Genomic DNA, 121896 nt, shown 5'->3' with positions numbered 1-121896 from the left:
GGTGCAGGCCGGGGGCGCGGGGCTTGGCTCGGCCGCCGGGCCCGGGGCTGTCCTCGGCGCGCGGGGCCGGAGCGGGGTTGGGAGCGGGGTTGGGGGCGGGGAGGAGGCCGGACACGTAGCGGCCTCGCGGCCGGCTCGGCTCGGCGGGCGCGCGGGCGGGGGAGCCGGGGACCGCCACTGCAGCCCGCTGGCCTTCGAAAGATCCTCCTGGGCCAATGGCAGGCGGGGCGACGCGCCCGGATTGGTGCAGGCGCTCTGCTGATCACTGTGGAAACCCGGCGGCGGGGACGCGGGAGGCCGCGGGGCGGGGGCGGGGGCCGGGGCCCGGGCCGGGGCCGGGGCCGGGGCGGGGGGCGGGGGGCGGGCGGAGGAGGCTGCGCGGTCCTCAACCACCCGGAGTTTCTGCTGGAGGCAAAAGTCCACCGCGGGCTGGCGGGCGGGGTACAGGGGCCGCCTGGGGGCCCCGGGAAGCCGGGGAGAGCGGGAGGGAAGGCCGGGGGACTCCTGCGCGCGGGCGACGAGGCTGGGGGAGGGGGCGCGGCGGGAGGAGGAGGAGGAGGAGGAGGAGGAGGAGGAGGAGGAGGAGGAGGAGACAAAAGCCGAAAGCCAGGAGCGCCCGGGCTCACACTCGGGCGGCGGGCGCGGGGCTGCGGGGCACGGGCATCGCGGGCGGCGGGCAGCATGGGGAAGGGGGGCAACCAGGGCGAGGGGGCCACGGAGCGCGAGGCGCCCATGCAGACCTTCTGCTGGGAGGAGATTCAGAAGCACAACCTGCGCACCGACAAGTGGCTGGTCATCGACCGCAAGGTCTACAACATCACCAAGTGGTCCAGCCGGCATCCGGGGGGCCACCGGGTCATCGGGCACTACGCGGGGGAAGACGCTACGGTAAGGCCGTGGGGCTCGCCCGCCCCGATCCCCGCCCCGGAGCCTCCTGCGTCTGGACCGCGGGGCCGCGGGGCCGGGCGGGGAGGGTGTCGGGGCTCGGAGCCCGGAGGCAGCTCGGCGGCGGCGATCCCCTCCCCGGCGCGGGGGCGCGCCGCATCCTTCCGCGGGCCCCGCACCGAGCCAGGGAGGCCCCGAGGGGCTCGCAGGCCCCGCGGCCCGGACCCGCAGGCCGGAAGATGGCCCCGCCCGGGCGCCGCGGATCCGAGCGGGAGACGAGCCTGGAGGGGACTCGCCGAGGAGGGGCGGGGACGGGGGAGAGCTCGTCCGGCCCGCCGGGCTGGCTCCCGCGCCGCGCCTGGTCCGAGGAGGCCCGCCCGGGAGCCCCTGTGCCCGCGCTCAAGGACGGCACGGCCCGCCGAGGGCAGGCTCCGCGCACCGGGGCGGCAACGGGACGGAGGGTCCGCAAAGGCCAGGCCGAGAGGAGCCCGCAGCAGCGTGCATTCAGCAGCCCTAGGCTGGCTCGGCAACAGGTCCAGCTGGGCCCGTTACTCTCGGACTCCCCGGTACTCAGTGGTCCTCTGCTTCGAAATCTTGCCGGGAATGCCCTTCCCTCATCTTGCACCCCTGAACGTATCGGGACGGTGGGGCCTCCGGCCGAGTCAGAGTCGGAGCTGCCCTATCTTACCCACACTAAAGGTTGGCTGTGTCCCTTTGGCACCTCCCGACTCCCCAGTCTGAAATCCTTGCAGTTTTTTAAGGTGCTGCTGGAGCCCAAAGGACTCGAATGGGAGAGAGGGAGCCTAAGAGGGTCTAAAAGGGAAGAAAGGGGCCCCTCGGGGGTAGTGACCTGGAAGCCACTTGGGCAGGGTGAACAGGGGAGAGGCCATGGGTGGACACCTAGATCGAGGCCCCTGGATCGTTTGCATGCTTGGGGGCTCTTGCTGTTCTAGCTGTACGAGCCCCTGTGAGTCAGTAGAACTTTTCATCTCCCTGCTCCTTCTAAGTCTCTTTGGACCAGGCTTACCCAGGCAGGCCAGACCCAGGCAGCTATAATCTAGACCATAAATGGCTTACAGCTTTGGGGAGCAGGATCCAGGCAACATGCAAGATCCCGAAGGTGGTCAACCATAGATGGTGCCTACCACTCTGGGGCCCATCCGGTTTTACCTGCTTGCGAACACTGCTCCGCCCTGGGGGCTGGACTGCTAACGGTAACTTAGTGGGCATAAGGTTTCCAGCCCATCTGTTATGTGACAGGGCCCTTCCCACAGTTGTCCATAGGAAGCTGGGTAAGGGCAGTTCTCAAAATACCTGACTCCTGGTTGAGGTCTTCTCACTATGTTTTTCTTATGTGGATAAAGATGTATTGTGCGGCAAAGCACTTCATAAGCTGTAAGTGAGCACTGGAAAGATTGCTTCTTGTCCAGCAAGTAAGAAGGTGAGGATTATATAAACAAAGAAAAAAGTTTAAATCTATGCCAGCTTTATGTGTTGGAGCAACGCATTACATAACCTTTATTTCCAAAGCTTACTACCTCCTAAGATGAGGTTTTCAGGGCATTGTATGTGCTAACTGGGGATATAGTACAGTAACATGGAGTGGGCAACTGGATTCTCCTCTCTTCGCTGTCTGGACCAGGTCCCCACCAGGGTGGGACCATGGGCAGCACAGGGTGTGTGGGATGCAGACTTGCAGAGGCTGGAGTAGTCTAGCAAGAGACCCTTGGCCTTAGGTTGTTGAGCAGCAGGTGGCATTGGCCCTCAGAGCACTGACTTCTTCCCTGGAGCTTGGGGAGAGACAGAGTATTTGGGTCGTGCAAGTTGGGGAGGGACTAGTCCATAGAGTTCAGATGCCCTGGAGCACTCAGTGCATGCACCGATCACAGGTTTTGAGCCGATCACAATGCAGTAATATCCTCCTTATGAGGCTGAAAGTCAAGGAAGCTTTTCTTGGGACAATTCAGGGCCTCCATAAGGGATTTTCCTGTTTCTGAAGAAAAGGCCGCAGAACTTAGGACCACCTCTTCCACAGAAGAGTGACCTAGCCAAGGGCAGTTATCCTTTGGTACTTCTGCAGAAGTTAGAGCTTGGCCTTGTCTATAAGAATACAGGCACCTAAATTTTGCAACTCACAGAGCACATTCAGGCATGCTAGTGCAGTTGGCCCTCAGAAAAGCCATGGAGGTATCTCTCATTGCTCTTAGGTTTCAAAACTTTGCTCAAGTGGCAGTGCTCAGCCCTAAACCCAGGATCTACCATTACGGAGTCCTCCATGCCCCATTACAGAGCCCACCCACCCTTTCCCCCTGCCTCCCTCCCCTGACTTCCTATTCTACCTCTGGCCCTCCAGTACTTTCTGCCTTTTGCCTTGCTGAGGGCAAAAGGAACCCTGGGAGTCCCAAGGATGCCTGCTCTTCAAGACCAAGGCCCACCACTGCAGAACTTTCCCTACTTGTGGTTTTTATCTTCAGCTGTGATTTATCACACATTTATTCAGTGTCTCCACGGTTCTGAACTGGGCCCCCCGGGCAGTAAGCTGTAAGATGAACAGTTCAGACAGTAACCGCATCTGGTAGGTTTGCTTCCTTCCCTCTTAAGCTGAGGCATGGTGCTGGGTCCTCTCCTGGGCACCACACCTGCCTTTGTCTCCAGCTTTTCCTGCCCTATCCGCGTTAAGTCACATCTTTAAAAATTTTATTTATTTCTTTGACAAAGAGAGACAGAGAAAGAGAGAGAGTGAGAGAGCACAAGCAGAGGGAGGGACTGAGGGAGAGGGAGGAGCAGACTCCCCACAGAGCAGGGAATCTGATGCAGACTGGATCATTGATCATCGGTTGACTGTGGGACCCCAGGATCATGACTTGAGCTGAAGGCAGACACTGAACCAACTGAGCCACCCAGGAACCCCTCTGACCTCCTTTAGACAGGGCCAGAGGGTCATGGTGTTCAGAGGCAGAGGACCTAGGTTTGCATCAGCTTTATGAATTCCTAGGTGAGGCATTACCATGAACTTTGCTTTCACAGATCTGTTGTTGCCAGTCTCAAATGGGCTGTGGCTCAAATGGACTATGCATGAGTTCACTATTTTAAAAAAAGTTTTATTCTATTCTATTCTGTTTATTCATTCATTCATTCATTCATTCATTCATTCATTCGTGAGAGGCAGAGACAAAGGCAGTGCGAGAAGCAAGCTCCCTCTGGGGAGCCTGATGTGGGATTGATCCCAGGAGCACGACCTGAGCAGAAGGCAGATGCTCAACCCCTGAGCCACCAAGGTGTCCTGAGTTCACTCTTTAAACTTCAGGACACACTACAGGTGTGATGGATCATTACTGGGCGTCCCTTAGCATGTGTGTGCATGTGTGTGCATGTTCCCAGCACACAGAGCAGGGAGTTCAGTAAATAGGAAATAGCAGGTGAAGAAGAGAAAGTTCAGTGACCCCATATTTACCAAAGGAAAAGGCATCGACTGCAGGACACCTGTCCTCTGTGCCTGGAGGGGAGCTGTACCTCTTGAGCTAGATGTGGACAAGACAGTCTCAGCCCCACTGGCTGCAGCCTCAGGGAAGGACCCAGCCCAGCATCTTCCCATCCCTCATCTCTCGTCATTTGTGAGAATGACAAGTTTGTCAGCTTGCCTCTGTTGGCATCTACTCCCTGTGCTGTGGAGCCCTTCCCTCCCCTGGGACGCTATGTGTGCCAGCCATCAGCCTACGTGCCCTCTCTCACCCAAGGGCACTCTGGTCCCTGAACCCCGCCCACAGCCTCCATTGCTTCTTTGGGGGGGGGGGGATGGGGCGTGGTCCAGGGGCTCTGCAATAGAAAGGAAGTCGGTGACCCTGTCTCTAGCTGAGAACTCAGGACACCTTGTCTGCTTCTTCCTCCTTAACACCTTGTTCTGCAGAGTCCTGGTTCCCAGGACCACTACCTGCAATGTGGAATGCCCTTTGTTTGCTCCTCCTGTACTTCCCAGGTCCCAGGCTAAGTGCCCAGATGTATAAAAGCTGGACTGGAGACTAACTTTGTTCTGCAGAGAAGGTGGGCACAGCCAGAAACAAATCGTGGCATCTACCCCTCGGTGTGGTAGGAGGAGTTGCCAGCTCTACCCTGAGTAGGCACGGACCGGGGAAGGTGTCTTCATGCAGAAGTTGTCTGGCATTGGTGCTGGATGGTGGCAGAAACAGGAAATGCAGCATACGTGTCTTCCATTTTGGAATCTTTGGCCCTTTCTCCCACAGCCCATACACCTGGCCTCCTGAGGACAGTTCCAGTCTGCTCCCAACCTGTTGCTACTTCTTTTTCTTTACCCTTGTCTCAGACCTTCCTGATAAACCTTTGGCCTCTCTCCCTGTCAAACGAGGATAGACCCTGGTTCCAACTCTTGTTCCAAAGTCAATGTTTGGATTGGCCCTGTCTTTCCCTGCCTGGTGACCTACCTAGCATCAGCCAGACACTTCTATAACCGAAGTTACGGGGAACCTTCTGTGGATATGTGAGGTCCATCCATGACATTTTGAAGGGGAAGGCACAAAAGGTGCTTGACTCCTGGTGGGGAGGAAGCTTGTTTTGATTGAGGCCTGTGTCTTAGCATTGGAAAACTCTAGATGTAGGCACCTGGAAGGTGACTGTGGGCTAGCAGCTTCACCTCCCTCAGTCTCCTTCCTTGTCTCTAAAATAAGACCTGCCTAAAAGTTTGGTAAAGATGAGTGGCTTATGTACACAAAGCCCAAGGCTCAGTGGCTAGCCTCCCTGTCTCAGCTTGTGGCAACTTGACAAACACCAGCATGGGTGCTGAAGAAGATGAAGAGTTCTGGGGCCTTAGAAGCATAAGCTGGGTTGCACTAAATGGTGCAAGAAGGGTCTGAACACGATTGCAGGATGGGTAAGTTTCCTGGGATGAGAGGGGGCATGGCTATGGCATCCTGGGCCCTCACATGCACTTGTGAGCGCCTCTCCAGCATTGTTGTCAGCCCTGGGATTGCAGCGAATGAGAAAGCTGTGGCCCTTCCCTGTGGGAGCTCACATTCTTGTGGAGAATGACAATAAGGAAGTGAGTATGTAATATAACCTGTGAATTCGGTAACTGTCAGGAAGAAGGCAAAACAGGTCAATGTCCAAGAGAGAACATGGGACTGGAGAATGGGAAAAGCCAGGCATGGGACCCTACTGGGAGCAGGGCTCCCAGGCAGAAGGAAGAAAGGCCCTGGCGTGGGCACGAGCTTGGTGGTTCACTGGTGGTCCTCACCTGGCCTGCACAGAAAGTTGTCTGACGTACCACGGACAATGAGATGATCTAACAGCACTCGGCTTTCTAAACTGGTAGGAGGCGTGAGGCCTGTGGAATGTGGCAGGTAGGGAAGCAGCCCCCGAGTCAGGCGAACTTACATCTAATCCTGGCTCTGTCACTTGGAGCAGAGGATGTGTGCTTCTTGCACTCTGGTGTCTTATCTGTCCTGTAGGGCACTCAGGCTTCTGGGAGGTGACAGAAACAAGGCTCCTGTCTCCCTCCCTGTCATGTGGCCCTTCCCTCCCCCTGGACTCATGGAGGTTAGAAGCCACCTGAGAGCCATCTGGAAATGGCCAAGGAATGGCCTGGGTCAGGATGGGACTCTACTCCACCAAGTTCCCCGGCCTAGGCAAAGGCTTGAGGGCCTGACCAGGACCTGGTGGATGGAGGGGGAGGGGAATGCAGGGCGGGGGCGGTAGGTGCTGGGTGAGAAAAAAGTCACTTGCAGACTTGAATTTTATCTTCTCACTGGGAGAGTGGTGGCTTAGTTATCAGACACAGCATTTGGCCCTCAGGAAACTGCCTTACCAAAGACTTCCCACCATTTCTGATGTGAGCTGTGGTCTGATGTGAGGACGACCAATGAAAGAGCTTCTGTAGGCTCTGCCTTTGGAAGGCGCTGCACCACTGACACCCAGGCCCTGCCGTGGAAGCTCCTGGCAGGCCTTTCCCCAGGGCCTTCAAACTTGGTGTGGGAGGGACTTGGCTTTGCAGAGGACGCTGAGGCCAGGGTCAGAGCCTGTGGCCCAGAGTGGCAGAGCTGGTCAGCACTGGCCCCCGGGTGTCCCTACCACCCGCCCAGGGCCCTAGAAGAGCCTCGCATCTCTTCTCTGAAAAGAGACTTGATTTGATCCTCTGCTACCGTCTTTCTGTTCAAGTAGGGGGCACAGACATTTTTTTTAAACTGCACAAAATGTTGCTTTGTAAGTCTGTTCTAGACTCAAATAAAGCCCAAACAAAAAGACTTGATGCCAGGGATACAGTAAGGAATCAGGAGAGGCCTGGCAGTCGCTGTCCTGAGATACTTTGGTGGGCAGTTGAAAACATGCTTATGAGTTGTGGGTACTTTCCTGGTTTTTCTTTCCTTTAAAAACATTTTGCAAATTTCTAAGCATGCAGAACTGTTGAAAGAGGAAGTGAACACCTGCATTTCCTCAACCAAGATTCACTAATCTTCACATTTTGCCATGTTTGCATTCTGCCTCTGTGCATATATCTAACGTTTTTTTGTATGAGATTTTCTTTACCCAAATCATATGAAAATAAGTGTCAACAATTCCACCTCATCCCTAAATTCTTCATCGCTTGCTCCTAACAATAGGGACATTCTTTAACATAATCACAGTACCTTTGTTGCGATTAAGAAAATAAATAGTAACTCTTTAATGTGGCCAGATATCCAGTCCATATTCCAATTTTCTCATTCAACTCCAGAAGTGTCTTATGTAACAGCTGGATCTTCCCCACCCCCCTCCAAATAGGAACCTTTCAAATCAAGCATTGCCTTTTTTTAAAAAAAAAGATTTTATTTATTTATTTGACAGAGAGAGAGCACAAGTAGGGGGTGATGGGCAGAGGGAGAGGGAGAAGCAGGCTCCCCGCTGAGCAGGGAGTCCAATCCCAGGACCCTGAGATCGTGACCCGAGCCGAAGGCAGGCAGCTACTTAACTGACTGGGTCACTCAGGTGCCCCAAGCATTACTGTTTATATAATCTTTTTGTTTTATCTTTTTCATTTTTTAAAAATCTGAATACCCCCTCCCAACACACACTCACATACATGCACGCACACACTTTCCCCCCCACTATATTTATGTTTCTCCTGGTTTCTCACAGTGTCATTGACTTTGTCCTCTTATCCTGCAATGTCTCAAAATTTGGCTCACCGCAGAGTAAATGTTGTTTGCTACTGGGACATTATACTGTAGTCCATGAAGGGGACCTGATGCCAGCTCATCTCTAATGGAAATGCCATATTTGTTATGAGATGATTTATGTAATAATATACATAATGCATATAGGAAAAAAACCCTGAGGGCAATAAGCTAAAATATTAGCAACGGTGGTCACTCTGGGTGGCATTTATTTTCCTCTTTATTCTTCTGTACAGTCTCTGAATTTGCTCAAATCATGCATGTTATAATTTTATAATTGGAATTACAATAATATTATTATATAACATTTAAAAAATTTAAAAGCAATGGTATGTCAGTGTTAGAGAAAGTTTGAAAAGTAATGAAATAAAGCAAGACATAATGCTACCATCTTAACATATAATAATTTAGGGTTTCTCCAAAGTTCCTTATGATTGTTTTTGTAATTATTTTCATACTTTGTCAAATTATGAAAAAGCTTTTTTTTAGGCATTTTTTTTTTTTACCTAGTTCTGTATTTGTTTTTGGTTTGACATGATTTCCTAAGTACATTTTCCATGCTGTAGCAGGATCCAGCCTCATGCTTTTCACTGTAAGCCATGTGCATGGGGTGGCAGGTGGTGTGATTCCCTGGGTGCCAGCGGAGGCACTCATCCTCCTTGGGCCTGGCCCAGCCTGTGCAGCTACCTGGAGGGGTGCATTTTTCCAGCTCACCCAGAGGCATCCCGAATCTACACACACCCTTGGTGAGCCCAGGGTGGAGACCCAGGGGCAGTGCTGGTGTGGCTGCCCACTGAGAGATGTGCCAAGGTGAGGCTGGAGAGAGCATTTGGGGCCAGGTCCTGGGAGACCCCATTCAGTGTCCAAGTGGGGACACTGAAGAGCTGCTGCTGGTGAGCCCTGTTCTTCCTGGATGGAGGTCTCCTCACTCGCCGCCTGCCTTCCTGCTCCCCAGGATGCCTTCCACGCCTTCCACCGTGACCTTGATTTCGTGCAAAAGTTCATGAAGCCTCTGCTGATCGGAGAGCTGGCCCCGGAGGAGCCCAGCCAGGACCATGGCAAGAACGTGAGTGTGCCCAGACCAAGGAAGGAGAGGAGGGTTTGAGGGGAGAGGGGATGCCCGCCCAAAGACAGAGAGTGCCAGATGTCAGCCAAGGGAGCTTTGTGTCAGTACTGGGGAGCCACTGCACGATACCTGGGGTTGAGGAGGATTCCCAGACTCTGCAGCAAGCACCCTCCTCTTGCTGCCAGCCTGGGCTGGCTTCCCGCCTTGGAGTGATTCGTCCCCAGCCTATTCACCTCCAAGGTCTCAGTAGAGTTCGGCTGGGCACAGGGTCTTCACTTCTGGTCCAGTCCTCCCACTGTTTTCTTTCTCCACCCCTGGGAAATACAGCCCATTCCATGTGTCCTCCAGAGGCCAACCTCCCCCCATCCCTGGATCTCTCATCTCTGCCCCTCCCTTTTCTCCCCAGGGCTGAGGGAGGAGATTGTCTTCACCCCATCCCAGAGCTGACCTGGGGTTCCATCCTGCTTCCTTCACTCCATCCTCTGCTCTCACCAGCCCCCCTGCAGGCAGGCACCTTCTCTCCTCTCTTGGGTGTCCTGTGGGCTCCCTCCTTCCTGACTGTGCTTCTCTGGCTCCTACCTGGTTTCCCCTCTTGCCCTGCTGCTTACATGGGCATTAGCCACTCTTCACATCCTTTGCCACTTATCACCCATGCTCCCAAACCTGGCTTCCTCCACCCCCACGGCACCCCATCTACCCTTTCAGAGCACCCTGTTCCCCACACCTGCCCTACCCCCACCTCCCTGCTCTGTCTCCCAGCCATGCTCATTTCTCCAGAGCCACCGCCGCTCACTCCACCTTGGCATCCTGGACCCCACATCCCCAGGACCCATCCAGTTGTCCTGCCTCCCTGAGCTCTCTAGGGGCAGGGGCGTCTGCCTGCAGTTTTGTCTCCCCCACCACAACCCCTCAAGACTCGACAGAGTGCCCAGAGCAAGTGGGGGCAGGGTCAGGTAGTGGAAAAGTGCAAGCTTGTGTGTGTGTGCGTGTGTGTGCAGTAATATACACATATCCATACCATAAATTTTACCATTTTAACCAGTTTTAAATGTACAATTCAATGGCTTTGGAGCACATACACATTGTTAGGTGATCTTGACCACCATCCACTTCCAGAATTTTTTCGTCACCCCAAGTCATAATTGTCCCCATTGAACACCTAACTCCCCATTAAAGGTTCTCCCCTCCCCGAAGCCCCAGGAAAGCACTATTCTGCTTTCTGTCTGTTATTTGCCTGCTCTCAGTAGCTCAGTTATGTGGGATGACACACTATTAGTCCTGCTGTGTCTGGCTTCATTTCACGGAGTGTGACATCTTCAGGGTTCATCCCCTGGTACCTCAGGTCGTGATCCTAGGATCCTGGAGTCGAGTCCTGCATTGGGCTCCCCGCAAGGAGCCTACTTGTCCCTCTGTCTGTGTCTCTGCCTCTATCTCTATGTCACCATCTCCTTCCCTTTTGAGACTGAATAGTCTTCCATGGTGTGGAGAGACCCCACTCTGTTTAGCCAGTTATCCATTGGTGGATACTTAGGTTGTTTCTGCCTTTTGCCTTGCAAATAATGCTGTGTGAACATGGTATGCAAGACGAGCTTTTGAGTCGAATCCTTTCCTTGCCACCTAACTGGGACCAAACATGCGGTCCCCATGGCCATGAAGTCCCTGGCCAGTACCACAGATGTGGTGCTTCTCCTGGCTAGAAGACGACAGCCCCTCCAAAATGACCAGGGGTCCAACGCCTTCCCTGCACTCTTCTCAACAGTCCCAGATCACCAAGGACTTCCGGGCCCTGAGGAAGACTGCCGAGGACATGAACCTGTTCAAGAGTGACCACCTGTTCTTTCTCCTCCTCCTGGCCCACATCATCGTCATGGAGAGCATCGCCTGGTTCATCATCTTTTACTTTGGCAATGGCTGGATTTCAACCGTCATCACGGCCTTTGTCCTTGCTACCTCTCAGGTGAGGTGTCGTGTTCTCACTGGACACCTGAAGCCCCCAGCCCCCCCCCCCGCCTCCCCAGTACCTTGGGCCCACAGGGGCCAGGGACATGGGAAAGCCAGCTCTGTGAAAGCATCTCTATTCCCCAGGCCCAAGCTGGATGGCTGCAACACGATTATGGCCATCTCTCTGTCTACAAGAAGTCCATGTGGAACCACGTTGTCCACAAGTTCATCATTGGCCACTTAAAGGTAAATACCAATAGTCCTGGGCATCTGCCCATCAGTTAGCGGTTGGCACAGCACAGTCTCACTTTCCCAGGGCCAGGTCTCCTCTCGGGTCAGTGTCTGTGGCCGCGGGCAAAACGGCAGGCAGGTCCACTCTTGAGCCACGCCTTCCTCCTGGGCTGCGCTGGGCTCTGGGAGTTGGTGAATCCTTCCCTCTTCTGACCTTCCAAGCCTTGTCTCCATATATATATTAGGCCTGCAAAAGCAGCGTACTAGTTATGAGGACAGGCATACGCTGCTTTTGTGTATTGACTCAGTGGATTACATTGTTTACTCTTTATCTAAATACTTATCTAATAAGTTACTTTTCGTCTGAAAGGGAGATATTGTCATGGAACTCTGTAGATAAGGGACATCAATCCTGGGATGCCTGGGGGGCTCAGTGGTTGAGCATCTGCCTTCGGCTGAGGTCGTGATCCCAGGGTCCTTGGATCTAGTCCCACATCGGGGTCACCGCATGGAGCCTGCTTCTCCCTCTGCCTATGTCTCTGCCTCTCCCTGTGTGTCTCTCCTGAATAAATAAAACCTTTTTAAAAAAGAAAGGACATTAATCAAGTAGCACAATGAATAGCTGAACCAAAGGACCAGAGTTGTTTAAAGCTCATGGATAAATCAGCAATTCCCCTCTCACTCCCCTGCAGATCAGGAGGCAGTACCACAAAGGCAAGTTTGTGAGAAGACAGGCTGGACTTGCCAGCGACCTCGTGCTCATCCGATAGGCTTATCTCCTTGGTTTTGGAAATGAGTCCTTGCCGGCAAGGACTCATTCTGAAACAGATCAGCCCCCACTCAGCCCTTCTCAGCAGCACCCAGCTGCTTCCTGAGAAAGGCTGTGTCCTAAGGAATCCCATCCCTCCTCACCCTGGCTCGGGAAGAGCTACCTGTCTGGGTTCAGTGTATCCCCCCACGACCCAGACCAAGGGGAGCGCTTGGCCTTCCGGCTGCAAAACTGCTTGGGCATGGGCTAGCACCGAACTAGTAACCATTTCCATAGTGGTCTGCCTGGCCCTGAGCCTGAAGTGGCCTGAGAACCTGGTTTCTTTCCAGAAATTCAGGGGTAAAGGGAGAGGGTGTACATAGTAGAGCACTTTGTTTCATTATATACTCTTTTCTGGGGGATAAAACCCTCCTCAGTAATGGAAAGTAACATTTCACTCCCGACCCATGTTATCACCACACACTTAACAAAGGTGGGCTGTGTCCTGTTCCCAGATCCTGGGTGGGAGCCGGGAGGGCCTTTCCTGCCTGATGTCCCTTAGGTTTTAAAGGCCTTGGAGTGCATGGAAGACATGCCAGGACAGAGGACTGGTCTCCATGCAGGATGTGGGTATATGAAGTCAGGATTCTGGGACAATGGGAAGACAGGATACTTGGGCTTGGGGATTAGAAGTCAGAGATGTGGGACGCCTGGATGGCTCAGTGGTTGAGCGTCTGCCTTTGGCTCAGGATATGATCCTGAAGACCCAGGATCGAGTCCCACGTTGGGCTCCCTGCATGGAGCCTGCTTCTCCCTCTGCCTATGTCTCTGCCTCTCTCTCTGTCTTTCATGAATAAATAAATAAAATCTTAAAAAAAGAAGTCAGGGACGTGGGTTGCACTCATGGCTCGCCAGCCCCTCAGTGTAGTGCTATCCTTCTTGCTGTGTCCAGCCCAGAGGCACGGCCATGCAGCTCACCGCAGGGTGCCCTAGAGCCAGGAGGATCCCAGCTTGTCTGAAATTGCCCTGGCACTCCATAGTCACACAGGTGCAGACAAGTCTTGTAGGTCCATCTGTTCTTCTGGTCCCTTTGCTAGAAAAAAAGAGGGGGCTGGCTGCAGGGAGGTCCCCAAGTGCCCTGGCCAACTCGAGTGTGTTAGCACAAGCTGGTAGGGGCAGAGAACAGGGTGCTGGAAGCCTGAGATGCCGGGACCTGCTTCTTACAGGCAGCCTGAGCTGCTGCAGGATTCCAGCATGGGCTCTCCGCCTTCCGACTTCCCTTCTCCTTCATTTCCGTCACTTCTAGTAGGCATTTCTTCCAGAAGACAGTCTTGTACAAAGAGCTCTGAGCCATCATACCTCTGTTTCAAATCCTTTAATTGTTCGGCATTGCACTTAGGATAAAATGTACACTGCAGGGCCGGTGCCATCTAGACTCCGCATCTGGACATGGAAAGCAGGACACAGACAGCCTTTTCGTTATGTCATCTCAGGGCACCAGGGCCAGGACTAGGGTGAGGCAAGTGAGACACTCACCGAGGGCACAAAATTTAAGGGGACACCAAAGAGTCAGATGAATAATATTTATATATATATTTTAAAGATGTTATTTATTTATTTGAGAGAGAGTAAGCACAAGTGGGGGTTGGTGGGCAGAGGGAGAGAGAGAAGCAGGCTCAGCAGGGAGCCTGATGCAGGGCTTGATCCCAGGACACTGAAATCATGACCTGAGCCAAAGGCAAATGCTTAGCCAACTAAGATACCCAGGTACCCTTACTATTCTTTTTCTTAAGCAAAATTCATGCAAAAAAACCCCAAAACTACAGTGAACAAAATAGCAACTTTGAGCGAAGATCAGAACTGTGTTGGGCCATATTAGAACCTAAGGCAAAAAATAAAAATAAAAATAAAAATTAAAAATAAAAAGAACCTAAGGCAAAAGGAAGAATTTGTAACCTAATATACATGTTTGTATGTATTCATTTTTTAATGGTTGGTCTTTTTCCTCAGAACATTAAAGCAGTTGAGAAATATTTAAAAGTTGGGGGATCCCTGGGTGGTGCAGCTGTTTGGCGCCTGCCTTTGGCCCAGGGCACCTTCCTGGAGACCTGGGATCAAATCCCACGTCGGGCTCCCAGTGCATGGAGCCTGCTTCTCCCTCTGCCTGTGTCTCTGCCTCTCTCTCTCTCTCTCTCTCTCTCTCTCTCTGTGTGACTATCATAAATAAATAAATAAAATAAAAGTTGGAAAGTTGGGTATATTAAAGGGCCCAACATTAAGGGAAAGTATATTTTTTGCACCAAACCAGAATTTTATTATTATTTTACTTCGGATTAAGTTAATCAAAAGTTATTTAAGGGCCACCTGAGTGGCTTAGTCGGTTAAGCGTCCGATTCTTGGTTTCAGCTCAGGTCATGACCTCAGGGTCGGGAGATGGAGCCCCACTTCGGGTTCCATGTTGGGTGGGGAGTCTGCTTGAGATTTTCTCTCTCCCTTTGCCCCTCCCCGGCAAAGAAATTTAAAAAAATTTTTCAATTATTTAAGATTGTCACTTAGTGGAGAGAAATCATCCACCTTGGCAATCCTCTCATTTGAAAATGAGACAAACCAAAAAGTAGATTCGGAAACTTGTTGGTGCCTTTGTGACCATTCAAGCGATGGGTACACGTTTTTCCCATTCCCTCAGGTGGTGATAGGGGTCAGCCCAGGACTATTGACCCCCATCCTGGGTCTCCAGCCTAACCAAGAGGGCTTTGGCTTCTGAAGCAATCCACACTGCCCCTTCCTTGGCCCCCAAGGCCCTCACCTGGCCCCTTCCCTCTGTCACGAAGGCAACCCTCATGCTCATTCTGCCTGCCCCCCACCGGGTTTGCTTGTCTTTCCCGGCCCCATCTCAGTGTGTTGGGGTGCCCTACTCTCCCTCACCAGGCAAGGGCTTGCCTCTGGATCACTGCTTCATCATCCCCAGGGCTGGTCATCATCTTGGGGCAGGCAGAGCTTCTGGGTGTGAAGAGTAAGTAGGGGGCAGCCTGGGTGGCTCAGCGGTTTAGCGCCGCCTCAGCCCAGGGCTGATCCTGGAGACCCAGGATCAAGTCCCACATTGGGCTCCCTGCATGGAGCCTGCTTCTCCCTCTGCCTGTATCTCTGCCTCTCTCTCTCTCTCTCTCGAATAAATAAATAAAATCTTAAAAAAAAAAAAAAAAAAAAAGAGTAAGTAGGGCTCTGCCTAGCAAAGAATGGAAGAGAATCCCAGCAGAGGACTAGCAAGATCAAACAACATATTGTTGCTAATCTGTCCAGAGAGAGACAGAGACAGCGACTCATCTCCAAGGTATTTACAGCTCATCTTTCTTTCCTTCATTTATTCATCCCACAAGCAACTCTGGGTCGGGGTATTTGAAACATCTGCTTACCCCTGACATGCCTTTCTCCTCAATTTCTTTCTCTGTGCCCAGGACTTCCCATGTGACCTTTCCTAGGAGTGGGGTCCCTTCTGGCTGGAAAGATGAATGTGTCGTGTAATTCCTCAATCCTCTGAGCCCTCGCTTACTGAATTTTTTTTCTTTTATCTTTCTTTTTTTTTTTTTTTTTTTGCTCTGTTGGGTTTTGAGACCCACCTGCTTCTAGGTCTCTTGCAGCTGTGCCCGCCCATGCCTCTTCGTGTCCAGAGACCGTGTTTTTGCCAAAAGTATCTTCCAAGTAAAATGTTTGTTTTAGCAATTAGACCTTTTTGTAGATGGCCAGACCCTTGGCCAAAATGTTGATTGATCCAGTTCACTAGTAGAGAGTGAAGAGCAGAAAGGTCCCATTTCCTTCTACGGACCACAGGGCATCTTTGGAAACAGGCATGCCTCCAGCATGTGTCAAGAGCTTAAGTTGGTGAGGCAGAACTTTGTGACCTTGAAAAAAATACTCAGTTAATGTCTCTTATCTTCTAGGATCATGTTTTTAGATTTTCATGTTAGAAAACTTTCACTGGAAACTCATGCCTGTTCCCGTTAGCCATTGCTTATTAAGCCCTCCCTGTGGCCTTCCGGGTATGACCTCACTGAGTCCTCACCTTTCCATGCAGCAAACCTGTCTGGCTGTTGGGTTGTCTCTTGATAATTGCTTATAGGATGTTCACAGATTTATGCAACCATCATCACAGTCAACGTGGGAACATCTTCATCATCCCCAAAATAAACCTCACACCTCCTAGCTACCACCTCCCAACCCCCTCATCCCTCTCACCCATCCCCAGCCCTAGCCTTAGGCAACCACTAATCTTTCTGGCTCTAGATTCTCTATTCCAGACATTTCATGTAAATGGAATCACATATGCGGTCCTTTATGTCTGGCTTTGTTCATTCAGCATGATTTTTCAAGATTTGTCCACATTGTAGCAGATGCTTCATACATTTCTATGGCATGGCCAGACAGCATCCCATCCTCTGGATCTAGTGCATTTTATTTATCCATTTATTGGCTGAAGGACGTTGGGTCATTTCCACTTATTGGCTATTTTGGATAATGGGAACATCGGTGTATAGTTTCGTGTGGCATGGTTTCATTTCTCTTGGGTACACACCTAGGAGTGGAATCCTGAGCCATGTAGTAGAGACCTCTTCTTACTGTATGAGGAGAAGAACACAGCACATGGGGGATGGGTGGAGAATGAGGGGTGTGGAGACTCACACCTGGTGCTGCAGAGCATTGGGGGCCACCAAGGCACCCGCCATGCACTCAAGCACCTGCCATTGCTGTGGGGGGTGGGGAAGCAGGACTGGAGGGATGGCATGGTTTGGCTCCATTCCTGAGTCCTGGCCTCAGGGGCTGGCAGCGCTCCAGACTCAGTATTGGCAGGTCCTCATTCTGATGCTGGGGGGCCCAAGGCCTCGTATATGATGGTGACGTTCGTTCTGAGTATTGGTGGTGCTAGGAACCAATCCCCCAGAGAATCATGCTGCTCACCCTGTTTCCCCCCACAGGGTGCCTCTGCCAACTGGTGGAATCACCGCCACTTCCAGCATCATGCCAAGCCCAACATCTTCCACAAGGATCCAGATGTGAACATGCTGCATGTGTTCGTTCTGGGTGAATGGCAGCCCATTGAGGTACGATGAGGGGTCAGTGTTGACGCGGGAAGTGTTTGGCTTGAGCAGGAACCAGGGAAGGAACTCTATAGGTTGGATAGTCATCTGAACACATCTGCATCTGATGTTTGCATGAAAACCCTTCCTGGATGCTCTGAATTATTCAAGCTGGAATTTCTGTGGAATGGCCTCCCATATAAATAATGGACCAGCTGCTTATCAGCGTTCGATGCCTCTCTCTCTCCCATGGGCTGAGGAAGAACATTTCCTGGCTTGTTTCTTCCTGGGGGCCAGGGCACTCTGGTCCCAGTTTAGCAGGCAGGCATAGTTCCCAAAGACCAGCTCAAGGAAGCCTTATTGGGAGAGTCACAGTCCTTGATCCTGAGAGGGACCTTGGTGTGGTCTGGTCCAACCTGCTTCACCAGAGGTGACAAAGGGAGGCTCAGTAGAAGAAGGGGATATATTCAGGATCCTAGAGTTTTAGTGGCTAGTCTAGGATGAGGCGCCAGATCTGAAAGCTAGGTCATTTCCTTCTACTGTAGCATACTGCCTTATTTTTGTTAGCTCAGTTTTCATTATTGATATAAAGTTTACCTATTGCAAGCATGTAAATATTACAGAAATATACAACATTACAAAATGAATCTCCTGTTACCTCCATCATCCCCCTTTGGCCCAATATCACACCCCTGAAGGTGGCCACTGATGACAGCATAGTACATAAATCCTTCCAGATTTCTTTTATGTGCCTATTCCCGCACACATATGCATTTTAAAAGCCAGAATGAAAACCTAGAGACATTCTATTCTGCAACTTGCTACTTTGCCAAACATGGACCTCTTTCTGGGAGTCCAAGTGCATTATTGGCCTTTGCCTGGGTCTGTCCAGTACTCTGTTGTATTTCTATACTGTAATGTAAGCCATGCTGTTTTATAAGATAGGAAAACTTGTTGCTAATTCTCAATTTCTTTTTAATGAAAGCACCCCCAATGCATTTAAAGGATATGCTCATTTAACACTTTTTTTTTTTTTAAGAAAGTAGAGCCCCTATGGGACAGTCTCTATGCTTAATTTACCAAGAAATCTACAGGTGCTTTGCTTTCTGAAAATATGGTGATGAGGGAAACCAAAGTTTAGAAGATCCTTGCTGCTTTTATGAGCTCTTAAGCATCACAGTGCTGGGCACAGAGTAGGGGCTCAGTAAGCATTTGTCAAGCAAGCACACTGAGGAAGGAGCAGAGTCTTGGATGACCAGCAGTGTTCTTACACTCCCGACAATGTTGGCATCCATGGCTTGGAACAAGGAGACGAGAGAGTCTCTTCCTTCAGTCTTAGCCTGTATCCTTAGTCTTAGTCTTTGCCATCTCAGTCTGTAGATGAGACTACAGATGAGATGATGCCATCTTAGTCTTAGTCTTTTCCATCTCAGCTCCACCCAAGGGAACATCTGAGCAGAAACATGGGTTTTCTGAGACCTTGTCAATGCAGAGAAAAGTAGCCCAAATTCAGCACTTTGGAAGTGAGGAGCCTCCCTAGCCAGGCAGGGATTATATCCTTTTCCAAAGTACATGCTGCTGGCCTGCTTCTTCTTGGAAGCAGTTTGCTAGCTTTGATTAGTGGTGTCCAGATAACGGAGCTGATTAACTCTGGGTTTTCTGATAAGTGAAGACAAAGGCTTCCTTTTCTCCGTGAGGCTTCATGTCATAGAGCTGTTGGCTGTCCTGCCAGATGTTCTCTGCGTCCCTAACAACAGAAATCTAGTCTCGCCAGCTCTGCTGGCAGGAAGGCTTTCTTTCCTCTCTGCTTGGTGGTCAGTGAAGTCTCTTCTAACACCTCCTCTCCCTAAATACTTCTTGAATGTTGGCTGCTGGGCAGGTGCTAGGGTGGGAGGTTTTGGAAATCTGGTTGTGTGGTTGCTAATAGCTTTTGAAAGACCACAGCCAGGGCCACAGTGCTCTGTAGAAATCCTCTTCTCCTACACACATGGCAGGTTGAAGGCCAGATGCTTACTGGGTGAAGCTGTGTCCTGGTGTCCACAAGACCATGCTGCCCTGGAAGGGACTGTGGTGACATTGGGTCTGATAGGATTGGCTCATGCCAGGCCCACATACCACACCCCACACTGCCCTGGCCCCAAATGGCCACACCTTGGGGTGTTGGCCATCCTCTGGCTTCCAGAGCAAGGAGGCCAGAGGCTCTTATCTCCAGGCCAGGATAAACAAACTGGCTCCAAACAGCTATGCAGAAATTAAGTAGATAGAAGCCCCTTTCCTAGTTAGTTCTCTGCCTTTTGGTCTTATTTATGACTTCTGGGAGGATTTTGTTTGTTTTATGTAGCAAAAGGTATTCATTTTTTTTCCTCCTGCAAATTCCTTTAATTTCTTTCATGCTTAAAAAGTTCTTTTTTTTTTTTTTTAAGATTTTATTTTTAAGTAATCTTTACACCCAGTGTGGGGCTCAGTGTTTTGTGGCTTCACTTTTGAATTATTTAACTTTGGCCAGATGGGGTGTGGGTAGGCTGGTGGCTGCCCTTCACCTTTGTCTGGAGGCAGCCAGGTTCCCCAGCACCCCCATTGGGGTGGTGGAGTGTGCCCCTGAGCCATATACTGGGTCGGGTGGTCAGCCTCCTGCAGGACGCCATCTGCTCTCCATCCACCCCTGGCCCTCCATCGCTGGCTGGCAGCAACAGTTCCCATCTTCATACTCTGTGTTTCCAGCTTGAAGTAAGGCCTCTTTCTCCAGTTCCTCAAACTTCTTTTTCTTTCTCTTAGGAAAGCTTTATAATCTTCTTTACACGTTTTGTGGGTGTTTCCTTTCCAATTCAAGCATGGATCTTTCCTACTTGTGTTGTTGGGATCGGCGCTTCTCCAGTGTTCCAGAAGCTGTTGATACTTGATGGTTAGCTTATGTCCAGCTGGTGTCCACTCAGGCCTGTGATTCTAGTTGTCCTTCAGTTGATTCTTTTGAGTTTCCTGGGTAGACTGTTGTACCCTGAAAGTGATGAAAATGTACTTTTTTTTCTCATAACTCCACCCTCTTATTTCTGATTTGGGTTAGAAGAGGTTCCCGGAGCCTCTGGTATAGAATTAAATAGAGGTCAGGGGCAGTCTTTACCCCTCCCTTTTAGTCACCTGCCACATCCCAGAGGGGAACAGTGAGGCCGTTATCCCTGTGGCCCTAGAAGCAGGTTTTTCAGAAGCCAGGAGTGTTTATGCCTCCCCACGTGAGGTCCTGCCTTCCCCCTCATCTAGGATGCTCTCCCTTTCCCACTGCCTATCTGCCACCAAGCCTCCAGGCTTCCTGCTTCAGGTTGTCCTTTCAGGGCCCACGGACTGGGGCCTTGCCATTCTGCGTATGCCCAGCCTGGCCATGGAGTTCATTTCTCTCTGAGTTTGCAGGTTCCCAGAGGCGGGGACTGGGCTTGGCGACAGCTCCCCTCCCCCAACCCTGAACAGACAAGGAAGGCCCTTGTCATTCCTCAGACATTTTGTTCCAAAGCTGCAAAGTCCCCTGCACATGGCCCTGGCATGTGCTACAATCCAAGCTTGGCCTGAGGTCTGGGAAGAGGCTGAGCACAGGAGGGTCAGCCCAGTCTGGCCAAAGGGGTAGGGACCTCCAAGAAACCAGGCCACCAGGGCCAGCAGGGCTCCCACTCTCTCTACCCTGGTTTGTGTCCCCCCCCCCCCCCCGAGCCTCTGCTTGGGCATGAATCAAAGGGAGCCCTCTGTGTGCTTCCATGTTCATCTCTAGATCACAAGAAGCCCCCTGGCCTGAGTAAAAGCACCCTCTCTTTCTATGGCTGCCCTGCCACCCAAGCCTCTTCCCTGGGTATGATGAGGACTCTCCTGGAGGAGAAGAGATGCAGGGGGTCCTCCAGGCCCAGTGGCCCCCAGTGGCGAACAGGGCAGACCCTGACTGAATCTGCACATCGAGCGCTGTGCCAGGCACAGCGTGCAGCACATTACTTAATCTTGGCCTAACCATGAGGCAGGAGCTATCTTCATGCCCATTTCATAGATGGAAAGGCTCACGGCAAGGGACAGGAGATAACTTGCTTGAGGAAAAGGTAGCTCCACTCCCAGGCCATCCAGCTCCAAGCTAGGGCTTCTGGGTTCTGCAAGAAACTGCCCAGGGCCACCACCTGCTGGACCCTAGGGAGTTGGGCTTATTGGATCACTCCAGGTTCCTGATGAATTGAGATGCCAGGAGTAGCTCCTCCCAGCTTGGTATGTTCTAGAACCCTGATCCTCTCCGCACCTATGACTTCTGTGGTTGGATGCTGGCAAAGAGCCAAGCCAACAAGTCAGCCACGCATTGTTACACTGTGCGTGTACTTTCTGGTTTCTGAGGAAAACTGGTACTGTGGGCCAACCATACCCTGACAGATGGCCTTGCAGTTGCTTCATCTAAGGTTATCAAGATGGGAACAGATGTGCAGTGATGATTATGTGTGCCAGCACACACAGTCACACGTGGAATTGTGACTACAGTTCCTGGTTCTGTCCACAGTCCCAAAGTAACATTTTACCCACCTCGGCTGCCGGTCCCTCAGCAGCCCTGGCAAGTGCCCATCAGACCCCCACTTGACAAGGAGGGAATCCTCAGCTCATAGCAAGGCAGAGGAGGGTGTGTGGGAAGAAATTCGCTCAAATACTGAATTATTTCTGAATCCTGAGGCCCTGCCTCCTTTGAACCTTGGAACACCCAGGGTCTGATAGAGAAAGGCCAGGGACCCAGCAGCTTCTGCATGATAGTCTACAGCAACAAAGGAGCACACATGGGAGCCTGGACTGCCTGTTGGCTTAGGGGCAGCTGGGGGAGTGTCAGCCTATGTAATCTGTCACTCCCCAGAGGTCACCATAAATCAAGGAAAACAGCATGCTTACTATGGAAATATGACTTCAAATGAATTACCTGGTGTGCCCCCCTTCCCCAACCCCGTAGTACCCTAGGTCCTTCTATGGAGACTGTCTGGTCTGCCCACCTGCCTGGGCCACCCCAAGTGTTCACCTCCCAAGAGTCTAACCCTTAGGGCCCACGGCCACCTCCTAGGATGATCAGTGGACAGAGCTGCAGCAGGGAGGGCTCCTGTTTGGGGCCCAGAAGCCTGCAGACAGAGGCTGGGCCTGTGGGCCTGTTTCCTGGCTTCTGGGAGGAGGTTAGAGCAGGATCCAGGAACCCGTTCTACAGGCCACATGTTCCCTGGAATCCTGGACCACAGCATTGCCCAGCCCAACTGGCCACTGAGGGGTGCACCTGTAGTCCTGCCCCCCCACTCCCTCCTCTGAGAAATCTTCCATAGCTGCCTCTGAAGCTGCCTTGGCCGGGACCTCTCCAAGGCCAGCCTCAGCCCTGGCCTTGGTGACTGTCCTTGTGCAAATGGCCACACTTTCTGGGGATGAGTGAGACCCCTGCCAAGGCACAGGAGGCCACACAGAACAAAGGGCTCAGTTCTAGTGGTGTTTCAGCCAGATGTGCTGTGACCGTGGCTGCTGGCGCCAAGATGCCAGGCCTGGAGACAGGCTGGCCTTCCTTCCCACCCAGGGCTCCTCCTTTCAGGAATCGTGGGCCCTCCCTGCATTTCTGGCAGTCCTTTCCCTCTGTGTTACCCTGGAGATGGGTACTGGCTTAGCCAACATCCAGGGTCTCTCTATCCATAATGTGCTTTCATCTCCTGAGTGTGATAAGTGGGAACAGACAGGGCTGGATCCGGGGAAGGGCGAGTGAGGGGCTGCGTCCCAGCAGCCAGCCCCTGGCATTTCTGCCTGTGTTCTCATTGGCTCCTCTTAACAACTGGTGATTTGGGTACCGAATGGGGTTGGGGGTATGAGGGCTGAGCGATCTGTGCAGGTGATCTTGGCAGATTCCAAGCCCCCCCCACCAATGGCCTTTCAGTACTGAATATAAGAGCAGGAGCCACTCTCTGAGCAACATCTTCTGGTCTCAGGCCCCGAGGAGCAAGATGGACTGGTCTGCAGAGGGCTGAGACCTAGCATCAAAGGGATCCAGGGACCCCGTGGGGCAGGGGCTTCCCGCACCAGCTCGTGCTCAGCGTGGCCTGAGCAGCTTTGTGCAGTAGGATGTCTAGGCCCCAGCACTACCCTCCATACTCTGTGACTGTCTTGGGTATCAGGGTACCCTGTGGGGGGGGGGGGGAGGGGAAGCAGCCTGCCAGCATCCTCGACTGAAAAATAACTGCCTGGGAGAAGTATTAGCTTTTGAAAGTTGCAAGAAGCTCTCAGGAGGTAGATATTCCTAGCCTGGTGACTGTTAACTATTCCCCAGATGCTTATCTGGGTTCCTCAGGCTGCTGCAAGCTCTGGGCAGCTCCCCAGCTTGCCCCAGGAGCTTTTCTCACTCTCAAATGGGTGGAGACTGGCCAAGGAGCTCCTCGGTGGACACCCATCTGAGTCGTTTGGTTGGCATGCACTCCACAAACATTCATTTAGTGTCCCTCATGTTGGCTCTGAGTCACAAGATCCCAGGCTTCAGGGCACCAGGGTGTGGGCTGACAAGACAGGAGCAGTGATTGCAGAATGGACAGGCGGTGCGGACGGCTGGAGCCTCAGGGGTGCCAGGTGCTCACCCTCTCTTCTCTCTCCTCAGTACGGCAAGAAGAAGCTCAAATACCTGCCTTACAACCACCAGCATGAATACTTCTTCCTGAGTGAGTGCTGGGGGCCACTCTCCAACCACAGCCTGGAACACCTGCCACCCCTTCGGACCCCACAATCACCCCTAAGCTTGGTAGAGCAGGAAGGGTTGCAGCAGCCATCCAAGCAAACTGCCCCTGGCTCATGGGACAGAGGGGACACAGAGGCCTGGGGCCCCACACTCAGGGGTCCCTGGGTGGGGAGATGGGAGGCATCTGCTTCCAGCCCCTCCTCAGGCACAGGTCGCTGCCTCTGCCTGTGAGCTACAGAGCTGGGCCCCCCACATCTCTAAGCGCCTCTGCTCTCTCCACAGTCGGGCCACCACTGCTCATCCCTGTGTACTTCCAGTACCAGATCATCATGACCATGATCGTACACAGAGACTGGGTGGTGAGTCAAGGGGTCCAGCTAGCCTGGGCCATTGGGAACCCTTGGGGGCAGGGGTGGGTGGGCCCGGCTGCCTCCCAGAGGGGCTGCCTCATCACACTCAGGAAAGGACTTCCTCTGGGGCTGCCAGGAGCCAGGGAGGCCACAGCCCTACACATCCCCCACCACCACACATACAGTGGGGTCAGTAGGCAGCCACCCCCTTCGCAGAGCCCCCTCAGAAAGCCCCTGAAGGTGATGTGATGAGAGCCACCTTGGGCCCACCTGTCTTCCACCCTGGCCATTGCCTCCTGTGGAGCCCTGAGACCCCATGAACCAGCGCACACCTCGCTCCACATGGTAAATGGAGAGCAGCCAAGCACTGGGTGAGAGGACATGTGTATTTGTTTGCTCGGGCCATACAACAAAGCACAGAGTAGCTGCTCTGTTCCACAACAAGGATGTCAGTGCTCACAGTTCTGGAAGCTACAAGTCCTAGATGAGATGCTGTCGGCATGGGTCCTTCTTTTTTTTTTTAAGACTTTATTTATTTATTCATGAGAGACACAGAGAGAGGCAGAGGGAGAAGCAGGCTGCCTGTGGGAAGCCCGATCCCAGGACACCAGGATCACGCTCTGAGCTGAAGGCAGACACTCAACCACAGAGCCACCCAGGTGCCCTCAGCATAAGTCCTTCTGAGGACTGTTAGGGGAGGACCTGGTCTGGGCCAGTGGCCTTGGCTAGTGGACGGCTGGGTCTCCTGCCTGTGTCTCTGTATCTGTGTCCAAATTCCCCTTTTCTTTAAGAATGCCAGTGGCAGGGAACTAGAGCCCACCCTCTTGACCCCAGTTTATCGAATTACACCTATCTCTAAATAAGGTCACATGTGGCCCTGGGATTAGGGCTTCAACATATGCATCTTAGGGGACACAGTCCAGCCAGTCACACCAATTCTCCAGATTCTGTATCCAGAGAGAGAGAAGCAAACTGTGCACAGGGGCCATACGGCTTTGGTGCACTCTCTGGTCCCCGGCTTTATATAGATCTGCGCGGGTCATTCTGCATAAAAGGTTGATAGAATGACCTGGAGGGACCCATCACCGCAGGCAGAGTATGCTTGTGGCAGAGCAGGGTTCACTGGGACAGGGACAGGGCCCCTGCCCTGGAGACCAAGTGGAAGGTCACTTAGGTATCGCTGGTCTTTTTTTTTTTTTTTCTTTTCTTTTCACAACCCAGTTTCATAAATGAAAATATCGAGCCTCTGAGAGTTTGAGACTTGCCCAGGGTGACGTCAGGGGGTGGATCCAGCATGAGAACCCAAGCCATATCCTGTTCTGTCCCCCGACTTCAACCACAAATACCTCATATTTCTATCGTCTCGGAAGGGCTTCAAAGTGCCTTGCCTTGTCCTTGCACACTGAAATTGTGGGCATAACGGCCGTATCTGTTAGTGCTGCTAATGTCCAGAACTGAGACTCGGGAGCCGGTGGCATGGTTAGTGGGCAGTGGGACTCTGGAAGTCTCTGCCAGTCATGTCTTGTTAGAACCTGTACCACCCGCACAGTATTTTTCCAGAAGTGAGCATTTCATAAGTACTCACTGTGTTCTAGTGCGGCCACCTACATTGTGTCATTTTACTCCAGTTTATGAGTTAAATGACATGGGCTGGAGGGACGGAGTTTCTGGGTCAGTTAAGCGGTGGGGATTTGAACCCGGATCTCCTGCCTATGGTAATTACTGTTTCCATTGGGTTCCCTGGGCCTTGGGAGGAGTCCCACAGTTGAAAAGGAACTTGAACCCTGCTGCGTGGGGTTTCCTGGTACTGCCCAGGGTTGTTTTTTTTTTTTTTTTTTTTTTTTTTCCCCAGGGTATTTTAATCAGATTTTATGGCAGATGACTCCTGCCTGAATATTTACCTTTTTTTTTTTTTTTTTCCCTGTGCTTCCCCAAGGGACCAAGCACTCAAGGATGGTAGGGAAGGGAATAAGACTATGTACCTGGATGGGATCAGATGGCAGGCCCAGGGAAATTTGATAGGACCCCTCAGGTCTTCCAGGGCCCGCTCGGTGGCAGGGATCCTGGGCAGCCCTGCCGTTGCCCTGCTGGGCAGTAGGTTTCAAGTTGGGCAGGAGGGACAGTCTTCCAGCCCTGGGCTCCTCTTATGAAACAGCTGACTGCAATCAGTACTTGGTGCTGGGGACTCAGGGCAGGCAAGATTCAGTGCCCCTACCCCCAGGGGTCCCCAGCTGCGTGGCACAGAGGTGCATTCTGTACTGTGCTTTTCTGATTTATGGTAATAAGGAGCTTCAGTGCCAAGTGCACCTGCGGCTTGGGGCAGTCGTCGCCAACAGGAGCTTCTATTGAGCCAGTTGGCAATATCTGGAGACATTTTCAATTATCACAACGCAGGGGAGATTGAGTGCTCCTGGCATCTGGCACCTGGTGGGCACCCAGGGAAGCTGCCGAACATCCTGTCATGCATGGCACGGCCCCCCATGGCGAGGACTTGTCCAGCTCCAGATGCCAGTCATGTGGAGGAAAGGGGGTGATACACTGTAAGAGCTTTGAGGAGGGAGGTTTTTACCGCGGTGGTGGTACTGGCAGTGACCATATATCCTGGAGATACTTCTCAGCTTCCCTCCCTGGAGGTTCTCTACATCCAACACCAATAACCACTCTCTCCTGGAATTCTCCCCATCATCTTTCAAGTCCCACATCTGCTGGTTCTCCTCCGCTTCTCAATTCCCCTGCTTCTGCTTCATACCCGACCCCTGAAACCAGTGGTCCTGTGGTCGTGTGTCACTCTGCACAAAAAAAAAAAAAAAAAAGCACCCACCCCATTCATCGACATGCATTTTCTACTGCACTCCATACACACACAAAAAAAAATGAATGTGGACGTGATGAAGAGTAGGAGCAGAACTTATAAGGCTTGCTTCTCTCACCCCCTAAAAGACCCCTCGTTGGATCCCAGGTCATGCCTTGGGCCTGCTGCCAACCCTCCAGCCTCTGCCTTCCCCTAGACCTCCTAGACACTCCCCTCTGCCTCAGCTCATGGCACCCATGTGGGGAGCAGCCTGGATTTCTCACCACTAAGCAATCCCCAGATGCAAGTACTCCAGCCTCCTAAATCATTCTGGAATCTGTATCTCCTCCTTGGGGCCGTGGGCTCTGCTTTGGGTCTCCATCATTTCCTGTCTAGGCTACCTCATGCCTTCATCTCCAGTTGGCAGAGATCTATTTTAATATTCCAATGTGACTGTGTTCTTCCAAAACGTAAAGCCCTCGGTTTTCCATTGCCCACCCAAGAGGCTCGGGTCAGCATCCTGAGGCAGATGGGACCTGGCCACATCTCCCACCCCCACAGCAAGCACTTGAGCTGGAGTGCGTGGGACACAGGGTCTGCACTTGCCTCCCATAATGCACGCCACTGTCTTCCCTTGCCCCACCTTTTTTTTCCATTATTGTTGTCATTCTGCAAATGTCTCCTACTGTTCTTTGCTCGGCTGACCTCTGTGGTGTCCCAGCCTGGCTCAGACACCCCCTCCTGACGGATGCCCTTCCTAAAGCCAAACATCATGTCAGGACCGCCCCTGTACTCCCCTCGCTTCTGTCACTTTCCATACGATATTGAAGGGACCTCTTTATTAGCCTGTCCTTCCAGATGTAGGGAAGGACCTCCTTTTGCTCCCAGCACCCAACTCAGCCCCTGCTAGAGAGGAAGCAGTCACAGAGTTTGGGGAGCTTAACTGAATATAGACTTAAGCAAGAGTTTGCCAAGCAGAGCAGACAACGGGAGAAGGAGCCTCCAGGTGGAAACGACACTACAGTGACAGAACGTGGTCTGGCTGGCTGCGTGAGGAGGCAAGGTCGGTGGGCAGGCCCATGTGCCCTACCCCGGGGCTGGATTGTCTCCTTTATCCCCCAGAGGAGGAGGCAGCGAGTGGTGGCTTTAAGCACGGCAGTGTCATGATCCAGGTCAGGAAGATCTCCACGGTGACAAAGTATAAAGGAACTGGATTAGAGTCGTTTAGAGCTTATCCTTTGGGGCTGTGATCACCATTGCAATACATGGTTGACCCATGAACAGCCTCAGCAGGAGGTCCTTTCCCTGTCCCACAGATGAGGCCATGGGGGCATAGCCGAGGAAGTCACCCATAGCGCCACAGAGCTAGTGGTGGAGCTGAGACTAACACAGCCAACCCGGAGCCTGTGCTCTGACCACTACCCTGCTGAGACTCTGGAGAGGAGGAGCAATGGGGGAGAGGAATCAGTGCAAAGGCCCTGGGTGACGATCGGCTGAGCTCTATGGCAGAGACAGGTTCTGCCTGGAGCTAAGGTGGCCTTGGTACACGAGGAGAAGCGGGAGACCAGTGGGAGGCCACTGCTATGGCCCAGTGGAGGCATGTGGACTCGGGTGGCGGTGAGATGGTGGAGGGAGCGGGACCTGCTGCCTGGAGTGCCTGCTTGTGGGGCTGCCGTGGAGGGTGTGAGTAGCTGGAGTGGCTGAGGGAAGCACTTGCCCAGCTGAGGGAAGACCCGCAAGCATGGGATACTGGTGCCACCCCAGTGAGGGGCAGGAAGGGAGAGGGGATGATGGGAGGAGAACCAAGTGTGGGAGGAAGATCAGCGTGTCTGAGGTGGCTGCAAGGGCCTTAGGGAGAGGATGGACGGTGTCACTGGCCTCGGCTCTGTGACAAAGGAAATCCCAGGTTTTGATGGGCAAGACATGGCTGAAGGGCAGTTTTCAGGGGTCTATGCACCTTCAGAATCCCTGGGACCATGAAAGGGATGCTCCTTGGGGCACCTGGGTGGCTCAGCAGTCAAGCATCTGCCTCTGGCTGAGGTCATTATCCCAGGATCCTGGGATCGAGTCCTGCATCGGGCTCCTGGCAGGGAGACTGCTTCTTCCTCTGCCTGTGTCTCTGCCTCTCTCTTTGTCATGAACAAATAAATTTTTTAAAAAAAAGTTTTTTAAAGAAAGAAAGAAAGAAAGGGCTGCTCCTTGCTGACATCTCCTGGCCCCTGACCTGTTTCCCTGAAGCAAGGCACCCAGCCCCCTCCTGCCACTCAAACACTCAGCATTCCCCTGGGAACAAAGTTGGTCCCATCAGCCCTGTGCACATAAGCATCACATCGCCCCTGTGGGCCCAGTGCCCAACTTCCTCCAGGCCTGTTGGGGGTTCTTGGACACCTTGGCCCAGCGGGGCATGTGAGGGGTTGTGTGCACACCTGTGGGGCAGGTGGTGGTCCCATATCTAACCTCGTTCTCTCTGCAGGACTTGGCCTGGGCCATGAGCTACTATGTTCGGTTCTTCATCACCTACATCCCTTTCTATGGCATCCTGGGGGCCCTCCTTTTCCTCAACTTCATCAGGTACCTGAGCTTGGCCTTGATGGGGCTTTGACACGAGGGCCCCATGCAGAAGGGCTCCAAGCTCCCCACTTCCTGCCCTAGGCCTCACGACCTGGCACCTTGGTCGGGGCTGCACCTGCCCAGGCCATTTGGGGCTAGGGGAGAGGATCTGTTCCCGCTGTGGCCAGGCCCAGTGGAGAGCAAGGCTCCCGAGCTGAGCTGTGTTCTCTTCCAGGTTCCTGGAGAGCCACTGGTTTGTGTGGGTCACACAGATGAACCACATCGTCATGGAGATTGACCGTGAGCCCTACCGTGACTGGTTCAGCAGCCAGGTGAGGGTAGCAAGAGCTGTCACCAGGGTTCCACAGAGCCTGGGGGTCGATTTCCCTGGCCTCTAGCTCTTGGCTGCTTGGTAGACCCAGTTCCACACTGACTTCTTGGGGCTGTCTGTAGCCTTCTGCTGGGAGGGACTGGTGGGGAACCCAGGCAGGCTGAGGTCTTGAGGCAGGGCTGTATGATAGGGAGGGTGGGCCTCACAGGCAGACCAAGCTCTTCATCCCCGCCCCCCACTCCTGGCCTCTCACCCCTCCCTTCTACAGCTGGCGGCCACCTGCAATGTGGAGCAGTCCTTTTTCAACGACTGGTTCAGCGGGCACCTCAACTTCCAGATCGAGCACCAGTGAGCAAAGGCTGGCTGGAAAGGCGGGTGGCACAGGGGGAGGGAAGAGGTCACCAGCCCCATCTGGGCGTGGGCAGCACATGTGGCTACCTCTCCCAGGCCTAGAGCATGGCTCTGCTGCCAGCCCGCTGCAGTCGGGGAGGGGCTCACATGGCCCTGATGGCAAGCACCCCTCATGTGCGGCCCATGCTTTGTAATTACCAAGAGCTCACACCACCAGTCTCCCTTGATCCTGGATGCCTAATAGGGTAGGATGATTGATCCTTTTATTGGCAGGGAAACTGAGGCCCAGCTTTCCCCACACACACATTCCCCTGCCCCCGTGTGGCAGCCTCCTGGGGCAGTGGGGGGAGGGTCACACGGGGAGAGCCGTGGACAGGATCTCCCTGGCCCTGACTGCTGTGTGTGCGGGCTGCAAGTGGAGGTAGGAGTGTCCTCACCGTATCCCTGCCGTCCCCAGCCTCTTCCCCACCATGCCCCGGCACAACTTGCACAAGGTCGCGCCGTTGGTGAAGTCTCTATGCGCCAAGCATGGCATCAAGTACCAGGAGAAGCCGCTGCTGAGGGCCCTACAGGACATCATCAGGTAAGGGGGGGTGGTCTGTGAGTGCCAGGGGCCCCCTTGACATCCTTGAGAGGCCTGTAGCTGGGACGACCCGTGTTGGAGACCCACAGCCACAGTAGGGGGCAACAGCCGCATGAGGGGGCAGCCCTGTGGCACAAGTGTCCCCACCAGGCCACCTCCCTTATTAGGAATGACCTGGCTTTGCTCTGGGCTGGGTGAAGTCCCTCCCTCCTCACGGGGTCCCCTGCAGCCCCGCAGCACAGCCTCCACGGCCCCACTCACCCTGCCTGAGCCCTGACAGTCCCCTCCTCTTCTCAGGTCCCTGAAGAAGTCTGGGGAGCTGTGGCTGGACGCCTACCTCCACAAATGAAGCTGCAGCCCCTGGGGCACCCACGGGGAAGGGGGAGCAGGTGGGAGTGCTGGTCACAGGGAGGGGTGGGCTGTAGTTCCGTGGGCTGCCCACGAGGCTGGGGTACAGATCCCATCTTTGGTCTTTCTCCCGTTTTCCCTTCTGCTTGCCCTTTGCTTCTCTCCCTGACACCCTTCCTCGCCTTCTCCCAGCCTCTGCCCCTAAGCTTCTGCCAGACCAGAGGTCCACAGATATGGCCCGTGATGCCCCCCTGGTGCCTGGCCTGTAGGCCTCACACCCCCCGGTTTCCGACGCTCTTGCTGGCCGTGGGTGGGGTGGGGTCCTCGTTGGGCAGGGAGGCTCCCTGGCCTGGAGGCCTGCCCGCCCCCCCTGCCCCCCCCCACACACAAGGCCCCACCACTGGGTCCCCAGGCTTAGGGAGCCTGTGTGCAGGATGCACCTGTCTCCTTCCCAGTCCACACCGGGACTGGGGCTCTGGGCCTCTCTGCTGGCACCACTTATCGGGTGTCCAGGGGCCTGGCCCCAATCCCAGCTCCCTCTGCTACAGTGCATCCAGCTCAGACCCTGGGGGCCTAGGGGAAGTGTCCTCGCCCTCCCGGCACGCTCTGACCAGGGCTCGTGCTGTTCCATCCTATCATCTTCCACGTTTCCCTACTCCATTTCACAGCCTGTGACCTCAGAGCCAAGGGGGCAGTCCTGCAGGTGGACTCAGCCGAGGCCATGGCCAGGTCAGAGGCTCAGCTGGCCTAAGGGCCCAGCCCTGCCCGCCCCCCACCCCCAACCCCATTCAGATGTTTGTTGGGGCTGGGAGACCTAAGATTCTGGAGAGATCAGACCCTTCTCCAAAGTGCTCCGTTACCTGCCAGGCAGTACCAACCATCTCTAGGTGCTTGGCTGAGCGGCCAAGTGGCCTAGTGGCCTTGGGCCCTTCAAGCTGCAGGAGCACTTCCCACAGCCCCTCCCCGTGTTGGGGTGGCTAATGTGGACCTGCTCACACTATCTTCTGCTCTCTTATGTCTTCTGGTTTTTTAACCTTTTGTTATAGGGATACATTCTGACCGGGGGTGGGGGGGTGGGGGGGTGGTGAGGCAGGGCTGGGCCTTGTGACAACCTCTTACCACCTGCCCCTCTGGAACCCGAGGTGGGCTGAGCCGGGCTCACTCACTGAGGCCACAGTGGCCCCGACTGTCGGCAGGGGGGCCCACTGGGGCCACTGCTGTCAGGAGGGCAGTGGGGGCACAAGGGGAGGCAGTCCCAGAGGAGGTGACCCTGAGGATCTGGGGGATCAGGAGGGAGATCTGATGAGGGCCAAGTGAAAACTGCCAACAGGGAGTTGGGCGCTGGAGGCCAGGGGCTGGGGAGTGAGAGGGAGGGAGGGATCCAGGGCTGCATTCGGAAATCTAACCCACTAACCAATATTTAGCTTCAGGGGAGGGGAGCAGAAACAAACTCAAGGGGGGGGGGGCCTTTGGAGGAAGGGCTGTGGTCCCCCAGCTCTGGCCAGCCAGGAGGGACTCATCCAGTGTGATGCACCTGTGGGTTGCCACGGCAACATGGGTTCCCAAGGCCCTCCCACTGAGAACCCAGGCCCCAGGAGCTGTCCTTCCCTAGAGACAAGATGGATCCATAGGGCACTGATGTTAATTTTTACCATGTTGCTTCCCCACCCCCACATTTTTTGGAAATAAAAGTAATTTTATTCTCACTTCCTTGATCAGCGGGTGACCTTGTCCTCCTGCCTGTTAATGCTGGGCCAGGTATCGGGATGGAGGGAAGCGGCTTTGTACCCAAGGCCTGGGCACCAGGGAGGAGACCCGTGTTGGTAGAGCAACCTTTTCGCTGTCCTCTCCCCAACTGCAGTCATCCTACCCCTGTCCTCCACTGCCTCTGCTCAGGAAAGAACTTCTCTCCACTTCCCTGAGTGCATTCCCACAAACCCACCCCCAGACATGGCCGCCAGAGCCACAGGAGGCTTTCTTGCAGGTCTCTAGAGGGCAGCAAGGAGCTGGCACAGGCCACTTTCCCGACACCCGCCATCTCTGTCCCCAGTTCATCCTTATGAGTAGTCTGCTCATAACCTCACCAGTCAACTGGCTTCTGCCAGACTCCTGGTCCTCCCATTTTCTGGTCTGTGCACAGAGTGCTGGGGGCAAAGAGAGCCTCAGGAGGGGTTTTGGAAAATCCTGGAGACCTACACTTCCATCGTGTGGCCCTTGTGCCCTGCTCCGTGGCTTATGTGGCCCCCACAACCTGCGGAGACACCATGGCATCCAAGCCTGGGAAAAGTCCCAAGGGCTGTGCAAGGGGCACTTGTACAGTTTGCCTCCCACTGTACGAGCAGCCTGCACACCGCTCCGCTCCCCAGCTTCTGGGCGGGCTCAGCTGGCAGGTCAAGCTAGGCATGCCAGGGAAGGCAGGGAAGGGCCAAGAGGCTCAGGAGAGCCAGCATCTGGCCTTGGATCTCCTCCCAGCAGGGCTGGACAGAGCTCCACAACAGACGTTCAGGCCCCTCTTGGCTTTCCCTGTGACCGCAGTATAGCCGTCAGGGACAGCCAGCTGTCCCAGGTATGGTGTGGGTGGCTCCCCAGGGGGTGCACGGCTTCTGCAGAAGGTGCCCTGAGCCAGGAGGCAGAGGCCCACTGAGTGGCCTTGGGTGAGTCCTTTGCCCTGGCTCTCTGGGCCAGCCCCACCATTTGTAGAGCGAAGTCACAGTGGGGTTGGTGGGGGGCACTGCAGTAATGCTATCAGTCACCACAACTGAGAGCCCTTGGCCTGGTCCTTCCCATAGATCCACTAGAGGCCTTCGAGGCTAAAAGACTGTGAAGAACACACCTTCCACTTTCTGACTTGTCCCTGTCACCTCCTACCTGGGCTGGGTGTGGCACCCCATCCCCCAGGATGGACTGTACAGGCCCCACCACCCCACCAGCTGTAAGTCCAGGGTTCATTCCCTGTGACAGTCACTCCTGGGGGGTGGGGGAGAGTTAGGGGGTTTCCCAATGAGCTAGGTGGATGCTGTGGCTGAGGACACTCACTAAATCTTGGCTCAGGTTAGTGGGCACTTGGATCATCTTTGTGACTTCTTCCCACCACACTGTCTTTGCAAAGCTCAAGTATCACCCTTGCAGCAAGAAGTTGGGGACATCCATACCTGCTCTCTGTTGTTCCTCCTCTCCCCATACTCCATGGAGGCTCTTGCCCAATACAGAATCCTGGGTTTCCCCACCCCCTCCCAAAGTCATGAGGCCCTGAAGTGTGAGGTCCTGTGTGCTCACAAGACCCAAAGATTCCATTCCTGGGTGAGGCTGGGACCAGAAGGGAAAGGACTGGCCAGAGGCCGCTCGGTGGCAGCAACTGGACCCCTGCTCCTCACCCAGCACTCCGCCCGGCCATCTCCTTCACTCTCTCAAGGGAGGGGCTGTTTCCCAGAACAGGGCATCCCCCCACACCATGCCAAATGTCAGACCACATTCCTGAGAGGCCCAGCAGCTGGGCAGAGGGGGCAGAGATGGTGGAGGTGGTCCTTGAGGAGATGTGAGCCTGCACATAGTGAGGGGGCTGCCCTGATGGAAGAGTATCAGTTGGGGTGGGGGGAGGCATGCACATGTGCCAGGCCCAGAGGAGGGGTTGGCAGAGCAGTCTGGGCTGTGCGTGGACCTGGAGCCCCAGAGGTGGTCAGTGCCCTGGCAAGTTCCTTAGGCATCGGGTGGGACACTCAGAAATCCTCTTGGTCCACTGGGAGGAGAAAGGCCATGGGTGACAAGGGGTGGAGGTGGCAGCCCTGGGCTCCAGCTGCCCTTGGGAGTCACCAGTCACTGCTCATGAGATAGATAGTGCCTCCGGCCTATTGGGACTTCTCAGCTGTCCCAGCCACACAGTCCCTGGAGAGGTGTGTCCTTCTGGAAAGGATACAGCTTCTCAAAGAGCTCCTGGCTTGACACCTGACGTGGAAATGATAAACTGTGGATCCTACAACCACTTCTGAAGAAACAGGCCTGGCAGGGAAGTAGGGCCCCAGGTCCAGAACTCTGGGGCTCTCTTGGCTGCATTTGACATTTCTAATCAGACTGCCACCCAAGCATACACAAGTGACCACCAAGCATGGTAGCATTTGAAGACCGCATCCCTACTTGCCCTCTGCCATCAGAATTATGTTTCTTTTAATTTTGAAGGCATTTAGTTCTTCCTTCCAAACCACCTGTTTTGAGAGCAAGTATTCAGGAGAACTAGTGACTAGTGACAGGTCCGAGAGCTTGGGAAGGGCCAAGCAGAAGAGGCATCCAGGTGCTCCACACCTGTCACAGGGAGGGGTGCATGGGAAAGACTTGCGAGAGATCCGGGACCCATCCTGTCACATTCGTTCATTCATCACCCAGACCCGCCACAACACTGCAGGCAGGGTTCTTGGAAATCTCCTTTCCCTCCATCTGCCCAGGCTGCCCACCAGAGAGTAAATGCTGATTGACCAAAAGACAAATCAGCAAGTCCTGGCTGACCCCACCCGTTCTGCTTTTCCTCTGCACCCAAGACTGTGCAGATTATAAAGAAGGGATACGGGGTTTCTTGAGGCTCCGCCAAGATCTTTCGTTCTTTTTACAAACCTGGCCCAGACTCCCTAAGTTTTTGTTCCTGGACTGTGTAAAAGACCTCCTGAGAAGGGGACCTCAGCTCAGGAGAGGGGTGATGACCTGTCCTCAGGGGCTCTAGCATGGGGGACAGAGTGGGACAAGGGCAAAGACGACCCGCCAATGAGGGATTTCAGGCACTAAGCAGAGATCGGGTGGCCACCTGAGAGGCCAGGGGGCTTCGGCTCAAGGGTCCTCTGAGCAGGTGGCTAGTCAACTACCAATTCACAGAGGGAGGGCGCACTGCCCGCGGCCACCACCAGGGGCAGCATGAGCGTGGCCCGCCCACAGCGGTGCAGATACTCTGGAGGCCCCGAGGTGGCCACGCAGGCTCGGCGTTGTTCCCTACGGTGGGGGCCCCGCCACCCCCAAGTGCCGGTGCTAACATTTCCCATGAGCGCCTGTGCGTCGGAGCCACTGCAGGACATGCACGGATGGCACAGGGTGGAGGGAATGCCATCCAGAACCCACATGGCACCCAGATTCAGCAGGGTTCCCAGAGGTGGCCACAGGAAAGAGGTCTCCCTGCAGAGTGAACAGCAGGTGAGGGACCCTGAATGTGAGATCCGCTCTGGACATAGGGAGTTTGCTTTCAAGGTAGAAGGACCTTTCAAAGAGCAAACAGGGTCAGAGACCGCCATGGGCTTGTCCCAGGTCAGAGCAGGTGGGGCTCCAGGGTGTTGGACTGTGCGTGATTTTTTTTTAATTTGAGCCCTACTGGTAAGCCCTATGCAAAGACTCTTCCACACAGCATCCCTTTTACCTTCCATCATCCCAGGAGGTCATACTGCCGCTCAGAGAAGTTGAACTTCCCACAAGGTCACACAGCTAGAGTCCTGGCAGCGGTGGGACCCTCACCCCCATTTCCCTAACCAGAGAAGAGCAGATAGAAGCTGCATGGAGGGGGCCAGAGTGGGGCCCGGCGGTCCCAGGAAAGGACTGAGTAAAGCCTCTGGGACTTGTGCTCCTTCCAGATTCTGAAGAGAACCCAGCCCAGGAAACCCCTGACAAAGTGAGGGGCAGTCGGGCAGCTGATAGGGAGACTCCAGTTCCTTCTCTAGAGAGGCCTTCAGAGGAATCCCAGCTCTGTGTTTCATTTTCTTTAAGCTGCTGAAACCACGCAAGCACCTGGTCCCAGCAGGTGTAGGAGAAACCCGGTGCTGCTTGCTCTTGTGGGCTGCTAAGCACAGTCCAGCTGCACTCCCACCAGCATGATGCTGGCAGGTGACCCTAGGAGGCCCCTCATCACAAAGCTGCTGAAGGAGGCCAGTGTAGGCCTGGGACATACTGGCTTCCCCTCCTCTGCTCAGGGGAACCTATGGACGTGACCCTCCACCTGGAGCCCCGGTCTGCTGGACCAGCAGCCCCTATACAGCTGTGCAGAGGAATAAAGTGAGGTGAGTCCAACATGACTGCCCAAGGTTGCTGGTGAGCGGGTAAAGAACAGGAAGGGAGGAACCAGGCCCACAGAGAGATCTGAGCCTAGGGCAGCTGCCAACTCCCCAACCCAGGGCACAGAAGGACCTCTGAAAGCCACCACTCACCCCCCCACCCCATCTCCCAGCACCCTGATGGCCCACAGCCCTGAACTCCTCTCAGGAAGTCTGGGGCAGACTCCAGCTCCAAGGTTCTTGCACATTCAGTAGTATACTCCATAATATATTTAGGTTTGTTTTTTATATAAAAATAACAGTTTTCCCTAAATTTTTGCTCTAGGAAAACATGCCATGCTGTGTGGCTTTATGTACCATCCCCCTAGCCCTGTTCCTGTTTGGCCAAAAGCTATGGCCTTAGGGCTGCCAAGCAGACAGGTGAGGGTGAAGACAGCAGATCCAGAAGGGTGGGCAGGGCCCCTAGGCAAAGGAGAGGGAGTAGAGGGAGAGCAGAGGTGTCAAGCCTGCCTGGGCCAGCTTGGTGGCTGCTGAGGCCCTGGGTGCTGCCCTCACTGGTGGAGATAGGCTTCCAGCCAGACGTCGCCAGACTTCTTCAGGGACCTAGGAGGCAGAAATAGGGTGGGTGTCTTGACTGCAAAATAGTAACCCCCTCCCCCCAAGACAGTGAGTGTAGTGGACTTTCCCCATTCCTCTAGGTGTCCTTTCCCTCTGGGGCAGGCAGCTGGGGTGGGAGTGGTGGGCAGAAGGGTAACCGGGAGGAGGGACACTCTCGTTATTAACTGGAATAGAGTTTAGACTTTGCATGGGGGCAGTCAGGGACACCAAGGCCCAGTCCTGACAGCAGTCAGCATGCACCTGTCCCTCTGTCACCCAGCTCTCTCCTCTGTCGTCTTCTGCTGGGCCCTGTGACCCTGGGACCCATTTGTAAGGCCTGGAGCCAGCCCACCAAGAGCCAGGTGACAGGCAGAGGATCCAGAAGCGTCAACAACTCACAAGAACTCTGTGCCGAGTGTTCCAACAGGGGCTCAGAGCATGGGGCTGGGAAGGGCCATGCAGGAGAAGCAGCAGGGCTTCTAACACCAGTACGGGAAGGGCCTCCCGTAAAGGGAACAGCATGTGGCAAAGCACAGAGGTAGCAGAGAGAATCTGACCTCAGTTCCCCATGGCCAAGGTGAACTCTAGGGCCCCGGCCACCCCCACCATCCCTCACCTGCACAGCTGCAGGAACCTCTGCTCTGCTTCTTTCTGCTTCAAACTGAGCCCCGTCGGTGCATTCTCACTTAGGACATCTTTCCCAAATCCAATTGAGTCCTGCATGTCCCTTCTCCACTCACATTGGCACACGCTTGCCCCATGGCCTTTGCACTGCTGCTCCCCTGCCCCAGACAGTCTCTCCCCTCCCCCCACCATGTCTCTCCATCACCAGTCCTCTCCCCTCCTCCCTGTCTCTGCTCACATGGCACCTTCTCAATACCACCTACCCTGCCACCCTATTAAAAATCACAAGTCCTGCCTAGCACTCCCATCCCTTTGCCTGCTCCCACATCTTCTCTTCCCACATTTTTTGTAATTTGCTTATTTTAACTGTTTTCTGTTTCTCCTCCTAGGATGTTGGCTCCAGGAAGACAGGGATCTCAACCTGCTTTGCTCTTGGGCACAGCTGCATCTATAGCTCCCAGGCCAGGGCCCAGGCCCAGGAAGAGCACTGGGAAGGGAGGGAGTGAGGGAATAGGCTGAGGGCAGAAAGGTTGATTAAAAAGGCCTTGAATGCCAGCTCTTGGACAGGGACCCATGTGGGCTCAAAGAGCCAGGTGCCCAGGATGGGAGCTCTCATGAGCAGAGGGTCCTTACCCGATGATGTCCACCAACGCAGTGAGGAAGGGCTTCACTTCGTAGTTGAGGCCATGCTTGGCGCACAGTGCCTTGACCAGCGGAGCCACCCTGCGGTAGTTGTGCCTTGGCATCGTGGGGAAGAGGCTGGTGGGGAGAGCGTGTGCTGGCACCTGAGGGGAAGGGGTGTTGGGGGAGCCTCCGCCCTCCCATCACCTCCCCGGCCTCCAGGGCCCACACTCACTGGTGCTCGATCTGGAAGTTGAGGTGCCCGCTGAACCAGTCAATGAAGAGTGAGGGCTCCACGTTGCAGGTGGCTGCCAGCTGCCGGGAATGGGTGGGGCACGGGTGAGAGAGGCGGCCAGGAGGCCCTGACCCCATGGCATCCCCTGAGCCTGCTAGCCCTACAGGGCCCCCAACCCCTCTAGCTGCAAGCCTGCCCAGCTGCACCCCTGCTGCTCACCTGCGAGCTGGCCCAGTCCCGGTGCTTCTCATGGCCGATCTCCTTGGGGATGTGGTTCATCTGTGTGATCCACACGAACCAGTGGCTCTCCAGGACCCTGTGAGGAGAGGTTCAGTCCCTGCCATGTCCAGCTCACCACCTGGACCAGACCTGGGCCTCAGCTTCTTCGTCCGCACCGTGGGAATGTGGTAACCTCTCCCTGACTGGTGTTTAAAGAATCTGAGCAAAGCAGGGCCCATTGCCCAGCTGAGCCCAGAGCAGCCCTGCTCAGGAGGCTGGCTGCCCATGGGGCTGCCTGTACACCAAGCCACTTCCTCCAGACCCACTGTCCCTGGGATCCTGCCGCTAGTGTTCCTCAACAACCCAGGGAGGCAGCCCTGCCATCCCCATACCACAAATGGGAACACGGAGGCCCTGAGGATGGAGGGTCCTGGTCGGGGGCCCCCTGCTGCCTGTGTGTGACCCCTCCAACTCCCCACCATTCTGAATCTGGCCATACCTGACAGCAACAAACAGGAGCAGTGCCCCAGGAACACCGTAGAAGGGGACATAGCACAAGAAGAAGCGGGAATAGAAGCTGGTGGCCCACAGCAAGTCCTGCAGAGGACGGTAGAGGACAGAGGCCCCGAGGAGCCAGGAGGTGGAGCGGGGTCATTCACCCCTTCTGCTTGCTGCACCTCTCTGGGCCTCAGTTTTCTCCACTAGGTAAAGGGATGGGGTCCTTGCCCTGCCGGCCTCATGGGGCTGACTCTGGAGTGAAGGTGTCCTGGATGAGTGTGCAAAGCAGGAGCCCCTCCCTGGGAGACAAATGCCTGGCAGATTTGGCCCAGAGGATCCCCACTCCCAGAGAGATCCCCCCAGCATACCCTGTGCACACTCACAGATGTGCACCTGTTTGCATTCGTGGGCAGGGCTGTCCCCTTGGGCCCCACTCTTGCCAGCATGGCGGTATTCCCTGGGAGACATGTGCAGGGCCCCCACTCACCGTCCACCGCATGCACACCAGCATGTATGCCAGATTTTCCACTTCAAAGTTCACCAGGGTGAGCAGTGGTGGGCCGACTGCAAGGGGGCACCAGAGAGCTCAGAAGCGGGGCTGGGGTGCCGAGCAGGAGAGGCCCAGGAAATTGGGGAGCCAGGCGCAGGTGTCCCAGGAATGCCTGTGGGACCCGGTGCCGGTCCCATCCAGTTGGGTGACCCCACATTACCCACAAGGCCTGGTCCACAATCTTCCCTTAGTGTCTGAGCCTCCCCAGGCTGGCCCTCACCCAACCATCTCTGTGTTCCTTCTGCAGGCTGGAGCCAGCTTCACACATCCCCACCCTTAAATCCTCACCTGAGCCATCCCAACGACTACCCCGGGTGCTCCAGGCCTTGGGACTGCTCTGATGGGAGTATAGGAAGGAATTCTGAAGACCCCCCCCCCGCCGGCAGGGCTGAGGCTGTCTCTGGCCATGGGAGAGTCAGCCCAGTCTGCCGAGTGGGGTGACCAGGGCAGGGGCTGGGAGAGGCATATAGGGATGCCATACTGAGGAAGGTATGACAAGTTTGCCCCTACCCGGTGCTAGAAGTTGTCTAGGGTGGGCAGGCAGTACAGGCTCAGGCACGGTCTGGGGTCCAGCTGTGCCCCCACCTCCAGGAGGACAAACAGACACTCACTCAGGAAGAAGTACAGGTGCTGGTGGTTATAGGGTAAATATCTGCGCTTCTTCTTGCCGTACTGTGGAGACAGCCGAGGCTGAGGAGAGCAGCCCTCCGGGCCCTCTTCCTCCCAGCTAGGGTCAGGGGACTGGCTGGGGCCAAGGAGCCAAGGGGCAAAAGCAACCCCAAGTTCTGGCAATTGGGCCCATCATCTCCAGCAGGCTGGCAAGTGTGGAAGGGGCGCGTGCCCCTTGGGCAGGGACTCAGCCTGGAGTTAGAGTAGGGGGCGTTGTCAGGGCCCAGGCCTGGGCCACAGTGAGGGACTCAGTGGCCATGGTCCCCCTGGAGCTGCAGGCCCAGCTGGGTAGAGTCCATGTTCTCCCCACACACCTCAACGGATGATTCCCCCAGGAGGAAGACGGGCGCCACGGTCACATCTGGGTCTTTGTGGAAGATGTTGGGCTTGGCGTGGTGCTGAAAATGGCGGAAGTTCCACCAGTGGGCAGAGAAGCCCTGTAGGAGATGCAAGGGGCTCTCAGGGCAGGGACCAGGCGGGGTCAATGACTCCGCATCTGGACACGGGCAGACCCAACGAGACACCCCCAACTCAGTCCCTGGCTCCCCACTGCCCTCACCTTCAGCTGCCCCATCACAAACTGCTGGGCCACATGGTTCCACTGGGACTTCCTGAAGACCGAGGTATGGCCTAGGTCGTGCTGCAGACACCAGCACTGGGCCTGTGGACAGAAGCAGGGTCAGGAGCTGGCAGGAGGGAACCATGGGGGCCCCAGCCCTGGAGCCCCAGGGTGTCCTCCCAGCACACGAGGCTCACCTACAGCTAATGCTGCATTTGAGGACCTTAACAGATAAGGAAACTGCGTCTTGGCAGGCCTAGGGGCTTGCAAGTGTGTCATGGAGCTCATTTAAAATGCAGCTAGACCAGGAGACCTGGGTGGTTCAGTTGGTTAAGCGACCTATTCTTGGTTTCAGCTCAGGTCATGATCTCAGGGTCCTGGGATCAAGCTCCGAGTCAGGCTCCCTGCTCAGCCAGGAACCTGCTTCTCCCTCTCCCTCTGCTCCTCCCCTGTTTGTGCACTCATACTCTCTCTCTCACTCTTCCTCAAATAAATAAATAAAATATTTAAAAAAAGAAATTAAGGGACATCTGGGTGGCTCAGGGGTTGAGTGTCTGCCTCCGGCTCAGGGCGTGATCCTGGGGTCCTGGGATCAAAGTCCCACATCAGGTTCCCCACAGGGAACCTGCTTCTCCCTCTGCCTATATCTCTGCCTCTCTCTGTATCTCATGAATGAATAAAACCTTTAAAAAAATACAACATAATACAATACAATACAATAAAATGCAACTTGACCTAGAGTTACATGCCTTATGGGGCCTTTGCTACTCATTCATTCATTCATTTATTCATTCATTCAGCAAATATGTCCAAAGTGTCCTCATTTGCCAGGACCCATGTCTACTGGACAGTTTAGGTGGTGGCAAAACAGTGCTGGAGTTACCTGCGAGGTGGCCAGGACAAGGGCAGCAAGGGTGCTGGGCACCCAGCCCGGGCCGAAAAGGTAGATGATAAGCCAGGCGAGCACCTCCATGGCCAGGATATGGCCCAGCAGGAGAGCGAAGAAGGCTGGCTTGGCCTCAAACAGCTCCATGTCCTCAGCTGCCTGGCGCAGGGCTCGAAAGTCCTTGACAAGCTGTGCCTGCCACGGTGGAACGGCTGGTTGGCTACAGGATCGAGGCCCCAGTGATCCCCCAGGAGCCCCTGACAGTGACCCATGCCTCAGCCAGTCCCTGTGCCAGGCCCCAGGGGTACGGTCAGAGGATGGAGGGGTGAGAATGCCAGACATGGGTCTGAGCTGGGGAGCTGGCTGGTGGCAAAGGTTCATCCCGCAAAAGGTGTTGTGGTACATGAGAAGCAGAAAAGCCAGAGCGGGGAAAACTTTTAGAGCCTCGTGTGTCAAAACCCTCCGTGTGGATGGGGAGACTGGGCCCAGCATTTGCTACAGCAAATGCTGACCCAGCCAGCCCTGGGGGCCCTGGGATCCTGCAGGTCTCCCTCCCTCCAGCTCTGCTTTGCCTACCCAGGAAGGGATGGCAAAGGGATGACCCAGCCCCGGGTCCCCTGGGGCTAATGGGGACAGAGTTGCTGCTGCCAATGTCCCCCCACCCCATGGCCCTCCACTGGGAGGCTTGGCCTCCACCCTGGAACCCCACTCACGTCCTGGGGTCCATCCTGGCTGGGCTCCTCTGGGGCCAGCTCTCCAATCAGCAGCGGCTGCAGGAACTTGCGTACAAAATTGAGGTCTTGATGGAAGGCACGGAAGGCATCCTGAGGGAGAGCCAACAGTCAGGTGGACAGGCAGGCGACAGTAGCAGCACCCAGAGGCGGCAGGCAGAGACAAGGCAGGAGGAGCGCTGACGCAAGGGCAGGGCGCAGGTGGGCGGAGACTCAGCTGACTATTCAGTGGTCACATACGACGGCCGCATGGGTCACCCTTGCCCACTGGCCCAGCTGGGTCCTCCCTAGGCCTCGGGTGCCCTGCCTGGAGCCGCCTTGCCTGACGGGCTCCAGCTGCCTTCCCCAGCACAGAAAGCCCCTTCTCCAAAAATCAGTCAAAGGCCACAGAAACTTGAGTTCTTAGGTTTGAGAGGACACTCACAAACAGTTAAACTCATTTAATTTTAAAGGCAGAAGTGGAAAATATCACTTTTTTAAAAGCAATTTAAATATCGAACATTCTCAGGATTCTCTGTAACAGCTGGGGGTGGGGGTGGGGTGCTAGGCCACAAGGGTTAGAGGGCCACAGACAAAGCGCTAGGGACAGGGACAAGCTGGGAAACTGCCCCGCAGCTTGGAAATGTGAACAAACTTGACCTGTGCCACCGGGTTCCCTCGGGTGTGCTGATCTCATCCTAGGGACACTGGCTTGCTACTGCTCCCAGCTCTTCCCTGGATCTTTATCCCTGAACTTCCAGAGGCTCTCTCTGAAGGAATGAGCCCTACCTAGCCACCCAGCTGCCTGAAGTACAGAAATAAGCAGTGACTGGGGTGGGTGATGCTGTGCCCTGGGCCTGGGGAAGGGGCTGCCGGCTGCCAAAGGAAACAGCTTTGAAGAAGGCTGTGAGAACAGGGGGGCTCCTATTATTCTCTTGCTAACGAGCCTTCCAGCTTCTGGTGGGCGTTCAGACAGACAGCTGGGCCCCTACACTTGCTGCTGGACATCCCGTGTGGTCCTGTGGGGAGGAAGCACTGCGAGCCCCTCTGGCCCCCAGAGTACCTTAGGCTCTGGAGAAGGAGACTTGGGGCCTTCCCTGAGCTCCTAAGAGGGGAGAGCACTGATCAGATCTCCCCTTCTCTGGGCTGACCCTGACTTGGGAGAGGAGGTGGAGGGAGGGCTGGCCCCATGGGGGGCAGGGAGCTGCCTGGCCCTGTCCTCCTGGGAGCTAGCAGGGCTGCTCTGGGGTGGCTGCCCCTACTCACTGTGACCTTGAGCAAGCCTGTCCTCCTGCTGGGACCAGGCAGCAGAGGGCAAGCCTCCAGCGCCTTGCTGGCTCTCCATGGACTCAGAGCATTAACTTTTTTTTCTTCTTAGTTTACCCTTTTAACCATTTTCAAGCAGACAGTTAAGTAGCACTAAGTGTACTGACACTTCTGGGCGACCACCACCACCATCCACCTCCACAACTTTTTCATCTCTGCCCCCATGAAACACTTCCTCCCCCCAACTCCCTCGCAGCTCCCCACTTTGCTGTCTCTATGCATTCAACTACTCTAGAGACCTCTAATAAAAGGAATCAAACATATTCATCCTTTGGTGACTAACTTGTCACTCGGCATCATGTCCTCAAGCTTCATCCATGTGGTAGCAAGTGGCAAAATTTCCTTCCTTTCGAAGGCTGATGAGCATGGACTCTGATTCCATTTAGCTTCCTCTGAAATTCCCCTGGCAGCACATGAGGCCCCCGACGTGCATACATGACTGCAACACCAGGATTTCCTCCCCCACCCTTCCAGTCCTTCTTCTCCCCCATCCTCTGTGTGTTCTGGGGCCACCCTGGCACCCAGCAGACCCCCCCAAATGCTCCAAGGCCATGCCCTTGAGCTGAGGAGCTGCAGGAGCAGCAGGAGCAGGCCAGCCGCCCGGACTCTTTCCCTGGGTCCTGATGCACCCAGGTCAGGCCTGGAGATGCACTGAGGAAGAGGGCCACTGAGGGACCTCCAGCCAGGTCTATCCCCTGGTGTGACAAGGGGAAGTGGGAGTCCCAGAAGGGCCGGTGAGACAATCTCAAAGCTCGAAGACAAGGCTCCTCTGGCTGATGGGAGGAGATGGGCAGGGCTGTGGCAGGGCCTTGGAAAGCAGGTGGGCACTGCTGGGTCTGTTCTTCTTAAGATTGTATTTATTTGAGACCGAGAGAGAGAGAGAGAGAGAGAGAGAGCGCAAGCACAAGCTGGGAAGGGCAGAGGAGGAGGGAGAAAGAATGTGAAGCATCCTCCACACTGAGTGTGGAGCCCGACCCGGGGGTCAATGCCATGACCATAAGGGCATGACCCGAGCCAAAACCAAGAGTCAGATGCCCAACTGACTGAGCCATGCAGATGCCCCCAGCCTGTTCTTCTTATGCTCTCAGTACCAACAAGGTGGGCTGCTGGCCTTACACCCAAACCTAATGTACCAGGAGACAGCCTTTGCTGGAACACTTGCTGGGGCCATGTGACCAGATCCTCTCTGGGCCACTGTTTAAGAAGATCCAGAGAGGTTAAGCCACATTATAAAGGTCACACAGCTCCATTTGATGGAGATCGGATCAGAATCCAGTCTGACTGTAAAACTGTGCAGTGGGTCTCCCAGGCAGGGGGCAGGAGGGGGTGTGCAGGGTGGCCCTTGCCACGAAGCTGACCACCATCCCACACAGCCAAGGACCTGGCTGCTTGGAGACTGGACTGTGAGGAACAGGAAGGTGGTCCTGGCATTTCTTGGGCTGCTAGGGTGTCAGGGCCCTGCAGGAGACTCCACCCTTACCTACACCGGGCACACCTGGAAACATCCTATGATCCTCCCCCACCTAACATATCAAGGGTGGCACTCCAGGTCCCTCCTGAGGTCTTGGAACAGAGCTGGGGGAGACTGCTGGTATCCCTAAACATAAGCTGTTGGTGGCAGTGACAGGCTGTGTCCACAGGGCTGTCCCGAATCTGGCAGAGCAGGGGCTGGACAGCAGGTGTGTATAAGTGGAAAAGAGCCAACCCTCCACAGCCCACAAGGAAGGGCTAAAAACCATTTTACTGGAACAAAGCCTCAGAGTGGTAGAGATACTGGCCCAAGTCGGAGTTTGTCATGGCAGGGCTGGGATTTAAACCCAAGTAAATCTGTGATGTCCATGCCCTTCCAGCCCTGCTTCGACCCCCAGAGTGGCTCCTGGCCTGCTCCACAGCCCCCCGTGAGCCCTGAGTAGCAGCCAGTTAAGGGGCAGGATTGGGGCGCTCTACAGCCAGCTGGCTGGGGATGGAATCTGAGCCAAACTGCGGAGCCACGGACACAATCGCATGCCCCTCCATTCTGGATTTCCTCATCAGTATAGCAGAAATCACCGCTGCCCATCTCCTGGGGCTGCAGGGAGGACTGAGTCAGTGCAGGTAAAAGTGCACTTAGAAGGGGCTGGCATCCAGCTCTGGCAGAGCCCCCGCTGGCCTGACTCACTCTTCTCCTGAGTTCACTCACATACAGTGGTCTTGAAGGGGGTGGGGGCTGCGGGTGTGAGGCAGGAGAGTGGCCGGTCAAGCCCTGGCCAGCCTGAGGCTGGGGAACTGAGACACAGTGGGGAATGGGGACAACTTCTGGTCACTCCCCAAAGAATTGGGAGTGTTCCAGATCAGGAAGGGAATGGAGCAGGGCTGTTGGGGGCTCAGGTGGTCTGGGTCTGTCCGTGCTGCATAAGCCTCTGTTGAGGAGGCAGCAGTGGGCTGTGACGACAGGAGGCAGAGAGGTAAGCTTCAGGAGCCACCCCAGGAATCCCTCCATCCCCACTTCTCCCAGGCCCTCATGCCCAGCACTCCTGCTCCTTCCCATCCCTTGCCTGCATTCCTCATCAGAGCCAGTGGGGAAGTGCTAGCATGTCCCCATTTTATAGATGGGGACACGAGGACACAAAGGTCAAAGGACACACAGCTCTGCCCACAGCACATCCAAGTCCCCATGCAGACCAGCCGAGCCAGCACAAGGACAGACCCTGCTGGAAAGCTGCTCCTGGTGAACCTGAGGACAGGCTGGCAGCCACATTAGGGCTCCACTCAGGGCCCTTAGCTTCACAAATGTCAGTCCCCCCCCACCCCCCAAGCAGCCAGGTGCTCTGACGCTGGGTCCTTTCTCTACTATCACTCTCTGGCTCACCCCATGAGCTCTGGCTCTTCCCTGCTGTTACATGTGAAACCGCAAGGCTTGGGCGCCCTCAGGAAGAAAAGCAGAGGGCTGCCGGGAGCCAGGTGCTGGGGTGATAGCATCCCTCCTCTGCACTGTGTTCCTGCCCAGCACTCTCCCAGGGCAGGAGCCTGCACAGCAACTACCCCGGGAAGGGGCCTGAGTGGGTGGGAAACCACCTATAGAGCCCAGGGAGGTCACACTCATGGGAAGTGCCACTAGGCAGCAGGGCTTTCCAGGCAGCCAGTGGTGGGTGGAAGCAGCGTGGGCTCCAGAGCCCTGCGGCCTGTGTTCCTGGCTGGGCCCTGTCTGAGGCCTCACCCTCCCTCCAGGGCCTCCGATCTGCCCCGCCTTCCCCCAACTCCTACCCAAACACAAACCCCACCCTCCAAGCCCAAGGGTGAAGGCCCTGCCTGCCCTCTGAAGGCCCCAAGAAGGTTCTTTCACATCACCCACATTCGGCCTGTCTCCTCATCTGCAAATGGGCTAGCACTCATACCTGCCTTCAATGGGTTATTGTGCCAAAGCTATCTCCTAATGCTCCCCCCTGGTGCACCTGTGCCCCACAAGCTCCTGCCTTCTGCCCTGGCTCTTCAGAGTGACCTCCCCTGGGAGACGGTGGGTCCCCACCATCTCTTCCCTTGGCCTCCTGCCTTCTCCTGGAGGGCTGTGCATTCCCCCCTATATTAGGGGTCCCTTTAAATGTATATCAGATTCCCCCGGCTTCCTTCCCAGCTCTGCCCTCCAAGATCCCCTTAGAATAAAACCAAAGTCCTGCTTCCAGGGACCCCTGGAAGGGACACAGAAGGGACACAGAAGCCCAGCAGGAGCCAGCTCCTGTCACCTCTGGACCTCACTGCTTGCCCCCTCCCCACTGTGTGCTCCAGCCATACTGACAGCCTTGCTGTCTCTTGAGTACCTTCCCACCTTGGAGCCTCTGTTCCAGCTCATCCCCCTCTCTGCCAAGGAATTTCATCCTTGCCATGTTTTGTTCACAGCTATGTCTTCAGAGGTTAGAACAGAGTTTGGTGGATAGGATATGCTCACTGAATACCTGCTGATGGGTTTAATGGTTCAGTATTGAAGGATGGATAAATGGGGAAAAAAAAAACAGTTAAGTCACAGGGCAGCATGTGCTTAAGAGGATGGCCTCTGGGTTCAAATCTCTGGACCGGCCACTTAATTTCAAGTCACTTACCTCTTTGAGCCTCAGTTTTCCCATCTGTAAAGTGGGAAAATCACTTAATAGCACCTGCCTCATAGGAGTAACCTGAGGATTAAGAGAGCGTCCATAAATTCTTTGCTGCATTTGGAGCGTGGCACATAGTAGGCTCTCAGGGCCTAGTGCCCGTATGCTTTTGATCGGCAGCAGCCAGGCCTTGCCCCTCCCTGGCTGCCTTAGCTAGTCTCAAGCTGCCTCTGACTCTTAGGCAAACTTGGATCAGTGCCCAGAGCACTCTCCCCAGGGTACCCAGCTTTGTATCCCAGGATCGCCACAGGCTGACTTCATGGCACAGGAACTCTGGGAATTTCCTGGCAGGAAGGCTTCTGTTGCCTGGACATGAGAACAGCTGATGGGTGGCTGGGGCTAGTGAGAGGTGGCCCGAGGGTGCCACAGCCCTGGCATGACAGCTGCCCCACCCCTACCTGCACTCCAGGGCATGGAATGGGGTACCTGGGGCCTAGGCTCAACCACACACACATACACACACACAGAGCCCTGGGCTGGTCTGATCTGTCATCTGTGCTGTGGGCCCATCAGAGACAAAGGTTGGGGTCCCTCACCCCTCAACCACCTCATAGCCCATTTAGCCTGAACGGAACAGGTATTTCTGGCAACTCCCTCCAGCCCAGTGTTTGGAGCCCTGAGGAAGCTAACATGGCCGTAATGCATGCAACTCCTGCCCATTACAGACATGGACAGACAAGGCCATCCAGCCAAGGGGGTGGCTACACCATGGCTGTTCCACTACACTGTGTGGTTTGCAGGGTGCACTCATGCTTCCCAACCAGCAACAGACACCAGCCAGGAACGAATACATGGCAGCCCTGGGGCCACAGAGCTGCGAAGGCATGGTTCTGCCTGTAGCCGGCCCAGCTGTCTCCACTTTACAGATGAAGAAACTGAGGTTCAGGGGAGGAACACCTGTTCAAGGTCACTCAGAGTCTCAGGTGGCAGAGCCAGGACCCAGCCAGGGAGCAGACAGATTGCTTTTTGGAGATGGGCAAAAGACCTCACTGGTGACGAACCAGTGAGAAAACTGTCAGATGGAGGTGTCAGGGTCAAGAGCTAACTGTACAATGGGGTTCCCACGTTGGAGGCCCCCCCCAGCAGTGGCCTGGGCACTGAGAAAGAACCACTAATTGAGAATGCCTTGCGTCATCCTTCCTCTCTCCTGCATCCATCCCACCCTTCAGCCCCAAGGTTCAAGTTCAGTGAGGCTGGAGCACACACCCACAGGATCCTTGAGGAGTGGCCAGGGCCGTGGGATCTCATACCACCGCCACCCCCCATGCCCCGGCAGAAACGCACACACGGACGACCGTGCACGCAAATGCGTACAGCGCTCACACACATATGGGCCCGTGCGTGGCCACACAATTGGTGACCCACAGTCATCTTCAGCTCCGTGGCTCCTCTCAGGAGGCTTCTGACTAAACTCTCAGCCTCTTAGGATGCAAGTGGGGAAGGGAAACCTTTCCCCTTAAAGAGTCCATGGAGCTTGCCCAACCCGGCAGCCCTGGTAAACAGGGACACTGGGCCTCATGGGGCAGGACACATTCTTCTGCTCCTTAAAGTTCTGCCAATTAGGGATTCAGCTCCTGGAGCCTTTAAGATTCCTAGTACCCAGCATGGTCAACCTAGAATTTTAGATCAGAGCGTCACAACTCCTGGTCTTGGGATAGGGCACTGCTGGACTATGGTGAGAAAGGAGTCTCCCCCAGGACAGCCCGCTCTACCACTGGACAATGGCCAGACAGTCCCCGCGGAGCAGGCCATATCCCTTCTTGGCACGACCTGCCTAGACATGGGCTGGGAAGGGGAAGCCAGGGTCCCCAAGGGCCAGCCTATTCCTGGGGTGGCTGTGCTTCCCAAGGAGGCCCACCCAGCCTGGCTCACAAAGTTCTCCCACGTGCGGCTGCCGGCTGCCAGCCCAGGAGAGGTGAGTCACTGCCCCTCAGAGCAGTTTACAGCAGCTCTTGGGAAGGCCACAGACGTCTGGGCCCTGCCCAAGCTCTGCTGCCCAGCCCGCAGCCTCTGGTGGCACATCCTGGCCTGTCCCCCAGGGGGACCCGCCCTACCCCTGACACTCAGCCAAAGGAACCTGGTCGGGTGGACCCAGAACAGAGGGGAGCGGCTCCGGGCCGCAGGGAGTGCTCCTGGGGCAGGCTGGCCGGCCCTGGCACGCCCACCTCCCGGAGCCCCTCACTCCCGGGCGCCCGCTCCGGCCCGGCCCGGCCCGGCCCCAGTGCTCCAGGCCTGGTGCGCAGGTTCTCCACCAGGGTCGGGGCCTCCTTCCCGGTATCCGGCCCTGGCTTGTCCATCCCAGCTCTGGATCCTGCACCAGGAGACCGAAGGTCAGCGAAGGGTCGCAAGGATGCGAGACCTGGCAAGGACTGCGGGTCCCAGCGCCCACGTCGGGCCCGGCGAGCGCGCTGCAGCCGGCCGGGGGCTCCCTTACCGTGGCGTCCTCGGCGCCGTGGTGGCCAATGAGGCGGCTGCCCCCCGGGTGCCGCTGAGCCCAGCGGCTGATGTCGTAGACGCGCCGCTCGATGACCAGCCACTTGTCGCCCGGCAGGTTGTGCTGGCGGATCTGCTCCCAGCGGAGGGTGGGCAGCGGCGCCCCGGGCCGTGCGGAACCCTCGCCGGGCTCCCCGACGCCGCCCATGGCCGCGAGCGCCGCAACCCCGGGCCGGCGAGTCCGCGAGGCCCCGCAGACACCGGGAGCGAGGCGCGGCCCCGCCCTGCCGCCGCGGCCGCCGTAGAGCGCGCGCCCGCCCGACTCGGCGCAGGAACTTTTCCCTCCCGCAGAGCCGCGCTGACGGGGTCCGCCTCGCCGCCCCGCCCCGCTCCCCGCCCCGCCCCGCTCCCCGCGCCGCCCCCGGCCCCGCCCCGCTCCCCGCCCCGCCCCGCTCCCCGCGCCGCTCCCCGCGCCCGCCCCGCCCCGCTCCCCGCTCCGCCTCGCCCCGCGCCCCCCCGCGCCGCCCCGCTCCGCCTCGCCCCGCTCCGCCTCGCCCCGCTCCGCCTCGCCCCGCTCCGCCTCGCCCCGCTCCGCTCCCCGCCCTGCTCCCCGCGCCCGCCCCGCCCCGCTCCCCGCGCCGCCCCGCGCCGCCCCGCCCCGCTCCCCGCGCCCGCCTCGCGCCGCCCCGCGCCGCCCCGCGCCCGCCCCGCTCCGCTCCCCGCGCGGCGCCTCGGCCTCCATTGGCTGCGCCGCGCTCCGGGCCCGCGGGGGCGGGGTCCACGCGGACCCTCCCAGCCCCGCGCTGCGGCGACGCGGGGGGCCCGGGCTCCAGGCGGGCGGGGCGGGGGGAGGGGCCGTGGCGCCCCCCGGCCGAGGCGGCTGTGCCCTCGGGGCTGGGGCGGCCGCTGGGGGCACGGGGCGTGGGGGCCCTGCAACCGGGAGCTGGGCGCCCGCATTCGCTGGCTGCTCCGCTGGATCAGGACCTCCCCCCGTTTTCCTTAAATAAACTCAAGTCCTTTTGAGAGCGTAAGGTGTTCCCCAAACTACTTTTTGTGTGTTTTCGAGATAGACACCTGTTCCCGAAAGCGCAGCGTCGGCACTCAACATGCAGTGAGATCAGGCCAAGGCTCCGCTGCAGGGCAGCGGGTATCAAACCTGAGCACTACGGAACCCCGTGGAAGCCTGTTCAGGCAGGACCGTCGTCGCGCTCACCCCCAACCGCCTCCAGGGTGGGATCCGGGAGAGCTGGTCTGGGGGCAGAGAATGGCATTTGGAACAAGTTGGCAGAGAGGTGATGCTGATGTGCTGTTTCAGGGAATGCACTTTGAAAACACTAAGTATATTTCTCTGACATGCTAACCTTTTACCTTGGTTAACAGTGTATAGGAAATCATTATTTCTGGGGCAGCAGGGCCAGGGCGCCAAGAAACGCTGAAGGGGCCTCTGGGTTCTCCTTGGTACCAGGAGACCTCTATTCAGTTGCCAAGACAACAATAAGGCCTTGCTGTCACCATGGCCCTGGGCTGCCTGAGCACTGTGTCCTTGAACCCCCTCCCTGAGAGTGTGTTGGGAGGCGGGGGTGGAGGTGGGCAGTGGTGGCAGGCAGAGGTGTGTGGCTGGTGGCTGAGGGTGGGAGGTGACTGCGGATACCCGGGCCACCACCATGTTTGCCTCTGAGAGCACAAAGATAAGAGGGGGCAGGCTCTTACAGGAACTGAACCTCCTGGACTGATCTGCCCCCACACAAGGGGGGCAGCCCTCACTTCCACGGCCCCGGATATCCAGATGCTGACCTCTAACACCTTCCCTGGACCCTGACCTGGTCTCAGCCCCGTGCAAGGCAGCTGGGGGACTGGAGTAGGTTAGAACCTCCACTTACCCCAGCTGCTCTTGACAGATGAGGCAGATGAAAGCCTGCATGGGGTCCCCCAGGAGGTAAAGCAAGGGCAGGGCCTGGGGAGTTGCCACCCTTCCAGTCACTTGATCCCAGCAAGGAGGGAGAGGTGGTCGAGCTCTCCTGGCTGCCTGCAGTTGTGTTCCTCTAAGGCCTGAACTCCCTCTTTCTCAGAGCTGAACCAGCAGCTTCCCACAGGGTTTCTTTGCAGGCCTATGGGGCTTTCCATAGGGGACTTTACCACTCCAGGCTTCAACCCAGTGGACCGTGCAATTCTCCTAAAATCAGGGGGTCTGGGAGAAGTTGAGACTCTGTTATCCCCATCCCTGCACCCTCCCTGTCAGGGCATCAGGCCTCTCAGACCACTTGAAAGGGAGAGGCTCCACTTGACATTCCTGAGCTGCCATTGGGCCAGCCAGGCATCGGGTTGAGGCAGGGGGAGGGGAGAACTAACCAGAAGGCAAGGGAGGGCGGGCATCATGTGCTGGAGGTTTAAGGGGAGCCCCTCAAACCAGTGGCTGGCCCCTGGCCCAGCCCCTGCAGAGCTTCTCCTGGCCATGAGCTGGCTGGCACACAGGCCTCCTGTTGGACGCGCTCAAGTCTCCACCCCCCCACCCCACCCCCACGGAACCACTAGCCACTGCCAAGGAGCCAAACAATATTTGTGCAGGCCAGCAGGGCTCAGACAAGAGGTGCAGCAGGAGCCCCGTTGTGTGTCTGGAGGTGGGCGGGGGGTGGGGGCACGGGGAGCTTTATAGCCAACCAGAAAGAACAGTCACATAATCTAGGCATGTGTTCCACAGCAGACAAAAAGTGGGCTGAAGTCAGAGCTTTGCAACTCGATTTTGACTTAAAGCTCACCACACACTGTGGGCTTGGTTATTAGGCCCTGGACATGACTTTTCTGTAAAGGGTGCGTCTGAGGGGGGCCGGGAGCCACAGAATTGCACAGGGGCTGTGCCCCAAGCAGCCACGCAAGTCTCTCCCTGAAGGCATCGCTGTGGTACACAGGGCTCCTCCCGATGCCCCTTAGTGAGAACCAGCTGCTTGGAAGTAGCCAATGAGCATTTGAAAAGATGCTCAATGCCACCAATTATGAGAGAAATGCACATTGAAACCACAGTGAGGTATCACCTCACAGCCATTAGGATGGAAACTTTTTGTTTGGCTTTTAAAATTTTTTTTATTTAATTTCCAAGTAGTTAACATAGTGTTATATTAGTTTCAGGCATCCAATATGGTATTTCGTAGGATGGAAATTATTTAAAAACTGCCAACATAACAAACTTTGGTGAGGATGTGGAGAAACCGGAACCCCTGTACCCTGTTGGTGGGATCATAAAATGGTGCCACTTCTATGGAAGACGGTGTGGAGGTTCCTCAGAAAATTGAAGATGGAACGACCACAGATCATCTGGCGTTCCCACCTCTCAGTTAATATCCAAGGGAACTGAAAGCAAGGCCTCAAACAAATAACTGCACCCCTGTGTTCATCGCAGCATTGTTCACAGCAGCAGATAGGTGGAAGCAACCCAAATGCCCTGCAAGGGATGGATGGATGGAGAAGGTAAATCGTGTGTTCTTTTTACCACAATAAGTGAAGAAGGGGTGGGGAGCTGCTGCAAGGTCATGTGGTCGTCTTCCCAACTCACAGAGGAGCAAACTGAAGCCCAGAGAGGAGCCCGTCGCCCAGGTCCACAGTCCGGGCAGCATCAAATCAGGGCAGGTGTGGAAGGCTGTAAAACGTGACCCAGTAGGAGAACACGGAAGGCCGCTGTGCAGCTAGGCTCAGGCTCAATGGCTATTGTTGGAGCTAGCTTTTAAGATGTGGCCACATGTGCCAGGTGCACTTAAGAGAGGCCTGAGTTCTCTAGAAAATGCACTTACGGGAAAAACTCCTGTCTGGCTGATGGCTGACCCTCCTCTCCAAGAGCCATAGCCCTGAGCCCCTCCCTCCAGAAAGCCTCACCCCCAACCCCAGCAGCCTGAAGGGGGGGGGGCAGCTGAAACCAGATAAAAATGGGGGAAACAAACCTAATGAACATCCCATTCTGCTACTGCCTGAGACTCTGAAAAACAGGGAGGGGACTCATCTAGCACCAGGCACAAGACAGGTGTTTAGTAAAAGGAGTCCTGGATGCTGGCTCTGGAGCTGGGCCCACACATTCCTATCCTGGGGGCACCCTTGTCTGTGTGACTTCTTGCGGCCTCAGGGGATTCCTCTGCAAAGTGGGATAATAGTAGTACCTCCCAGGATGGCTCTGAGGGTTAAGTGCACTGGGTCCCTTAAAGGACATGGAGCCAGCCCTGGGGCAGATATTAGTGCTCAGATATTAGCCACTGTTGGGAGGTCCTGAGGCCAGACTGTGTGGCCCTGGGTCCCTCACAAGCACCCCACCCCAGTATCTCCACTCTTATTTTCCCACCACAGCCCACTCGTCCTGACAGGAAATCCCCACCCCCTACCTCCAGGGGCAGGCACAGTGAGTCTGGGGTGTGGGACTCTCTACCGGGGCTCTGAACCCTGGCCTGGTTCTCTGAGGCCCTGGTGTGGCTTGTCCAGGGCCACAGGAGCTGGGGGCAGGGCTGGGCAGCTCCAGGCCCAGACCCTCATTGTCTTTCTCCCCCAGCAGACCCAGGACAGACTGAGAGTAAGAAAGAGGCAGGTATGCAGACAAGGATGCCAGGATCACCCCCGGTAACACAGCTGCACCTGTCCTTCCCTGACACCCCTCATGCGCTTCCGGGCCCCACCCAAAGACGGCTTGGAGACACAACCTGCCACGTAGTGTCCCCCCCTACCCTGCACCCACCCCCGCTGAGTTGCCCAGCTCCTGCACAAGCATCAGGGGCAGAGGAGCTGCCCCAAGGGGATGAGGGGATGTCTGTAACAGGGGACCTGCCCCATGGATATCTGAGGGGCCAGGAGGGGGAGGGGATTCAAGTCACAGATGAAGAGGGAGGAGGAGGAGAGGCAGTGTTGGGGAGGGAAAGACAGGGAAATCTGCGAGGTAGGAGACCATGAGCTGAAAGGCTGGAGAGGGCAAGAGGGCTGGGCTGGGTGACCTTGATGGACTCCCAGCTGGGTGGCCCTTAGGCCTCAGGCCAGTGGGGACCTCCTCGCCAGTCCCAGCACAGGCTGACCTAGAAGCTGCTATGTTCCCCTTCTCCCGGGACACCCCTGGGCCCGGACCCATACCCCTACAGGTGGAGGGGGGACCTGGAACCACAAGCTACCTCCCCAGGTCCACCTGGTGATTATTGGCTCTTGCTAGGAATCCATCTAGGAGCAGGCCTGGGAAAGCCAGAGTCCCCACATCCCTGCCCCTGCTGCCAGCAGACATCACCAACCGATCCTGCCACTGTCCTACACTCAGTCCTACACTCGCCAAGCAGCCTCAAGAATTTGCCTCTGAATTCCAACTCTTTGTTAAAGACAAGGGGACCAGAGGGGAGATGTGCTCAAGGTTTTCCCGAGACAGCGTGAGAGCCAGCCTCAGCACCAATGCTTTCCCCACAGCAGGCCACCCCGTGGCGGAGAGGAAGCCGGGCTCAGCCTTGATAACCCACAGCCCCACAGATGGCTGGGGATGACTCAAGTGGTACTCCCTCCAGCAATCCCTTCAGGATTTGGGCCTAATCCCAAGCACGAGGTCAGGCTAGGGAAGGATTTGGTTTCATTCCCTCAGATGCCCAAGCCTTGGCCCGAGCCCCGGGGTGCAGGAGTGAAGGCGCGTGGCTGCCCAGCCTCTACTAACAAAGCCTTCCTTTATTAAATAGAGATCGTGTTACATTCCATTCAAAGGAAATCAGCTGTGGTGAGGGATGTGTCCAGGTTGGACCTGAGTCCTAAATGGGCTGTGCGGGGTGAGGAGCGGGCCTGGGCCGTGCCCACCCTACCCCAGTCCTGTGTGCAGGGCAAGGCAGCCTCAACCCCCATTGTCTGAATGGCCACTCACAGCTGAACATAGACATGGGTGTCCTGAGGCCCTGAGTTTTACTTTGGGGGAAACCCATCCTAATCCTTCCAACAGTGGTGGGGGCAGAGCCTCCTGGGGCATGGGCTCAGGTGGGGGATGGGGTCAAGTGCAAGGATCAGTGCCTGATCCATCTGAAGAACAGTTTGGGGACGGTCCTCAAGCAGATATAGGTTGGTGTGAGAGTCTCTGACAGCCCCATTTCCCGACGACACTGGACACAGCGGGGGGCCCATTGAGGCAGTCCAACAGGGAGGCCACGGGAATGGATGAGGGATGGCCACCAGGGGGTGCTGGTGCCCCAGGGCTCGGGAACTGAGGTGGGGGGGCGATACCCTGGAGGTCAGGCCACCCAGCGTGGTCCTCAGTGGTCCCCTTCTGAGGATGAGGCAGCAACAAAGCACCTGTGAGCAGCAGCTCCCAGGCCTGCAAAGGGGGTGCAGATGCACATTTCCCTTCCCGAGGGCTGAGCCCAAGTACAGGCCCAAGCTCCTTGGTCTTCAGTGCTTCCCTGAAGGTCTTCCAGTGGCTGCAGGGCCACTGGTGAAGAGAGAAGGGTCAGTTCATGAGCTCCTGTCATCTGTCCTGGGTTGAAGGTTTGGTACCAGCTCAGCAAGGCTTCTGTGGCCTGGCCATTTGTCCATCTGCTCAGCTTCTGGCTCAGGGCTGGCTCTGGGACCCTGTCTTCCTGTCTGTCTGTGCTTGGGGCAGGTGTTGGCTACGGATCAGAGCTCCCCTCCAGGCCTGGGCCATGCCCTACGCCTCCTGGGGGAAGAAGCCGAGTTTGGCCAGTGACATCTCCTTCCGCAGCCTCGTGATCTCCCAAAACATCGGCTCCACTGCAGGTAGACAGAAGATGGATAGCTTAGTAATGGTGGACTCAGGCCGATGGCCTGGCACCTCTCCCCTGGCTTCGGACAGGGCAGTTGGCAGGCACCCAGGGCTTCCCAGTCCCCCAGGACAGGTGACCTTGCGAATGGTTGGACCTCTCTGAGGCTCCACACTGAGGCCTTGCAAAACTGTGGAGTGCTGAGCACACTATGCACCCCCACACTGGTGGCCGAGGTGGCATCGCCCCTACAGCCCAATACCAACATGCACAAGCACGTTGACACCCATCTGGCAGGCTACAAACGCCTTCCAATCCTGTCTCCCTGGGGTCTCAGAGACCCTAAGCAGTCAGCAGAGCCATGGGATGCGTCCAAGTTCCTCTCTGGGGCCTTGATCCCCCAAGCCAGGAAAGAGAGGCTCTGACTCCAAAACTGAATCGGGAGAAGACTCAGCAGGAAACCAAGTTTGGGAAAGGAGCGGGATGCTGAGCCTTGCAGAACAGGGGTAGAGGGGACAACAAGTAGATGGAGGGCCTGCTAGTCAAGGGTGAAGTGGGAGGTGGCAGCATGAAGAGCCTGCCCCCAGTGGGGAGATCTACAAGGGACACCCCATCGTGCAGGCTTCCAAGGCCAGGCCACTCATAGGGAGCAATCCCCACAGGCCCTGGGGTCTTGGAGAAGTTTCTGGGTGGAGAAGGCAGTGGGACTGAGTCCTAGCAGAGTCCTCCCCAGCCCGCCCCAAGTTGACCCCACCGCCACGGCCCTCCCGCTCCCTCCCAGGGGCCACCAGGGGGCGCTCACCTTCCTGCCGCACCAGGCCCTGCTGGATGTAGCGGATATAAGTGAAGAAGTTGCACACTGCGGTGATCTGTGAGCAGAAGCCGGGAGACTGTGACCCGCAGGCTCTCACGCTCAGGGTCCCCCCCAAGAGCCAGGGCAGATCGGGAGACCTCATGTTGCATCAGAGCTAGATAATGCTCCCTGAGTTGAACGGGGCTGGGCTTTAAAATTTGATTATTGGGCGCCTGGATGGTTCAGGTCATGATGCCAGGGTCCCAGGACAGAGCCTGCTCAGTGGGGGGTCTGCTTCTCCTCTTGCCCCCCTCCCCCGCTTGTGCTCTCTCTTTCTCTCTCCCTCAAATGAATAAAAAAATCTTAAGAAAACAAAACAAAAAAGCTTTAAAATAATTTAATTACTGACAATGCTGTTATTACCACTCCCAATAAAAACAATAGCAACTAACAACTAACATTTGATCCAGCACATGCACCCAGGGAGGCAGACACGCATATCATTCCCATTTTACACATGAGGAAAACAGACTCCAGAAACAGAGCTACCAGATGACAATTACAGGGGCCACAGAGATAATTAAGTGGCTGAGCTGGAAAATGAAATGAAGCAGCCTGCCCTGAGGGCCCTGCCTGCTCTGGGTGCCCAAGGCCCTGGCCTCCCTGGAATGCCAGGACAGGCAGGGAGATCAGAAGCTGCTCCCTGGGGTTGCCCTGGATCCCCAGGCCTGAAGCCCTCAACCTGGCCGGAGGCCCGCTCCATGCCAGGCCCTGTGCTGGGCACCATGGACCCCACATTGGCTCAGATGTGGGCCCTTCCATGAAGACTCTCCTACTGCAAAGAGGGTGCTGCTGGTACCTTGCCCAGGCCTCTTCCCACTGCTGAAGAAGCCTGCCGGCCACTGGCGGCTCATCAGTATCCCTCCGTACCGCATATTGGCTGGCACGCAGCATGTAAGAGGCCAGCTCCCTTGTCTCAGGGTGGAACCCACCCTGGGCTCCAGAGCCCCCATGGAGCGGGTTGCAGCCAGACTCCAGCTGAGGCCACAGCCTCCTTTACCCACCCGACCCCCTATTCTGTTTCCCTCCCTCCTCCTAAGAATGGCATGAGATCTTCATCTTCGGCTCAGCTTCTAGGGAACCCCATGTAAGACAGGGCAGAAGGCAGCTGGCAGCTGTGCCCACGACAGCACTGACTGAACATCAGCACTCTGGGGAGAGACTTCAAGTGTGTGGGAGCCCACGGGGTCCAGAGTTACAGTGAGGGGGCAACAGTCCTGGAGGCCCTCAACACATAGGAATCCTTGCCAGGAGAATGAAGTGGGTGCAGGGGCATTGGTGGCCCTGGCAAAAGCAGGGAAGCATGGAGGGGGGGGTGCCCAAGTCAAGGGACTAACCCAGTGTGGCTCAGGAGGGGCTGCAGCGGGCTGGGGTGGGGGGCAAAGGGTGGGGCAGGAGAAGCTTGTGTGTCAGGCTGTGGTGTTTCCCAAGGGCCCATGGGCCCCCATGAGAGGAGGCTGGTGAGCAAGCAGTGGCAGCGAGCAGTTGAGTTCTTTCCCCAGGGCTGTACTGTTCCCCGTGGGAAGCCTGCTTCTCCCTCTGCCTGTATCTCTGCCCCTCTGTGTCTCTCATGAATAAATAAATAAAAATCTTAAAAAAAAAAAAAAAAAAAAAAAGATGAGGGACGCCTGGGTGGCTCAGTGGTTGAGCATCTGCCTTCGGCCCAGGAAGTGATCCTGGAGTCCTGGGATTGAGTTCCACACCGGGCTCCCTGCAAGGAGCCTGCTTCTCCCTCTGCCTGTGTCTCTCTCTCTCTCATGAATAAATAAAATCTTTTTATTATATTATTTTTTAATAAAATCTTTAAAAAAAATATTAAACAGAGAGATCCCTGGGTGGCTCAGCGGTTTGGAGCTGTCAGCCCAGGGCATGATCCTGGAGACCCAGGATCGAGTCCCACATCGGGCTCCCTGCATGGAGCCTGCTTCTCCATCTGCCTGTGTCTCTGCCTCTCTCTCTGTCTCTCATGAATAAATAAAATCTTTGAAAAAAATATTAAAAAGAAACCTCTTCTCCCTAAGGATGCCACGTTCCTTAGTCTCTTTAGGGTGGAGACTACATCCTAAAACTTCACACCATCCTCATCTCCCATCCCAGCTCTGCCCAGCAGAGACAAGCAGGCCTGGAAGAAACACAGTTCTAGATATAATTTTGCCAGGGACCGAATGGCACGGCTCCTTCTGTTGAGCCCTGGTAGGGATCAGAGAGAGACCACTGGAAAGGGCTCGGGGCACAGAAGTGCGGGGCAGAGGCTGCAAGGGAAGGCAGACTGAGTTCAGAATGGGGAGGCCCCAGGTCTAGGCCACACACACCCTCCTTTTTTTTTTTTTTTTAAAGATTTTATTTATTTATTCATGAGAGACATGTAGAGAGAGAGAGGCAGAGGGAGAAGCAGGCTCCATGTAGGGAGCCTGATGTGGGACTCGATCCTGGGACTCCGGGATCACGACCTGAGCTGAAGGCAGATGCTCAACCGCTGAGCCACCCAAGCATCCCTCACACCCTCCTTTCTAAGGCACAGACTCCCCACCTGCAAACAGGAGCTTGGCTCACTGCTGTGGGATGTGTCAGGACAACATTCCAGACACCCTGCAGAAGCTGTCAGGACCATACACGCTGCCCAACAATGGGGCCATCTGTCCCTTCAATGAACATTCTAGTAGGTCAAGGATGGGAGATGGTTCCTCAAACAGGGCCCCATGCAGTGTCACCTTTGCACCAAGCTTCACAATCTTCTAACACATTCTCTTTGGTTCTTCACAATCCTGTTCACAGTTTGTCAGGGGACAGAGGAATGGAGACCACCCCACCTTATCACCCCTCACCCCCCAGCTCAGTGAGGTCCACTGACCCCACCTGTGCCACTTGGCAGGTGAGGGCGGACTCTGGGATTCCTGGAAGCCTTGTGGCACCCACCATTGGCTGTCAGGTTCGAGTTAACACACATGCCCCAGAACCTTCCCAAAAGCCTGGGGCCAGAGCCTGAGCTGGGAGTCAGGAGCCTGGAACTTTAACCTGAATTATTTTTTTTAAGATTTATTTATTTATTCACGAGAGACAGAGAGGGGGAAAGAGAGAGAGAGAGAGGGGCAGAGACACAGGCAGAGGGAGAAGCAGGCTCCATGCAGGGAGCCCAACGTGGGACTAGATCCTGGGTCTCCAGGATCACGCCCTGGGCTGAAGGCGGCGCTAAACCACTGAGCCACCGGGGCTGCCCTAACCTGAATTCTAATGTCACTCCCACGATTAGGTTTCGGCAAGCCAACAGGGACTGAATCCTGCCAACAGCCGTGTGAGCTCAGAAGAGGACCACCGTCTCCAAGGAAGGACGCGGCCAACCTGCTCCTTGACAGCAAGCCCATGAGGCCCTGAGCAGAAGAACCCGCGAAACGAGGCTGACTTCTGCCCTGGGGAGACCACAGTTATAAATGGGAGTTGTTCTAAGCCACTCAGTTTATGGTACTGGTTACGCACCAACTAACTAATTCACCAGGCTTGGCTACATGGTCTGAGCCAGTCTCCAGATCTCTCTGAGCCCAGGCCCTACTCTGCAGTCAAGGTTGTGCTCTCAGGCCTAGGGCCCAGCGTCCCAGCCCCAGTTGCCCCTAAAAAGCCAGGTGACACTCCTTCTGGATAACTCACCCTGGCCCGGGAGGATGGCGAGATGTAGTAGTGGCTCTCAGAGTCCCCAAGCCGGATTCGGTGGCGACAGGCACGAGCCAGTCCGCTCAGGGCACAGGTGCTAGAAGAAAGCAGAGGGGGCCATGGAGGCTGGGCGGGGGGCGGCTTGCCTGCCCGGCTCATGCACCAAGCACGCACAGAGGGAGGGAGAGGCCAGCAGACTGAGGTGCGCAGTCTGGCATCCTCTCCCTCAACCCCAGCTTCCCCAGGACCCCAGGGCCAGGCCAAGGAGGGCCCTGGGACAGGCCTCTGACCTAAGCTGGATCCCACCCCTCAACCCCCTACCCTGCCCCTGGAGGACAGGAGAGCTCCGTCAACCTCATGCCAGGTATACCAAAGCTCCACTCTCTGCAGGCCCTCCAAACACACTCCCTACTTTACTGGGGCCCTTGGACTTCGTCACTCCTTCCCCAACTGAACGAGTCCACTCTCTCCTCCACTTGGCTAGCAAGTCCTCAGGCAAGGTCATGCTAGCAGGGGCTTTTGCTTGAATCCCTTCGGATCCTCCAACCAGCCCTTTGCCTTGCCTCTCCCCTTCTCTGCACTACAGCCAGGGGCTCCTTCAAAAGCTCCCATCTAGCCCATCATCTTTCCCTGCCATTTTCCTACTGCCCAGGAAACCATTATGGAGACTCTGGAGCAGAGGAAGGTTAAGGAGGCTCCTGGCTGCAGGACTTATCGGTGCCTTGCTGTCTCCAGGTTCACTGGGACTCTGATTGGATTCAGCAGCCCTCTTTTCAGGAAACATCTATTGATGATTTTGTGAAATGCTGGCCTAATGGGTCAAAGCCCAAAGCCCATTCAAGGCCCTTTATACTCTGGCCCCAAACAGCCTCTGCAGCCTTAGCCCTATCTCCCTACCCACCCTTCTGCTCTGCCCACAAATCCAGTGATGTTTCCATTAATGCCCCGGCTTCTCAAACCTTCATTCATTTTTTTTCCCTCTGCCTGAAAGGCCCTTCCCTACTTGGCAAACTCCTATCCATCCTTCAAAACCCAGCTCAAATGTTCCCCTCTGTGACAAGTCTCCCCCAGTGGGGCATCCCTGGCAGGTCAAATCCTGGGCTGCCGAAGGAAAGTGCTCCCCATCTCTGCCCCTTGCTCCACCCTGGCTATTTTGTTCTGCTGTGAGTCCTGCTCGATGGCAGCTGAATGGCAGGAAGGACAAGATGCCAGGGCTGTTTGGTTATTTATTAGCACAAGGGGAGCTGGCAGCTGACATCACTTACACATCAGTTGGAGCCCAGAACCCACTGTAGGAGAGAGATGCCTGTCAGGCCAGCCAAGAAGAGGGAGGCTCCAGTTCCCGGGCTCCCCGGAAGGCCTGAGGATCTATGACTAGAGGCAGGAATTTCTGCCAGAGATGCCTCCCCACCCTGCATGCCTCTGCAATCCTCCCCAGCCAGGCCTGTGCGCCCCCTCACCCACGGGTGACCCACACCAGGAGGCTCAGTCCTCAGCCACACTCCCTGCAAGATCAGGACCCCAGGAGGCAGGCCTGAGGTTCAGTCCCCAGCCACACCCCCTGCAGGACCCACACCAGGACCCCAGGAGGCAGGCCTGAGGCTCAGTCCCCAGCTGGCAGAGCACCAGGCTAGGTGTGGCGGGCAGGAAAGGAGGAAGGACGCCAAGCTCACTTGGTGCTGCTACACTCGACTGCAGCCACCTTCACTGCAGGCAGTGTCTGCGAGGCCACGGGCTCGATGGTGAGCGTGTTGTCCTCCACGGCGGCCCGTACCAGTGCTGAGAGCTGCGGCAGAGCAGGGCAGCAGGTGGGTCAGTGAGGGGCTGGCCTCCGTGAGGGGCTGGGCCTGGGGCCAGCTGCCCTCTGCCTCACCTCCTGCATCGTGAAGTCCAGGCAGGGGCCCACATCCTCCCGGTACACCCTCTCGAGGAAGGGGCAGGTCTTGTCCAGGGTGGGTGACTCCCTCCAGGCCTGGAACTCTGCGAATAGGGTTGTGTCCACCTGTGGGGGAGGGTGAGCCTGATGGGGCAGTCAGATGCCGGGTCGGGGGGGAGGGGGGCAGCATGGCAGGGATAGGCAGAACTGAATGAGGTGAGGGGCCAGGAGGGTTGCAGGGCAGGCCCCAGCCTGCCAGCGGGTCTGTCCCCAGTGGCTAAGCAGGGGGGCAGAGTTCCAAAGAAGAACTATTTCCTTCCCTCTGCACTGAAGGCCTCAGAACTGAAGCTTTCATATCTAGGTGTGCTTTTAGCTTCTTGGCTCTATGAGGTTACAGACTTTGGTCCAGGGCCTCGTCCCTAACAACCTCTCTGCCTCCTGGAGGAGGAAAAGCTGAAGACCGGCCCTGCAGGTACCCCCCACACGCAGGTACCATGGCACACACAGGCCCACGCACATAGAAGGAACACACACGGGCTGCCTCCTTGGGGACAGATGACTAGCTGGTTGCCCTGGGGCATGTGCAGCGAGAATGAGGCTGGGCGGGGGCAGAGGGGCGGCCCCTCTCCAGAGCTATTACCTGTTGGGAAAAGGAGAGAGAGGTAGCAGAGGAGGGGGCCGTAGGTGGCTCCCCAGGCAGGAGCTGCCAGGCCGGCTCATAGGTGAGTTGAACAGCTTTGCTGGGGACCACGCAGAGGAGCAGGGAGAGGAAGGGGGGCAGCCCAGGCTGGGGGGAGGGGGAGACAAAGAGAGACAGACGGACAGATGCACAGAGACAGAACAGACAGTAGGGAGGAGATGTTAGTGTCCAGTTGGAAGCCGAGGACTCAGAAGTGGGGGAGAGGCCTAGCCCGCGCTTTCTCCCTGGAAGCCCCAGAGACACGGGGCAGCATAGAGATGGGGGCCGCCTTGCTTCACAGGAGCCTGGGTCCCCCTGCAGCCCTGGTGGGGTTCACTGGGTGCAGCCCTGAGCTGAGCAACCAGCACCCCGGTCTTGTGGGTCTGCATGGCCCCAGGAGGCGCTACTTATGTGAGGAAGCTGAGGCTCTGACAGGTGCCTTTGCTTGCCCAAAGACCTACGGCCAAGGACATCAGAGCCCACTGCCCGCCTGGACCAAGTACCCCATGTACCCAGCTCAGAGGCAGGGAGGGAGGCAGCCCCAAAAGTCTGTGCTTTTCCAGGTACCATAGCCAGAGGCACTGAGGACCTTCAAATCCAGGGATGTCACAAGCCGGTCCTGGACCTCAGGGCTATGGGCATGCAGGGCCCAAGCAGCTTGTCCCCAGAGGCCCAGCAGTGGCCTCTTTAGGCTCAGGGAATATGTGTTCCTGAAGAACTCTCCCCATCCCCCTCACCTAGGCTAGGTCCCCAGGCCCCAGGCCAGTCTCAGGTGCACAGAATACCACCTACTACTGGAGGGTTGTGGAGGGGTTACCAGGCCCTCATGGTACACAGGAGGAGGGGTACACACGGTACATTCATAGGCTGAGGGCCAAACCTCCTATCACAAAAAACCTGCCCAGCCTTCCCAGACAGGGGACACAGAGACCCAGAGATAGCAGGCCAGGCTCCAGGTCACACAGCGAGGGGTCAGGACTCCCCACTGGGCCCCCCTGCCTGGCTGACACTGACACCATGTCTCCCTTTCCTGCCACCCCTCACCTCTTTGCCCTCCTTGTCCGGGGTGAGGGGATGTCCGGCAGTGGGGCACATGGCGGGGCAAAGGGCGCTGCTGGTGCTCTTATGTCGCAAGTGGCCCTTGCGGGGTCCAGCCTTGGTGGGGCTCAGCAGCTGTGGGTGCAGCTCGCGATTGGGAGAGGCTGGTGTGGATGTGAGGACCAGGGTCTTCAAGGCGGTCACCTCCGCCTGCAGCATGTCGATCTGGCCAGGATGAGATGGCTGTCAAGGCCTAATGTGGGCCTGGCTGCCAACCGCCAGCCACCCCAGCTCAGGATAACCTGTCCCAGCAGTGACTGGCATGTAACCCGGCCTGTCATCCTTGGAACAGCATGAGACCTCCACTTTAGAGAGGGCAAGGAGGCTCGGAGAGGAACTGTGGCCTGCCCGAGGTCACATAGTATGCCAGGGCTCTGTTGGAGGCACCTGTCCAGGAGGTGGCTGGGCCTCCCACCAAGGGGCCCAGGAGCCAGGAACTACCCAGCCCTCACATTTGACAGACGTGCAAACAGACTCCGAAAAGAGGAAGAACTTCCCTGCCCTGGCTCACATGGCCAGACAAAGTTTTTGCTTTGTAAGGAGAGTATGGCAGGCAGGAAAGAGATTGTAAGGACTACAGGATCCTCCCCGCCCTTGTAAGCTCCAGAAAGGTCTCTGGTGCACTGGAAATACTGCCCGAGTGCTGGGGAGTTGGATTTCAGCTGTAGCATCTCAGACCCCCGCTTCACTTTCCTAGGCCGCAGGGTCTGCCCATCCCCACTGCCCCACAACCCTGGGACATGCGAGGGTGCGAGGGTCCGATCAGGTAGCTAAAGCTGACTCGAGGGGCTGGAAGGCCAGATGGGGGCTCTGGCTGGGCCTGAGTGGTGGGGACCTCACCTTGCCCCGCGCCTCCTTCAGCTGCTTTTCTGACGCTGCCTGCTTCATGTTGGCTTCCCGCACCATTCTGTGGGCTTCCTGGGAAGAAGGGAGGCTCTGCGTGAGTGATGAGGGGCCAGCGCACCCCCACAGACCTGCTCCTCAACCTGTCCCCCAGCCAGCAGGCCACAGTACCTCAAACAGGCTGGCCGTCAGCTCCTCCAGCTCCTGTTCCAGCTGCTCCCGCACCTTGGACAGCCGCTCACACTCCTCGTCCTTCAGCTGCAGCTCCTGGGGGGTTTGGGGAGAGTGGCTGTCAGCCCCCTGGGGCTCCAGGCCCACTGATCAGGCTCCACCAGGGGGTCCTCTTCCTTGGCCCTGGGCCCCAACCCCCCTTCCTCTGTCGCCCTGCAGTTGACGACACAGTTCCCACTTAGCTTGCGGCATGATGTTGAAACCCCAACTGCCTAGAATGGGCTTTCGGAGAAGTCAAGACTCCTAAAAAATCCTCCAGAAGTCACAAGCACTGGTTTCTCCTCTGTGCCTCCCTCAGGCCCAGCCCCAGCGTCCTTGCAGGCAGGTGGCTCTGACAGGGAGGCTGGGCTCCCTGGGTGCTCAGGGAGCCTCCAGGTAGGCCCCGTGCCCTACCACCCCCAGAGCCCCACCTTCTGGGCTTTGTGCAGCTCCTCCTTCAGGAACTCTGAGCCCTTCTCACGGATCTCCATGGAAGAGCTTCGCAGGCGCAACACGTCCAGCTGGGCAGCCGTGGGGCTCTCCTCACCTTGGGCTTCCTCCCCAACAGGGTTCTCTGCCAGGCCTCTTGGGGACTCCCTGCAGCCTTTCCAGGAGACCGGGACGGTTTCAAGGGGCGGCGGGTGGCCCTCGTCTGGGTGGGGCTGGCTGTGAGGCAAATAGCAAACACAGGGTGGGGTTCGGAGCCCCAGCGTTGAGCCAAGGACCAGCCCTGAGTAACACGCCTGCCACTCTGAGCCTGCCCCGGGCCCCTCTGTAAAACAGCAACCCTACCCGCGAGGCTGCCACTGGCTTGTCACCAGGGCAGGATGACCCAACACAGGGTCTCCTTGGGGCAGGGACAGGACTCCTTCATCTGTGCCAAACCCCTCTCCAGCCCAGGGCCTAGGGCTGGGATCGGCACACAGCCAGTGCTCAGTCTGTGTTCGTCCAGCAGATGATGAAATGCGTTGGGTCTCCATTTCTACAAGGCGGGGGACCATTGCCACGGCTCTACCTCGAGGGTCACCAAGCAGATCTGACGTGCACAAAACCCTGGCACACACAAGGCTCTTAAAGGAACTGCCTTCTAGGCTATTGTTAATGCAGATTTGATGCAAATCCTACCCCACTCAGGGTGGGCAGGAGGGGAGGGAGGACGCAGCCAGGGCCAGGAGATGGGGCAGGAAGATTCTGTCAAACAGCCGGGACGGGGCCCACTGCCTTCCTGTGCCCTAAACCTGACGGGGCGCGGTCCTGGCCCTCCACAGGAGGCGCTCGCCGGTTGGCCTCATGACCTCAAACACCCCACTCTGGGCCTCAGGACCCTCCTCTCCCTGAAGCGGAAGACCCTAAGGGTGGTGCCCCGGCCAGCAGCCTCTGTCCCCGCCTCCCCCCACACACTGTCCAACCACACACCCCCACACCCACCCTCCCTCTCTGCAACAGACCCTGCCGAGGGAGGGAGGCAGGAAGGGAGAGGGCTCAGCCAACAGTGGTTTGTGCCAAGACAGCACCTCTGGACTTGCTCACTCAGCAAAAGCTGGTGGCTCCTGAGCCAGCAGCTTTGGAGCCATTGTGGCTATGCTGAGGGTGAGGGTGAGGGGCTGGGTGGGGGGTGGGGGGGAGTGGAGGAGGCTCGGGGGGGGCCCATACAGTGGGAAGGAAAGACAAGGCCAAGGGGTCACAGGACTCAGGCTTTCTCAGGGAAAAGTGTGAAAAGCAAGACCAGAGAGCAGTCCCTCCTGTCAGCAGGACCCTGAGATAGTCACCAAGCTGCCCCTAAGCCTCAGTCTCCCCCCCAGGGAACACAAAGGGACTGGGTACCCAGGGACCTCAGCAATGAGTCCATTTCCAACCTTTCATGTAGCTCTGTCCCTACACACAGCCCAGCCTGCCCTCTGCTCTGGAATGGGCCCAGACTGTGGCCTCACGGTTCCTTGGCTGGGTCCTGACCGGCAGGTACCCAGAGCTCTGACAGATGACGTGGGGAAACACATCTATTTCTCCATCTACAGTGTCTATCCAGACAGGGATGCTTCCTAACACCTTCGTGTGTGTGTGGTGGGAGGGGGAGAGGATCCTCCCTTGGCAAGGGGCGCCTGAGGCTCGAGGAGGGGCTGCGGTAGTGCTACAGTGGCCCTGGACTGGGGTCTACACCCAGTGGACTCACACTGTGCCAGGTGCCACCTGGCTGCTCTGCTCATGTCCTTCATTTATAGCTCTTGATGTCATTCATGGGACTGTCCCCGTCCTACAGATGAGGGACAGAGTGTCTGAGAGGTGCAAAACTTGTCTAGGCAGCCAGGGCTTCGGTCTAGACCCAAAGCATCCCCAGCCTGGTAGGTGGGGGCTGAGGATGGAATCAGCACATCTGTCTCCAGATCAAGAGTTGCTGGTCCCAGGCAGACTCGGGAGACTCTTTCTTGGCTGCAGCAGGGAAATCTGACCCAATTCTGGCCCGACTGACTTCTCAGCTTCTGCTCAGGCCCAGAAACTGCCTCCCAGGAGGGCAGGCCAGACTGGGGGAGCTGTGGCTGAGAGCAGAGGCCAGAGGCAGACAAGGCCAGGTCCACACTGGGCTCTGAGCTGGGTACTTACACACCAGCCCTATGAATGGCACTGTAGTTCTCTGAAGCTGCTTCCCACCTGTGGGACGTGAGTAAAAATCTGGAGGAGGAGCTCCTGTGTGGCTCAGATGGCTGAGAGTCTGCCTTGGGCTCAGGTCATGATCTCCAAGTCCTGGGATCCAGCACTGCATCACGTCAGGCTCCCAGCTCAGCAGGGGACCAGGACCAATCCCTCAGGTGAGAGAGGATAGATGGCCCTAGTTGTGCAGGTTTGATAGGGACAGCAGACTCCAACTCAGGAGCTGAATGCTTCAACAGGATGAGCCAGAAACGTGGGCCAAGGATAGGGGTAACCAGCAGGGACAGCATGGGACACAGGGCAGGATCCCAGGTTCTAGACACCCAGCCCTGGTGTCTTTTCCTCTGTAAGGATATCATCCCAGACATCACCCACGCCCCTGCCTAGGAGAAAAAGACCTCCAGTGCCTCCCACGAGGGCCACCAGTGTGGTCTGGGCCTCCCACTAGAGTGAAAGACACTAAGTCTCCTGCTGGTCCCGAGGGTAGGGGCTGGGGTCATGACTGGACTGTCCCCCATCATTTTCCCAACAGGCTCTCACTTCAGCCCACTTCTGGGAAAGATAGGGCCCAGTTTTGCAGCCAGAGACAACAGGCTCTGCCCCCATCCCTAGCATAAAAGCCCAACCTGAAAATCCTAATGGCAGAAAGCGTGGGTAGAGTAGGACCACCTGGCAGTCACCAACTGCTCAATGCCTGGGCTGGGGGTTCAGGAAAGATGAGCTTGCCCTGTACTGGGAGGGAAGTGGGAATCTGCAGGACCCCACCTCGCACTTCTGGGCCATGAGGCAACTCAGAAATTTCAGAGGAACGAGGGACCCCAAGCCCCATAGGTCCAGCCAAGCCAGTATCCTCTGTCTTCACACACTTCAGCATCCTGGACCAGGGGCTGGAAAACCTCGAATGGAATGCCCGTGGTGCTGGGGAACTCACTCCTCAGACAAGCATGGGCTTCCACTTAAGTTCTTCTGCACCACATCCCCTCCCTGCCCCTCAGGCCAGGTCCACGGCCCTCTGCTCGGACCTTCTCAGCCCCCACTTCCTACACAAACAGAGTCCAGAGTTCAGATACGCTACAGGGAAGGCCTGTAGCAGGACCCAGGGCCACTGGGAGAGGTTAGGGGCAGGAGACTATAAGAGTCAAGGTCAGAGGAAAGTGGGAGCATCCAACATCCCCCACCTTGAAGCTGGCTCTGCTGCCTAGAGCCCACAGCAGTCTACACAGGAAAGGCCCCAGTGGGTCACTTCCCCAGGAAACACACAAGGGGGGGTGGATGCAGCAATGCTCACCCCCCCAGTCCTGCCCTGGGAGGCCCAGCACACAAAAATGGCACAAATGAGAATGAGGACCCGCAGATTCTATGGTCCCCAGTCATCCAACAACCCCCACTGGGCCAGGAGGGCCTGACCAGAGGCTACTAGGTCGGACCTACCTCTTCCTATATCCAGCCTGACCTGCCTGCCATGAGGTCTTTCTGTCCCTCTGACCAGGGCCCAGGTCACTTCTTGGAATCAAAGATCCCTGTGCTAATGCACACAATGGGTTCATTAAAGAAAAAGGAAGAATGGGAGCCTGGGTGGCTCAATGTTTGAGCGTCTACCTTTGGCTCAGGTCATGACCCCGGGCTTCTGGGATGGAGTCCCACATCGGGCTCCCTGCAGGGAGCCTGCTTCTCCCTCTGCCTATGTCTCAGCCTCTCTCGGTGTCTCTCATGAATAAATAAATAAAATCTTTAAAAAAAAAAGAAAGAAAAAGGAAGGAACTAGTTAGGGCAGCTCTGAAGCTGGGGGACAGAGGCTGGGAGGGCACCTAGGACCACTCACCCTCCGCCCGGGGCTGACAGCATGGCTGAAGGTGAGCTGGTCTACAGGGCAGTGCCATGGCGCAGGGGTCCCGTTCAGACTCACACCCCTGTACCCACAGGCATTCCAGTAAGCCCCGAGGGTACTGAAGCTGACAGCCAAGTGATTTGTCCTGTCCAGGGGCCACAGGGCAGAGAGGGGCTAAGTCTTCAGCTCCAAACCCTCAAGTACTCCAGTGCCCCAACCTCATGATGCCACGGCAGGCAGATGCTCTCCCCAGCCCTGGTCTAGACAGTGAGGCACCTGATGCTCAGAGACGTATGACGACCTGACCGGAACACACAGCAAAGAGTGGCAGGGTAGGAACGGAACCCAGAATCGCAGTTTTCTTGTATCATGTGACCTGTCACCCAGAGAAGGATCCAGATGGGAGGAAAAGGGGATGAATGGTGGTTTTGAAGAAGTGAGGCAGGATGCAGATGGGATTTGAGAAGTTTGAGATAGTGCCTGAGACAGTGGCGGTGGTGGTGGGGATGGGGGGTTCCATTCAAGGCTGCTGCATAAGCCAGGCAGGCCCCAGGCTAGGAAGGGGCATGCAGAGGGGACACTGAGGGGGGTATTGTGGCAGGACCAGGAGCTGGAGAGGGTGACGGGGTGGGGGGAGGTAACAAAACTACAGTAATTAACTAACATAATGAGATGGTGCCAAGGATGGGAATAGGAACTGGAAGGGAAGCTTTCAGGGAAAGGAAAAGGGGTGGCTGAGGCATCTGGGGAATGGCATGTCCTATAGGTGGTTGAGGGGAGGCACCCAGCCAGAGGGAGCAGCTGCAGTCTGAGCCTGCACCAGAAGAGGAATAACAGAGGAGCCTAGGGCCAGAGAGCCAGCCTGGAGCAGCCATCACCAGGGTTGGAAGGGAGGGTTCCAGTATGGGACAACAGTGTCATATATGTCACACACAGAAGCAGAGCAGGACTCCCAGGGGTTGGGAGGGGGTGGCGGCAGGTGCATCCAGACAACTCTAGCAAGGGGGACACAGGTGTGTGCCTTGGAGAACATGAAACTGGAGGGCAGAGGTCAGGAACAGCCTCAGGAGGGAAGGCAGGGAGGCTGGAACACCTGAAATCAGGTGGACCAGGCCAAGCCAGACTCTCCTCACCACAACCTCAGGGCTGCCAGCCCAGCATCTCCACAGGGAGCCAGCACAAGGCCTGGGAGTGTGGGGGCTCACTCTGTGCTGGTGCGGAGCAGGGCATCCAGCACGTGCCTCACACACACCTGCTCAGCCCTAGAAGAGTCTCACACCTCAGAGTGAGCACCTATGATATGCTAGGCACCCCATCAACCCCAATCTGCCGCATCTGCATGACTGCACAGATGCTAGCAGCAACATCACCGAGCCCCCTTCTGATCACATTCTAAATCTTTTTGCTCCCCCCTTCCAACCCCTCCCCACCAGCGCTATTGGGCACAAATCCTGGGCAGACATGGGGAGAGTCTAGGATAGGCAGGATCCTAATGAGGGTCTGAGCTCCACACCTGTACAGATTAAGGCGCAGCAGGAGATATATCTCCACCTGCTGAGGGGGCAAGGTAGGTAGTTAGATCAAGGAGGGTTTCCAGAAGGACACAGCTAGGAAAGGTGCACAACTGCTCCCCAGGCAGGTCCACCTTCTTGCCCCTGAAGCCCCCAGGCCATACTTGGGACAAAGTCTGAGCCAACAGACCCCTGTGACTTAGGCCCAACAGGCAGGAGCTCACAAATCCAAGCCCTTTAGGGTAATCACAACCCAGAGCAGTTAACTGACCTCCTCAAGATGACCCAGCCTGTCGGCAGCCTTGGAGTTCCCCCAACATCCTGCCTGCTACAAAGACACAGTGCTCCATCTCTGGGAGGGTGGGGAATCTCATTTCATTCCTGAGCAGGCCATCAGAGCCTGGCCCTCCCTAGAGATTGGTACGATTAGTCCCATCTGTCAGACAGGGAAACTGAGACCAGGGGGCTTGCACCAGTGTCATGTGGCCACTTAGTGGCAGAACTCAATTTCTGGCCTTTGCTGGTCAAGCCCCAAGTGCCCAGCACTGTCAGCTGCAGACACCCAAGGCTGCTCTCCCCTCTGTCTACCCGGAGCAGGCTTAGTACCCAAGACTATGGACACAGGAAACAATGGGGTGGGGAGCATCCCACTTTTGGGGGAGCTGCCTGTGGGTTCAGAATTCAGGGCTCCTGCTCAAGAAGTCCTGAGAAAAGAGGGCCCACCTGGGCTCCTACAGAGTCCTGCCACTGTCACTCACTCTAGGGGAGCAGCCCTGGGTCCACTGCACCAGGACCCAGCCATTAACAGCAACCATCCCTCACCTACAGATGAGGAAAGAAGCCCTAGAGACACTGATATAGCTCAGCCAGGGCCAACGACCCCTGATGCCAGATTCCTCATAGTCTAGAACAAAAGGTCCAGATATACACCTACCAGACTATCCTGAGCCTGTAGGGGCTGCAAGCCCAAGCAGCTCAGTTAGACCTACATGGACAAGTGTGAACCCAAGCAGGGTCCTTTCTGGCTCTTGCTGGGGTCTAGATGAGCTCCTAGGACACTAGGCCCCCAGTGGATCCTGGCAGCTTGGTCTCTCATCCTTCAGTCCCTGCCTCCAATACCTGAGCGGGGGTCCATTAAAATGCAGTGCTCAAGGTAACCCCCAAACTCTACCTCTCACTCTCAGGTGTCCAGCTCCTCCTCCACCCCTCATGCTTTCCATCTGCATTTATAAATCACCTACTAGGTGCTCTGCACCTGACTAGGCCCTGGAGGTCTAAACATATAGGCAAGAAGTGAGCTATAGGGCGCCTGGGTGGCTCAGTCAGTTAAGCGCCTGCCTTTGGCTCAGGTCATGATCCCAGGGACCTGGGACTGAGCCCCACATCAGGCTCCCTGCTGAGCAGGGAGCCTGCTTCTCCCTCTCCCTCTGCCCCTCCCCCCACTTGTGCTATCTCCTTATCTGTGTCTCTCAAATAAGTCTTTTTTTAAAAAATGAAATGAGTTATACTGAGGATCACGTAGGGGTCAGCTTGGCAGCCTGGTTTATCCAGAAGGCTCTTGGGAATAGGATAGGGAGGTTGGACTGGGGAGGGGGGGGGAACTTCTCCAGGACCCCAAGTCTTTTTGACATTGTCCTTAAAGAGAGCATCTATCTACTGATGACTCCCAGTCCTGTCTGTCTGGCCCTGACCTGGGTACCTCCAGGGAGGGGCACTCTGGGCATGGGTCAGCCCCTGCCCCACACCCCACAACCCTCTCATTTCACCTAGAGACCCAGAGAAGGGAAGCCATACTCTCAAGATCACGTAGCAACTCAGTGACTGTTTTGCTTGGGTGCCTCCAGCACATGGAGTCAGAAGTTTCTTCCAGATGGCACTGCCCCTTAAGCACAGTTAGCCCCACACAGGATTGTGCTAACCCCACCAGGTCCCACACAACCACTTTCTCCCTGAACTCAGTCTTCTTGAGGGGAAGGGGGTGCAAAAGGGGGGTGTAGAACTTTTCCAAACAACACAGGCTCTGCTTCACCTTTCACCCTTTAAGGCCTCTCCACACCTCACCCCTACTAGGGGCCCTTTCTCTGGGCACCCCCTGCTGGGGACAAAGCCCCACTACTCCCTAGCATCTCAGCGGAGGCTTTGCCAGGGGCCATGGAGTCATGTGGGCCTCGCCTGCATCAGAAGCCTCTCCAGCCTGCCAGTGCATCTGCCCCGCCTCCAGACTCCCCAGCTCTGGTTGGGAAATAGCCCTGTCCTGGGACCCCCTACTCACCCAGCTGACCCAGTAACTCACAGGAATACCACCCACCCCACTCTGGCCACATCTTCCAGGACCTGGCCTTTCCAGGCCACTGGGGAAGAGGAAGTGCTTGCTGGAGTCCCAGAGAAGACCACAACCTTCTGCATGTACAGGGCAGGGGACCCACACCAGGTTGGCCGGGTACTGGGATGACCCCTGAGGGCCAAACAGTCATGGGGACCGGGCCGCTGCGCTGGGACCCAGGGCTGTGCCCTCCTTCAGACCGCAGCGAAGTACTGCCCCACAGCTCGGTGCCAGGCCGGAGCCAGGAGCCCCAGATGGAAGTTCAGCAGCTTGCCAGAGCCCTGGACGGGGTCCGCTCCCTGTCCCAATTGCACGGCTTCCAGGGGTTCCTCCGGGCTCGCAGGCCCCTCCTCCAGGTGCGTACCCCAGACTCACTCCGCCTTGCCACTCTCCCTCCGCGTCTGCCTCTCGCTTGCGCTCCAGATGCGCGGGGAGCCGCGCCGCCCGCCGCCCGCCGCCCGCCGCCCGCCGCCCGGTCCCCCGCTCCCGGGGCGTGCCCCCACCTCCACCGCCAGTTGGCCCGCGCGTGCCCGCGCCGCACGCCCCCGAGGCCGCCGCAGCCCGAGCCCGGAGCCGCGAGCCCGCGTTCCTACCCGCTCCACATCCCGGCGCCGCCGCAGCTCCCGGCGCCGCCGCCCCGGCCGGACCCCAGCCCGCCGCCTGTCAGGCCCGCCCGCGGCCCCCGGCGCCCTGTCCCCGACCGGCGGGTCACGTGGCCGACGGGGCGGCCCGAGGACACGTGCCCGGCCCCGCCCTCCGCCGGCCGCGCGCCCCGGGACGGGTGACGGCCGGAGCGGGGAGGAGCCCGCGGCGGCGCGTCCTGCGGCCCCGCCCGGGGTCGCCCCGGTCCCCGCCGCCCCCGCGCCCGGCTGCTCGAGACCTCGGCCGACGGCCTTTGGCAGCGGGCCGCCACCCTCCGTGCCACCGCGCTGCCCTCCCGTGCGCTGGCTCCGGAACGGCGGGGAACGGGCCATCCCCAGAACGGTTTTCCTGGGCCCCCTGTGCTTATCGCCCCGGGGATGGACGCACCTCTGGCGGAAGTCTTCAGCCTCAAGCCCAGCCCTTCCTCACCCCCACCCCTCCTATTCTGAACACTCCCTGCCCATCCCTTTCCTGCCTTTGCCCAGCATCTGGGGGGGGGGGGGGGATGCACCCCCGCCACGCACAGCGCACAGCGGTCTGGCTTTAGGTCCTCTGCAAGACCTCTCCCTGCATCCCAGACCACTTGTCTTCCTGTCCCTCCATCCCTCTGTCACCGGTCCTGAGCCTGGACTACTGGCCTCATCTTCAGCGGGGGGCTGGATCCAATGAGTATAGCTCCTTTTATCTTCTGCCAGGGAGCGTGGCTCCCACCCTCTGTGTCTAGAGAGGCCTAGGAGGCCAGGAGAAAGAAGGTGCACCCCTTCCAGATGCTACCAGAACTCAGGACATGACTCTTCCAGGTCCACAGAGCTGGGACCCCAGGCTTGAATTTGTCAGGTCTTCACTGGGGACACACATTTGTTTCACTCATCCTTTTTTTGTTGGTTTGGTCATCCATTCATCCATCCCTCCGGAGCACAAACTATGGACCATAAAAAGCCTGGGGACGCAAAGGGAAACTGCACAGACACATGCCTTGTCATCCTGGGATTCCAATGTGCTAAGGAGGTGGGGGTGGGAGACACTCACAAGGGCTTCCACTTCCAGGGCCACCCTGGACACACTCTACTAAGTGCACGTGTCTTTGTCAAAAATGTAAGATGGCACTGCCTTCCTAGATGAGCATAGCCCATGCCAAGGTGTAGGACTTGGTGAGTGGAGGACAGGCTAGATGGATTTCATGCTTTGCTAACTCACTCACTGCACAAGGTGCCAGCAACCTGAGCAGCCCACTGTGACATCCCTTCTGACTTACCAGACTCATTCTGCCCAGACCTCCAATGCCCTTCACTCCACAGGGCAATTGTTTCTCAGACTGTGGTTTTCCAAGGGCAGGGGCCATCTCCTCAGTGCAGTGGGGCTCTCTACCTATCCCAGCTTAGTCCAGGGTCTGGCCCAAAGCAGATGTCATTGTGTTTGACTTGAATCCTATACCATCTAAGTCTTGAGCAACAGCTATCTTCCTGGCCCTTGCTCTGTTCATTATTTAGGGGAAGGGGAGAAGAAAAGGAGCTCAGGACAGGGCCCTCACCCTCCAAGACTTCACAAGCCGGGACAGGAGATAAGATTGGTCCAAGTCATGGTAACCCAGACTGGTGGGAGATAAGGCATGGAGGGTGTCAGCCCAGGCGAAGGCCCCAGAGGAAGAGTCCTTAGCAGGACAGGGGAGGGCCAGTGGGCTGTGGGAGGCCCTTAAGTGAGACCTCCAAGGACAAATGTGGGGTCACCACTCTGGGAATGCTGTCATCCCAGTTACTACCTAAAAATATCACATCATCTATACATCCAGTGACCTTCAATTCCCAGGCCTCACTAGCTCCTCCCACAGCCCAGTGAGCTCTACTCAGCTGAGAAGGATGGGCTCAGAGAAGTTCAGGAACTCACCCCATGTCACACAGCCAGGGGCGGTGAGGCTGTGACCCCTCCTTACACTAATTTTCTAAATAGCCCAGAAACTAGAGAACTCATTTGAAGCTGCAGCAGTATGCTGTCAGGCAAAAAGCGAAGCTTCCTAGGGGCCTGGCCAACAGGTGGGGAGGGAGAAGTAAAAGGTCAAGGCCTCAAACCATGGTCCTACTCCACCCTCCCCATATTCCCCCTCCCCACCTGACAGCCTTGACCACAGAGCCTTGGCTGGAGGCAGATGAGGAACAGGAAACTGCCAGCCTGGATGACCCGGGCCCCAATTCTGACTTCAGTCTCTCCTCAGCTAACCGTATGACTCAGGGTATTTGTCTTGCCATCTCTCATCCTCAGACTCTGTGTCTGTACCGCACCAAGTTAGACAATCAGGGTCACTCCTCAACACTGACCTTGTAGGAGGCTCATGAAATTCCTCAGAGTTCTCTGTCTGTCCCCTGTCCCAAGCCTGGCTTCTTCCTCCCTCCTCCCCCAATGTCTCTCCAGAGTGGCAAGACTCCCCGCCTGCCAACCCCTCCTCCGTGCCCCAGGTCACTGGTTCACCTGTCTGTGTCCCAGGGCTCCTCTTCCAAGTTACCCTCTGGTGCGGGGCCCAGAACCGATGGGGCGTAGTGGACAGCCCCTGAGCTCAGTGCCAGGAACACGGGGCATGATCCTCGGGCAGGGCACCTGCTGTGCTCCTTGGGGTCATCCATGCCGGGGTCAGCCCGAGGGTCCCTCTGGAGACCGCCAGGCAGGCAGGTGGCAGAAGCCTTCTCCCCGACCCTGCACAGAGCCTCACGCTAACCTTTGCTATCTCTGAGGAGCAGCAGTCTGGGAGAAAGGCCCCTCCCAGCAAGCCTCTATCTCCTGAAGCCCCATAATTATTAACTCCTATGGCTCAGCGGGCAGCAGAAGGTGCTGGGGCCCTTCTCCCTGGGAAGGTGAGACTCCCTGAGGGGTTGTGGGAGCTTTCTTCCACATGCCCGAGACCCCCAGCTTCCACGAGGCCCGAAGGAGGAGCTGCCTGTCCCCTGCCTGGCCAGGTTGGCCAATTGGAAAGATCCAGCACAGACACTATCACTAGCTGGTTGTGTGGCTTTGGGTGAGCACCTCTGCCTGCTCCAAGCCCCGTCCTTGGCCTCAATAACCCCTTAAAGCTTGTAACCACCAATAAAAAGGCACAATTCAGTGTAGCAGTTAAGAACACAGGCCCGGTGTCACATGGGCTGGATTCAACCCCACTCCAGACTATGAGCCTTCGGGCATGTCACTCTCTCTGTGACTCAGTTTCCCAACTATAATAAGGAAATCTCACCCTCTGAGGCACACCAGGACAGCTGCCACTGCCTAGACATGCCCTACACCACGCCTTTCCTCACACAAGGCCCTCTGTGCATGTCCTACCCCCTGCAGATAAATCTTTTTTGTTTATACCACCCCTTCACCAGGAAGCCTTCTCCCCTGAGGACTGTTTTCCCCCCATAGCACAGGGGTGAAGCCCTCAGGCACATATCCACCTGCGTCATGACGGAGTAGACCTATTTGACACCCCCACAAGAACTGAGTGACCCTGTGGGCAGAGGCTGGCCCACACTGACCCCCAAATCCTCAGCACCCCCTTATCTGGGACACGGTTAGCATCAGTCCACCGGGATGGTTTGAACGTTCCACCCTGCTTCATTTGGCTTGAAAACTCGTCCTAGCTCTGCTGGTCTATGGCTGTGTGACCTGAGGCAAGTCCCTTCACCTCCCTGGGACTCAGTTTCCTCATCTGTAAAAGGGGACCAACTGTCTTCAATGAAGTTGTACCGGGGAAGGGTCTGCCACGCTTGACATGAGTGTTCTCTGGCTTTCTCCCTCCCTTTCCCTCTTCTTTCCTGTCAGCCTCTGACCTCCCGAGTGGGGAGAAGCTGCCAGTTCCTGCAGAGCAGTCACACCCCCGCCAGCCTTACCCTGCGGATAACAATATCTCCTACTCAGGCTTCGGGCTTCCAAGCTCTCAGCCTAATGCAAACCAGATGCTGGCCTTGCCTTTCCTGGCAGAGAATTTTTCATGGCCGGCTCCCACCCCCTTCCTGTTTTTGCTCCTCACTGATACCCTGCGAAATTCTCTTGCCATGCCCCCACCTTCCTCTGCAGGGCAACCACCCACCCCACCTGGAAACAACTGATGGAAAACAGGAAGTATGAAAGAGGGGAGGGTCTCCCCATCACCCCACGATCTGGCAGGAGGGGAAGGAGCTCAGCCCAGCTGCTCACAAAGCGTATGAAAGCTAGTTCCCCACTGCCAAGCACCAGCCCGCCCCCACCCCGGGGGGGGGGGGGGGTGGAGTGGAGAGGAAACTGAGTCAGAGTTGTCCTGGGGAGTGTCTAGAAAAAAAATGCTACTTTCTGGACATTTAGGCAGAGCCAGAACTTCACCGGGAGCTAGTAGGGCTTTGGCAGCGGTTGTGACTTAAAAAACTCAGAGCCAGAAGAGACCCAAGCCCCGTCCTCCCGGGGTCACCTGTGAGTCAGAGCCAAGAGACAGTCAGGCCTGGGACTGCTTGCCAGTAAAAGCGGCTCGAAGAAGTCACTGAAGTCACTTCCCGGGCTTGCTACCTCATCGGCATTCCCGCTGCCCTTCCCCCACCCAAGCGGTCTCAGTCACGAGGATGCTCACGAGGCCGCCGCCGCCGCCGCAGTACCTGGCCAGGCAGACCTGCATCCTCCCGCCGGGGCCGTGCACTGGGGACCGAGGCCGGGGGGCGAGCCCAGGAGTGTGCCCGTTGGGGGCTCTGCCTTTACCAACTCAGCCCCTTGAACTCCTGCGGGGCCCTCCGCAGACTCCACAGCCCCCTGAAAGCAACAGCACAGGGGCTCCCTGGGGGCTGGCTCTGGCCGCCCCTCCCTCTGCCAGCTGTGCAGAATGTTTGGACAACTGGATGGAATGTTTTGCAACTACAGCCCTCCCAGGATCCCTGAGCTCAGGTTTCAAGAGGGGAGGGAGAGGATGCTGGCTCCAGGGGGAGGGAAGGAGACTCTAGAGGTCAAAGGTGAGTCTGGAGCCCACCTCCCCACTCCCCACCCAGACTCCCAGCCCACCCCGGGCCTGAGGGAGGCCACTGGCCACCCAGCCCCCAGTGTGGTGGAGAGCTGGAGTCAGGCTCAGGCTCCTGGGAGAACGGGACAGGGTAGAGGCAGACAAATGGTGTCAGAGATCTGGTGAGGCCAACTTGGTGAAGTCAGGCTCTGTAGACGGTCTGGGCTCAGGGAGGGGCAGGGCCCAGGACAGCACTTTGAGAACGTCATTGAGATTGCTAAGATTCTGTAACAGAAATGGGTTCATCTCCTACCATCTCCGTTTCACAGATAGAACTCTTGGGGTCCAGAGGGAGTAGGAGATCACCCTCAGTGAAGCAGCATGATGGGTGCAGAGCTGGGCTAGAATCCAGGGCTCCAGATCCTAAGCTCGCTTTTCTCATTATTCAGGCTGTTCCTACCCTCACCTCCAGCCCCAGGGACACATGCACCCCAGCCAGTGAATTACCATCCTTGCTCTTCCGCAGAAGACATAGACAAAATAACCTATGTAAGTTGAGTAGTCCATGTTCACAAAGAGAATGCACAAACGCTAAGCTCACTGCCAGCCTCTGAGAGCATTAACCTACTTGTGGACAAGAGGTGGAGACCCCAAGAGCCAGGATTCTGGCACCACCTCTGACTCTAGGGCTAGAGCTCTCCCAGATTCCCCAACATAGCCGCTCAGGCCTCCCAGAGCCCCTTGACTAAAGTTGAGAAGACACATGAGTTCTAGAACCAACTATTTGGAAGACAGTTGAAGCCTCAGTTTACCCACATTAAAATTGGATTGTCTTTGCTCTACTTGACCCACCACTATATTGTGGCTGCTGAAGGCAAGGAGTGGAAGGTTCCAGTGGAGCCCTTGGGAGACTTAAATATTTCCTAGAAATAAAGCCCTTGGAGCTCATGTGAAGAAAGGAGGGAGGGGATTCCTTTGAGCCCAGAAGGTTGTAGGAGTCTCATCAAGGTGCCTGGGGGCCTGGGCTGGATTCCTTGAGGTGGAACCTGTTTGGCCATTCCCAGGTCCTGAGGAGGATATTTTACCCACCCAAGGTTTAGCCAGCCAAACCTTCAGAGTCAGATATGAACTAGAGGAGGGTGGGTCTGTCCTTACCTCACAGCTGGTGACTCCCTTCCAAAATGACGGGATGAGGCAGAAAATGGAGGTAGGATCTATAAGTTTACTTTTTTTTTTTTTTAGTAATCTGTACACCTATCATGGGGCTCAAACTCATAACCAAGACTCATATGCTCCTCTGACTGAGCTAGCCAGGCACTCCTGTGCTAGGATCTCTACCTTTGATCCATTTAGTTCACTCTCAAACCACCTGATGTGATGGTCCTTCATTCCTTTCTGTTCCTATTTTAATGATGAAAGAATGAAGACTAGGAAAAGGGGAAGGGATTTGGCAACAGGGAACAAGTAAAGAATTAGGATTTTAATCCACACTGTCTGACCCCAAAAGCTCATGTTATTATCCCTTCACCATTCACCCTCTCAAAGGGTAAGGTGAGGCTGGTTTTTTGTTTTTGTATTTGTTTTTGTTTTTTTAGAAAAGAGAGCTTGAAGACTAAGCAGGATTTAAATATATAGAATGGAGGATGGGCATTCTATGCCGAGGGACACGAGAAACAAAGCAGGGACAGAGCAGGACACAGAAACAGAAGCAAATGCTTCGCTTTGGCTGGAGCTTAAGCTGATTTGGGGAACACTAGAGAAAAGATTGGACAGGCATGCTCGGGATGAATCATGAAGAGAATTAGTGGCCTAGTTAAAGAGTTTGGACTTTATTCCAAAGGCTCCAAGGAGACAGTTAAACATTTTTGAGCAGAAGGGTGACGTGATCAAAACCCTGCTAAAAGAAGATTAAATTGACAACAGTGTGCATAGAAAATAGAAATGAACACTTATCAAATATCCAGAGAGGTAAAGGGTTTCTAAACTTAGATGCATTTGAAGAGACCTCAAAAGAAAAAATCAATAGATCTGTTGACATTAAAATTCAAAACTTCTCCATCATCCTCCTTCCACCAAAAAATAACCAAAATTAAAAGGCAAATAGCCTAGGGAAAATATCTCCAGCAAATGGCAAAGTGTTGACATCTTTAATATGTAAAGAATTCACAAAAATCAATGAGAAAAAAAAACAGCGCAATAAACATGTTCGTGCCTTCATTCATTCGTTTATTCAAGCAACATGTAATGAGCACCTGGACCAGGTGCTGAGAAGATATTCATGGATAAGACATAATTTTTATTTTAAGATTTTATTTATTTATTCATGAGAGACACAGAGAGAGAGGCAGAGACACAGGCAGAAGAAGAAGCAGGCTCCATGCAGGGAGCCCGACACTGGACTCCATCCTGGGTCTCCAGGTCTTCAGCCCTGGGCTGAAGGCGGCGCTAAACCACTGAGCCCCCCAGGCTGCCCAGACATAATTTATTTTTAAAAAATACTTAGAGGGGATCCCTGGGTGGCTCACCGATTTGGCTCTCCCTTCAGCCCTGGGCGTGATCCTGGAGTCCCTGGATCGAGTCCCACATCGGGTTCCCTGCATGGAGCCTGCTTCTCCCTCTGCCTGTATTCATTCCTCTATGTCTCTCATGAATAAATAAATAAATTCTTTAAGATAAATAAATAAATACATAAATAAATACATAAAAAATACTTAGAAATCTGAGAATAAAAGGGAATTTCGTTAAACTGATATAGTACCCACCAAAACCCCACAGCAAATGTCATTCTTAATGGTGAAATGCTAGAAACATTATTTTTTTAAAAGATTTATTTATTTATTTTATGGTAGACATAGAGAGAGAGAGAGAGGCAGAGACACAAGAGGAGGGAGAAGCAGGCTCCATGCCGGGAGCCCAACACGGGTCTTGATCCCGGGACTCCAGGATCGCACCTTGGGCCAAAGGCAGGCTCCAAACCACTGAGCCACCCAGAGATCCCTAGAAACATTATTTTGAAATCAGGACTAAGACAGCATGGCTGCTATCCTTGCTTCTATCCTACACTGTATTGATGATTGTAGCCAGTTCAGTAAGAATAGAAAAAGAAATTTAAGACATAAAATTTGGAAATGAAAAACCAGAATTGTTCTTTTTCACAGATGACTATCTACATTTTAAATCCTAAGGATTCCACAGATAAATTATTATAATAAGACAACTTGGCAAAAAGGTTGGCCATAATATCAATATAAAATTATTTGCAAAAAAAAATTATTTGCAGTTCTGTACACTGGTAAAAGTTAGCAAATTAGAATTTTTTAAAAATACATTATTTATTATAGTAATAAATGATAGCACCTATAATAAATCTTTTTTAAAATTGTTTTTTTATTCATAAGAGAGAGAGAGGCAGAGACACAGGAGGAGGGAGAAGCAGGCTCCATGGTAGCCCGACTCGGGACTCGATTCCGGGACTCCACAGTCGCGCCCTGGGCCAAATGCAGGCACTAAACCGCTGAGCGGGATCCCCTAATAAATCTAATAAAATATGTGGAATATTTATTATAGAGAAAATTTTAATTTTGGATATAAATTTAAAAATTATAATCACTATAGTATGTATATTATACAATTATTATATAATCTAGAATTATTATATAACCTAAATTATTTAAATAATAAAAATATCAAAATGATGCAAATTATAAAATTAGATATTTCACAAAAATGTAAATTTTCTCCAATTTTATCTATGGTTTCAATGCAATTGCAATCAAAATTCTAATAGGGGGCAGCCCGGGTGGCTCAGCGGTTTAGTGCCGCCTTCAGCCCAGGGCCTGACCCTGAAGACCTGGGATTGAGCCCCACGTCCGGCTTCTCCCTCTGCCTGTGTCTCTGCCTCTCTCTCTCTCTCTCTCATGAATAAATAAATAAAATCTTTAAAAAAAATTCTAATAGGGATTTTCTTAAATATGACGTGTTGCTTTTATTTTTTTTAATTTAAATTCAATTAGGCAATCGATAGTACACACTTAGTTTCTGATATAGTGTTCAATAATTCATCAGTTGTATATAATACCTAGTACTCAACACATCACATGCCCTCCTTAATGCCTACCACCCAATTACATCCCTTCACCCACTCCCTTCCAGCAACCCTCAGTTTGTTTCCTATAGTCAAGAGTCTCTCATGGTTTTTCTCCCTCTCTGATGACTTCCCATTCAGGGTTCCCTCCCTTAACCTATTATCCTCTGCACTGTTTCTTATATTCCACATATGAGGGAAACCATATGACAAGCGTCTTTCCCTGGTTGACTTATTTCCCCCGGCATAACACCCTCCAGATTCATCCACGTCAATATAAACGGTAAGTATTCATCTTTTCTGATGGCTGAGTAATATTTCACTGTGTATGTAGACCACATCTTTTTTATCCATTCATCAGTCAATGGACATCCAGGCTATTTCCACAGTTTGGCTATTGTGGACATAGTTACTATGGATATTGGGGTGCAAGTGTCCCAGCATTTCACTACATTTGTATCTTTGGGGTCAATACCAGTAGTACAATTGCTGGGCCATAGGGTAGCTATATCTTTAACTTCTTTTTTTTTTTTAAGATTTTATTTATTTATTTATTTATTTATTTATTTATTTATTCACGCAGGGAGCCCGACGTGGGACTCTATTTCAGGTCTCCAGGATCCGGCCCTGGCCTGAAGGCGGCGCTTAAACCGCTGAGCCACTCGGGCTGCCCTATATCTTTAACTTCTTGAGGAACCTCCACACTGTTCTCCAGAGTGGCTGAGCCAGCTTGCATTCCCACCAACAGTGCAAGAGGGTTCCCCTTTCTCCACAATCCTGTCAATAGTTGTTGTTTCCTGTCTTGTTAATTTTAGCCATTCTGACTGGTGTGAGGTGGTATCTCATTGTGGTTTTGATTTGTATTCCCTTGATGCCAGGTGCTGTAGAGCATATTTTCATGTGCCTGTTGGCCATGTGTAGGTCTTCTTTGGAGAAATGTCTGTTCATGTCTTCTGCCCATTTTTTGACTAGATTATTTATTCTTTGGGTGTTGAGTTTGGTAAGTTCTTTATATATCTTGGATACTAGCCCTTTATCTGATATGTCATTTACAAATATCTTCTCCCATTCTGTATATTGCCTTTTAGTTGTGACTGTTTCCTTTGCTGTGCAGGAACTTTTTATCTTGATGAAGTCCCAGTAGTTCATGTTTGCTTTTGTTTCCCTTGCCTTTGGAGATGTGTCTAGCAAGAAGTTGCTGTGGCCAAGGTTGAAGAGGTTGCTGCCTGCGTTCTCCTCCAGGATTTTGATGGTTTCCTTTCTCACATTTAGGTCCTTCATCCATTTTGAGTTTTAGTGTACAGTGTAAGAAAATGTCCAGTTTCATTCTTCTGTGTGTGGCTGTCCAATTTTCCCAGCACCATTTATTGAAGGGACTGACATGCTGATTTTAAAATTTACATGGAGGGACACCTGAGTGGTCCAGCGGTTGAGCATCTGCCTTCAGCTCAGGGAGTGATCCTGGAGTCCCAGGATCAAGTCCCACATCTGGTTCCCTGCATGGGGCCTGCTTCTCCCTCTGCCTGTCTCTCTCTCTCTCTGTGTATATCTCTCATGAATAAATAAATAAAATCTTAAAAAAATAAAATAAAATTCACATAGAAGAGTAAAAATATCTAAGACATCCCTGAAGGGGAATGAGGCAGTTGCTTACTCCTCAGCTATCAGGACTAATAAAATTGTAGTAATAAAAACAGCATGATATTAGCTAATGAATGAACCTAAGTAGATTGACAAAATCAAATAGAGAATCCAGAAAAAGACCCACACATAGCTGGAGCTCTGATATTCAGATACAGTTTTGCTGATCAGTGGGGAAAGGAAGGGACCATTTAATACCTGATCAAGCCTATGTGGATAAAATAATTGGAACCCTATCTCACACTATCAGAAAAATTTCTGTTGGTGGTATTAAAGAAGATATAGAAGATTATAATTTGAGAGACTACTTTGAAAAGTATGGCAAGATTGAAACCATAGAAGTTATGGAAGACAAGCAGAGTAGAAAAAAGAGAGGATTTAATTTTGTAACTTTTGATAATCATGATACAGTTGATAAAAATTGTTGTTCAGAAACACCACACTATTAATGGGTATAGTTGTGAAGTGAAAAAGGCCCTTTCTTTTTTTTTTTAATTTTTATTTATTTATGATAGTCACAGAGAGAGAGAGAGAGAGGCAGAGACACAGGCAGAGGGAGAAGCAGGCTCCATGCACCGGGAGCCCGACGTGGGATTCGATCCCGGGTCTCCAGGATCGCGCCCTGGGCCAAAGGCAGGCGCTAAACCGCTGCGCCACCCAGGGATCCCAAAAGGCCCTTTCTAAACAAGAAATGCAGTTTGTTGTATCACAAAGAGGTCATAGAGGTGGATCTGGTAACCTCATGGGTCATGGAGGAAACTTTGGAGGTCGTAGTAATTTTGGCCATGGTGGAAACTTTGGTGGAAGAGGAGGCTATGGTGGTGGCAGTGGTGGCAGCAGAGGTAGTTATGGAGAAGGTGATGGTGGATATAATGGATTTGGAGGTGGCCATGCTAACTATGGTGGTGGTCCTGGTTAGAATAGTAGAGGAGGCTATAACGGTGGTGGACCAGGATATAGAAACCAAGGAAGCAGATATGGTAGTAGTGATGGAGGATATGATGGTTACAATGAAGGAGGAAAATTTGGAAGTGATACTATGGTGGTGGTGGAAACTATAATGATTTTGGAAATTATAGTGGACAACAGAAATAAAATTATGGACCAAATTGAAGGGGCCAATTTGGTGAAAGAAGCTTGGGCAGTCCCTATGGTGGTGGTTATGGATCTGATGGTGGAAGTGGTGGATACGGTAGTAGAAGATTCTAAAAAATTTTCAGAAGAAAAGAATTGAAATAGCATTCTACTTCCCTAAATGAGGAATGTCTTTCCTAGCATCCTAAATATGAAGGTTTCTGGCTAGGTAAGGTTTGTAGCTCACAGTAAAAGCCAATAACAAAAAAAAAAAAAAAAAAGAAAAAAAGAAAGAAAGAAAGAAGGAAGAAATAAATCTGATAACACCAAGTGATGAACAAAAATGTGTATCCCCAGGAACTATAGTGTTGGTAAAAGTGTAAATTTGTAGCCACTTTGGTAAACAATTTGGCATTACCTTGTAGAATCAAATATTTGCATATACTATGACCAAGCAATTCCACTTCCAGGTATATGTGCTAGAGCAAGTCTAGCACATTTGCACCAGGGAGCATGTACAAAATTGTTCATAATAGAAATCCAGGGACACCTGAGTGATTCAGTCGGTTAAATGTCTGCCTCCAGCTCCATCCTGGGATGGAGCCCCATGACAGAGGGAGTCTGATTCTCCCTCTTCCTCCCCCTGCTCATGTTCGCGCTCTCTCTCTCTCTCTCTCTAATAAATAAATAAATAAAACCTTAAAAAAATTAGCAATCCAAATAATCCAAATGTCTAATGAGAAGGGATTGGATAAATGCATTGTTATTATTGTATTAGTTTCCTATGGAAACCGTATCAAATTACCATAAACTAGGAGTCTTAAAACAACAGAAATTTGTTTTCCCACCATTCTGGAGGCCAGAAGTCCAAAACGAGGACCTAAATGAAGATGTCATTTGGTCCATGCTCCCTCTGGAGGCTCAAGGGGAGAGTTTGTTCCTTGCCTCTTCTGGTATCTGGTGGTAGCTGGTATTCCTTGGCTTGTAGCCATACCACTTCTCCATTATCTTCACATTGCCTTCTCCTCTTTTGTTTGTGACAAATCTCCCTCTAACTCCCTCGAATAAGGACACTTGTAATTGTATTTACAGCCCACTTGAAAATCCAGGATAATCTCCACATGTCAAGGTACTTAACTTCTTTTTTTTTTTTTTAAATATTTTATTTATTTATTCATGAGAATACACAGAGAGGAGAGAGAGAGGCAGAGACACAGGCAGAGGGAGAAGCAGGCTCCATGCAGGGAGCCTGACATGGGACTCGATCCCAGGTCTCCAGGATCAGGCCCTGGGCTGTAGGCTAAACTGCTGAGCCACCAGGGCTGCCCTCAAGATACTTAATCACATTTGCAAAGACCCTGTTTTTATAAAAGGCAGGATTCACAGGATTTATAGAAGATCAGGGATTAGAATTTGATATGGGGGGACATTTTCTTTTTCAGTTTTCTACAGTCGGCCATCAGTTTGTCACACTCAAAAAATACATTCACCCCATCCTGACATCTCCAGAAGTCTTAACCCATTATAATATGAACTCAAGCCCACAATCTCACCTAAATATAATCAGCTCAAAACCCCATATCTCATAATCTAAACCAAGCATGATAAGACTGTGGATATGATCCTTGCTGGGGAAAAAATTCCTTCCATCTCCGGAACTGTAAAACTAATAAGTTATGTGTTCCCCAAACATAATGGTGGGATAGGCATAGGGTAACAGTTATAGATATTTCTACTCCAAAAGGGAGAGGATAGAAGAAAGAAAGGGATCGCTAGTCCCAATTTCAAAATCCAGCAGGACAAATTCCTCTACTTTTCAAGGTCTGGGATTAATCCTCTATCGCCCACAGTTTCAGCCTCTGCATCTGTAGTTTTGACTTCCAGGCCCAAGGCTCTGCCCTCTGGGCCTGAGGCTATTCCCTTTTGTCATGCTTCCTTTTGCTTTTTTTAAAATTATTTATTCATGAAAGACACATAGAGAGGCAGAGACACAGGCCAGGGAGAAGCAGGCTCCATGCAGGGAGCCTGATGTGGGACTCAATTCCGGGACTCCAGGATCACACCCTGGGCCAAAGGCAGACACTCAACCACTGAGCCACCCAGGCATCCCATGCTTCCTTTTCCTTAACAGTAGGCACGTATCTGAAGTTGAGTTGTTTTATAAACCGATTTCTTGCCTCTAGAATTGTGGTAGTCCAACAGCTTTCCTTCATTCCATTCTGTCTCTGTCCCTTTCCAACCAAAATGGCCGTGTTTCTGCTGAGAGATATAACTTTGGAAACCCTGTTAGGTCTCCTCTGTATGTCACATAGATTCACATCATTAAACAAGAGAGTCCTCCACAGATCTTCCCTGGATAATTCTATCCCTATTGCTGGCTTCTGCTGAGATGGTTGAGTGGATCCATGAGTCACACACCTAATATCCTCAACACCAGCAAAAGGCTATTTCAACCACACCCATGGCCTTCTCTCCAGAGCACATTTTTCTAACATAAATCAGCTAATTTTAGTATATTTCACAATCTGGAGAGGCTGCAAATTTCCCCCATCATCATTTTGGTTCCTTTTGGTGTAACAGTTCTTTCCCTGGTATATCTTTCTCCTCTCCCATTTTATGATGATCAGCAAGAAGAAACCAGGGCACAACTTTAACATTTTGCTTGGAAATTACCTCAGCTAAAATCCAAGTTCATCATGTACAAGTACTTCTCTTGTGCTTCTCAAAATTCTTCTAGCATCTACCCTTTATCCAATTCCAAAGCCATATCCATATTTTAAGGTGTTTGTTACAGCAGCACATCACTCTTGGTTCCAAAATTTGTGTTAGTTTGCTATGGTAACTGTAACTAATTACTACAAACTAGATGGCTTTAAGCAACAGAAACTTATTTCATACCATTTTGGGTGCCCAAAGTCCAAAATTACTATCACGTGCCCAAACCAAGAAGTTAGTAGGGACGCCTGGGTGGCTCAGCGGTTGAGCATCTGCTTTTGGCTCAGGGTGTGATCCTGGGGCCCCTGGGATCAAGTCCCACATCCAGCTCCCTGCATGGAGCCTGCTTCTCCCTCTGCCTGTCTCTACCTCTCTCTGTGTGTGTCTCTCATGAATAAATAAAATATTAAAAAAGAAGAAGAAGAAGAAGTAGTAGTAGTAGTAGTAGTTGATAGGTCCAAGGCACCTGGGTGGATCAGTGGGTTAAGCATCTGCCTTCTGCTCAGGTCATGATCTCAGGGTCCTGGGATCAAGTCCCACATCACTGGGCTCCCTGCTCAGTGGAGAATCTGCTTCTCTCTGTGTCCCTCTCCGTTGCTGTGCATGCTCCAGAATCACGGCATTCTCTGTCTCTCTCAAATAAATAAATACAATCTTAAAAAAAAAAAAAAAAGATGTTCATAGGTCCAGGTTCCTTCTGGAGGCTCTAGGGGAGACTCTATTCCTTGCTTCTTCCAGTTTGGGGCAGCTTATGGCAGCCTTAGCTTCACTATGATTTCTGCTTCCATTGTCACATTGTCTTTTCTTCTTCTGTCCATGTCAAATCTTCTTCTTCCTCCCTCTTATATGCAGGCATGTGATTGAACTTGGGGCCCACTCTGATAATCTAGGATAATATCCACATACCTCAAGATCCTTAACTTAATCGCAGCTACAAGTGTCATGTTTCCATATAAGGTAACATCTACAGGTTTCTAGGTTTCTAGGATTAGGATCTGATATCTTTGGGGGGCCATTTTTCATCCTATCATAGTTACGTCCTTATGATGGAACATTAAACGGCAGTAACAATGAATATTTATATGCCATTCATTTCTCTCCCTACTCCAATGCAAGCTCCATGAGGGCAGGGACTTATTTCACTCATTGCTGTATACTCAGTCCCTGGAAAAGTGACCACCAGGTAAGTGGTACCCAATAAATATTTACTGAATGAACTACTAAAATGGATATTTATATGAAGAATAATACAGATAAATAAAATATTTTATGGTATAACATCAGGTGAAAAAAAACAGCATACAATTTTTTTAATATCAAATCATTGTGGGGGTGCCTGAGTGGCTCAGTTGGTTAAGCATCTAATTCTTGATCTCAGCTCAGGTCTTGATCTTAGGATTGTGAATCAAGCCCCACTTAAAAAAAGTTTTTTTTTAAATAAATGCAATTTTCAATTATCAAATAATTATTTTTACATGAAAAATACTATGCAAAAATATTGGGGATGTCAGTGAAAATGGAGTAGGGAACTTCAAGAGTCCATCTTGTCACAAACACAGCTAATAAACTGGCAAAACTTTCAGAATCAGGGACGCCTGGGTGGCTCAGTGTTTGGACGTCTGCCTTTGGCCCAGGGTGTGATCCCAGGAACTGGGATCGAGTCCCACATTGGGCTCCTTGCAGGGAGCCTATTTCTCCCTCAGCCTATGTCTCCCCTCTGTGTGTGGGTGTCTCTCATGAATAAATAAATAAAATCTTAAAAAAAAACCTCAGAATCAGCTTTATCAGAACTCTGGAAACAACTCAAAGTTTACATCAATCAAGTGAAACCACTGAATCTCAGTAAGAAAACTTCATTATAATTTCACTTATCAAAAAAAAAATAATAATAATTTCACTTATCTTCTCCATCTCCCAGTTCTGCAGCAGCCTTGAAGACAATGTTCATGGTATAAGTTTCTAGACAGACCTGCTACTGAAAGCATTGTGGTTGTTTGTTTTTACCTGTCTAGTGGCCCTCTGAATGTCTAGCTCAAAGGGCTTGCCTTTATTTTGCCTAATTCAGAACTCTCACAGGGCTGATGTGGCTACCAAGGGGGCATTTGTTGAAAATACATAAAGGCAATTGTATTAGCTGCTACCATCTAGGACAAGGGACAACATTTGGAGAAAACAACAAATGAATAATAATTTAAAAAAAAAAAAAAACCCTTAGGAAGAAAAGCTGGGAGGTGAAATGGATTAGGGAAAAGAACTTTGAAAATTTCCTACATACTCCTGGGAGTAGAGGTCCACATGCACGCTCAGGGCTGGGTACATGCTCAGAAAAGATCTGAGAAGGCCCTAAGATCTTATCTCTAGCTGGTGATCAGGCTCTGTGCAAGCAGGAAATGAGAGCTAAAGCAGAGTTGTAAATTGCATAAGCGTTGAAGGAATTTCCCAACACACATACAGAGCTCATCTGCGAAGACTGGGAGGTTTTTGTTGTTGCTGTTCTAGGCATTTAAGGAAATCTCAGTCAAATGACTAGCAGAGCACCAAGCTAATGTAAGAGAGACTTCAGTGGCCACACACTACAAAAAATAGGCTTTACAAAATTAGTTCCTGAAAAGTCACTAAACTAACAAACAATTCAACAACAGCAGCAACAAGTACTAGCATGGTAGGAAATCCTATTCCCAGAGTTGTTGCATTTTAATACTAAAAATGTCTAGTTTAGAAAAAAAATTATGATGCATGCAAAGGGAGCATGGCCTATATACATGGGGAGAAAACTGTCCTTGAGGGAGCACAGATATTGGATATTGGATATGGTTAGACAAGGACTTAAAATCAGCTATTTTAGGGACACCTGGGTAGCTCAGTGGTTGAGCGTCTGCCTTCGGCTCAGGGCGTGATTCTGGAGTCCTGGGATCGAGTTCCACATCAGGCTCCCTGCATGGAGCCTGCTTTTCCCTCTACCTGTGTCTCTGTCTCTGTCTCTGTCTCTGTCTCTGTCTCTGTCTCTCATGAATAAATAAATAAAATCTTTAAAAAAATAAATCAACTATTTAAAATATACTCAGAGACCTAAAGGAAACCATGTGCAAAGAACTAAAGGAAAACATGATCTCACCAGACAGAGACTGTCAATAAGAAGACAGAAGCTATAACACAGAAACAAAACTTCTGGATTTGAAGAGAATTAGTTGAAATGAAAATTTCAGTAGAGCAGTTCAACAGCAGATCTGAGCAAGCAGAACAAAGGGCCGGCATACTTGAAGGTAAGTCAATTGAGCTTACCCCGTCTGTGGAGCAGAAAGAATAAAAGGATGAAGGAAAATGAACAGAACCTAAGAGATGTGTAAGACACCATCATGCATACTAACATATGCATAGGAAGTCCAACAGGAGAGGTGGGAGAGAGATAAGGAAGAATATTTGGAGATAAATGGCTAAACACTTGGTACAAGACATAACCTACACATTCAGGAAGCTTAATTAACTTCAAGTAAGATAAACTCAAAGAGTGCTCGCTTCGGCAGCACATATACTAAGATAAATCAAAGAGATCCATGCCAAGACATAATCAAACTGCAAAAGGCCAAAAACAAAAAGAGAATCCTTAAAGCAGGAAAAGTGACTACTCATGTTCTAGACAACCTCACTATGATTAACAGCTGATTTATCATCAGAAACCTTGGAGGCCAGAATGCAAGGGAATAATATATTGGAAAGTCTGAAAGGAAAAAACAAGGCAAACAGAAATTTTATATCTCACAAAACTATCCTTCAAGAGTTAAGGAAAAACCAAGATATTTCCAGATTAGTGAAAACTAGGACAGTTTGTCACTAGTAGACTGTCCTGACAAGAAATGTTAAAGAGAGTCCTTCAGGCTACTATGAAAGGGCATTAAATAAGTATCTCAAATCCACATGAAGAAATGAACATTGATAATAAGCATATAGGTAGATTAAAGTCAGTAATTATGTATTTTTAGAACATATTTTTTCTTATATGATTTATTTATTTTTTAAAGATTTTTGTTTATTCACAAAAGACACACAAAGAGAGGCATAGAGACATACATAGGCAGAGGGAGAAGCAGGCTCCCTGCAGGGAGCCTGATGCAGGACTCAATCCCAGGACCCTGATCATGACCTGAGCCGAAGGCAGATGCTCAACCACTGAGTCATCCAGGTGCCCCTTTTATATGCTTTAAAGGACAACTACAATAATTATAAATCTGGGTCCTGGCGTCTTTTCAGGACCCAGGTGTCCTGAAAAGAGTAATAAAATTGATGCATTTTTAGTTAGAACAATAAAAAGAGAGAGAGAGAAAGAGATAAAAGACTCAAATTACTAAAATCAGGATGAAAGTAGGGCATCACTATCAACATTACAAGATACAAAAAGGATTACAAAAGAATATGATGAATAATTGTAAATCAACACACCAGATAACCTAGATGAAAAGAAAATTTCCTAGAAACACACAAATGACTAAGACTGACTCAAGAAGAAACAGAACATTTGCCTTCAGCTCAGGGTATGATCCTGGGTCCCAGGATCAAGTCCCACGTTAGGCTCTCTGCATGGAGCCTGCTTCTCCCTCTGCCTATGTCTCTGTCTCTGTCTCTGTCTCTGCCTCTCTGTCTCAGTGTCTCTCATGAATAAATAAATAAAATTCTTTTAAAAAGAAAGAAAAGAAAGCTGAATAGACCCATAACAAGCGATTATATAAGCAGGATGCCTGGGTGGCTCAGTGGTTGAGTGACTGCTCTTGGCTCAGGATGTGATCCGGGTCTGGGGATGCAGTCCCGCATCGGGCTTCCTGTGAGGAGCCTGCTTCTCCCTCTGCTCCTCTCTCTGTATTTCTCATGAATAAATAGATAAAATCTTTAAAGAGAGAGAGAGAGAGAGAGAGAGAGATATTAAATAAGTAAAAAAAAAATCCCAGTAAAGAAAAGGCTAGAACCAGATGGCTTCATTGGTAAATTCTCTCAAACATTTAAAGAATTAATACCAATCTTTCTCAAATTCTTCCAAAAAACAGGGGATCCTTTTTTTTTTTTTTTTTAATTTTTATTTATTTATGATAGTCACACAGAGAGAGAGAGAGAGAGGCAGAGACATAGGCAGAGGGAGAAGCAGGCTCCATGCACCAGGAGCCCGATGTGGGACCCGATCCCCGGTCTCCGGTCTCCGGTCTCCAGGATCACGCCCTGGGCCAAAGGCAGGCGCCAAACCGCTGCGCCACCCAGGGATCCCCAGGGATCCTCTTTTTGATTTAGCGCCTGCCTTTGGCCCAGGGCATGATCCTGCAGTCTCAGGATCAAGTCCCGCATCAGGCTCCCTGCATGGAGCCTGCTTCTCCCTCTGCCTGTGTCTCTGCCTCTCTTTTTCTCTCTCTCATGAATAAATAAATAAAATCTTTAAGAAAAAAATTCTTCCAAAAAATAGAGTGTGCTTCCTAATTCACTCCATGATGCCAGGATTACCTTGATATTAAAGCCAGATGGAGACATCATAAGGAAAGAAATCTATAGAGCAATATTTATGAATATAGATGCAAACATTCTCAATGGATTACTGAGAAATTTGAATCCCACAACATATTAAAATGATCATACTGCCTGGGCAAGTGGAATTTATCCCAAGAATGCAAAGGTGGTTCAACACATGAAAATTAACCAATGTGATATACAATATTAATGGAATGGAAGAAAAGAATCACATCACCATCCCAACTGATGCAGAAAAATAGTTTTATAAAATTATCTATACCAACAACCTTATTGATGAGCCTTGGAAATATTGTGCTAAGTGAAATAAGCCAGTCAAAAAAAGACAAATGCTGTATGACTCCACTTACATGAGATACTTAGAGTAGCCAAAATCATACAGACAAAAAAGTAGAATGATGATTACCAGGGACTGGAGGAGGTGAAGGTGGGAGTTATTGTTTAACATATATAGAGCTTCAGTCTTACAAGATGAAAGTGCTATGGAGATAGGAGGTGGTGATGGTTGTACAACATCATGAATACATTTAATACCACTGAACTGTACACTTAGCAATGGTTAAATTTATGTTATGTATATTTTACCACAATAAAAAAAGTTGGGAAAAAGCCCACCTAACACTCTTGCATGATAAAAACACTTATAAAAGTAGAACTAGAAGGAAACTTCCTTAGCTTGGTAAGGGAGATATATGAAAATCCACAGCTGGGGCACTTGGGTGGCTCAGTAGGTTAAGCACCTGGCTTCAGCTCAGGTCATGATCTTGGGGTCCTGGGATCAAGTCCTGCATCAGGCTCCCTGCTCAGCAGGGTATTTTGCTTCTCTCTCTCCTTCTGTCTCTCCCCCCACGGACGCTCATTCTCTCTCTTGCTCACTCTCTCAAATAAAAATAAATAAAATCTGGGACGCCTGGATGGCTCACCAGTTGAGGGTCTAGCTTTGGCTCAGGGCGTGGTCCTGGATCCTGGGATTGAGTTCCACACTGGGCTCCCTGCATGGAGCCTGCTTCTCCCTCTACCTGTGTCTCTGCCTCTCTCTGTGTGTCTCTCATGAGTAAATAAATAAATAAATCTTTAAAAATAAATAAATAAAATCTTAAAAAAAAAAGAAAATCCATAGTTAATATCATACTCAATGGTGAAAGATTGAAAGCTTTACTCCTAAGATCAGAAACAATTAAAAAAATATATATATATATAAAGATCAGAAACAATATAAAGATATCTGGTCTTGCCTCTTTCTCTTTCTTTCTTCTTTCTTTCTTTCTTTCTTTCTTTTTTTTTTTTAATAGATTTTTTTTTAATTTTTATTTATTTATTTTATGATAGTCACAGAGAGAGAGAGAGAGAGAGAGAGAGAGAGAGAGAGAGAGAGAGGCAAAGACACAGGCAGAGGGAGAAGCAGGCTCCATGCAGGGAGCCTGATGTGGGACTTGATCCCGGGTCTCCAGGATCATGCTCTGGGCTGCAGGCGGCGCTAAACCGCCGCGCCACCCAGGGATCCCCTCTTTCTTTCTTTCTTTCTTTCTTTCCTCTTTCTAGATTGTTTATTCATGAGAGACTCACACAGAGAGAGAGGCAGAAACATAGGCAGAGGGAAAAGCAGGTTCCTCACAGGGAGCCCGATGCGGGATTCAATCCCGGACACCGGGATCACACTCTTGAGCCAAAGGCAGATGCTCAACCACTGAACCACTCAGGCTCCTCTGGTCTTGCCACTTGTATTCAACATTTTACTGGAAGTATTAGCCATAGCGGAAAGTAAATAAAAGGCATCCAGATTGGAAGGAAAGTAGTAAAAACTATATTTGTAGACGGTGAAATCATATATAGAAAATCCTAAAGAACCCACACAGAAACCATCATCGCTAATAAATGAATTCAGCAAAGTTTCAAAATATAAGATCAATATGCAAAAATCAGTTGTATTTCTACACACTAGCAATGAATAATCTGAAAATGAAATTTAGAAAAGTAATCTCATTTACATTACCAAAAATAAAATATTTAGGAATAAAATTTAAAAAGGGTTATAAGACTTGTACCCCAAAAACTACAAAACATTGTTGAAAGAAATTAAAACAGGCCTGAGTAAATGAAAAGACACCTTGTGTTCATGGATTGTTAAGAAACAATATTGTAAAGAAAACAGAATGATCTACAGACTCAATGTAATTTCTATCAAAATTCCAACTGCCTTTTTTGCAGAAATGAGCAAGTTGATCCTCAAATTCATAGGGAATTGTAAGGGACCATATATAGTCAAAACAATTCTTGAGGGCAGCCCGGGTGGCACAGCGGTTTAGCGCCGCCTGCAGCCCAGGGCATGATCCTGGAGACCCTGGATCGAGTCCCATGTCGGGCTCTCTGCATGGAGCCTGCTTCTCCCTCTGCCTGTGTCTCTGCTTCTCTCTGTGTGTGTTTCTATGAATAAATAAATAAAATCTTTTTCTTTAATAATTTTTTTAAATTTTTATTTATTTATGATAGTCACACACACAGAGAGAGAGAGAGAGAGAGAGAGAGAGAGAGGCAGAGACACAGGCAGAGGGAGAAGCAGGCTCCATGCAGGGAGCCCAACGTGGGATTCGATCCTGGGTCTCCAGGATCGCGCCCTGGGCCAAAGGCAGGCGCCAAACCGCTGCGCCACCCAGGGATCCCTAAATAAATAAAATCTTAAAAAAAAAAAATCTTGAAACGGAAGAAAAAATTGGAGAACCCACACTTCCCAATTTCAAAACTTCTAAAAAACTACACAACCAAAACAGTGGGGTACTGGCATAAGGATAGGCATATAGAGTAATGGAATAAAATTAAGAGTCCAAAAATAAACCCATGCATCCACTGTCAATTGATTTTCAACAAGAACACCAAGATCATTCAATGGGGAAGGAATAATCTTTTCAAATAATAGTGCTTGGAAAACTAAGTATCTGCATGCAAAAGAATGAAGTTGGACCTTTACCTCACACCACATACAAAAATTAACTCAAAATAGGTCAAAGACCCACATGTAGGACCTGGAGCTATAAACTGTAGAAAAATTAACAATAAATCTTTATGACCTTGGATTTGGTAATGATTTCTTAGACAGGACGCCAAAGAACAAACAACAAAAGAAAAAATAAACCGAATTTCACCAAAATTTCAAAAAAAAAAAAACTTTAGTGCATCATAGGATATTCTCAAAAAGGTGAAAAAATGACCTAAAGAATGAGGAAAAATATTTGTAAATCATATATATCCATAAGTATTGTCCAGAATATATAAACAAGTCTTATGGCTCAACAATAAGAATATAATCTAATTAAAATGGGCAAAGGATTTGGATAAATATCTCTCCAATAAAGACATGCAAATAATCAACAGGCACACAAGAGGTTCAACAATCATTTATTGTTAGGGAAATGCAAACCACAATGAGATACCACTGCACACTCACTAGGATGGCTTTTTGCAGGGTAGGGGCATAATGAGCATTGGTGAGGAGGTGGAGAAATTGAAATTCCTTCCTTTGCTGGTGGGAGTATAAAATTGTACAGCCACTGTGGAAAACAGGTAGTCCCTTGGAAAGTTAACCATTGAATGACCATATGACCCAGCCACTCCACTCCTAGGTGTATACCCGAAAGTACCAAAGCCATGTGTAAAGAAAAACTTGCCCCATATATACATAGTAGACAAGAAAGAAAGAAAGAAAGAAAGAAAGAAAGAAAGAAAATAAAGAAAGAAAAAGAAGAAGAGAAGAGGAGAAGAGGAGAGGAGAGGAGAGGAGAGAAGAGAAGAGAAGAGAAGAGAAGAGAAGAGAAGAGAAGAGAAGAGAAGAGAAGAGAAGAGAAGAGAAGGGAAGGAAACAATCCAGATGTCCATCAACTGAGGAATGGGTAAACAAACTGTGGTCTATCCATACAATGGAATATTACTCAACCCAGAAAGGAATGAAGCACTGACACATGGATGACCCTTGAAAATGTGATGCCAAGTGAAAGAAGCAGGATATAGAAGGACAAGTATCATATGATTCTATTTATGTGAAATGACAAGAAAAGGCAAATCCAGGGAGATAGAAAAAGCAGATGGATAGTTAGCAGGGATGGGAGAAAGGGGTGAATAGGGAGACTCTGTGCATGATGGTACTGAGTTTCCATTCAGGTAACAAAAATGTTCTGGAATTAGTGGTGATGATTCAATGAAGTAAAAGTCACTGAATTGTACACTCAAAATGGTTAAAGTGGTGAATTTTATGGTATGTGAATTTTAGCTCAATGTTTTTACAAAAAGACAGGAAGGAAATACATCAAAATGATAACTTTTGGTGATTTTGTTTTTGCACTGCTCTGCATTTTCCTATCTGTCTACAATAAACATGTAGTATAGTAATAAACTGAAATCTCTCTAGTCATTGAGTAAAGCAAGCCTCTCCAAGTCCCGAGTGCACACAGATCTCCCAGGGATCTGGTTAAAGTGCAGATTTGGATTGAGTGGTGTAGGGGGGAACCTGAGAATCTGCATTTCCAGCAAGCTCCCCCAGACCTCTCTTTGAGCAGCCAGGCTCTAAAAGTCCGCAGCCCTAGGGGGTGGACAAATGGAGCAAGTAGTTCCCAAAGCTGTGCTGCCGACATAGAAAAGACCGTGGCCTCTGGATGCCCTCCCGTCAGGGCCTGGGTTGGGTAGGACATATGTACACTAAAATAAGTATTCATTGTTTATCTGAAATTCAGATTTAACTGACTATCCTCTATTTTTTATTTGCTAACTCTGAAGCCCCAGAGTGGGGTAGGGTTTGGAGCTGTGGTTGCCCAGGTGACCTGTTCCCAAGGCACTTCAAGGAAAGTAAGAGCAGTTTGCTAGGTGGTCTGGTTGACCTAATGGGCAGCCACCACCACGGCTTACCCCAGGTGCCTTCCTCCCCTACTGCCCTTGGATCCATTTCACTTGCCTGGCCACCTCCTGGGGAAGGCTCCTGGAACGGTCTGGCTACCTGGTCCAACCGCACAGCGAGGAGTCCCCTCCAGGTCACCACTACAGGGCAGCCTTACTAACTGACCAACCCATGGCCAGTAACTGTAGGAGGCAGTTTGCACAGTCACTACTGCAAGGAATTTGCACCAGGCTGACTTAGATTTGAGAGGAGGCATGGACAAGTAAGTAACTGTGTCTAGGCCTCGACATCCACCTGTTAACGGACGACATTCCCAAGTTCTGATGAGGATGAAATCCTATCTAAAAAGTGCTTAGCTTAGCGCACTGTCTGGCACCCAGTAAATGCTCGACATATTGGGGAAACCATTGTTTTTCTTCTCTTTCCCTCCCACAATGCCCAGCACAGTGCTGAGCACAGCTGACACCAATGTGTGTGCTCACAGAGCTAAACGGCAGGAACATTCTGGAACAGTGAAGAGTCACGTGCTCTGACCAACATAGGTGACCTCGTTACACCTTCCAGCTCTGATTCTAATTTTTTGTGACTTGAGGTTAAGTCCTTTCTTTCTCTATGCCTTGGTATCTTTGCAAAATGAGCAGCCTCTCATTAGCCCCAGTTCTGAGTTGGGACGAGGGTGGTGGTGGTGGTAGGGGGATTGTGGATGGGGTCTGTGCCTCACCTGGCTGGCCTCAGTGGGGTGGAGTCCATGGGGAGAGGGCAGCTTGGAGATTCCAGTGTTCTTCCTGAGGCTGCAGTGAATCCTCTGTTTCTTGTTGGGCCGGCTCTGGCTTATTCCATGCTATTTCATTGTCATTGGCAGGACTGGGCTCGGTGAAGCTGGACCCAGTGTGTCCTGGTCCCTCCCAGTCCTTATTGTCTCTCTGCAGGAACCAGAGCTCATGTGTTCATCCCTTGGGATGTTGAGTCTATCCAGCCTTTTAGGGATCAGGGCTGCTGGCCCCAGTATAAAGGTATTATCGTCTGTGTTGCTTCCAGGCCCCAGTCGGGAAGTGTCCCTCCTGCCCTTTGACCAGATATGCCAAGCCCCCTCCTTTACTCTCTTGATTTCTGCCCTGTTCTGTGATTGGCCAAAGAGGGGAGTGTGGGCTGGCAGTTACCTTACATAGAGCCCGGAGGCAGCATCTGGGGCTGTTTGGCTCACCCAAAGGCCCCCTACCCACCGCCCCCAGTCAAGCTGGGTCCTCTTCTTCCTGCCCAGCTGAGGCAGGGTCTGGAAGGGCATAGTAGCAGGCCTTCTGTGATGCTCCTATTGCCATGGTGATCCTAGATGAGAAGGCCATAGCATTCTGTCTCTAGAACCTCCACCCATCTTTCCAGTTCTGTTTTGCCTGCCCCCAGAGATGGCTCTTTGCTGGTGTCCTCAAGAGCACAGGCTCTGCTGCAGTCAACGTGTCTTCTGTACATCCCCTATCCTTTGGACCTCCCTCTGACCCCAAAAGAAACCACTACCCTAACAGGTAAGCCTCCACCCCTCAGAAACTGACCTCCACCAGAGAGGTGATGGTGAGTCTCGGAAAAGCCTCAGGATTCAAAATGAGAAGACCCAGGCTTCAGTTCCAGGCAGGCCTTCTAGAGCTATGTGACCCTGGTTAAGACAGTGCCCTCCTCTGTAAAATGTAGATGACAATACCCAATTGAACTGTCCCTCAGGAATGCCTTTGTGGCTTTCCTTCTACGTAATACCCTTCCATCCTTCTCAGCTCAGGCCAACTCCTACCCATGCCTAAGACCCAGCTCAGATGCTCCCTTCTCTGTAAACGTTTCTCTGAGTTCTGTAGACTTGACACAGAATATTAAGACTGGCTATTTTGTGTTAAAGTTATTTGTTTCCTTCACTTTTATTTGACCAGGAATTTTGGGAGGCAAGAATAAGATTAGGCTTAGTTTGGCATCAGAAATGGTTTGTTGAATGACTGCTTTGTGGAAGAGAAATCAGAATAGGGCGGCCCTGGTAGCTCAGCGGTTTAGTGCCGCCTTCAGCCCAGGGTGTGATCCTGGAGACCGGGGATCGAGTCCCATGTCAGGCTCCCTGCATGGAGCCTGCTTCTTCCTCTGCCTGTGTCTCTGCCTCTATCTCTCTCTGTGTCTCTCGTGAACAAATAAATAAAATCTTTAAAAAAAAAAAGAGAGAGAGAGAAATCAATAGGCTGACCTTGACTGGGTTGGACACCATCCTTGCAAGGGGTCAATCCTGGGGCCCTTTGTCCAAGCATGGTGTGGTCAGTCAGTGCCTGCCGTGGCCTTGCTGTGTGCCTGAGATGCACATGGCTGGCTGGGGACATTTTCATGGCCAAGACCCAGTGGAAGAGACCCTGGCTTATACCTGGGGTCTGTCTTAGCACTGGGGTGTGGCCAGGAGCAGCTTCCTATGGGGTGTCTCTGTGAATGTCCTGGGGTGTCTGGGAGGAGAAGGGGGACGGTACAGCACTGTCAGCTGGTTCTAGTGGGCCTTTTGGGATATTGAAAAATATCCGAGGAAAAGAGAGGAGGACTTCAGTTGCCACCGTGTCTCCCACTCCCTCTCTTGGCTCTACAGCTGCTGGTCAGGGTCAAGGAGATGAAGGAGACATCCAGCATCAGCTCCAGGGTCCCTACAGACTCACCAGCCAACAGGGCTTCCAGGGCCAGAGCCAGCTAGTCAAGGGTGCCCTCCCGTGGTCACCATAGGCGAGGCAGGAACCTGACCGGGCAAAAAGAGAGGTGTTTCATTCATTCCTTCAACGGACACGGAGTGAACATCGGCGTGCCAGGCGTGTTTCAATTTTAATTGAAAATCTACTGATCGTTCTGCTAAGTAGAAAGCTGTCTCTTGAGTGTTGATATTTTTTGGTGGGGGAAAAGGGAATACAAGGTAGGGAATTGCCCCTTGCAGCAGTGATTCTCAAACCATGCTGCCCTTGGCACCTTGAGAAAATATCAACGTCCGGGACCCTAGTAGGTCCAACCAAATCTGGGGGAATGGGGTAGGGGCATCAGCGGCAGGCAGCCAGGCATGAGAACTGCTGGTCTGGAGAGTTGACTAATTTGTTACCCAGCATTCTCATTGCTGAGGGAGGTGTTAATGTCCCATTTTCCCGATGAGGAGCCTGAGGCCCAGGTTAAGGACAGCAATGGGAAAGATGGTTCCCACAGCACAGGCAGCAGGGGTGTGGCAAATATTCCTACCAGGCTGTTCCTGATCTCTGAAGGGCCCCCTCATAACCGCGATGGCATTATTTTTGCTGTGATTAGAAAAGTATCCAAGGCGTTGTTGTGAAATAATGTCCCCAGGACAGAGAATTATAAAGGCAAAAGTGGTGTCCACAGAAGTCACCTGCGACCTCACTGTTAACACTGAGGAGTGTGTCAGGGAAAGGGAGGAAGGGGGATGGGGCCGGGGAAGGGAGGGAAGGAGTGGGTTCATTTCAGGCTGAAGGTCATGTTGTAAATCAAGGCTTCAGAAAGTGCCATCTGAAAACCACTGGCATTATAATCCCCGAGGTGCTCATTAGAAACGCAGCGCTCCCCGGCCCCCTACCTCCCACCAGGTGGCGGAATCAGACTCTGGAGAAGGACCCTGAGAAGCTGCACGTCTCCTGTACAGCCCAGATCATTCTCACAGCCATCCCCCGAAGACCAAGAGCCACTGCGGCTTCAAGCCTTCACCAGAGGAGCCCGTCCTGGACACCCATCACTTCCAGGGGCTCAGGAGGGCCCTAGCGTATGGACCCACGTATCCCGATGTTTGGAATCGGGCGAACGCGCGGCCCTTGGGGCCCGGGGTCCGTACTCCCCGGCGGAAGCCCGCAGCATAACAGCAGGGCTGCTGCGTCCTCCCTCACCAGGCCCCGCCCCCGCCCCCGCCCAGCAGCTCCCCCCCCCCCCCCTCGGACCCCTCCGCCACCCGCCTTCTTCCAGAGCTGGATTCTGCCAGCCAGTCACAGCCTGGGGAACTAGGACACTAGGACGTTACCGTCAGCCAATCCCAGCTGCTCGGCTGCAGAGGTGACGAGGGCTGACGCAATGCCATCCTTTTCGGAGACAGGGACTCGGAGACCCAGGGATGAGCGGAGACCCCCTAGGGCCATCACACACGGGTCGCGGGGCCAGGACTAGACGCCAGGACTTCAGTGTTCTTTCCACTGCCCTCACTGCCGCCAAAGCCCCACAGGGCCTCTCTCCGCGCAGCTCCTGGCACGAGAGACCAGCACCCCCCCACCCCTCTCCCCGCAAGACCTTAGTGGTCAGGAACAGACCCTTCCATCTCTGTTATTTGAGGGCCCAGAGACGATGGCAGGATTGGGCCCATGGTGGAGGGAAGTTGCTCCAAATTCTAGCCCTGGTTCCAGCCCCTCCAAACACCCCCCTCGGCCCCAGCAGGAATTAGAGGGGCCCTGGCCAGGCCTTGCTGGCGGCTGCTACTGTGCAGATTATAAGGGGCCAGACAAGGCTCCTTTGTGGAGGCCTTGGCTTAGGGAGTCAAGTGACTGCTTAACAAAAGCGTGGGCAGGGCCAGCCCCTAAGTGTGGGCAGGGGTGCTGGCCACAGGACCCCCAAGAGTCCAACCCGTCCAGTGGCCAGAACTGCTGTGGTATCACCTGAGAAGACCAGAGCCCCTCCCGTGAGTAGGCTATCAGCCCAGGCAGGCTGTGCTGGGGCTTTGAGGGCCTGTGGGGTGGATAGCCATCCCTGCATTAGTGCATGTGATGTGCGCAGCCGGGCAGTGTGTGTGCAGGTGTGGGGGCACTTGTGTGTGTGTGCAAGCTCTCTGCAGTGCGAATGAGCTTGGTGTGCACTAGGCACAAAGACAGCCCAGCCACTGCAGCTCTGTCAGAGTGAGCAAGGAGAGGGTGGGTGTCTGTCATTGCTTCAAGAAGTTTTTATTGCGCACATCTCCTATGAGAACACAAGGAGGGAATAGTCAGTAAACAAGCAGACATCCTGCAAAACATGATTTCAAGTATAATAAGATAAACACTATGTAGAGAAATCGACAAGATGAGGGGACAGAGAGTACCAGTGGCACTGGGATGCTATTTGCAGGGACAGTCGTTGGGAACATCCTTTCTGAGCAGATGACCTGAAGTGGGAACGAACCATACAGTTAGATTAGAAAGAGCATCCTCGGGACGCCTGGGTGACTCAGTGGTTGAGCGTCTGCCTTCAGCTCAGGTCATGATCCCGGAGTGGCGGGATCGAGTCCCACATTGGGCTCCCTGCATGGAACCTGCTTCTCCCTCTGCCTATATCTCTGCCTCTCTCTCTGTATGTCTCTCATGAATAAATAAATAAATTCTGAAAGAAAGAGAGAGAGAGAGAGAGAGAGAGAGAGAGAGAAAGAAAGAAAGAAAGAAAGAAAGAAAGAAAGAAAGAAAGAAAGAAAGAAAGAAAGAAAGAAAGGGAAAGAAAGAATCTTCCAAGTAGAAGGATTGGCAAGTGGAAAGGCCCTGGGGTCACTGTTCAGTGAAAGTGATTTGAGCATTTCTACCAGCCAGACTCTATTCTGGGCACTGTGGACAGGGCAGTGGACAAGACTGATCAGGCCCCTTACCAATCTCGCTCCAAGATGGCTGAGGGTGCCTGGGGGAGCTAATGAACAGGAGGGGCTCAGAACACTGCCTGGCTCAGAGGACTAAGCCTAGTGTGTGGACTTTGCTATTACTGTTGTTACTGCCTTTGTCATAACTTTAGGGCACAGACGTATCTGTCTCCTCTGCCAAGGCTGTGGGCAGCTCTGGGCTCACTTCATTGGCTTCCCATGTCCCACAGGCAGTAAGAGCCAGAAGGGCCTCTCAGGCTACCTCATCCCATTCCCAGTGTCCAGACAGGAAAGCCAAAGCCCAGAGCAGGGAAGAGTCCTGGCTAAGATCACTTATGAGGCCCAGACAAGCCTCGACCAAGGCCCCTGCTCCCTCCCAGCCCCCTATCAGTGTACCTCCCTGTCTGTCTACTAGGACCCAAGTGCACCTGCTGCAGCCCAGTGCCCGGCCATGACCGTCACCTACTCAAGCCAAGTGGCTAATGCCCGCCTAGGCTCCTTCTCCCGCCTGCTGCTGTGCTGGCGAGGCAGCATCTACAAGCTGCTCTATGGCGAGTTCCTCATCTTCCTGCTCAGCTACTATACTATTCGCTTCATTTACAGGTGCAGGGGGACAGGCTGGGGCCAGGGCCTGGGAGGGGTACAGCTGGGTCTTGGAACAAATAGCCAGCCATTCAGGGGGGCCGATGTACCAGAGACCTGTAAGGCTGATCTGAGCTCCTCCTGGCCAAGCCCTGGGGGTGGGGTGGGGGGGTCCGCGGCGGGGTTTGGGGGTTGTGGCGGGGGAGGAGATCAAAGAAGGCAGCCTGGGAGACAGCTCAGTGCAGTCCAGAGTGTCTTTCCTCCAACCCAGGGAGAGGTGCTGGCACCAGGGCCTTACCTGGTCCCACTCTGCCATCCTGTTCTCCTGAGTTCCACACAAGCTCACAGGCCCAGGACATATTTTTTTGTCCCCCAATAAAAGTGTTTACTTAAATAAAATAAAGGACAGATAAAAACCACAGAATATATGAAAGCATTTTGAATGGAAAAAGCCTTAATGATTGCAATGGATTGAAAAACTATTAAATCCAGAAAGTTCTTGAATTCAAAATTACAATACCAATAACAAAGCACATCAGTTTTAGAGTTTTTAAGCTTATAGCAAAATTGAGCAGAACATAGAGAGTTTCCATATACCCTCTCAAACACACACACAGCTGCCCCCACTGTCAACATACCCCAGCAAAGTGGCACATTTGTCATCAAAGATGAACCCCCATGGATGCACCATTATCACCCAAAGTCCATAGTTTACACTAGGGTCTACTCTTGGTGTTGTACATTCTATGGGTTTGGACAAATGTATAATGACAGGCATCTACCATTATACTATACAGAGTAGTTTCACTACTCTAAAAACCCTCTGGGCTCCACTTACTTATCTCTCCTTACTATAAGTTTTTTTAAAGACCAAACACTCTTTGTTTGAACCTGCTTTCAAACTATTTTTTGGATGCTTTAAAAGGGTCAGTGGTGCCTACAAGTAAGTCCTTCAGCAGGAGCTTCCTTCCTATACCTCGCAGAAAACCTCCTGCAGCCACAGAGCAGAGGCCCAGCTGGGGCTTGGGGCTGCTAGAGTGGGACCTGGCTCAGGCCAGAGGAGGGGCCCTCGGGTGGGGCCAGTGAAAGAGACAGGGAAGTGGTGGGGTAGCAAAGAGGCAGCCACACTCCCACCCTAGGCCTGGCTGGTCCCCGTAACCTGTCTCAGCCATGTGCTCCCAGTGTCTACACATCCGCCTCCCTCCCCCGCCACCAGGATGGCCCTCACGGAGGAACAGCAGGTGATGTTTGAGAAACTGACTCTGTATTGCGACAGCTACATCCAGCTCATCCCCATTTCCTTCGTGCTGGGTGAGCCCCCCCACCCCCACCCCCACCCCCCCGCGTCTCGGGATCCCAGCGGCGCTGCCGGCTCCAGAAAGGCGGACTACGCAGAGTAGCACGTCAGTGCCTCTCAGCAGTTCAGGGCCGCGGCCGGACGGAGCTCAGACGTTAGGAAGGACGCCCTGCTGTGAGCACCCAAGACTCCCGCTTCCGAGGGAGGGCAGCAACGACGGTCCCTGGAGCGTCTGCGCAGGAGGGGAGAGCGGGCAGATTTCTGGCATAGACAGGCGGCCCCTGGGAGCGAGAACGGGAGGAGCTGGCACTTCCCGCGGGTCTGCTGGTCCTGCCCCCGGAGCGCCTTCCAGGAGGGCTGGGGCTGGGCGCTCCCGTCAAGGAAGACGGAGACGCGGAGGCAACGCCCTCGCTGGGCTCTGGCCGCAGCCCGGGCAGCCTGGGCCCTCGCCCCTCGCCCCTCCCCCATGCTTCTCTTGCCCAGGCTTCTACGTGACTCTGGTCGTGACCCGCTGGTGGAACCAGTACGAGAACCTGCCGTGGCCAGACCGCCTCATGAACCTGGTGTCCGGCCTGGTGGAGGGCAAGGACGAGCACGGGCGGCTGCTGCGGCGCACGCTCATCCGCTACGCCAACCTGGGCAACGTGCTCATCCTGCGCAGCGTCAGCGCCGCCGTCTACAAGCGCTTTCCCAGTTCCCAGCACCTGGTGAAAGCAGGTGGGCGGGGCCGGAGCAGGGGGTGGAGCCAGGGGCCTCCAGGCCGAAGATTGGGTGGGGCCAGGAGCGGGGGGGAGGGGCGGGACCGGGTCGAACCGGCCCGGGCGGAGTCGAGTGCCTGAAGGTGGGGGGGCGAGGTCTGGAACAGCGCGCGGGAAGGCGGCTTCAGACGGGGCTAAGGACCCTGGAGGGACGAGGGGACAGTGGGGACCGAGGGCCGGGGGCGGGGCCTTGGGAGCTGATGAGAGCGCAAGGGTCTTGCTCCCTTTGCCCTTCTGGTTGTGCGGTGTTCAGTCTGCGCATCTGTGACCTCCGTCCCCGCCCTTCCCTAACGTGGCCCTGATTAGTAAAGCGGAGCCTTCTCACGTGCTCAGGCCAGAACAGCGTATAGTGGCCGCTTAGTAACTACTGAATGGCAAAGGAGCTCGGTGGTGCGAATGAACTGGGCCTTGAATCCTGGCCAGCCCTGCCAACCCGCCGCTCTGCGGGCTCTCCCCGTCCACTGCCTTCTTCACTCCATCCCGCAGGCTTTATGACTCCCGCGGAATGTAAGCACTTAGAAAAGCTGAGCTTGCCGCACAACACGTTCTGGGTGCCCTGGGTGTGGTTTGCCAACCTGTCAATGAAGGCGTGGATTGGAGGTCGAATCCGGGACCCTGTCCTGCTCCAGAGCCTGCTGGACGTGAGCTCACCACACAGATGGGGCTGGTGCAGAGAGGGGACGGTTGTGCTCTGGGTAGAACAGTTTCCTACAAAGAGCAGGCTTGAGAGTCTGCCTAGAACCTGCTTTGGGGTTGGAGGATTTTGACCAAGAGGATTCCACAACCCATGGTGGCCGGTCCCTTAAATTCCTCTCCTACTTCCTCTCTAAAGTAAGCCTCAGAGATTCTGGTTCCTGGGTTGTTGTTTTCTTAAGATTTTATTTATTCGAGATAGAGAGCACAAGTGGGGGGGGGGGGGGGTAGAGCGAGAAGCAGGCTCTCTGCTAAGCAGGGAGTCCCATGCAGGCTCTATCCCAGGGCCCTGGGGTCATGACCTAAGCCAAGGGCAGAGCCTAACTAACTGAGCCACCCAGGCACCCTATCCTGATTCCTTTTTGATAGGTGAGAAGGCTGAAGCACAGAGAGGTTAAGTGAGCTGCCCATGATCACAGAGCCAGACCCTGGTACCTTGGGAAGAGCTGGGGGTTGAGCTGGGGAGAGCAGATAGGTGGTGGTCAGAACCCCAACCCTCCCTCCTGCTCCCCAGGAGATGAACATCTTGCGTACTCAGTGTGGACACCTGTTTGCCTACGACTGGATCAGTATCCCGCTGGTGTACACGCAGGTGAGGACTAAGCCAGTGAAGCTGCCCCTTAGGGAAGCCGGGACTGGGAGGACTCAGAAAACAGACTGTGATGGGAAGGGCTCACTTGGGGGCTAAGAGGCCCATCCCGGGAGTTAGGTCTGGACTTTGCAGATTCTCTCTAGTGACAACTTTGAAGAGTCCAGGCTCCTGCCTGGTTCAGCCCAGGGGAGAGAGTGTAATTATCCCCATTTTAAAGAGATCACAGGGCAACCCTGGTGGCTCAGTGGTTTAACGCTGCTTTCAGCCCAGGGCGTGATCCAGGAGACCGGGGATCAAGTCCCACGTCGGGCTCCCTGCATGGAGCCTGCTTCTCCCTCTGCCTGTGTCTGTGCTTCTCTGTGTGTGTGTGTGTGTGTTTCTCATGAATAAATAAATAAAATTTTTTAAAAATAAAGAGATCACAGAGGGCCAGAGTCACAGGACTGTGCAAAGCAGAGCAAGGGCTCATCCTCGCAGCCTAGGGAGCTTCCTGACCCTACGTTGCCAGCCAGTCCATTTCTGCTGCCACCTCCTCTCCTCCCAGGTGGTGACCGTGGCTGTATACAGCTTCTTCCTGGCTTGCCTGGTTGGGCGGCAGTTCCTGAACCCAGCCAAGGCCTACCCTGGCCACGAGCTGGACCTTGTTGTACCTGTCTTCACATTTCTGCAGTTCTTCTTCTATGCTGGCTGGCTGAAGGTAAGATTCTCTGCAACCAGACTGGCTGTGACCATGGCTTTAGAAGCGTCATGGCTGACCAGGAAAGGAGGATCTCAGGGCCCCCACCATGACCCTCTTGTGTACTCCTTCCCCGTGTCTTTACATTTGAAGAAACTGAGACCCAGAGAGGAGTGGGACCAGCTTGAGGCTGGTGTCTGATCCCAACGCTGCACCACAGTCCTCGAATTTAGCAGGCTGGGCAGATACAGGGAAAGCTCAATTGTCAAACCATTTGATGCCCCCTCAAGAGAATGTTTCCCAAATATTTGTCCAGAAAAAGGGAAATGCATGGATTGAGAATGTCTGTGGCAGGCTCTGCTGGTGAGGCAATTCCTCTCTGTGCCCTAGGCTCTGATCCCAAATTTGTCCCCTTTGCTTAGTAAAACCAAAGTCCTGATGTTAACTGCTCCAGCCCCCACCCTTTCGAGGCAGATTAGCACCACCTCTCCTTACTCAAGATATCCACCTGTGATGGGGGTGAGGGGCGGGGTGCCTGATCCCCACCCCAAGTGGTGTTTCCAAGTATTACTCCCACTACATCCAGGGCTCTTCCTAACAGGAGTTCTGAATAACACAGTTTTCTCTCCATCTCTTTATCTTTCCTGTTTCTCACCCACTCTCTCTCCCTTTTATCTTTTTTTCTTTTTTTTTTTTGGTAGTGGTGCTGGGAGGTTGGTATTTTTTGGCAGTTGATGGTAGGTTGCCTCCTCCCTCTATCCCTCCTGTCCATGTATGGAGCATGTGTGCACGTGTGCAGTCCCTCCCTATCCACACCCTCGTCCCAGCAGTCATCTTCAGCCGCTGCAGATCAAACCAGGTCACACCATTTTTCTGCTCAAAATCCCCTAGTGGTTTATAGGATGTCCCTTGAAAGCTTAGTACAGTCCATCACTACTGTGGAGATTTGTCAGGGGACTTCAGGGGTTAGCACTAGGACTCTGCCTGCCTTTAATTGAACACAGCCTCCCACATATAAACTCTGTGGCTTTGAAAATAATGAATATATGAATGTTGGAAGACTTGAATGAGTAAATGAATGAATGCATAGATTATGGAACTCCAGGGAAGATACAGTGAGGGGAGGTACCGGTGGTGACTCTGCCACGTGGTAGACTGAAGAACAGCTCTGGGTGTTCAGGGAGCAGCTGGCTCAGAGAGGGGCTCAGGCTCAGTGTCCTGAGAGAAGGGGACTGTGTGCAGGTGCCTATGAGCGTGGGTGGCTGGAGTCCTTACATACTGGCTTTGGAGATGGTGGTCAGGCAGGAGGGGCATGATGGGGTGGGATGTGTAATGAGCAGGAACAGAAGTTTAAGGGCAAGGAGCAAGACCGCAGGGAGTCTACCTGAGGACTTCCAAAGCCTTACCTCTCCCCAAGGTGGCAGAACAGCTCATCAACCCATTTGGAGAGGATGATGATGACTTTGAGACCAACTGGATTGTCGACAGGAGCTTGCAGGTACTTGGGGAGAGAGGGAGCCTGTCCTGTGGGCCTTCCCTGAATTGGACCCAGGGAGGGGATCCCACAGTTCCATAGGGAGGCCTTATAGTGAATTGCCCCCCACCTCCTGGCCCACTCTTCACTCACAGGATTCTGACCCCAACTTATAAGGCTGCAGATAAGCATTAGTCTCTCCATTTTACAAGTAGGGAAACTGAGGCCCAGAGAGAGGGAAGTGACCTCTCCAAGTCATCTAGCAAGGTTACAGTCCTGCTTGGGCTGACTTTTCTGTTGGACTTCTCCTTCTGTGCCTGGCAACCAGGTGTCCCTGTTGGCTGTGGACGAGATGCACCAGGACCTGCCCCCGATGGAGCGGGATATGTACTGGAATGAACCAGAACCACAACCCCCCTACACCGCTGCTTCTGCCCAGTATCGTCGAGCCTCCTTTTTAGGCTCCACTTTCAACATCAAGTGAGCAGTGCCAAGGAACCACTTTGTTTAGTAGAAAAGCCCAAGGGCAAGGACTTAGGAAAGCACTAGTTATTATGTATCAGATGCATGCTGAGGGTGGGGAGCTCCACTGGGCTCTTTATATAAACTGTATTTTTCTTCCCCATAATCCTGATTTGGTTATCTCCAGTTTTCAGATGATTATGTCCAAGTTCAGAGAGGTTAAGAAGGTTGCTCAGCCCAAGGTCACAGTTAGCAAGCCGCACCTGTGGATGTATGCCTGCTTCTATCTCCACCCCCTTAATCCTTACTTTGTACTGCTTAATAACTCTTAAAGCTATAATGGCTTTTAGGTAACTCAGGCCTAAGTCCCCCAAGTCTAGAATTGGAAACTGGGACTTACCCAAGGGCTGACAGTTATCAGTGATGCAGTTGAAATGTCGGACGCTGGTTCCTGACTCTGGTCCAGAACTACGCTTTCTGATAAGCCAGGGTGTTTAAATGGGGAGTGAAAGGGGGTGGAGGGTGTCCCTGGCTGAGGAAGAGGCAAGCCTGTGCCAGCAAGAGACTGATTCATCACAGGTACCTTCTGGGTGGACTCTGTGCTAGAGTACAGGCCTCAGGTCACCCACAGGGGCCAAACTTTCCTGCACATGATTTCCATTTCCCTGATTTGGTCTGATTCCCTTGTGAGCTGCAGCTGGGCCATCCCAAACAACCCCCTCTCCCAGGAAGACAGCAGAGAGGACTTTGGAGAGTCCTCTGCATGTCAGGGTCCATATCATCCAGGTTTTCTTCCACAGTATTAAGCACTGTTATCCTTTAGAAACCAAATATCCTGCCTGTTAAGCCATAATTCGAATTAGCTAGAGTCCCTAGTGGGTGTGAGGAAGGTTCGAAAAAGTGATCAAATGAAGGATGGAGGCTTGCTTAGGTCAGAAACATTTCTGGAAGTTGCTTCTGAATTCCACAGGATCTGTGCTCTAGCAGCTGAAGGTTGGGTGGGGAACAGAGGATAATGATAAATAGACCTCATCTCCAAGGAACACACCATTTAGTGAGGGAGCTCAAACCCAAGGCCCAAACTCTGGACACAAGGTACAAGGTACTGAATGCCTAGGAGAGAGATAGAACATAGAACAGAGACCATCTGTGGCTTGGGAGGTGGCTTCCAGCTGGACCCTTAAAAGCATGGGGAGAATATGGACACAGTCAAGGGCAGGCCACATTCTGGGAAAATGGGCTTTCTCCTGCAGAGTGAAAGGCTTTGGGCTCCCAAGAAACCACACTTCTTTGTGGGTGCTTGGAACCACAAACCCCTGGCCGACCCAGAGTCACTCCTGGGCCTCCTCTGACCCGGGGACCAGTAGTTCAGATCACTTGAGGGGAGAGGTGGTAAAGGAAGATGGAGATAAAGAGAAAGCCCATAAGTGCCAGTCCAGGGAGTTCAGTAAACATGGGCAAGAGGGAACCACAGAACCTCAAGGTGAGCTGGGTCCAGAACGAGTAAGAGGTCAGTGCAGGGCAGGATGGGTCAGGAAAGAGGAGTCCAGGCATTGTGAGAACACTGTGTGTCCTTGGCTTTGGGCCAAAAGGAGGGAAAAGATAGGGTACAAGAGAAGTCAAGTCCTGCTTTGGTCCTTTGTCCCCTACTCAAGTAACCCCTGCTTCTTTCCAGTCTGCATAAGGAAGACATGGAGGAGGAAGAGGAAGGCACTCACGCTGGCATCATTGGCCGCTTCCTAGGGCTGCAGTCCCACGACCACCAACCCCCCAGGACAAACTCAAAGACCAAACTACTATGGCCCAAGAAAGAAGGCTTTCTCCAAGAGGGGCAGCCCAAGAAACTCGGGGGTGCCAGGCAGACCTCTAGGGACAAGGAAGACAGCAAGGCCTGGGAGATTAAGGAGGAGGGTGCTTTTGAGACTGCTGCATTTTATGGGAGGTCAGGCTACCACAGTGCCCCACAGACGCCCCTCAGCCACACACCTATGGTCTTCCCATCTGGACAGTCAGCACCCTCAAGCCTACGCAGAGTCTCAGGGATAGACGGTGCTGTCAAAGACCAAAGCCTACAGTCTGGGATAAAGACCAGTTCTGAAGCACTCCCAGAGAATGTTGGGTTCTCATTAGAGAACCCAGAATCGGGTCACGTGAAGAGGAAAACTGTCGAGTTTAACCTGACAGACATGTCGGGGACCCCTGAACATCATCTCAAAGACTCAAATTTGAGCCAGTCAACTAGCAACCTACACGCTATACTCAAGGGCCACGGAGATCCCTATTGGGCCTTGGAAAACAGGTCTGTCCTTTACCTTAACCAGGATCACTTCACTGCCCCCCCCCGCCCCAAACACACACCTGGGTGAGAAGCCCCATCACCTTCCCTTGCTGTGATTCTACCCTCCTTCCACCTTCCTGGGAGCCGATTTTCCTGTGGTTCCATCACTGCCAGAGGATGCTGGATTTACACCCAATATTGGCTTGTGGCACATACCTAGCCACCTCAGCAAGGGCACCGGGAAGTTTGAGAACTTTGCTCATTTCGCCAGAGCCTAACATCACTGGGCAGAGTTCCCTGGGTCCTGGGTGAAGGAACATGATGTTGTACTGAGAAGAATGAGGCTAGGAGGCCACTAGGCCGGGGTTAGATGGTCAGAGGTTATCCCTGGACCCAGCTTGCTTTGTGTAGCAGACACAGAACCATGAGGCAGAACTAGGGACTCTGGGCTGTAGCCCAAGAACTACATTCACTGCCCAGGCTTAGCTCAGAGATCGCTTGTGAACACTTGCCCATAACCTTTCCAAGGTCCCCAAGTATGTCTTTAAAGTGTTAAACCCTTGGTAACTGGCAGATGGTTAAGGTGAGGGCATCCAAGTCCCTTGGGGTGTATCTTCACTTGCGGGGGAGGGAACTCAAGACTTCTGAATTTGAAATAGCTCTTCATGCCTTCTTGGGGGCAACCCGCAGCTGTCACAAGACCATCAGCTGTTCCCCTATGTTCTAGGTTTCACTCAATTAGACACACCCTACCCCACCAATTGTGTTAACTTAACTTCCTGTTTTCTAGATTCCCAAGCAGTCACTTCTGTGGTCAAAATACATACTTCATGATGAAAAACTTCTAAAAGGGCCATAATCGGTCTTAGATCTAGCTAGATAGAAACTCCTACAAATTACCGCGGCTTATCTAGGAAGGGCTAATTAATGTAGTGGTTAGCATGGAGGGATGGGCTCCGCAGTCGGCTGACACTATTTTTTTATATTTTGGGATCCCAACCTTTGCCCTAACTCCCAACTATTTTAGTACTGAAATGATGATCTTCCATGTTCATGCTGTAAACTTTCTCAAATTCTCTCTAGGGATGAAGCTCATTCTTAGCCTGTTTCCCAAGGGAGACGCTTCATCGGCCTGGTCCTACCTGCACGTACACCAGCGGTACACTGGTCTAGTCACAGCCATACAGCCGTCCACACTGAAGAGTATGTTCGTAGGACAGCCTAAATTAAATGGTTAGCTTAGTGGAAAACAAAATCCATAGTGTCAGGTCTACTTAAGCCCTAAAGATACTTTTTTGTACATAAAAATTGTAAAAAGCTGGAATCAACCACTGGAAACATGTAATTCAAAACCTTCAATTCAGAATCAGGAGTCCTTAAGTCCTGTCTGAATTCAGCACACCCAGCCTCAATTATCATTTCCTAAGGACTTTAATAAAACACAAATCCCTCCCTAGGCATGTCATTTTGGTTACCTGTGACTGAACTACAACACCTCAGCAGATTTCACAAAGATGACCTAAATACATTTCTAGCCCATCCCAAGAACTCAAGAAACAACAGCTGGGTACCAAATTACTTTATTTGAAGGAATGATACAAACGAAAGAAGTAGATGTTTTGGTACAACTTATAGAAAAGGTAAAGGTAACCCCAACATGCATGCACTGCCTCGGTGACCAGGGAAGTCACCCTGTGGCTATGGGAAGACAGCCTGAGGCTTAGCTCTCACTATCACTGTTTCCCAGGGTGTGCTTGTCAAAGAGATACTCTGCCATGCCAGATTCGGGAGCCCCCATCTTGCGCAGGTTGGTTACATGGTCACCCAATTCTTTGATGGATTTCACCTGCTCGTTCAGGTAATGAGTCTCAATGAAGTCACACAACTAGAAGACAGAATGGGGAAGAATGTTAACGGTAAACTTTCCCAACCCCTAAAGAGGGAAATGATTCCCTCCCTCCATTCTCTCCCAGATTGCCAACACTCACGTGGGGGTCATTTTTATCAGTGGCCAGTTTGTGCAGTTCCAGTAGTGACTGATTCACGCTCTTTTCCAAGTGTAATGCACACTCCATTGCATTCAGCCCATTCTCCCAATCGTCACGGTCTGGTTTCTGAACGAGAGGAGATCAGGTCAATGCACGTACAGCCTCTGCCTATTATTGCCCAAGTCAGCAAACACCTAACATGCAATCGTTGTGCTTCGGGAAGAGGGACATCCCAGTTTCTCCCACGCCTTGCGCCCATCACCGTTCACCTCCTTCAACTTAGAGGATAGGCTTAAAAAAAACACAGAAGCCAAAGTACTTCATTTTATAAGAGCAACTGCTAGCTTGAGGGATTTCTGACACCCAAGGACTTGCCGGATAAATGAGACACAGGATCTCTTAAGATGTTTTGTTCACCTTAATATCCTGAAGGAAGATTCGACCACCTCGTTGGTTCTGCAGCTTCATCAGTTTCTCAGCATGTTCCCTCTCCTCATGAGATTGGTGGAGAAAATATTTGGCAAAGTTCTTCAAAGCCACATCATCACGATCAAAGTAGTAAGACTGAAAAGAGAACACGAACATGTTCTGTTAGGAATTGCCAAGCCTAGCCTTTCTTCCTCAAAGTCCAGCAAGAAAGGAGTCTGCACTGAAGACAGCGGACAGGCTGTGTTCTTGGACAGAACACAACACTAGTCTGTACTCTAAAACACAAAAATGAAGCTTAGTCCTGGACATTTAAAGTTTACTGCAAGGAACCTTTAGAATATCATAGGGAATTGCCCCCAGCAGATAAATTCTTAAAGCCCTATATGAGAGCAAACTTCTTCTAGCCAGTGTCGCATTTGATTGGAGAGGGTGTGGGAGTATTTACCCTGTACAAACAGTGCCTTTCCTCCCTACTCCCTGATTAAACCCATGTTAAAACATGAGCTTGCCAGCTTACAGCATACTGACGGATTTCTAAAATTAACCCATTCGGCAAGGTGACAACTGTTGGCAACGCTAAGGTGTACAAAGAAATTGCCAGCAGAAAATAGAAAAATTGATTCCGTTTTTAGACACTCGCTGAATCCAGGTTTTCAGGATGGAAATGGAATGGCAGTCGTGGAAATCCAGGCCTATTTTCAAATTCATCTGGAACAGGTCTATTCTTAGATAATTTACACAATCGTAAGACAATTCTAAGTAAAACTCCCACCACACCGCCTAAAACCAGGATTTTGGAAAATGGATTCCATCGATCAGCATGGAAAGTTTCCTTGCCCAATAACTGTTGGTGTAGTTTATTCTAAAACCAAGGTTCAATTAGAGGGCCACAACTCAGTCACAAAAGGATAAAGTACTAAATGCCCGGGGGCAAGAGGACGGATGACTAAGACAACTGTGTCCGCAAAAGGGGAGGTTTCCATGCTTCAAGTGGGACTGAGCGATAAGCAGAACAGAGGGGTAGCGATGGCTGCTCCAGAGTGGTCGGCCCTCGGGAGATAAGCCACTTAGCACCAACCTCCCCCCCCCCGCAACGGTTGCTATTCGACACCATTACCCAGCAGGCTCCGACAGTCGCAGGGAGGACGGGGGCTGGACCACTTCGCCCCCGTTACCCAAGCAAAAGGACGGCCTCAGGGCCACGTGATCGACACAGAGAACAGGATGGAAATGCAAACCCCACTTTCCTAACTGCAGGATTGTACCGGTTGCGACTGCTGCAAGTCGGGGATTTTATGAGACCAGGCTCTCTAAACACGAAGCGGTGCGCAGAGGCGACCCCTGACTGAGAGGGAGCCCTCCCAAGGGGCAGTCAGAAAGGGCGAGCCGGCCAGAATTTCTGCGCAAGTCCTGAAAGGCCTCGGGCAGCGTCCATTTTCCAGCAGGGCGAGCAGAGGCGGGAGAGCCCAAGCGTTAGCCACACCCCCGCCCCGCCGCCCGGAGAGGAGCGGCGCTCACCATGGACAAGTAGACGTAAGACGCATAGAGCTCCAGGTTGATCTGGCGGTTGATGGCGGCCTCGGAGTCCTGGTGGTAGTTCTGGCGCACCTGCGAGGGGGACGCGGTCGTCATGGCGGAGGCTGAGGAGAGGCGGCGGCGGCGGCTGCGCGGCGCTGGGGCGGCGGCGGCGGAGGCCTCGGAGCGGTCCGAGAGCGCTGCGTGGAGGTGGCAGAGGGCTGGCTCTGAGCGGCGGCCCGGGTAGGGGAAACGAGCGCCGGGTTCCGTCCAAGCACTGTTGAAGCAGGAAACCGCGGCGACTCTCGGCGGAGACTGGCGCAGGCTGCCGTGGCCCCGCGCTTATAGCGGGACCGCGCGTCGAGCCCACGCCGGCCAATCAAGACGCCCGCCCGCGTGCGGAGCCCCGCCTCTTCCGGCGGGCGCGCGACCCCGCCCTGAGGGCCGTGGGGGAGGGGCGGCCCCGCGCGGGCTGAGGCCGCGGGCGTCTGGCCGCGCGTGGGGCCGGGCGGGTGTCCTTGGCGTCCTGGCTCCCGCCATGGGGTTGCGGGGAAGAAGGGGGGTCGGGCGCGAAGCCCTGGCGTCCGGCGCTGGGAACCGCCGGAAGGTGTCCCCTGGCCCCCGGGGCGTCAGGGCGCGCCCGAGCCCCCGGGTGGGCTCCCCGAGGGCAGGTTAAAAGTCCGTGCGGTAGGGCCGCAGGCACCACAGCGAGGTGACCTCGGCACGTCCACTGGAAGGTGGCAGTGTGAGCCCCAGGAGGTTGCGTCAGTTAGAGGTGGGGCTGGAAACGGCTCACCCTTCCTCGGGGTCCAGCCCGGAGCGACACGCGGACGGGCTGGGGGTCCCGGGGACTGTCCCCGGCCTCCGACTGCAGCCACCCTCACGGCCTTTGGCCGAGGGCAGACATGGCTCCTGGGGCAGCTTCCACGACAGAGGCTGGGCGGGCCCTGGTTCCCGGGCAGATAGGGAGGGCGAGCGCCTTCTGGGGGGCGCCGCGGGCGACGAGCCGCCGGGCTTCTGAGAAAAGAAGAGAAGCCCGTCGGGATCCGGAGAGGAGCCATTTTAGAACGGCTTCTTTGGCGCACCCTGGGCGCGGCCACCGGCGGCTCCAGCTGAGGAGGTCTCCGGGGAGCCACCTCCTGGGGCTGCCCTGGGGAGCAGCCGATGGGGCCGAGTGTGCCACAGGGGACAGGTGCAAGAAACCCGGGAAGGGCAGGGCCACCGAGTGCGGCTGGCCGCTGAGTCCCGGCTCGGGCCGTGTGTGAGCTGGAGCCAGGCCCAGGGCTCCTTCCTGCCAGGCGCCCTGTCGCCCTGTCGGCCTGTCGGCCTGTCGGCCGGCTTCCAGCTTCACTAGTCCTAAGCAGGGCCTTCCACACAGGTGGGGACCTATCCAAGGCCCCTTTGACGCTCACAAACAGGAAACCTTAAGCTGAACTTCCCAACCTCAAACAAGAAGGAACGCTCTAAAATGTTAAAATTAGTTGCTGATGGAATTCTGGTGATTTCTTTCTTGGGTCTTTACTGTATTCGTTTTGGAATGAACATTTTACTTTCAGGAAAAAAAATTTTTTTTAGGTCTAAAACCACAAAAAAAAAAAAAAAAAAAAATAAGCAGAAGCCTGTGGGAGAGTGTAGACAAGGAGTGCCTTACCCAGCCTGGGACGGAGGGCCAGGGAAGGCTTCCCTAGGAAAGTGACAGTGGAGCTAAGTTTGAAGAAAAAGCTAGAAGGAAGGTAGAGTGGAAGAGGGAGATACGGAAGGGAATTCCAAGTGGAGAGAACAGCATATGCAAAGGTGTAAAGATGTGGAAATGTATAGCCTGTCCAAGGTACCTTAAGAAAATGTGTTGGCCTCGGAAAGCAGAGTCTATGTTGGAGAATGCTGTAAGGGTGGTACAGGGGCAAGGTCAGGAAAGGTTATCTGTGGAGCAGCCTGGGTGGCTCAGAAGTTTAGTGCCACCTTCAGCCCAGGGTGTGATCCTGGAGACCCAGGATCAAGTTCCACGTCGGGCTCCCTGCATGGAGCCTGCTTCTCCCTCTGCCTGTGTCTCTGCCTCTCTCTCTCTCTCTCTCTCTCTCTGTCTGCCTCTCATGAATAAATAAATAAAATAAATCTTTTTTTTAAAAAAGAAAGGGTTGTGTGCCATATAAAGGGTTACATTTTATCCTGGCCAATCTGGAGACACTAAGGGATTTCTCACAAGGGAGATAGCCCATTCATTTCATTTTTAGATATCTTGTACTACTAGGGTAAGAGTACAGCAAAGTCATCAGATGCAGAGCTCTTTCTATAGAGCCATAAACACCAGTTAGAAAATGTAATAAAAGAAAAAATATTTTTAATTTACACTGGCAAAGAAAAGCTTAAAGTACCTAGGAATAAGGCTAATAAGAAATCTATGAAGAGAATTATAAATGTTTGCTGCTAGACAGAAAAGAAGACTTGCATATAGGAAGAAATGCCATGTTTCTAGACAGTCAACCTCAGTTTTGTAAAGATATCTGTTGGCCCCAAAGATACCTATACATTCAATGCAATTTCTAGAAAACTCCATGGTATTTTTTGGAACTTGACAAAATGATCCTAAATTTTATTTGGAACAATGCATGTGTAGAATAGCTCATAGGCATCTGGGAGAAAAACGGTTATGAGGGTAGATTTACCTTCTCTGATATTAAAAAACTCATACAGGAAGTGTTAACAGTCCTACCCACAAACTTATGGG

At 53.3% G+C, this 121896-nt stretch overlaps 5 protein-coding genes across 11 annotated transcripts; 2 read left to right on the top strand and 3 right to left on the bottom strand.

Annotated features, from left to right (window-relative positions):
* The first annotated feature begins 605 nt into the window (after positions 1-605).
* Positions 606-32804, top strand: FADS2 (fatty acid desaturase 2). The gene is made up of 12 exons (XM_041723493.1): positions 606-888; positions 9004-9114; positions 10874-11071; positions 11200-11301; positions 17005-17130; positions 23717-23777; positions 24077-24153; positions 29409-29506; positions 29721-29817; positions 30085-30164; positions 30625-30750; positions 31048-32804. The coding sequence occupies exons 1-12, from the start codon at positions 682-684 to the stop codon at positions 31097-31099; spliced, it is 1335 nt and encodes a 444-aa protein (XP_041579427.1). The 5' UTR covers positions 606-681; the 3' UTR covers positions 31100-32804.
* A 4578-nt stretch (positions 32805-37382) lies between these two features.
* On the bottom strand, positions 37383-51551 carry FADS3 (fatty acid desaturase 3). Of its 2 annotated transcripts, none has more exons than XM_041723495.1 (12): positions 51168-51551; positions 43287-43397; positions 42571-42768; positions 41688-41789; positions 41443-41565; positions 41071-41131; positions 40397-40473; positions 39911-40008; positions 39412-39508; positions 39193-39272; positions 38970-39121; positions 37383-37718 (listed from the first exon to the last, which is right to left on the bottom strand). In XM_041723495.1, exons 1-11 carry the CDS (start codon positions 51372-51374, stop codon positions 39004-39006), a joined length of 1272 nt encoding a protein of 423 aa, XP_041579429.1. In that variant the 5' UTR covers positions 51375-51551; the 3' UTR covers positions 37383-37718; positions 38970-39003. The 2 variants fall into 2 exon arrangements, with proteins under 2 accessions (XP_041579429.1, XP_041579428.1); XM_041723494.1 differs by having other exon boundaries at positions 38970-39095; positions 51168-51547.
* A 5261-nt stretch (positions 51552-56812) lies between these two features.
* Positions 56813-80738, bottom strand: RAB3IL1 (RAB3A interacting protein like 1). 6 transcript variants are annotated; one of them, XM_041722129.1, is made up of 11 exons: positions 80611-80738; positions 67503-67737; positions 67033-67128; positions 66859-66936; positions 65965-66183; positions 64882-65028; positions 64239-64367; positions 64039-64151; positions 62363-62462; positions 58670-58736; positions 56813-57877 (listed from the first exon to the last, which is right to left on the bottom strand). In XM_041722129.1, exons 1-11 carry the CDS (start codon positions 80628-80630, stop codon positions 57795-57797), a joined length of 1287 nt encoding a protein of 428 aa, XP_041578063.1. In that variant the 5' UTR covers positions 80631-80738; the 3' UTR covers positions 56813-57794. The 6 variants fall into 6 exon arrangements, with proteins under 6 accessions (XP_041578063.1, XP_041578062.1, XP_041578067.1 ...); XM_041722128.1 differs by lacking the exon at positions 80611-80738 and adding an exon at positions 78485-78719; XM_041722133.1 differs by lacking the exon at positions 80611-80738 and adding an exon at positions 75883-76006.
* Positions 80739-105417: 24679 nt separating this feature from the next.
* BEST1 (bestrophin 1) lies at positions 105418-116653 on the top strand. Its single transcript, XM_041723530.1, has 11 exons — positions 105418-105509; positions 106843-107030; positions 108226-108320; positions 108790-109023; positions 109551-109705; positions 110272-110349; positions 110894-111046; positions 112443-112523; positions 112828-112979; positions 114637-115260; positions 116323-116653. Exons 2-11 carry the CDS (start codon positions 106879-106881, stop codon positions 116339-116341), a joined length of 1743 nt encoding a protein of 580 aa, XP_041579464.1. The 5' UTR covers positions 105418-105509; positions 106843-106878; the 3' UTR covers positions 116342-116653.
* Positions 116654-116803: 150 nt separating this feature from the next.
* On the bottom strand, positions 116804-119500 carry FTH1 (ferritin heavy chain 1). Its single transcript, XM_041723531.1, has 4 exons — positions 119175-119500; positions 117645-117791; positions 117228-117353; positions 116804-117124 (listed from the first exon to the last, which is right to left on the bottom strand). The coding sequence occupies exons 1-4, from the start codon at positions 119286-119288 to the stop codon at positions 116960-116962; spliced, it is 552 nt and encodes a 183-aa protein (XP_041579465.1). The 5' UTR covers positions 119289-119500; the 3' UTR covers positions 116804-116959.
* Between the last annotated feature and the right edge of the window lie 2396 nt (positions 119501-121896).

This window comes from Vulpes lagopus, chromosome 11 (assembly GCF_018345385.1).
Source record: "Vulpes lagopus strain Blue_001 chromosome 11, ASM1834538v1, whole genome shotgun sequence".
NCBI lineage: Eukaryota > Metazoa > Chordata > Mammalia > Carnivora > Canidae > Vulpes > Vulpes lagopus.
The sequence above is the reverse complement of the archived record's forward strand: the minus strand, read 5'-3'. Positions and strand labels throughout refer to the sequence as shown.

Excerpts from the sequence above, each read along its gene's own strand:
- FTH1 (XM_041723531.1), bottom strand. The coding sequence starts at position 119,288 with ATGACGACCGCGTCCCCCTCGCAGGTGCGCCAGAACTACCACCAGGAC. Across the intron at positions 117,792-119,174 it reads CTTACGTCTACTTGTCCATG|TCTTACTACTTTGATCGTGA; the intron begins GTGAGCGCCGCT and ends TTCTCTTTTCAG. Across the intron at positions 117,125-117,227 it reads CTGATAAAAATGACCCCCAC|TTGTGTGACTTCATTGAGAC; the intron begins GTGAGTGTTGGC and ends TCTGTCTTCTAG.
- RAB3IL1 (XM_041722128.1), bottom strand. The coding sequence starts at position 78,636 with ATGGATGACCCCAAGGAGCACAGCAGGTGCCCTGCCCGAGGATCATGC. Across the intron at positions 67,738-78,484 it reads GAGCCCTGGGACACAGACAG|CCAGCCCCACCCAGACGAGG; the intron begins GTGAACCAGTGA and ends TTTGCCTCACAG. Across the intron at positions 67,129-67,502 it reads AGCTGCACAAAGCCCAGAAG|GAGCTGCAGCTGAAGGACGA; the intron begins GTGGGGCTCTGG and ends CAAACCCCCCAG.
- BEST1 (XM_041723530.1), top strand. The coding sequence starts at position 106,879 with ATGACCGTCACCTACTCAAGCCAAGTGGCTAATGCCCGCCTAGGCTCC. Across the intron at positions 111,047-112,442 it reads TCTATGCTGGCTGGCTGAAG|GTGGCAGAACAGCTCATCAA; the intron begins GTAAGATTCTCT and ends CCTCTCCCCAAG. Across the intron at positions 112,980-114,636 it reads GGCTCCACTTTCAACATCAA|TCTGCATAAGGAAGACATGG; the intron begins GTGAGCAGTGCC and ends GCTTCTTTCCAG.
- FADS3 (XM_041723494.1), bottom strand. The coding sequence starts at position 51,374 with ATGGGCGGCGTCGGGGAGCCCGGCGAGGGTTCCGCACGGCCCGGGGCG. Across the intron at positions 41,132-41,442 it reads TGGGGGAATCATCCGTTGAG|TACGGCAAGAAGAAGCGCAG; the intron begins GTGTGTGGGGAG and ends CTGTCTCCACAG. Across the intron at positions 40,009-40,396 it reads TGGTGTGCATGCGGTGGACG|GACTTGCTGTGGGCCACCAG; the intron begins GTGAGTGGGGGC and ends CGTCCTCTGCAG.
- FADS2 (XM_041723493.1), top strand. The coding sequence starts at position 682 with ATGGGGAAGGGGGGCAACCAGGGCGAGGGGGCCACGGAGCGCGAGGCG. Across the intron at positions 17,131-23,716 it reads GTGAATGGCAGCCCATTGAG|TACGGCAAGAAGAAGCTCAA; the intron begins GTACGATGAGGG and ends CTCTCTCCTCAG. Across the intron at positions 30,751-31,047 it reads GCCCTACAGGACATCATCAG|GTCCCTGAAGAAGTCTGGGG; the intron begins GTAAGGGGGGGT and ends TCCTCTTCTCAG.